The following is a 144,179-nucleotide window of genomic DNA, read 5'->3' as shown; positions in this document are numbered from 1 at the left end:
TTCTCTTAAGTTTCTTATCTGGGCAGCTATTTAAAAAAAAAAAAAACAACTCTGTTTTATGGCATGCTGCTGTACTTTATCAATATTGCTTTCCACTCTCCTTGCCAGCCCTTGAAGCATAATTTCTGCAATAACCTTGTAAACATCTTTTAAGAATGTTAGTAGTATCCAATGTCTAACTCTGCCTGACTCTTCTTTTTGATATACTGTACTTACCATCTCTTTTTTTGCTCTGTTGGTCATTTCACCGTTCTCCCACACACTAATGAAAATTATATCCAAAAGTTTTTTCAGACACTCCTTAAAGTCTTTTAGTACTTTACTATTGGGGGAATGAAACTCAGGAGTACTGTCCTTTTCAAGGACTTGATCTTTCTGCTCATGCTTTAAGTTGTGACAAATATGGTTAAAAAAATTATTTTATTTTATTTTTGGAAAAAAATCACTAAGATATTTCTACCTTATTTCAGATTGAGATATCTTTCTTCAACACTCTGCCATTGCCTTGCAGAATTATCGATACTGGAAACAGATTCTATTTTTTATTTTTTTTATTTTTTTTATTTTTATTAAATTTATTTATTTAACGTTTAACATTCATTTTCACAAAATTTTGGGTTACAAATTTTCTCCCTTTTTATCCCCTCCCCCCCAAACACCAAGCATTCTAATTGCCCCTATGACCAATCTGCTCTCTGTTTTATCATCCCTCTCTGCCCTTGTCTCCATCTTCTCTTTTGTCCTGTAGGGCCAGATAGCTTTCTATACCCCTTTACCTATATTTCTTGTTTCCTAGTGGCAAGAACATTACTCGACAGTTGATCCTAACACTTTGAGTTCCAACTTCTTTACCTCCCTCTCTCTCCACCCCTTCCCTTTGGAAGGCAAGCAATTCAATATAGGCCAAATCTGTGTAGTTTTGCAAATGACTTCCATAATAGTTGTGTTGTATAAGACTAACTATATTTCCCTCCATCCTATCCTGTCCCCCATTACTTCTATTCTCTTTTGATCCTATCCCTCCCCATGAGTGTCAACCTCAAATTGCACCCTCCTCCCCATGCCCTCCCTTCTATCATCCCCCCCTTCTATCATCCCCCCCCACCCTGCTTGTCCCCTTATCCCCTACTTTCCTGTATTGTAAGATAGGTTTTCATACCAAAATGAGTGTGCATTTTATTCTTTCCTTTAGTGGAATGTGATGAGAGTAGACCATGTTTTTCTCTCACCTCCCCTCTTTATCCCTCCACTAATGAGTCTTTTGCTTGCCTCTTTTATGAGAGATAATTTGCTCCATTCAATTTCTCCCTTTCTCCTCCCAATATATTTCTCTCTCACTGCTTGATTTCATTTTTTTTTTAAGATATGATCCCATCCTCTTTAATTCACTCTGTGCACTCTGTCTCTATGTGTGTGTGCGTGTGTGCATGTGTGTGTGTGTAATCCTACCCAGTACCCAGATACTGAAAAGTTTCAAGAGTTACAAATATTGTCTTTCCATGTAGGAATGTAAACAGTTCAACTTTAGTAAGTCCCTTATGACTTCTCTTTGCTGTTCACCTTTTCATGCTTTTCTTCATTCTTGTGTTTGAAAGTCAAATTTTCTTTTCAGCTCTGGTCTTTTCATCAAGAATGCTTGAAAAGCCTCTATTTCATTGAAAGACCAATTTTTCCCCTGAAGTATTATACTCAGTTTTGCTGGGTAGGTGATTCTTGGTTTTAGTCCTAGTTCCTTTGACTTCTGGAATATCCTATTCCACGCCCTTCGATCCCTTAATGTAGAGGCTGCTAGATCTTGTGTTATCCTGATTGTATTTCCACAATACTTGAATTGTTTCTTTCTAGCTGCTTGCAATATTTTCTCCTTGACCTGGGAACTCTGGAATTTGGCCACAATGTTCCTAGGAGTTTCTCTTTTTGGATCTCTTTCATGCGGTGTTCTGTGGATTCCCTGAATATTTATTTTGCCCTCTGGTTCTAGAATCTCAGGGCAGTTTTCCTTGATAATTTCATGAAAGATGATGTCTAGGCTCTTCTTTTGATCATGGCTTTCAGGTAGTCCCATAATTTTTAAATTGTCTCTCCTGGATCTATTTTCCAGGTCAGTTGTTTTTCCAATGAGATATTTCACATTATCTTCCATTTTTCCATTCTTTTGGTTTTGTTTTGTGATTTCTTGCTTTCTCATAAAGTCATTAGCCTCCATCTGTGCCATTCTAATTTTGAAAGAACTATTTTCTTCAGTGAGCTTTTGAATCTCCTTTTCCATCTGGCTAATTCTGTTTTTGAAAGCATTCTTCTCCTCATTGGCTTCTTGAACCTCTTTTGCCAATTGAGTTAGCCTATTTTTCAAGGTGTATTTTCTTCAGGATTTTTTTGGGTCTCCTTTAGCAGGGTGCTGACCTGCTGTTCATGCTTTGACTTCACGTCTCTCATTTCTCTTCCCAACTTTTCCTCCACCTCTCTAACTTGATTTTCAAAATTCTTTTTGAGCTCTTCCATGGCCTGAGCCCATTGAGTGGGCTGGGATATAGCAGCCTTGACTTCTGTGTCTTTGCCTGATGGTAAGCATTGTTCTTCCTCATCAGAAAGGAAAGGAGGAAATGCCTGTTCTCCAAGAAAGTAACCTTCTATAGTCTTATTTCTTTTCCCTTTTCTGGGCATTTTCCCAGCCAGTGACTTGACCTCTGAATATTCTCCTCACACCCACCTTGCCTCCTGCTCCTCCCAGCCAGCGTTTGGGGTCTGAGATTCAAATGCTGCTTCCCGCCTTAGGGCTTTTGGCGGGGGCAGGGCTGCTATTCAGTGTGAGATTAAGTTCAGGTGGTCAGGTTGGGGCAGGGCCACCTCTCAGGCTCAGTTCCCTCAGGGGTTTATGCAGAGACCTTCAACAATGGATCCAGGCTCCTGCTTGCTTGGGGAACCCTGGTCTGCCACTGCCTCTCAGCTTCTGCCTCCCGAGGGGGCCTGAGTTACGGGGGCACCCCACTCCCCTCTTGACCCGCCAAAGAGACTCTCTCACCAACCCCCGTCACCTGTGGGTGGAGGGACTTGTGCGGCCGCTGGAGATCCCGTCCCTGAAGCCTGCTCGGATCTGTTCCTCTCGGTGCCGCGGCCGCGGCAGGTGTGGGCTGGGCTCCTCGTCTGCAGCGCGACGGATCTTTAGTGAGAGGTTTGCAGGTCCCTCTGGAACAGGAATCTCCTTTGCTCCACTGTTCTGTGGCCTCACTGCTCCAGAATTCGCTGTGAGTTACTTTATATAGATGTTGTATGGATTGTGGGTTTGGAGCTATGTGTATTTGCGTCTTTCTACTCCGCCATCTTGGCTCCATCTCCACTCTGGAAACAGATTCTGGAGAATGCTTAAAGGAATAAGGATTCAGAAAAGAAATTATGAGTATAATATTTATTGAATGGAGCATCACAAAGTCATGTCACAGTAATAGAAAAATTAGTGAAGTGAGGGTGTGGAGGAGGAATTATTAGGTATTACATTCTTATGTAAGGTGAAACAGAAAAGCATAACAAACAAAAGAAAGAGAATGACAATAGAAGCAAACACAAAGGTGAGGATTGCATAAGGTAATGGAGGGAGAGGAAATGAAGAGGGAAAGAGCAGAATTTGGAGTAAACAAAATCATTGCAAAGACTAAGTACTGACTCAAAAATGGAAATAAACATGTGTGTGCTGGGGACCAACTTAAAATTATAATATTAAATATAAAGGTATAAATTTCCCCTAATTAAAAGAAAAAATATTGAAGGAACACATAAGAACAAAATACTCAACAATTTTCTGTATACAAGAATCATACATATCAACCTATGCATTTTAAAAATGAGAGAAGACAAAATATATCATGTTATTTAGGCAATGCTACACAAAAGCAAGAGTTACAAACATGATTTTAGATGAGGTAAGAATAAAAATGAATAAAGTTAAGGAAGACAAACAGGGCCACTACATTATTATTAAAGACAATATGGAAAATGAAAAATAGTGATATTAAATATCAAAGTGCCAAATGGCACAGTAGAAAATTCCTTTTAAAAAAGCTAGAAAAATGTACAAAAAGACATTGTGAGTAACACAATAACATTTTAAAATTTCAATTCCCTTTAGCCCATAGGAAAAGAATAAATAAAATATGGAAGTAAACAAATTGATGGAGAAAACATGATTTGACCAACCTGTGGAGACTTCTGAATAAGAATACTAAAGAATACATAAATTCTTATCATTTCATACTTTCTTTACAAAAAGTGATAATGTGATATTGGAAAAAGGAATCATAAATATATGCAAAGAGGCAGATATAATTTAAAAACATACTTTTAATATAATAGTATAGTGAAATGGAAATGAATAAAGAAAATACGAAAAATATGAGGGAAATGTGAACCTATAGATTGTTATATCCTGAAATGTCAAAACTTCAGAAATAATAAGTTGTATATTAAAGATAAAAGGGAAACATATAGCAAAACCTATATGATGCAATCTTGAAAGGTATATTATATACAATATAATTTCATATAATTGTATAAATGTCTAGATATATTACACATATGAAGAGTATTTTCAAAAAAATTGGAAATGGCTCGATAAACTTTTAGCATGAAATTTAAAGGTCAGAAAATAAGCAACATGATAACACTAAAAGTACAAAAAGAGCAATCTTAAATATTTATGAAGAAATGTGAAAATAAAAACAGTAAGTCTACTGAACTGGTCAACAAAATTGAAAACTTTTGAAAGGCTAACAAAAGCAATAAACCATTAACTAACATGATTGAGAAAAGGAGAGAGGAAAACTGAAATTACCAAAATTTTAAAATAAACAGATTGAATTCACAACCTTGAGGAAATAAAAAAAATCATTATCATATAAATAATATTATATAAACAATCATAAAATAACAAAATTAAGAATCAAAGGAAATAGGTGAAAATCTCCAAAAATATTAAATATTTGAAAGGGCAATAGGAAAAAAAAAGTTTATATACCCCAACAACAGAAATAGAAACCAAGAAAAATTAGGAAATGAAGATCGATTTACAAGTGAATTATCTCAAGTATTTAGATAGAAAAAATTCCTTGGCATAGAAATGATTTTAAAAAAATTTTACAAGTGGCAGATTCCACATTACCTTTATGAGAATGATATCCTGATTCCATAAGTAGGAAAAAGCAAAGCAAAGAAAGAAAATTATAAGCAAATCTAACTATTCAATAATAATGCAACAAATGTTTTTAAAATGGTTGCATTAAATGAGGTATCTCTTATGGCAAGAAGAGATAGTAAGAGATATTCCATTAGATGTAAACATTTTAAATGCATTTTTTCCTCAAAAGAGACAACAGTAGTACAGTCATAAAATATTTCATTAAGATCTAGTTGTATTCATGCCAAAAATACAAGGATGTTTCAGTATCAGGAAAACAATGAACAAAATAAATCATATAAAGAGCAAAGATAAAAAAAAAATACGATAATTGCAATCAATTTAGAACAAACACCTGACATGGTATAGGGTTCCTTTATGTTAGAAAGAACCCTTAAAGTGGAAAATCCTTATTTAATATGATAAAAGAGGAAATAGGCAATTTTGACTACATATAACTAAAAGATCTGATAATTCTATCATTTTTATTTGTACTTTTCTTATCCTTGGCCTTATGATTTTACACCTTTATTCTTCCAAATGATTTTTTTGTCAGTTTAATTTTAAATATCTCCTCATATTCGATTGGCATATAATTAAACATATAAAGTAACTTTCATATTATAATCTTTTTATTATATTAACATGTCCTAATCATGAGCAATCAATATTTTTCAAATTATTTATCTCATTTTTCTGTTGAATGTTTTAGTTGTATTTAAATAAATATTATTTGTTTCTGGGTAGATTTAATTTGCAGAGTACATGCATTCTTAATTATTTTTCAATGAGATTTCTTTTATTACATATGACCACATGAAAACATGTGCCAAATCATTGATGGTAATATAAATTAAAATCCAATATGCTATTTGACTTTTTGCCTAGATTATTTCACCTCAAAATCTGATAATTGTCAAGGATGATAAAACATTCAGAACAATACATATGAGAGGCAGTGTGAGAATGCCAGGTATGCTGATACACTGTTGGTCGAATCATGAGGTCAACTAAACTTTCTTAATTACATTTTAGATTTTTGTAAGGAAAGGGGTTAATAGTTCATAACTTTTAACTCAGTGATACCACTACTAGGCACACAGCTTAAAGAAGTCAAAAGTCAGAAACTGAGGTTCAAATTAGATTGAAATATTCATAGAAATGCTCTCTGGTAGGAAAACTTGAAACCAAGCACATATAAATTAAGGAAAGGTTGAAAAAACTATGACATAAGAATGTAACATGATATTGTTGTGCAGTAAGAAATGATGAATATGAAAAATGTAGAAAATAAGTGATTTGTATGAAGTAATATAGAGTTAAATAAGCAGAATCAAGAGAAGACCGTCAACAATAATTATAAGAATATAGGTGGACAGATCACTAAGGTGAAGCTGAATTCTTTGTAAACAAAAATCAGTGGAGATTCCTGAGGCCAGATATTGAAACAAAAATACTTCTTGTGAGTAGATGAGTGTGGAAAGAGACAGGATGTAGTATTTTATACATTATGAGATGTAGTCACTGTATCAGATACAGATTTCATTGTTTCTGTCACAAGGGAAGGTTTTAATATAGAGAGGATAGGTTGGACAGAAATGTTAAAAACAATGCAACAAACTTATTTTTCTTTTAATTTGAAAATACAGTTCCTTAACTGCTTCTAGTGATTTTTGAAAGACAATTGACAATGGAAGTGGTTCTGTAGTCAATGGAAACAACAAGTCAAGTCAATAAACGTTTATTAAGTACCTATTTTGTGCCAGTCACTGTGTTAAGTAAGCACTGCAGATAGAAAGAAAGGTAAAAATAATTTCTGCTCTCAAGATTATCCTGTGGTGGAGGAGACTATGCTACTATGTAGAAACAACTATGCAAGCAACTATGTAGAAACAAAATACAGATAGGATAAATTAGAGATAATCTTTAATGAAAAGCATTAGCATTAAGGAAAACTGAAGAAAACTTCTTGCTTTTGTTTTCGTGCTTTTGGTGGATTTTAGCTGGCACCTGAAGAAGTCAAGGAAGCTAGGAGATGAAGAAGAGTAATTACTATATTTTCATAGTTGGTAGATTTTTTACAGCAAAGGCTGCAATTAATTTGTTTTTATTCCAGCAAAATTCTAGAATGTATTTTTACTTTTTATATTAAAATTTTTCTTTTAACAAACATTTTTCTTTCCTTCCCACTAACTCCTATTGGGAGAAAGGGGAAAACCAAACCCTTTTAACAATTGTGGATAGTTATGAAAAAACAACTTCCCATGTTGGGAATGTCCAAAAATGTATCTCATTCTACATGCTTATTCTGTTGCCCCTTTATCAGGAAGTGGGAAGCATATCTTATCATTTTTCCTTTGAAAGCATGATTGGACTTTATATTATAAAAATGAGTAACTTTGGAAGACTTGAACCCTAGAATGCATTATTAAGGGAATAGTTTGTTCTTTAGTTAGAGAAGCAAAGGTGACTTGGACTAACTAATTTCACTTTAATTTTTGACTGAGCATTTATGCTAATCCATCAGGAGAGTATTGTAGACATTGTATATTAAGATTTCAGCAGAACATTTATACAAACATCTCATAGTATTTTTATGAAAAAAATGAAGAAATATGATCTAGATGAGAGTATACAATGAGGTGGATTTGGAATTAATTGAATGATCATATTTCAAAGTAGTCGTTGTTCTAGTAGGTTATTTTTAGCCATTATTCTAATAAATACTAGTCACCTATTTTAGTAATGGCTATCTCTAGCCATTATTCTAATAAATATTTATCATGTAGCATTTATTAAGCACTCAGTATGGAGTTCAACTTTGAGAAAGGTATACAAATGAAACTTGTCTAGTGGTGATGTGAGGGCTTTGTAGCCCCATGTTATAGACATGTAGTACATAGCATTGAAGATATTTTTGACAATAGCTTGGTTGATTGTATGCTTGTCATATTTATAGTTCATCTGAAATTAGAAAGGCAACTTATACCTTCAATAGTATAGTTAGAGTGCCAAAAAATTCATGACAGTCTTGAGTAAGGTGAAATTTAGCAGTGATAAATGTAGAATTCTGCATTGGGGCTCAAGTAATCAACTTCAAAATTATCATGGGGGAGATAAGGTTATATACTAGATTAAAAAAATTCTGGATGGCTTAGCTACAAGTTTGATATCAGTCAACTGTGTGATATGATGGCCAAAATGTTACAAGATCTTAGACTGTAGTTAGGAAGGTTTAGTGTCCAGATGGAAGGAGTTGGTAGTTCTGGTGTTCTCTGCTATGGTCAGTTCACCTCTGGAGTTTTGTTGTTTCTTTTTTCTCAGTACCTCATTTTAGAAACATCAGTCAACTAACCAAGGTGACTTGATTAAGTACACTTAGTCAAGTGTAATTAAACACTTATTATGTATAACACTGTGCTAAGTATAGGGGATCGAAAGCAAAGTATAAAACATTCCCGGCTCTCAGGAATTTCACGTCTAGTGGGGGAGATAACAGGTAAATGACTGTAAACAAATCTATATGACTATAAATAAACTATAATCAAAATATATAAAACATGAATTAGAGGTTGTTTCAGAGAGAAGTACTAAGATTTAGGAGGGCTGGAAAAGGCGCTTCTTGCAGAAAGGGGAACTTAAGCGGAGACTTGAAGGGAGCAAAGGAAACTGGGAAGGGAGGTAGAGACAAAGAGGGAGAACATTTCAGAAATGAGGGACAGCCAGCTAAACTTCCTGGAGCAAGGAGATGAAGTGGCCTTTTTGAGGCACAGCAAGGAAGCCAGCGTCACTGGATTCCATAGTATATGAAGGGAAGCAAGGTATACGAAAACTGGAAAGGTAAAAGGAGTCAAATTACAAAGACCTTCAAAAATCAAAGCGATTTTTTATTTGCTTGTTTGAATGAGGGGGAAACCATCTCAAGGCAACCTTTTCCACTTTTTGTTGTTGTTTAGTCGTTTCAGTCATGTCTGACTCGTGACCTCATTTGGGGTTTTCTTGGCAAAGATACAGGACTGCCTTGTCCTTTCCTTGTCTGGCTCATTTTACAGATGAGAAAACTGAGGCAAACAGCATTAAGTCACATGTCCAGGGTTATATAGCTAATAAATGTTTAAGGCCAGATTTGAATCCAGGTCTTCCTGACTTAAGGCCCAGAGCTCTATCCACTGTGCCACCTAGCTGCCCCACTTCTACTTTGACAGATCTAATTGTTAGGGACTTTTCCTTCATGTCAAGCCTAAATTTTGTTGGCAATTTCTACATTACTCCTGGTTCTATACTCTCAGGTGAAACAGAATAAAGCTAAAACTTCATCATGGTACTTGAAAATAGCTATTATATGTTCCCTGAATATTATCTCTTTCAAAATAAACATCCTCAATTTCTGCATTGATCTTAATATATGAGGTAGATCTGAGACCATTCCCCATCATGACTCTATTTCTCTGACCAGTATCCAACAAAACGTGATTCCTATTATGGGAAATTTAGAATATTCCAGGTGTAGTCTGACAAGGACAGGGTATAGAGGGATTCTTCCTTATTCCTGGAAGCCATACCTCTCTTAATGAAGCATAAGACAAGCCCTTTGAACTATAACATTATGTTGCTAACTCATATTGAACCTGTGGTCCGCTAAACCCCCCAGATCTTGATCTACTTCTTTCTAATTATACCTCTTTCATCTTTCATCCGTTAACCTGATTCTTAAAATTCAAATGCATGAGTTTAAAATAATTCCTGTTGAATTTCATCTCTTTAGCTTCATACAAATGTTTCTGTCCATTAAATTCTTTTGGTATCCTACTTCTGTCATCCATCCAGGGTGTTAGCAGTTTCTTCCAGTTTTGAGAAAATTGTAAATTTGAAAAGCAATTCATATAAGCCTTTATAGAAGTCATTGATAAAAATCTTGAATACTACAGGTAAATTGGGCATTCCACTGGAGATCTCCTCTCAACTTGACAACGTTAACATTAACAACATTAACTTTCAGCAAAATACTCCAAATTTTATTGTTGTCTGACTGATTTTTTAAAATCTTTTTCACAAGAAATATCTCATTAAATGCTTCAGCTAAGATCTCGGTAAACTATATCTATGACATTCCCCTTAACTACTAGTTAAATAACCCTCTAAAAATGAAAATAAGATATCAAGTGTTCTTGATGCAGCCATGCAGCCTCTTGAACACTTTCTAGATCTCCACTAACTATCCCTTTAGGGATGAGTTCTAGAATTTTCCAGAAATCAAAGTCACACTCACTGTCCTATAGTTTAAAGATCTTATTTTCTTCCCTATGTTTTTCTTTTGAAATCAAGACAATATTGGCCCTTTACCCATCCATGATAGTTCTCTACTTCCCCATGATATTTCAAACATAACTGGTCTAGAGTTTCAAGCCTAGCTTTAAGGCTTTAAAGTTTGCAAAGTGCTTTGCAAATATTATTTTATCCTCACAACAATCCCTTATAGGCCCATTATTATTTCCATTTTAAAGATGAGGGAAATGATGTATTTAGAAGTTAAGAGATTTGTCCAGGGTCAAATAACTAGTAAGTTTCTGGCACCTGATTTGAATTCAGGTCTTCCTGAATCCAGGTCCAGCAATCTATACCCATTGTGCCATCTGGCTAAAGGTTCATCATGGGCATCTATCAGTTCTTTCAGTCCCTGAGGATGCAATTAATATGGGCTAGGGAATCTGAATTCATCAAGGATAGGTCGTTGATGCTCATTTACTATTATATTACTTATTTTGGATATCAGGTACTTATTAGTCATTTTTTGCTTGGTTACTTCATTGCAGAAGTCATTTTTACTTGGCAGAGAAAATAGAAACAAAATAAAAATTGAGTAGATACAGCTTTCTTCTGTTTTTCTTATAGCCCTTAGTTACTGCTGTAGTGACCAACTGTCTGTGTCTTCCTCACTTTCTTTTCTCCCAGTCATAAAAGGTCAGGGTCAAATTTTGTACACCTCCCTGACTCCATCTCCTTGGATGACTAGAGAGAAGCTTTCTCTGCTTTCCTCCTCTTCTACCCTTTTCTTTCCTTGTTATTGACTGGACTGGTGGGGTTAGGAGGAGAAGGAAAAGCACCAAACTGCAAGGTCTACCTGACAGGAAGCCCAACTAGGTTATTGAGACTTATACTGAGGGATCAGCGGGTGAGGTGCAAACAGAGAAAGCTAGAAGTTTCCTTCCAGTTTTGTCATTATGGGTTAATTATGAACCATACAGGAACAAATCCACAATATATGCATATAGGCAATGGTCTGATTGATTAGCTAATCTAGCGTGAAGTCCTAGTATATATTTGGTGAAGAATAAAACCATCTTAGAGCTGCCCCTAACTGTATACTGACCCCTCACTTCATCTGGCTGATATTTATAGTGCTTGATAGAAAAATGATAGAGTAGATTCTTTATCTAAATGAATGAAGCATAACAAAAAGTACCATTGAACAATGAAAGATCAGTGTCTCTCTCTCCCTCTCTCTCTTTCCCTTTTTCTAACTTTCCCCCCCTTCCTTATTTAGCTTAGATTGTTGTCTCTTCTTCCATTCCTAAATTCATGAACTTCTCCCACATATGATGACAGTAGAATTTTTTTCATGGAATTATGCATCTATAATTATGGTTTTGTTCCCTTCCTTGAGTTATATCTGTAATCTTACATGTCTGAAACTAGATCTCATTTATTTTTAAAATATCCAAATATTTTAAAATAAACCCCCCAATCTTACAGAGCTCTCCCTCTACTGACTGGTAAGAACTCTAATCTTATACCTTTCATGTGCAATGTATTTCCTCCTTTCTATTCAACATTTTGTTGTTGAATTTAGAATTCATTATTTTTTTTCTCAGAATCTCATAAGCTCTACCTCTAGCCTTCAAACTTACACTTTCTTAATTGGTGAGTAAATGATGTGGTCATCCATATCAGGCCAGGCCAACACTAGCCATACTTTTACTCCATGCCCATTTTCCATCTAGCCCCATTGCCAGCAGAACCAGAAATCAGGTTCTGGAAGAGTTAATACTTTTATCTCTGGAGCAACCACCCTGGAGCTGTGCTGTCCTGGTTGGTGAGTGACTCACACAGCCTACTATATCATATTAGGCTGGCTCCAGTCATGTTTTGCTTTACTCCTCAACGATCTCCTTGACAGCTGCCTTGCTGCCATGCATGTACTGCCAGTCTTCCTCCTTTTCTCCCCCCTCTTCTACTTTTCACTCCTACATCTGTAATCAAATCATTACTGACATTGCTACTGGAAATAAGTAGAGTCCAATGTGTGTCTAATCTCTTTCCCTGGAACTTTCCAAAGCAAAATATCCCTTCTTGACCACTGTTCACCTTTGTATGTTGTCTCTCTTACTGGAATGTAAAACTCCTTGAGGTCAGGAACTGTTTCCCTTTTTCACTTGCATGCTCAGGACATAGAATGGGGTTTGATATATAATCATCTAATAAGTCCTTTAAAATTCATTTAATCAATTATATATATATATTTAATCAATTTATCTATTATATTATCCTGTATTATATTATATATAATCAATTTAATCAAATATATATATATATATAAAATCATGATTTTTCATCAGATTACTTCACCTTTCCTATATTGCTCTTCTTCTAATTCTTGGCTGCCATCTCTGATTGGTCTGTTATACCCATGCTCTTTGTCTCCATTAATTTCTCAGAATGATTTCCTCTCACTCGCATCCTTTCCTTTTTTTTTTTTTAATATGAATTTCAGAAAAAGCTGAGGCAAGTTCACTCTCTTTTCTTTACTTGGCAAAAGTTAATGTTCTCTGCTGTTTTCTTACTGTACGTCTTGTTTATCTTTGCATTTATTTGAGCATATGATACCTACTCAGTTGGTTCTTTTCCCTTTGATTTTGGGCCCTTGAATGTGGTCCAGCTGTGCCTTCCTTTGTTGGTAATGTTATCTTCAGCAGTTTGTGTACATATATCCCCTTTTCCTCCTTTTTCTTTCCTCCCTTCCTCTCTTTCTTTCTTTCCTTCCATACTTCCTTCTTTTGGAAGATATTGCCATCTCTTTATCCCACCCTGCATGAAAAACTTCTTTTACCATAGATAAAGCATGAGATTGTCCAGTTACTATACCAAATGTAACCTTTTTATCTGTCCTTAAAGAAAATGTACTTGGTAAATGGGTTATCCTCTCATCTCTTGCCAAAATTCTGTTTCTTATCTTAGGTCTTCAGTCCAGATTTCATACTTTTTGCCACTTTAAAAAATGTAGTTAATATTAAATGTCATTTTAACTAAGTCATGTCTCCTACTTCTCTCCTGAAGAAAAGGAAAATAGTCTTTAGTTTTGTTTCACTCAGGAAAAACAACATGGTACTCCCCCAGCAATGCTGGTTATTTTTCTCTTGGTACATTTTCTGAAATCCTCCATTGACATGAGGCCCCCATCGTATCTCATGCTCAAGTTTCATAAAAGCATGTCTTGGGGTTTTCCCAACTGAAATAGTAATAAGGAGACTGCCAGAGATTGTCTTTAAAGGCAACTACTCTTGTCCATTGGATAACATAGCCTTGTCTCAAAAGGAAGCTGGACTTCACACTGCCTTGTTCCTTTCACAGAAGCTAAATCTGTTCATTTCTTCCCCCTGACCCCCTTAACCTCATATCCTTCCAAATATGGATGAAACAAACTGGTCATGACAACAATATCCACTTTCTTTTTCTTCTTCTCTTCTCATTCTCACATATAATGTGAGTTTTTAAAGAATGCTTAATATTTGAGTTTAGTGGAATCTTTGTTGGAAAGAAGGATGTCTCTGCAAATATTTTGAAAGAAGGTAGGGCCACCAGAGAAGAAATTGAAGGGATCGTATAAGTAACTAGCCATTAACTAGTGAGGAGATAAGGAAGAAAATGAAGTGAGAAGTGATTAGAAATACTCCAGAATTACATCGTCACAGATTATAGCTTAGTACATCATGGTGATTTGGGAAAAAAACAAAACAAAACAAAACAAAAGCTAAGGACCTAGTTTCAATTTTTTAAAAATTATGCATCAAGTGAATAAAAAAGGAGTGACATTCATGCTATCTGACAAAACAAAAGAAAACATCTGAAAAGTAAAAAGGGATAAGCTAGGAATCTACATTGTGATGAAAAGATCCATAGAGGACAAACCAATATCATTAATAAACATATATAATCCAAAAGGGATAGCATCCAAATTCACAAAGGAAACATTAAATGATCTATAGGAAGACATAGACAGTAACACAATAAAGCTTCAAAATGCCTTTTTTAGGTATGAATAAGTCTAACAAAAAGATAAACAAAAGGGAAAATATGGACACATTGCTGGAGAAACTAGTGTTAAAAGATTTGTGATATCTTCTAAATGGGTCAGCAAAAGAATTCGTTTATTTCTCAGCCCCATATGAAACTTAAACAAAAAAGAGACAATATATTAGGGAACAGAGATATCACAAATATAAGAAGGTAGAAATAATACATAATTTACAGATGACGATGCAATAAAAATAGTCATTGGTTCATGGACCACAAATAAAAACTAATCTAATCCTAAAGAATGAGTGGATCAAACAAAAAATCACAGAAACAGTCAATAACTTCATTCAAGAGAATGCCAATAATGAGACAAACTACACACACATACACACACATACACATACATACACACACACACACATATATATATATATAACTATATATATATATATACATACATATATATACACACAAACACATAGTTCTGGGAGTTTTAAATATAGTAGAATTTAATGTGGTCTTGAATGGAAGGATAGTATCCAGAATGATTGCAAGTGGAAGATCTGCATGTCCAAGTCACTGGGATCAGTACTGGAAGCCATATTTCAGGAATTCTATTGAGAATGTATTAAGGAACAAGAAGGCCAGGTAGTGAAGGAACTGGAAATCATGAAATAAAAGATAGATTGAAGCTACAAGAAATGTCTATCTTGAAGAAAAGAGGATCTGCATGACAACTGTCTTCAAGTATTAGAATGACTGTTATGTGGAAGAGTGATTAAACTTATTCTGCTGGGACCCAGAGAGCAAAGCTTGAAGAAACAGGAGCATGTTGCAGAGGCAGATTTTAGATAGAAAGGGGGAAAAACTTATAATCTTATGGAGTTATACAAAAATATAGCAGGATATCTCAGCTGTAGTGATTCTACAATCACCTGAGGTTGTTAAGTAGAGTGGTTAGATGACTACTTGTTAGGAATATAAATGGATGTGGGGGGTGGGGTCATTGTTGCTCTGATATGGGTTAAATCAGATGACAAAATTCCTTGAAACTCTGAGACTGATTCTTTTGGTCACCCTCAAACTCAAATCTTTATTTCTTCTTTCTTTTCTTTTCCTTTAAATCTTGTCAAAGATAGTTGGAACTCAACATCTCGTGCTGAGGCCATGAAGAAAAAGATCATTCCAATTCAATTTCATCAACAAACACTTACTAAGCCCTTAATGTGTGTACAGTACTAGGCTGGGTGCTGGAGGTAAGGGCAAAAATGCAGTTTGTGTTAGATATGGTCTTTACTTTATAGAGCTTACACTATAAGCAATGTCATGTAGGTCATCAAAGTTTCCTATTACTACTACTCATTCCACAGCTTGCCTTTGTCTTCTAGTCTCTACATACTTGTAGAGACTAACAAACATGTTTTCATTATTCTTTTCCTCTTCCAACTAAAATACCTTCTTGACTATTCCCTAAGGACTATAACACCATATATACCATTTGACCCAGCAATATCGTTACTAGGTTTATGTTCAAAAGAGATTAAAAAAATGAGGAAAAAGATTTATATGTATAAAAATATTAATACCATCTCTTTTTTATGGCAGTAAAGAACTTGAAATTGAGGGGATGCTCATCACCTGAGGAATGGCTGAATGTTTTGGTAGATGATTATGATGGCATATTATTGTGCCATAAGAAACAACAAGCAGGTTCCTTTCAGAAAAATGTGGAAAGACTTACATGAATTGATGCAAAGTGAAGAGAGCAGTACCAGAAGATGAGTGTAAACAGTGACACAAATATTGTATGATGGTAAACCGTGAATTACTTAGCTATTCTCAGCAAGACAAGATGCAATATAATTCCAAATGATCTGGTGAAAAATGCTATGTGCCTGCAGAGAAGTAACTGATAGAGTCTGAATGCAGATTGAAACAAGTTTTGTTTTACTTTATTTTTCTCATTTCTCAATCTGTGCTTTCTTTCAGAATGTAACTAATATAGTCCTGTGGCAACAGGCAAGTGATGAAGCAGCAGGTGTAGATACACTTGGAGCTGTAGTCACAAACCTGCCCATGGACAGCCCAGACCATAGAGTCATCTTCTTACTGGAAGCAGCAGTGGGATTTGGCAACCTCCTGGGTATCAGCAGCTTTTTTCTGTTGTTGTTTGGTTATACATGTACAATCATATTATTCATATTTCCACATTAGTCATGTTATGAAAGAATACTCAGAACAAAAGGGAAAAATTGTAAGAAAGAAAAAAAGAAATAAGAAAAGTGAAAATAGTATGCTCTGATTTGCATTCAGACTCCATAGTTCTTTCTCTGGATGTGGATAGTGTTTGCCATCATGAGTCTTTTGGAATTGTCTTGGAATATTGTATATTGCTAAGAAGGTCTAATAATTCACAATTCATCATCACACAATGCTGCTGTTACTGTGTACAGTGTCCTCCTGGTTCTGCTCACTTAACTCAGCATCAGTTCATGTAAGTCTTTCTAGGGTTTTTCTGAAATTGGCCTGCTCATCATTTCTTATAGCATAATAGCTATATTGCATTCATATGCCACAATTTGTTCAGTCATTCCTCAATTGATGAAACTCCTCAATTTCCAATTCTTTGCCAAAAAAAAAGAACTGCTATAAATCTTTTTTGTACATTTACATTTCCTTTGTATGATCTCTTTGGGATGCCAATGTAGTAGTGGTATTACTAGATTAAAGTAATCCAGCTTTATACACAGCTTTATAATCCTTTGGGCATAGTTTCTAATTGATCTCCAGAATGATTGGATCAGTGCACAACTCTATCAACAAAGCATTAATGTTATCTTTTCCCCACATTTTTACCAACAGTTATCCTTTTACGTTTCTGTCATATTAACCAAGCTGATAGGTATGATGTGGCACCTCAGAGTTATTTTAATTTGCATTTCTCTAATCAATAGCAGTTTAGATCAGTTTTATATGACTATAGGTAGCTTTATATTCTTCATCTGAAAACTATCTGTTCAGAATCTTTGACCATTTATCAATTGGGGAATGACTTGTAGTCTTATAAATTTGACTCAGTCTTCCAAATATTTGAGAAATAAGTCCTTTATCAAAAACATTGCTATAAGAATTGTTTCCCAGCTGTCTACTTTTCTTCTACTCTTGGTTGCATTGGTTTTGTTTGTGCAAAAGCTTTTTATTTGAATGTAATCAAAATTATTCATTGTGCATCTCATAATGTTCTCTATCTGTTGTTTGGTCATAAATTCTTCCACCCCTCCATATAGCTGACAAGTAAACTATTCTTTGGTCTCCTAATTTGCTTATGGTCTCACCCTTTATGTCAAAATCATTTACGCATTTTGGCATTATCTTGGGATATGGTGTGAGACATTGGTCAATGCCTTTTTTCTACCATAATTTTTTCCAGTTTTCCCAGTAGTTTTTGCCAAATAATGAGTTCTTAATCCCAGCCTTTACGTTTATCAAATGGTAGACTACTATAGTCATTAACTACTATGTCTTTTGTACCTGACCCATTCCACTGATTCACTGCTCTATTTCTTAACAAGTACCAATTAGTTTTGATGATTGCCTCTTTATAGTATAATTTAGATCTGAAACAGCTAGGCCACTTTCCTTTGCATTTTTTTCTCTTGATATTCTGGACCTTTTGTTTAGGCAGATAAATTTTGTCATTTTTTCTAGCTATATAAAATAGTTTTCACATTTTGATTGGTATAGCACTGAATAACCAAATTAATTTTGGTAGAATTGTCATTTTTATTATGTTGACTCATCCTACACATGAGAAATTGATATTTTCCCAGTTGTTTAGATTTGACTATATTTGTGTGAAAAGTGTTTTGTAATTGTGTTCACATAGTTCCTGGGTTTGTCTTGGCAGGCAGACTCCTAAACATTTTGTATTGTCTACAGTTATTTTAAATGAAATTTATCTTTCTATCTCGTGCTGTTGGGCTTTATTGGTTATATAAAGAAATAGTTATGATTTATTTATTTTTTATGTAAGCATTTAGAGATATATCCCCTAAGTACTGCTTTGGTTGCATTCTATAAATTTTGCTATGTTGTCTCATTATTGTCATTCTCTTCGATGAAATTATTGACTCTGTCTATGATTTGTTGTTTGACACACTCATTCTTTAGCATTGGATTATTTAGTTTTCAACTAATTTTAATCCATCTTTCCATGACCCTTTATTACACATAATTTTTATTACATCATGATCTGAAAAGAATGCATTTAACATTTGCCTTTCTGCATTTGATTGTGAGGTTTTTATGCACTAATACCTGGTCAGTTTTTTTTGTTGATGCCATGTACTGCCAGAAAAGCAAAAAGGTATATTCCTTTCTATCCCCATCCAAATTTCTCTAGAGGTGTATCATATCTAACTTTTTAAAAATTCTATTCAAATCTTTATCTTTTTTGTTGTTTATTTTGTGGTTAGATTTATCTATTTCTGAGAGGAGGAGGTTGAAGTCCCCCACTAGTATAGTTTTGCTCTCTATTTTTTCCTGTATCTCTCTTAACTTCTCTAAGAATTTCGATGCTATACCACTTGGTGCATATATATTTAGTACTGATATTACTTTATTGTCTGTAGTACCTTTTTAGCAAGATGTAGTTTCCTTCCTTATCTCTTTTCATTAAATCTATATTTACTTTTACTTTCTCTGAGATCAGGATTGCTATTTGACCATTTTTTAAAATTTTTACTTCAGCTGAAGCATAATTGTTTCTGCTCCAGCCTTTTACCTTTACTCTGTGTGTATCTCTGTGCTTTAAATGTATTTCTTTTATGTAAACCACATAGTGTAAGATTCTGGTTTTTATCTACTCTGCTCTCTTTCATTTTATGAGAGAGTTTATTGCATTCCCATTCCCAGTTATGATTGCTGTTTATTTCTCTCCATACTATTTCTTTCGTTTATACTTTTCTCTCTCCCTTGATCCCTTCCTTCCTCACTAATATTTTGCTTCTCACCCATACTTTCCTCAATTTGCCTTCCCTTCTATCAGTAGCCCCCTCCCTTTTTCCCCCTTTCCCCTTCCTCTTCCCTATTGGGTTGTGTGATGTATGGTTTCTTATTTGTTCTTGAAAAGGGCCATGACATCAAGTCGATGATGACTTGACTTGCAATTGAATTTGATTTGAGTGAGGCAGGGCTGTGAAAAGTCACCAGCTTCACTGTTTTCTAGAGTCATCTGGGTCCAGTGGTGAGATATTAATTAGGTCAACTGGGGATGGCCCAGGATGCAGTGGGAGGAGACCTTGGCCTTTTTTAAGCTAAGATCTTTTCTAGTTCTCACTTTGGGTGAGGCAATGCCCAATTCTGTGAATAGGCCTCTTTAAGAAGTAAATAAAGGAATTTAGTGGGATGGAGACAAGATGGCAGAGTAAAAGCAGGGACTTGCTTGAACTTTCCCCAAACCCCTCAAAATAACTGTAAAAATGACTCTAAACAAATTCTAGAGCATCAGAAGCCACAAAATGACAGACTGAAACAAATTTACACCTCAAGTAAGACAGTCAGGAATGTCGACAGGAAGGATCTATTACAGTGGACTGGGAGAGGAACACAGTGTAGTGCAGACCATAATGGAACAGATGGGGCTGGAGCAGGCCTCAAGATTCTGAATCAATGTGCCATTGTTTTCAGACTTCTCAAACAACAAAAACCAAAGACAGTTTCAAAGGTCAGTGGGAAAGCTCTCTCACTTTGGTGAGAGATGAACATGGTCTGGCACCAGCAGTCCCTACCCCAGGCAGTGGCTGCTTCTGGGGCTCTCAGTCTATAGACAGTGGGGGAATTGAGTGATTGATCAGAGGGTCATTGCATAGATCTCTTTGCTGACTCTGAGACAGGATTCTCTTGCTTTTCTTGTGCTTGGCTCTGGATCACAGTTCTGGGTGGCAGTCCTGGGGTGAGGAGCAGCACTGGTGTAGAGGAGCTTGGGGCAGCAGTGAAGAGGGAAGCCTACTCAAAGCTCCAAGGCAGAAAAAAGTATTGTGGTTGCTCACAGACCAGAGCACAGGCCAGGAGAGGAGTAAACACCTCTCCTTTGATCATACCACCTTGGAAGAACTAAAAATTTACAGGGCACTGGAAATATCTCTGAAAATAACTGCACAAAACCCCTGAAACTTGGAGGCAGTACACCCTCCACTTAACAAAGAGCTCAAAAGTCAAGTATTTGGCTAGAAAAGTGAGCAAACAGTGGGAAAAAACAGACTATAGAATCTTACTTTCTTGGTGACAAGGTACTTACTTTGACAAGGAAGATCAAAACATAAAACCAGAAGAATACAACAAAGTTAAAGCTCCTACATCCAAAACCTCTAAGAAAAAAATATGAATTGGTTTCAGGTCATGGAAAAGCTCAAAAAAGATTTTGAAAATCAAATACAAGTAGAGAAAAAATTGGGAATAGACATGAGAGTGATGCAAGAAAACCATAAAAAAACATGAACAACTTGCTAAAGGACACTCACAAAATGCTGAAGAAAATAACACTTTTAAAAATAGTCTAACCCAGATGTCAAAAGAAGTCCAAAATCTAATGAGGAGAAGAATACCTTAAAAAGTAGAATTGGTCAAATAGAAAAGGAGGTCCAAAAGCTCACCAAAAAAAAAAAAAATCTCTTAAAAATCAGAATGGAGGAAATAGAAGCTAATGACTTTAGGAGGAATCAAGAAATTATAAAACAAAAAAAAGATTGAAAAAATTAGCAAACAATGTGACATATCTCATTGGAAAAACCACTGACCTGGAAAACAGATCTAGAAGAAATAATTTAAAAATTATTAGGCTACAAGAAAGTCATGATCAAAAAACAGAACCTAGGCATCGTCTTTCAAGAAATTATGAAGGAAAACTATCCTGGTATTCTAGAACTAGAGCATAAAATAGAAATGGAATGAGTTCACTGATCTCCTCCTGAAAGAGATCCCAAAAGGAAAACTCCTAGGAATATCGTAGCCAAATTCCAGAGCTCCCAGGTTAAGGAGAAAATATTGCCAGCAGCTAGAAAGAAACCATTCAAATATTGTGAAAACACAATCAGAATAACACAAGATTTAGCAGCTTCTACAGTAAGGGATTGGAGGGTTTGAAATGTGATATTCAAGAGGTCAAAAGAGGTAGCATTAAAACCAAGAATCACCTACTCAGCAAAAATGAGTATAATACTTCATGGGAAAAATGGAATTTCAGTGAAATAGAGGACTTCCAAGTATTCTTGATGAAAAGACCAGAGCTGAAAAGAAAATTTGACTTTCGAATATAAGAATCAAGAGGAGCATGGAAAGGTAAACAGGAAACAAAAATCATAATGGACTTATTAAAGTTGAACTGTTTACATTTCTACATGCAAACATGTTATTTGTAACTCATGAGACCTATCTCAGTGTTAGGTAGTTGGAAGGAATACATACATGCATGCATACATACATACAAACAGGCAAACAGACTGACAGATAGCTAGCTAGCTAGATATAGACAGAGGACACAGGGTGAGCTGAATATGAAAGATTCTGCTATCTAAAAATGATATCTAAGAAATGATACCTAAAAAATAAAATTAAATGTTGAGAGGAATGTACTGTGAGAAAGAGAAAGGGAGAGGTAGAATGTAGTAAATCATCTCACATATAAGAGGCAAGAAAGAGCTTTTATAATGGAGGGGAGGAAGAGGGAGGTGACAGGGAATAAGTTAGCCTTACTCTCATTGGATTTGACTTAAGGAGGGAATAACATGCACACTCAGTTGGATATGGAAATCTATCTTATCGTACAGGAAAGTAGGGGGGAAGGAGTTATGAGCCAGGGGAATAATAGAAGGGACAACAGATTGGGTAAAGAGGTAATCAGAAGCAAACACTTTTGAGGAGGGACAGGTCAAAGGAGAGAACAGAATAAATGGAGGGTAGGACAGGATAGTGGGAAATATAGTTAACCTTTCACAACATAACTGTTATGGAAGTGTTTTCCATGACTACACATATATAACTTATATCGAATTTATTGCCTTCTCAAGGAAGGTGGTTGGACAAGGAGGAAGGGAGAGAATGTGAAACTCAAAGTTTAAAAATGAATGTTCAAAATTGTTTTTACATGCTACTTGGAAATAAGATATACAAGCAATGGGGTATAGAAATCTGTCTTGCCCTATAGGAAAATAGAAGGGAATGGAATAAGAGCAAGAGGGATTGAAGGTTGGAGGAAGGGATAATTAGAATGCATGCTGTCTTGGGGTGTGGGAGAGGGGAGAGATGGAGAGAAAAGTCTGATTTCAAATATAAAGAAAACAAAAACAAAAAAGAAGTAAATAAAGGATGGCCCCTTTAATGAAAAAAATATCAAACTGGTAGGGGAAAACCCTCAGAGTTGCTGGCTAAAGAGAAACAGTTGCTATTGATATTTGTTCTGAGCAAGGCGGGTCTGAAAATAACGATTAAATGGAGTTTGGGCAGGACAGGGACCTGTTGTTGTCCTATCAATGAGATCCAGAATATATTGGGTTTAAGGCTTCAGCCCCATAGGATAAGATAAATTTCTACCCAACTGAGCATATTTTTCCCTCCTTGATCCCAATCCAATGAGAGTAAGGTTCTTTCCATCTACTATACTGTAATAGATCTTTTCACTTCTTCATATGATATAATTTACCCTGTTCTGCTTCCCCCTTTCTTTTCCTCCCAGTACAACCATTTTTTTTCCAGCACTTAATTTTTTTACATCATCACATCAATGTCAACTTATACCCACATCTTCTTTCTTTGCATACCCCTTCTAAATATCCTAATGAAGATACAGTTCTCAAGAGTTACAAGTATCATTTTCCCATGTAGGCATGTAAATAGTTTAGCCTTATTGAATAGTATGTTTTTTTTCTTTTTTGTTTACATTTTATGCTTCTCTTGAGTCTTGTATTTGAAGGAAACTTTGAAAGTCCCCTGCTTCATTGAATGTCCATCTTTTCACCTGAATGATAATGCTGAATTTTGCTGGGTAGTTGATTCTCAGTTGTAATCCAACCTTCTTTGATTTCTGGAATATTTTTTTCCAAGTTCTCTGATCCTTTAAGGTTGAAGCTGCTAAATCCTGTGCAATCCTGACAGCGTTTCCTCGATATTTGAATTGTTTATTTCTGGTTACTTGCAGTATTTTTCCTTGACCTGATTATTCTGGAATTTGCTATAATATTGCTTGAAGTTTTCATTTTGGGGTCTCTTTAAGGAAATTATTGGTAGATTCTTTCAATGACTATTTTACCCTTTGTTTCTAAGATATCAAGGCAGTTTTCCTAGATAATTTCTTGAAAGATACTGTCCATACTTTTTTGTGTGTGTGATAATGGCTTTCAGGTAGTGAAACAATTCTTAAATTGTCTCTCCTGGATCTATTTTCTAGGTCAGTTGTTTTTTCAATGAGATATTTTACATTTTCTTCTATTTTTTCATTCTTTTGAATTTGTTTGCCTAATTCTTTATGTCTCATAGAGTTATTAGCTTCTGCCAGCCAATTCTAATTTTTAAGGAATTATTTTTTTCAGTTAGCTTTTGTACCTCCTTCTCCATTTGACCAATTCTGCTTTTTAAGGAGTTATTTTTAATTCAATTTTTCCCCCATATGGTCACTTGTATTTTTAAGAAATTGTTTTTTTCAGTCAATTTTTGTTCTTTTTCCAAGCTGTTGACTCTCTGTCTTTTGCATACCTTTCACTTCTTTTGCCAATATTTCTTCTATCTCTCTTGATTTTTACAGCAGTTTTGAGGTCCTCCAAGCAGACTTTTTGGGTTTGAGACCAATTCATACTCCCCTTTGAGGTTTTTCATGTAGACACTATGACATTGTTGTCCTCTTCTCAACTTGTGTTTGGATCTCACTCATCACCATAGTAGCTTTCTATGGTCAGGGTTCTTTTCCATTTTTTTGCTCATTTTTTTAAAGTTGAGCTCTGCTCTCGGTACACAGAGCATTCTTTCCCAAACTCTCTGCACTGGAGGGCAGTGACCTGGTGACTGACTTTCTGCTCTGGGGCCTGAGGTTCTGGTGGCTGGACTACTGTGCTGGGATGGCCTGTCCTAGTTGTACTTGCTGTGCCCTAGGTCCTAGAGCTGATAATTTGCTTTTTGTACTGGGTATAGATGCTTCACAGCTGGCCTTCTGAGTCAGGGCTGAGAGACCTTGGCTGCTTATCTGTGTTGTGGCTAAGAGCTTCCCACTAGCTTGCCCAGACATTGACTGCTCTGGGCTCCACTCCCCTTTCACTGAAACAGATCTTTCCTGAAGTCTTTGTAAGATTTCTTGGTCTGGAAATTTGTTTTATTCTGTCTTTTTGTGACTTCCACCACTTCAGAATTCTATTAGAATCTTGATTTAATGTTGTTTCTGATGAAAACTGGGGAAAGCTTAGCCAACTTCCTGGCTTCTCTCTACCATCTTAGTTATGCACTCCTGAACAGTCTTTTAAAGATGACATTGCTCATCTCCTGGTGTGAGGAAGGGGCTAGAAAAGGTGCCCCCTAAAATGTGTGCTTACATACCTTGGCCTGATTATCACAGCAGATGGGGAATCTCATCCTGTGGTGAAAACACAAGAAAATATACAAAAACTTTTGCAAAGATAATTCCACTCACCACCAGTACATAGAATGTGTACACATTTATCAACAAGACAAAATTCAGTAGACCTAAAAAGTGATCACCTCTTGTTGTGAGAGAACTCAGCAGATATTGCAACAAAATAGTAGACCAGAGTGAAGGAAGGTTGGCAAATAAAGGCCAGTTTATTGAAGTCAGAGCTGGATACACATTTTTTTTTCTGAAGTAGTCACAGTGAAGGGGAGTACTGTGAAGCTGGAGTAGGTTTTGGAATCAAAACTAATCTAGTCAACAAGTTTGTATGTCTGACAAAAGGAGTGAATGATAGACTTATGACAATGTGATTGCCACTTCCAGGAAAGTTTCATACCATTAGTGCCTATGTTCCCACCATGAAAAAAACCAGGTAAGGTCAAAGAAAATTTTATGAAGGCCTGGAAACTCTTATCATCAATGTGCCAGAAGAGGACAGGTTTACAAGTCTCAGTGACTTGAACACTAGAGTAGGCTGAGACTGTTAGACATGGAAGAGAATCCTTGGGAGGAATGGAGTGGGAAACAGTAACAAATGTCACTATTAAAAGCTTGTACATCTCATGACTTTCTTATCAGCAACACTGTCTTCTGTTTGCCTAAACGCAATAAAATTTTGTGGATACACCCTTGCAGCAAATATTGATATTTAATAGACTATGCAGTTATAAGGAAAAGAGACAGACAGGATATGAGAGTGATGAAGGCAATGTGTGATGCATAGTGCTGGACTGATCATAGATTTATCCTCTCCAACCTAAATATTTGCATTCAACAAAAGCAGAGGCCCCAAGGCAAAATGACTACAGAAAATTAATGTCAATAAATTCTAGAGCACTTGTCTGAGCAGGAACAGTTTGTTGTTAACTTGGAGGGAAAATTGAGCCAACACACAGCTGACAGTATTGGAGCAGGAAAGGAGTGGGCAGCTTTCAGTGATTCAGTATACAGCATTGCATTTGCTCATCTGGGTCAGAACACTTGCAAACATCAAAAATGGTTTGACAAAAATGATGGGTATGGTTCATATATATATATGTATGAATAGTATATAGTTCATCTATCCAGTATAGACCATCCATTTCTATGAAGGCAGCATTTAATTCCATCAAAAATAAAGTACAAGCAAGCTTAGAAAGATGCAGGATCTTTGGCTCAATAGTAAGGTGGATAAAATTCAGTTATATGCTGATAGTAGCAATTCAAATTCCTTTTAGGACGCCCTGAAGGCTTTATGGGCCAAAGACCTATGGTGCATCTCTACCCAGTGCTGATGCAGCCACATTGTTTAGTGATAAGGACATGATCCTAGAGAGATGGGCTGAACACTTCCATAGTGTTCTCAGTAGTGTCCATTGCTCATGCAAAAGCTGCATGAAATTTTCTGGGTTACATGGCAAGGAAAGGTTGACTCCAGGAGTTCAATGTTGCCTCCATTGTCCATCTCTGTAAAGGTGAAGGAAATAGATTGTCCTGTGATAATCACAGGGGTTTCTCTCTCATTCATTGCTGGCAAGATTCTCCTTAATAGGCTTATCCTTTACCTGGAAGATGATCATTGACCTGAGAGCCAGTATGGCTTCATAAAGGGCCAAGGAACAGTTTGTATGGTGTTGGTTGCCTGACAACTCCAGGAGAAATACGAGGAGCAGAACAGAATGTTTGTATATAATATTTGTAGATCTGACCTGGGCCTTTGATATTGTTAGTTGCACGGGCTTATGGAAAATTATGTCAAAATTTGCTTGTCCATAGAAGTACGTCATTGTCAATTTCATGATGGCATGGTTGACTAGGTTCTGGATAATGGATGATACCCTTACACTTTCCCGGTCACCAGTGGAGTGAAACCAGGCTGTTTACTTGCTCCCATGCATTTTAGCATGATGTTTTTAGCCATGTCGTCAAACGCCTTCAATGAGGATGAACACAACATCAGCTGCTGCGCTGATGGCATATTCCTCAATTTGAAAATTCTACAAGCCAAGACTAAAGTGGAGGGAGTGTTGAAGAATTATTTTTGCTTATTTGTTTGCAGATGATAGTTTACTCAATCAGGCTCTGAAGTTGAGTTGCAACAAAGTATGGATCGATTCTCCAATGCTTGTGGTAATTTTGGCCTAACAATTAACACCAAGGAAACATAGGTTCTCTGTCAATCAGCACCACACTCTCCATATGTGGAACCATCAGTTACAGCAAATGGAGAAGTCTGGATAAATTCACTTACCCTGGCAGTATACTTTCTAGGGATGTATACATTGATAATGAGGTTTATTCATGCATTGCCAGAGCTAGTTCAGCATTTGGGAGGCTCCAAAGGAAAGTGTGGGAGAGAAGGGGTATTAGGCTGACTATCAAACTGAAGGTTTATGGAGACATTGTGTTAACCTTGCTGTATGTCTTTGATAGCAGTATTCCAGTGCCATGCCAGAAAACTGAACTGCTTCCATTTAAACTATCTTACGAAGATTCTGAAGATTCCCTGGTGGGATAAGATACCAGACACTGAGGTTTTTTCTCAAACTAAACTGCCAAGCATTCAAACTTTACTGCAGAGAGTGCAGCTCTGATGGGCTGACCACATTTGAATGTCAAACATATGCTTGCCAAAAAGACTATTTTATGGAGAATGCTCACCTAGTGACCAGAAAAAGCAATACAAGGACACTTTTAAGGTCTCTGTTAAGAACTTTGTAATTGATTATATGGCATGGGAGACACGCCCACAGGACTACTCAGCATTGGGTGCCCTTATCAGAGAAGTTGTGCTCTATGAGCAATGCAGAATTGAAGTAGATAAAAAACAAAGAGAGAAATGTGCACATTTAGAGAATCTACCCCAAATGATCACATGGACTCTTCGTGCCTGACCTGTGATAGAGCATTCTGAGCTCACATTGGTCTGATCAGCCACAGTTGGAAACACTGTAACTTGACTCTAATGTAGCAATATCATTTTGGTCCTCTTCAAGAATGAAGGACAACCAACATGTTTTGCATGACTGTGCACTTAGAGCCTAAATCAAATTACTTTCCTTCTCTAGGAGAAAGGCTGGGGAAGGGAAGAAGAAAAGCTGGAACTCAAAATATAAAAAAGTGTTAAAATTGTTTGTACATGTAATTGGAAAAAAATAAAATATTTTTAAAAATGTAAAGATTATCTTCATGAATTGCAGAAAAAGGTTCAATAATTTCTCACTTTCATCCTCTTATTTGTGGTTATATTTTTTTCCAAGCACATGCAGTTGACAGAGGGAAACAACAGAAAGCATAAAGAGTGAAATTTATATACTTATAGGATCAAAGGATTGGAAGGGAACCTAGAACATCTAGTTCTAGTCCAAAGAATTCATTTCCCAGATCAGGAAATTGAAGCCCGGTGGTGATGTGTCACATAAGGTCACACAAGTAGAAGAATTAGGATATATATCCAGAGTTTCTTCTTCTTTATCCAATACTCTTTCCACTAGACAAAAATTCACTTTATTTTGATAATTTGATCTTATCAATATTCTTAGAGAAAGGGATATTGAGATAGGTAGACATTATCCATGTTTTATGGATGAAGAGAATGAAGACCTGTGAGGTTAATGTATATGACTTCTTGTGCCTCCTATGGGCCATGGGATTCTGCTGCTTCCTCAAAATGTTTAGATCTTTCCTGTGTGAAGAGAGCTTCATACATATTGTATAGCTCTATTTGTTCAAACATTCTCCTCTTCTACACCATGTCCCATTTCTCAATTCACTAAGAGGGTATTTTTGTTTCTTCTCTGCCTTCTGAAATACTTAAAAGAAATTTCCTGCCTTCTTATTTGAATTATTTAATCCTGTCTAAGAATGCCTCATCCTCTTTAATAAATCAGAGATTAAAGAAACATTCCTCTAGTACTTTAACCTTTTCCCCAAACAAGGAAATCAGCTTGTATTTGTGAAATTCAGAGTTAATGAGTGCCTCCAGCAGGAAAGCTAACATAGCATAAAGCTAGGAAGAATTTAATCTATTTCCATATTTCCAGACATGGAAAGTTTTAGGTTTAACATTCTCAAGTGGACTTGTAACTATCTTCATTTGTCCACATTATTACCAAGCGAAAGCTGCTTTGGCTACATTCCTGTTGGGTGTGGCTGATCTTTCTTGGTTCTGTTCTGAGAGTTCATAAGCTCATAGATTTAGAGCTAGAAGAGAACTCAGAAGCCATCCAATCCAATTCCTTTATTTTATAGATGAAAAACACTCAGGCCAGAGGAGGATAAAATTTGTGTCCAAGGCCGCATGTGCAGTTTCTAGTGTTTGTGCTGGGTTTCTAGTATGGCACTTACAAACACAAAACAATAACAACAGAAGCCAAAACTGCTTAAATCTTCCAAGATCTTTTACTACTTATTTGCCTATGTGCCACTAATCAATAATTAATAATAGAAGGCTGACTGCTCAGCTGAGATCTGTCTACGAAACTTGAACAATCACTAGTTCCAATAACTAAACTGCATCAGAAAACACAGAGATCCTTGACAAGACTAATTAAGGATCTCTTACTGACCACTTTTGCCTTCTCTGTTTTCAGTGCCTGTTTTCATTGCTGTTGCATTCCAAGTCACCCTGCTGCTGGCTCCATTCCACAAATGGAAATTATACATTTATGATTTATAGCATGCATATTCTTCTTCCTTCAAAAGAACACTAAGCTTTAATGACCAGTGGATGAAAGAACTTGAAATAGTTGACTCCACCCAGATACATTTTATTGGCTGGAAAGATAGCATACCTGTGACACCTGGTGTCTACCTTGTTCAAATGAAACCAAGCAACTCTGACCATTCCTAGATATTCTCTCTGGTGTCCTCAGGGCCTTGATGATCCCAAGCAATAGGGAACATTCATCGCCTAAACTATTAGCCTGTGAGTGTGACCCCAGAGCTCATTAACGAAGACAATTACTTACAACAGGAATAATATTACACAGTTGGAGGTGATGCATCTGGAAATACACATTTTAGCACATCTGGCTGGTAGAGAAAAACAGGAAAACAAGAGCAAACCATTGGTAGATGTCAGCTTTTTTATTGACTCTTCAATTCTATAGCAATAGACTAAGTGATACAACTGAGGCTCTACTCTGTAAGCCAACTACTTAGTGGTCAGCAGGGTGGCAGGAAAGTGGAAAACTGTCCAATATGAATCACCTGTGGTTGGGAGATATTCTGGCTCCTCTTGCCTCGTAGAATAAGTAGTCGCTATAAGGACCCTGCTATAATGAACTCTATGCTGTTGTTACACTAAACACCAACAGTATGGGTTATTTTAATGGACATATTGCTTTAAACTGAGCTTTCACCATCTGTTCAGTCCCTAATTTTGAATGCAAAAAGAACATATTTCACAATTACATCTGTAAGTAATGATATAAGTAATTTAAATGCATGTATATGTTCACACAATGCAGCAGACAGCTGGGATTCCCCCCTCCCCTCCCCATTACGTTTCAGGCACAAATCAAGGGAGAAAATCCACTCGTTTCTTCTAGAGTGCATTTTCCCATTTAGTAAAGTTGTTTTTCAGGAAACAAGGTTTTCCGTTTAACTGTACCTAGGAGTTCAAGGCAAGCTCAATAAACTAAATCACAAACTCATTTTTTACAATGCTTGCCTTGTCTCTGTCCAAATCCCCCTGGCTTGAATGACAGCTTGGCAGATGCAAGGCATTAGATCAATCAGTTTCAATAGATGTTCATGAAGGAATAGTCAGGCTGTGTGGGCCAGCATTTCTTTCACTCCCTCCTCTTGAGACAGGCATCTTTAAAGTCCTAGCAAGTGTTCCACAAAAGGAGGAGTCTGAGGGTAATCAGATTGTGGGCTCAATGGAATGGCCAGCTGAACCAGAGGGTTGGCAACAGAACAGTGCACAAACTAGCCATGATACTGGGTCAATGCCACTGCATCCTAGTCACAGACCCAAGGATGGCATTTCCATGAGCATCAGGAGAGATGGAGCCCTAAGTCTCCATATCTGAGAGGGGCCCCATCTCACCATGGGCAGCATCACCATTGCCAAGTGTCCAGGCTCAAAATCACTAATCTTGGCACGGAGCAAGTAACACATTATGAAATAATGTAAATAACGCTCATATGATGCCCCTGTATGATAGCAAAGGGAATCTACCAGATGGTAAATCTAACCACTACTTTTCCTTTTTGAAAGCTCATTCCTTGGGAAAGCAATACATAATGGATAACATATATTTAGAGATTGTTTCTTTTCCAGATGGATTCTTCTCTTCATAAACAACCTTTCCTCTCCCCTCCCCTCCCCTTTTCTCCCCTCCTCTTCTCTTCTTTCCTTTCTTTTCCTTTCCCCTCCTCTCCTCTTTCCTCACCTCCTTCCCCCCCCCCCTTTTCCTGGCCTCACCTGTCCTTTTCATTCTGTTTTTCTTGTTTTTTGTTCCATGTCCCTGTAGTACATAGACACACTTATAGGGAGTATTTGGTCTTTGCATTGTCCAAGTTGTAAGTAAGGATTGGAGAGACTTATAAATCCTGAAGTGTGACATCATTGCTCTTTTATATCTATGTTCTGTATATTTATTGTGCCTGTTTTTTGGCATCTTTGACATAGCTGACAGAAGTGGATTTGCATGGGGACTTATGTTGCTGTTTGCAAGGACTCCCTATAGAGATGCTTCTTGAGTCTGCAGTAGTTCTGATTTTTTTAACTGAAAAAAAATATATTTCCCTCCTCAGACAAAAGTGTTAACTAGAGCTGATGGAAGGTTTATTTTAGGAAGCTTCTTAACAGCTTCAAAGTTTGAAGAGGCTGTTCAAAGAAATAAAATTAATATTTAAGATGTTTAGTGATCATTTTATTGACTGCCCTTCCATATGGACCATGGAGGAAAGGTGATCCTTCTTGTACTCATAATAATATCATCCTTGAGAGAAATGTCAGTTGGAAATGTATTTAAAGACATATTGGTCCTCTTTGACCACTGGAGGGTTTCCTAATTTCTTCCCACACCTTACTTACTAAACAACTGCCAATTTTCAGTTCACTCATCTTTTCACCTTTTTTTTTCATTTGCAAGAACTGCAATTAAAGAGCAGTTATTTTCGTCCTTTTCAGACATATCATAAATCAGCAAAAGTTAAAAGAGAACAAAGTCTGTCTACTATTTTAGAACAATATTATCCCAAGAACTTAGCCCAATGCCTTTTGGTAGTAAATAATAAATTTAAAAAGTGCTTAATAAATGCTTGTTGACTGACTGACTTATTGTTCAATCTAACCTCTGTTTCAACACTCAGTGTCAGACTGACATCTCTTTTCAAAGGATCCATGTAATTTGTTTTAGAAGTGTTACATAAAATCTGCCCCCTACCTGTGATGTATCACCCAGAGAAGAGTACATCTTTGGCCAGAAAATCTCTGATTTTTTATTTATCTGAATTTTTCCCCCTGTGTTTCAGTATATAGGTAGTCATATAGATAGATCTTAAAGAGAATCCTTTCCAATTACCCTTATTTTACAATCAGAGAAGAAAAATGCAATGCTCCAGTTAAGTTGGAAGGGCCTTGGAATAAGTGTGATTGGCATCAGGAACCTCAAGGGTAAGTATTCCTACCAGATCATGCTTGCAAGGCCAACTGGTAGATTCAAACTTATCTTAGGAAGAAAGAAAAAAAATGAGCTGATGACCAAAATGAAAAATGACTACATTTTCTGGTCCTCCAGTTGAGGCCTGTTGGTTTTTTTTTAAATCATCCTTACATTTAAGATGTAGTTATGTCACATCATAAGATGATATAAAAATATTTTGATTAGATATGTAATTTTGTTGATGCAGGAAATTCCTAGGAAGTTACTTAAAGGGTTGCCTCAAGGGAGCAAAGTTTCTGTTTTCATGCATCATGTCTGAGGCAGTTATGTGATCTTGGGGAAGTCATTTTACCTTGCTATACCTCAATTTTCTCATTTCATGAGGAAATGAAATATGGGCTTTAAACTCCCTTCTAGCTATAAATCGATGATACTGTGATCTGATGATTATCCCCACTACCTCCATTGTACTCATTGTTATACATATTTTTAAATACATTTGGGTTGGATTAGAAACCAGTTGTATCCAATTGCACGCTTAAGATTTCATCATTGTTTTAATATTGGCATTTAAGGGATTTATATCTAATCTCAAGATGTGCTTCATTACGAACCATTGTTGACTAGGAAGAAGTACCTCTCTGGATTCATCATATGGAACCTTCTATTGACAAGTCTGAAAATACAGCGGCAAATACATTATTTGGTGGGTAGGGTTCAGTTTCATCTTCTCCCTATACCTTGGATGAACAGTTGAGTTCAGGTTCCATACTTGTCAAAATCAGGAAAGAATTTCATTCATTCTCTTGAATGGTTAAAAGTAGTAAGAAATTTGGATACCACATGCAACATACAATTATCACTCAGCCTTCTACAAAAGGAAAAGGATATATGGTTAAATAAGAGAATGGATGTGTAATCACATTAAGGGAATGAATGGAAACCACAGTTGTAAATAAGAGTGAAGGGAAATATAAGTTTTTCCTTATTTAAATTTTGGGAAAATATGTTTCTCTTTGAAGCCTCATGAAAAATTGACAGCTCTGAAATAAAGCCTGCAAAGTCTGATATTTAACATCAATAAGGTCCCAGAGCTTGGTAGAATGTATTTTGTTGATGAAACAGAGATCAAGCAACATAGCACTTCAAACTTTTATGTTTTAGATTTTGAAAAAGATACCAACCACTGTATTTTTGGCTAAACAGGAAAAAAAATACAAGATTTACTGTGATTCAAGTCAGTCCACTGATATATCTATTGAATAAATTTGTCATATGACCAAGCTATGACATGGCTCTTGAGAATATGGAGATAAAATTGAATGGAAATCTAAGCAATTTCTTCAGCTTTTAACCTTTGTTGTCCAGGATAACACCAATTCTTTGTCCTGAATCATCATTCAACAAAACACTGTTCAGTGCCTAAGAGGCAGTTTTTTTTATTGGTTCTCAAAAAAGGAACAAACTATTCTTCATTGTTTTTTTCCCCTAAGGGTATTTTCTGGGATTTTAGAATATTTCATTTGGCTAATGTTTATTAAGGAAATTAGCTCATTTGGAAGCCATCACCATTGCCCTATAGTAGTAAATGTCCTCAGAATTTAATCGCAAACTGGAAATCTTTCTCATACTAGTAGGCAAACATGTCAACAAAAACACTCAACACTGAAAACTGACTTAAGTATAAAGGTCTATAGATTTACAAAAAGTAAATGTACCGTGTGTGGTTCCTTGATGAATAGAGAAACTTTTCAATTCTAAGACTAAAAGGAAAATTGGAAGACTTTTCTGTGATACAGGAAAAGCCAAACTATATAAATCCATGCAGCCTCCTAAAAATTAATAGGATTTATAAGTGGAATGATGTCACAGTGAATGGATAGCAGATCTCAATTTGGCCCTAGCCCTTTAAGGCAGTAACAGTGGAGGGTTTTGATCACCTGAAATGTTAAGTTCCACTAGGTCAGGGAACAGTTGTGTCTCTAACTGACTCCTGCCCAATTTACTGAGTTGTGTTAGATTGCCTATTGAAGAAAGCTTCTTGAAAAGAAAAATAGTGGAGACAGATGAAGGAGAGCCTTGAGGAAGAGTTGCAGCTAAGAGAGACTGGGGAGATGCTGACATTAAATAAAGAGAAGGGGTAGAAGAAAAAAAGTTCTACTCAACAAAGCAAACAGTGGGATGAAACAAACAAACAAAATATGCCCAAACCCAATAACCCAAATCTGGCAAGGAGATAGGGTGCAGTGCAGACAATAGAGTGGCAGATGCAACTTTATTGTCAGAATAGGATTCTCACTCAGGGATCCAGGAGTCTAGTGCCATTGCCAGTTTACTAATTAAGCAGCTATTAAGAACACCTACATTAAATAGGAAGTTTCCATACAGAAAGCTGGAGCAACCAGCCATAGGCAAGCTTCTTATCTGAGGACACATAAGTTTGTAAGATAGTAAACATTACAAATCCACAGGACATATTAAAGAGTATTACAACCTATGCCATTCTCTGTATTTGTGCTAGTTTTAAAACCATATTTAACAAATAGGCAAGACCATCCATTTTTTGAATGGGCTATTTTGTAAAGTATTTTTACTAGGACAGGATCTTAGAGGTCAAATGGTTCCAACTTCTTCATATTAAAGAATAGGAAACTGATAAGTGACTTGACCAAAAGTAGTAAGCAATAGGTTCTAGACCAGGTGCTCTGACCTAATATTTTTTCCACTGTTACGGTATTGTGTGATGGCTTGAGAGTTAACAAGTACTTGTTAGAAAACTTAGGAACAGAACATTACTAAGGAGATTCAAAGTTTGTATCCGCCATGTTTCCTCTTTTCACAGAGCTTAAATATTATTATAGAAGCATTACGCTTATAATATGCGATCGGTATATCAGAGAGGCATAAAACAAAATCCTGTCAGGACAGAAAAGACTACAGGCATATATTAAAGGAAGACTAGATTGGGAGTCAAAATAATTTTGTGTTGTGAACAAATGCTTCCAGTAAAATTGAAAACAACTAACACTTAGTTAATATTAGGAAATCAGTCCACTATTTTCACCCAGAAATCTACTCTGGTCAAAATGGACAGCCTCACGTGCTCAAAGAGACCTGAAAATTCCTTCTTAACCCAATATCTTAAAAAAAAAATAAGCATGTTGTTGTTGTTCAGTTGTCTCTGACTCTTTTTTGTGACCCATTTTGGGGTGTTCTTGGCAAAGATACTGGAGTAGTTTGCTATTTCCTTCTCTATTTTATTTAATAAATGAGGAAACTGAGGTAAACAATGAGAAGTAACATACCTGTGGTCACAAAACTAGTAAGTGTCCAACGCCAGATTTGAACTCATGAAGACAAGTCTTCTTGACTTTGGGCCCAGCATTCTATCCTCTGGGCAACCTAGTTGTCCTTGAGTAAGCATAACCATCGTTATCCTTTAGCTATTTTACTATGTTCCTGAATATCATATGTTGTTCAATTCCAGCATTCTCTTGGAACTATTCTGTTTTCTTAAACCAATTGGTCTCCCTGAATTGGATATGGTGATTGAAAACAAAAACAAACAGATAAAAATACCCAAAAGTATTTTAGTAATGTTTGATTTTTTTTCTTTTTCTTAATCCAAGAATTGGTACTGTGGCAAAACTTGTAGCACAGGAAATAACTGAAACTGCTTAGGAACATAGAATCTCAGAGTTGGATGTGACCTGACCTCTGACATAATATGAGTGCCTTTTATAACATCCTTGACAAGTTAGTAGCTAGCCTCTGCATAAATACCTTCAGTGATTGAGAATATACTACTTTATGAGGCTGTCTAGTCCCCTTTCACAAAATGTATACGTTAGGACATTCTTTTTTATACTGAGAACTTTGGGTCATCAGTGTGTTAAAAGAAGATGTGGAAAATGGCCTGAGACACTACATCAGAAATGGTCAATAGGTAGGTTTATGTCCACTGTACACTTATTGTGCATCTGCTAGATATAACAACAACAGTTACAAACATTTCTCACATTTATGTAGTGAGTAGATCTGGACTATGGCAGATAAATGGGCAGCCTTTGAGCCAGAGAGATCTAGGTTAAAATTCTACTTCTGACCAGTTGTCAGACTCAAAGATTGTAAGTTATAGGCAAATTGTTGATCTGCATCAGTAGAAGGGATTTCTAAGCAAAATATTCTCCCACGCTAGTGTAGTCATAGTTTTAAATTATTTTTTAAAAATCATGTTTTAATGTTTATATAGCACTTTAGTTCACACTTCATCTAAACTCTGTGCTAGGCATTGCATGGGATTCATAGATGTAAAAACATGATTGTTGCCCTCGAGGAGTTTACAATTTGATCCAATAGGAATATAAACAGACACTGATTTTCTTTTTAGTTTCATGACAAATGGCTTTTCCGTATTTTAGCACTGGGAAACCCAAACAGAAGATGATCACTGCTGTGCATGAATATCAAAAGATGTCACCGGGAGGAAAAAGAAGAAAAACAGATTGCTCCTGTCAAGTTGAGAGGACAAAAGTGAATTAAATAACTGACAAGTTAAATGAGATTTTAAAGTTGTTTTCAAGACAATTCATATTCTGAGCAAGAGAGGGACCCACTGTGTTTGGGTGAGTATAAGTGAAGTAGAACCCATCTCGTCCTCTGAAATAATTTCTGACCAGATAATTTCACAAAATCTGCAGAGTGACAGCTGAAGGGAATCTTGCTTTTTTGGTGGAGGGCGAGATGAGTCACCACCCGTGAAGGGAACCTGAGTTGTAGATGAGGATGGAGACCTTTTAATGTGATGTTGTGGTTCCTCTAATTGGATAGCAATCACTAAATATAACCAAAGGCTAAATATTGTTTTAATTTTGTTCCGTGATTTCATTGCCATAGGGAACTCATACTAAAAAAATGCCCTCTAGCAGTGAGGATTAGCAATTAGCGCTCAATTTTCAGTCTTGAGGAGGTGCCTGGGTCGCTGAACGGTTAAGTGACCTGCCCATGGTCACAAAACCAATATGTGACAGAGGCAGGATTTGAACCTATAGAGCTATGATGGTGATGACAGTGATGATGATGATGATGTGGACAGTAATAATAATACCTATCATTTATACAGTATTTTAAAGTACTTTACATGTGTTACCTCATTTGATCCTTACAACAACCCTGTGAGATAAGCCCCATTTTAGTCTCATTTTACAGAGAAGAAAGCTAAGACAAATTAAGTGACTTGACCAGGAATACACTGCTATTAAGTGTCTGAAGAGGTGATTAATACAGGTCTTCATGATTTGATTCCAGGTCCAAAACTCTATCCACTGAGCACCCTAGCTGCTTACGTATACCTATATGTAGATAGACAGACAGACAGACAGACAGATAGATAGATAGATAGATTGATAGATAGATATGCATGTTAACATATGTATATATTTATATGTGTGCATATATGTCTACCATATATCTGTACATATATATAACATATACATCATGACTCTATAGTCAGTAAGAATCAGGTATGGGACAGCTATTTATTTTCCACATATAGGAGAAATGTCTAGCACAAAAGATTTTCACAAGCTTACAGTAACAGAGATTTAAAACAACCAGCAGTAATAGCTACTATAATATTCTCCTGGGAGGTTTAGCATTAAAGCCATCAAAATGTAAAGTACTGGGCGAGACTGTTAGGCATTTTGTAGTTCCTCTCAACTATGTATTATTGTTTAAAGAATTCCCTCCAGGTCTTCTGTAGAACACCTTCTCTAGTTGATGGTATCATTTTTTGATGCAGAAATTCTCTTAGCCACAGTAAGCTCTGACCAAGGGAATCGGTATTACAGAACTTCTCAAACTCACAAGGCTGAGTATGTCAGTTTCAGGACTGTTGTCCAGTCACCCATGATGAGACAAAGAAGCACAAAGCAGAAAAGGCAGCTAGGACTTGAAGACGCAGCCTTAGGCTTTTCCAATGAGGATATTTGTTTTAGCTAGCATTTGCTTTCACTTGCCATGCAGCCAGAGCTGAGAGAAATGCATCCTCTTCCATCAACCCTTATGGAAATGCTCAAATTATCCCAACACAATTTGTAAAAGAACAACTGAGGGTAGATCCTTCCCTTTTGTGGAATCAGTAACTCTTCCTGCTTCATCTCATCCAAAGGGTCAGATTCCTTCAGCACTTGCTGGAAGCAGGCAAGGTAAATCTCTCTATGATACATGAGCCTCTTTCCAAAGACATGGCCCTTGTAATCAAGGAAGAGATGAGAAAGGTACAGTATGTAATTCCCATTTTACAAAAGAAAAACTGAGGGTCAAAAGGATTTGAATTTTCTACCGTGTGAAACATCAGAGCTGCTTCTACAGCAAATATCTGCCCTTTAAGATTCTACAACTTACTACAGTGTTTCTCAAGGAGATGGTTAAGTACTTTTAGAAGGTGTAAACACAATGCTATGAGAATTCAGAGACCAAAGAGGCTATTAATGGCTGGGGAAATCAGAGGTTTCATGGAGATGGCATTTCAATTGAGCCTTAAAGGCAGCATTTTAACAGATGAAGATAACGGGAATGGGGCAGGGAGAGAACATGGAGGAGAATTTTATGGCATGAGAAGAGACGTAACAGGCGTAGCAAGGTGATGTAGTGGGGATATAGTGTGATGAACCTGGAATCAGGAAGACTTCTAATATGGCCTCAAACACTTATTAGTTGTTTAACCCTGGGCAAATCACTTAGCCTTCATTAGCCTCAGTTTCCTCAACTGTAAAATGAGAATTATAACAGCACATACTTTTCATTTGTGAAGATCAAATGAAACAATATTTGTAAAGTGCTTAGCACAGTGCCTGCTACATTGTAAGGACTACGTAAATGCTAATTGGTATTATTATTATAATTATCATTGATGTCATTATTATTGTCATTAGCTATAGGCAAAGGCATGAAGGTGGGAAAGCATTAAATCCATTTTGGTGATAGCAAATGAACCACTTGATCTGGAACATGAACATAAGAGGGATGAACATGAGATAAAATTCCCAAGAAGATTTAAGTTAGATCATAGGATTCCTTGAGTTTAATTTAACTCAAATCAATTCAAGCCAACATTTTTTTCTTAAATGTTTATTATATATAGAGCACTAAAAGTGTATGTACGCTCTTCTACCACTTCTTGGCTGTTTCTTCTCAGTTCTCTTTGTTAGATCATTACCCCTCTTTTAACTTCTTACTATGGAGGTAGACATTTCTTTTTCCTCTTATCATAATCCCTGCAGGTTATCTCTTTCTAGATAGCTCCAAAATTTTATATATAAATCTCTAGATTTACCCCTACTCTCCGTTCTTCCATTCCTAACTGTTCACTAGGATGCTCTACCTGGATGTTCCAAGTGAATCTCAGACCCACAATGCTCAAAGCAGAACTAATTTTCTTTTCCTTTCAATACTCCTTTCCTTCCAATTTCCATGGTTTTATTGATGGTACTCCCAACCTTCTATTCACTTAGGTTCCCAGTGCCAGAGTCATCTCTGATCCCAGTCTCCTACTCCATATCTAATCAGTTGCCAAGTTGTGCTGATTATAATTCTGCAGTATTTCCTATCTGCCCTTTTTGGTCCACTCACATATAGACTGCTCTAATTCTGGCTGTCATCACCTTTCAACTGAACTATTAAAATAGACTTCCAACTTATTTTCCTGATTCCTGCCTCCTCTCTTTCCGATCTATCCTTTACAAGCTGTCAAAATAATATCCCCAAAGGACATTTCTGACTACTTTACTTCCCTTTTCAAGACTCTTTTGTTGCTCCCAATTGCCTCTAGCATAAAATACAAACTACTTACCTTGCCATTTAAAGCCATTCCCAATCTATCTCCAGTCAACCTTCCTAGACTTATTTCATGATAATCTCCTTCACACTCTTCCTCTTTCCAGCTCAGCTTGTCTACTGAGATGTAATATTCTGCTTCTGTCCTATGTAGCCTTTGAACAGACTGATCCCTATTCCTGAAATGCCTTTTCTCATCACCTCCACGTCTGAATAATCTTATTTTCTTTCAAGGGTTGTTTCAGATGTAAGTTCCTACAAGAACTTTTCCTTATCCATGTAGTTATGACTATTCTGTCTCTCCTCAAAATGCTTTGTTACTACTTTAAATGATATAGGTGCCAGAAGAGTGTAAGCTCCTTGAAGGCAGAGACTGGCTTTAATTTTGTCTTCGTAACTCTAGTACCAAGCACAGGGCCTTTCACAGACTATGTACTTGCTTGAATTAACTTGAAAAGGAAATGGAGATTCACAATATAGACAGAAATGGGACAGCTATGATCTTATCTCTGCTGGAGCTCTTTCTGAAATAAATCAACAGTCTAATGATCTTTTCATTCTTCAAAAGGTACAGGAGTGGGTCATCTAGCCTTTTCTTGAGATTGTTCAATGCGAAGGATGCCACTATTTTTCGAGGTGCTTACTTCAGTTTTGGGAGGGCCTAATTATTAAGAAATGTTCCTCAAATATATCTTCTACCCATTGCTCCTAGTTCTTCCCTTTGGAACCAAATAGAGCAAGTCCAAAGCATATTCCACATAAAAGTCTGTTAAATACTTGAATTATCTCTGAATTATCCTTCCTCATGTATGTGTATATGTATATATAATATTATGTATTTTGCGTATTACATATATTTTACACATTATATATATTTTACATATTATGTATATCTTACAATCTTTTGATAGATCTTCAAAAGGCATGACCTTCATCCTCTTGGTTGCCTTGTCAGAATATTTTTAAACTATACCATGTGCTTCCCAAAATGCTACACTCAATATATGTTACTCTATCTTAGAATTTGTGTAGAGAAGGAAAAGGCATATTTTAACATGCGATTTAGATTTTTTGGGAATAGATTTCAAATCGTTCAGAGAAGATATCTGTAGAACTCCATGGGTCAAAATTTGACAGGAAAAAGTCATCTCAGAAGTGATGACAAACTCTTGAGAATCTGAAGACACAAAGAGACATAATTACTATGAGAGAGAAGGAGGATATGTCTAAATAAGCTAGTGTGTATACAAAATGAACCACCCAACCAACTTATTATTTGTAATTTTGTATCGATCCTTTTATCCCATTTTAATAGTTTCATTTTTAGTTTTAAAATTAATATTTATTTTCCCTCCAACCACATCCCTCACATTGCATTGAAAACTGTATGAATACTGTGTTTCAGGCATTTATTTTGGGTAAAGAGCATATTAATTCATCCCACTCACATTGATGGCTATTATTCAAACTGGGACTCAGATGACCTGTATTCAAATCTCTCTTCTGTCACATAATATATATGTGATAAGTCACTTGCCCTCTCTTGGTCTCAGTTTCTTATCTGTCAAATGAAGTAGGTAGTGAATAGATAGGGAATCTTATATTTCTAAAGAAATGAATTACTAAATCCTTGCTTTTGATAGTTTCTCATGACAACATACTATTCCATTATATTCTAGGCTAGGTAGAGAAGGGAGAAAGGTTAAATTTTGGGATTAGCTTTGATTATAGATTATTAACGTTTTTTCCTTTCCTTCCCATATATATTCTAGACCTGTATGAATTATTTGCCAGGAATTATGAGGAACATGCACACTCAACGTATTTGCATGAAACCTTTAAAAAATTGGTCATGTGCTAGGCAAAGTTGTATAAAAGTAGAAATATTAAACACATCACATTGAACACCACTTGATGCAGATTGTAATTGATAAAGGGAACTTGAAAAATGATTCAAGCTTAAATGCATACTATATAATATAAACCTAAAGATTAAGTGGGTTAAAAGCAAATCACAGGCACAATAAATAATTTTAAGCAGACAAAATCATAATAGTTAAACAATATGCCAAAACTTTTGGGATGGGGCCAAATTGTCTTTAGAGAAAAATCTATATCTCTGAATACTTTTATCCACACAGGAGCAGAAGAATAGATCAATCAAGTGAGCATGCAAGTTTGGAAAAGAACTAGAAAACCAACCAATTACAGCTAAATCTCTTGCCTCGCTATAAAATATAAATATCTGAAAATCAAAACATAAGTAAACAAAATTGATAAAAATAATTAAGTTAATAAAAGCAAAATCTAGTTTCTAAAAAAGACTAATAAAATATTCAAACCATTGGCTAATTTCTTTAAACAAGGAGATAGGAAAATTAAATAGTCAAAATGAAAAAAGGAAATTTAGAAGAGATAAAAAGGAAATAATTAAAATAATTTTATTCAATTATATAGCAACAAACTATAAACAAATTAAATGAATGAATATTTACAGAAATATACAATGCCCTGATTAATAAAGCCAGAACTAGACTATCTGATCAATTTAGTCTCAGAAATAAAAATTGACCTCTTAAAGGAAAAAAAATCAAACTAGGCTCAGATGATTAAATAAAATTGATATTTTTGCACAAAATCAAAGCATCTAGATTTAAAATAGAAGTAGTTAATTGAGAAAAATGTGGAAAACAAGCATCTCCACTAAAGTTTTGATATTCAAAATACATAGAAAATTGATACAACTGTATCAGAACAAGAGTCATTCCCCTAGGGGATAAAAATGGGAGAAAAATTAAGTAGATTTTAAAAGAGGAAACTTAACCTATCAAAAAACCTTAAGAAAAAGGGCTCCAAATTATTAATAACAAGAGAAATATCAATTTACATGTATCTGAGGTTTCACCTCATACCCAGAAGATTGGCAAAGACAATAAACAATGACTATGATAAACAGTGGAGAAACTATTGTGGATCTGTGTCCGACTAATCTGGAAAATAATTTAAAATTATACTAAAAACATTACTAAACTCTCCATACTCTTTGAGCCAGTGGTATTACTACTAGCTAAAGGAAATCAGAGACAAAGGGAAAAATTTCATATATTTAAAAATATTTATAGCTATACTTTCTGTAAATGTAAGACTTGAAAGAAAGGTAGATTCATAATTAGTAAATGGATTTAACATATTGTGGCATGAAAACCTAATGAAATATTATTGTATTGTAAACACATGAAAATACAAATTGTTCATAGAAACATTGGAAAACTTTTTTGAGTTCAAATGTGCCTTCTAAATTGGACGTTCTGCCATTCTGTGATACATTGATGGATTCCGAACATTGATCAGAGAAGTACTATAACAACATTAGTCTATTAATATTGCACAGGATTTATTGGGACTACGTGATAATTTAGGCCCTCTCCCTGCAAAATGAAAACCTGAACTAAAGAGAGTGATGGTGGGAAAGAGCAAGGCAGCCACAAAGAAAGCTTTCACACATCCTTTGTCTTGAAGTTTACCTTCTTGTAAGTATCCATCATTTTAAAGTAATGGGAAAGTGCTTTCTTGCATTATTTCTTTGTATCATTTCAAAAAGGAGTTTTAAATGTGCTATATACCATAGAAAAATTCTTTGTTATTTTACATAAGATTAAGCATGACTCTATTAACCTTTGAAGAGTTTTTCAAGGTCTAGTCAGTGACCTATAGGCACTTTTCTCCCTAAAACACATTTCAAAACTTCTCTCCTACAACTTTACTTTGATACATCATAGGGTCTAGGGAAACTGGCATGCCTCTCTTATTCTCATGTGATATTACACCTTCAATCTGTACCTTTGCACTGGTTGTCCAGTGTTTTTGGATTTCGCTCCCTCGTCACCTCTACTCTTAGAAACTCTATTTTCATTCAAGGTACAGCTCCAGGTTTATTTTATATTTAAATACTTTCCTGATCTTCTCAACTATTGCTTTACTTCCTCTCAGACTCTTTTGTATTCATTTATGTATTCTGTCTATAATTATTTACATTATTGTTTCCCTTATTACAGTGTAAGTTTATTTTGAGCAAGGATTGTTTTATTACACTTGTGTCTCCAGTCCCTAGCCTGTGTCTGGCACATAGTATGCACTTAGTACTAGCTGATTGATTGATTCTTGAAAGCTATATTAGTTGAACATACAACGTGGCAGCTCCTAGCAATATAAAAAAGCTATAAGTTTTGATATGGTAATGGACTATATGTCTTTTGTCCAAAAGCCAATCTGGCTATATTTTGAGAGTCTCATTATCAGAAGCCTGGCCATGAGATAACTGGGTTTTTTTCAGCCATCTCAACTCATGACGACTAAGATATACTAATATTAGGAAATACTAATTAAGTTAGCGATCCTTGAAGTATATTGTGGTATCTTAAAACTATCTTATCCAGAGGTCTCTGAATTGTAGAGAGGACTTTGGAAATGCTCATGATATGGCTTCATACTTATAGAAATAAGAATATAGAAATGTACTTTGGCATTTTATCAACTGGCATTTCAAAAGCACAGGAATGACAGTGCTGACAAAAAAAGTCTTTGAAGAGAATAAAAGGGAAAAATAGAAACGGGGAACAAGGAATTTCTAAGGATTAGATTCAAAGAAAAAAATAGTTTACCCACAGCCAACTATTTCAATAGTGAACACTTTGAGTGGTTCCTAGGAACTGTCCAGTTGTGTGAAAATTAGAACATAATCCCAAAGAACACTGAGTGACGCAAAGGGAATATAATCTGGCAAATTGGTAATCCTATTCCTCATTAGGTGTCACTCAACCTCTCTGAAATTCAGTTTTTCAACTATAAAATGAAGATAGTAGCACCTACATCTCATGGTTGACATTAGAATTAATTAAGTTAATGCATATAAACTTCAAAGCACTTTATAAAAGTTCATTATCATCATCTTGGTATCAGACTCTTTCAAACTGATCTTGCTGCTTATATTCTGTTATTATTGTTTTATTTTGGGTTTTCTTCAGAATTCTCTCCTTACACTGTTTTCTGTTTTTGACAGGATCTATATCCTGATTACCAGTTCTGGTTATCACACAGAGCTTCTGTCCCCAGATGATTTGGGAACTTTTCAAATAGGATCTTTCTTTGCTCCCCAGATGCCCAACTGAGTCTGGAGTATCATTGCAATTTTAGTATTTGAAGAATGACACCATGAGTATGCCATAAAACACTGGAAGCAAAAAGGTGTCTTTTATGAAAGAAATATGAAGTGCTTGGAAAGTTCTGTTTCTCAAGTCTCTGCAAACTCCAGTGGACCAGTTGTCTGAGAAACATTGTATACTATTTTAAATATTTTATGTTAGGGAACTTGTTTTAGACCTTTGTAACTCCTATAGAGTTATAGATAGAAATATGGACTATATGAACTACTTGTCATTATTCCTCTGATAATGACCTGCTCTGACTATATCACAAGGTTTTTGGAAAGGTCAAATAAGATTATATGGATCAAGTGAACTAATGCAGGTGTGGGTTGTGGTAAAGCTAGAGCCACTAATGAACAAAAAATCAATTGGCTTCATTAATAAAAAATTATTTAAATTTAATAGTTTTTAATGGAGAAAATTTTAATAGTTCAACTCATCTATTAAAGAATTAAGAATAATAAATAGAATTTTTAATACAATAAGCATACTTCAGTTCTGTTTTATGGTCAACTAGTGGGAGATAACCATGAGGACAAAAGAAACAAAGAAGGGAAAATGAAAAAATAAAGAAGGAATTTTAATCAGGGACAAATATTGCAAAACACTGAAAGGAAGAGGAAAAAATGGCACAATAAGTGAAACATTATGCAAAAGAAACAGGAAAAGGAAGAACTAGAGAGGCACAGAAAGGCAGAGACATGTATAATGATCTCAAAGATACTGACTATAAAAAAATGGTAAAAAAGAGAAAGAAATACATATTCATGGAAATATTTGTAGGCAGAGTTAGAAACTGCAGATATTATTTCCTAAAAATACATTTAGTGTATTTACCTTATTGCCCTGAACCCCAGAACCTTCAAACGCCTTCACAATGAATTCTAGCATTCATTAAAAGATAGCTTAACTATTCGTACAGGAAAAATAAAGTGAAATAAATTCATATATTGCATGACTAAATCATTAGTATCCATGTTGCCTTAAATAGAAGTGCCACAAAAGACAGAAAATATTGGTAGAAACCTAACTTGCAAAGAGAGGGAGAAAGGGCATTCTAGAAATAAGAAAAAGTTTGAGCAAAGTGGTGGACACATGAAGATATACTGCATTTTGGAGGACAGAGACATATTTGACCAGAAAAAAAGATGGACTGGTCATGTAATAAATGATGAGGGAAACCAGATGGACAGACCAAATTTTATATGGGTACATATAAATATTTAAAGAACCAGATGAATGTTTTGAACATATTGAATGGATCCCATAAGGAGGACTTACAGAAAGACATGAATAAGTACTTTACAGGGCAAGAAGACATGAATAGATTTGGAATTTGTCCCTGTGTAGGAAATTCCCATGTCACTGAGATCTCAGATCCATTGTGTCATTTAGGCATCATCATCTGGTGGCCTTTTGGAATATTGACATAAAAGGCTTTTTGTGGTTTTTCAGTTTCACTATGCTGGACATACTTAGAGATATACTTTTTCCTGTGGCTCAAAAAGTAAGTCAAGATTTGAGTCTGGAAACTTAGATTATCTTTGAGATAATAGATATGAAAACACTTTGCAAAATTTAAAGCCGAACTGTGATCAATAAAATACAGATTTCTAAAGCACTTGTGTGCAAAGCATTGGGGTGGGAGAGATTCGAAGTTTGCACAAACATAGTCAAGTAGGAGAAATATGACATCAACATAGAAAGCTGTTTTTAAATATTAGTATATTAGAGTTACAAAAGAAAATACTGTGAGATGCAAATGAGAAGCTTCTTATCTTTAGAGAGGTAGACTTACTTAAAGAATGCTTAAGGAAGAGATGACATTGAATAGAGAATTGAAGAAAAGGTAGGAGTTCAATACATACGGGAAGGCATTCGAAGAATAAGAACTATCTTGGAAAAAATCATGGAAGGGTACAAGTATAGTGGTTGATGAATGTGGCAGAAAGTTATCCAGTTATGCTAGACTATGAAGAACATGGAGTTGGTAACATGAGACTAAGTTGAAAAGACAGCCAAATGTCCAATTGTGGAGGATTTTGAATTCCTGGCATAGGAATTTGAACTTGGGACACAATAGGGAGTCAATGTAGATTTGTGAGCAGAGGAGTGACATGAGAGGATCACATTCTAATTATTTTGGCAGTATGAGGCACTGGTTAAAGCAACAAAAGAATAGAAATGGAGAAAAAACTAATTAGGATCGTGTTAAAATTATCCTTGAAGATTTTAATGAGGCAGTGGATTTTTCACAAATATGGAGGTAAAATTGACAGAAATAATTACACATGAAATATAAGGGAGAGTCAAAGATACCCCAAAGATATAAGCATAAAAGATTAACTGAATATTGGTAACACCAAGAGAAATATGAAAATGTGGAGAAGCAAATTTAGATGGAAAGAAGAAGAGATAAGATTTTGATATGCATAATTTGAACCGCTTGTGGGACATCCAGGTAGGGATACCATAAATATTAGAAATGGGTATTCAGACCTCAAAAGAGAGGTAAGAAATGTACATAGAGATTTGAAAGTGATATACATGGAAACTATGAAAAAGATTGAGATTATCAAGAGAGATGAGAGAAAAGACTAAAAGAGGCCAGCATACCTATATTGAAAGGCTAGGAAGTGGATGAGTAGCCATTGAAGAAAACAGAATGGGCAACCAGTCAGAGATAGGAAGCAAATTAGGAAATAGGGGGCTCTCAGAAGGCATGAGAGATTAAGTCTATCAGAAAGGATTGTTTAACAGTGTCAAAAGCAGAAGGGGTTAAGTAGGATTAGGACAGAAAAAAGCATATGAAGCAGATGATTAGGAACTCATTGGAATACTTAGAGTAGTTTTCATTCCAATATCTTGAAATATATAGCTTTTTTCAGGACACAGCTGAAGAATAAGTTCCTATGAGAGGCCTTTCCTAACCTTCACCCACACTCCTTCCATTTAAAACACTGTAACTTTTTTTGACATTTTTTGGTATTGTTTGTATATGCTTCCATTTATCTATTTTTATTTTGTGTCTCCAAATAAAATGTAGGTTCATTGAGGATGGAGACATTTTTTGTTTATATACCTATATTGTTTATATACCTATATTGTTTATATACCTATATTCAGAGGGGTGTATGGAGTGTTCTGGGAGGACTAGCACCTGTGGTGTGAGGGCTTTTGCTTTTCAGGGCTGCTCATCCACCTTTGGTATCCCCCTACCAACTAACTCTCACCTTTTACTCCAAGAAGCTGTAGCATATGCAGTGGCCACATCACTGCAAAACCATCTTAGTAGACAGGCTAAATTAGATTGAGTGTAACAGGCAGGCCTTAAATTTACCATTGGTAAATTAGGGGGATAGCTACCCCAAGCAAGTGAAGACTTTCCTCCAGTGGAATGAGCAGATGAGAATAATTTGGCTCAACCACCATGAAAGTGGATGAAGCAGGCACTTTGGAGTGTTTAGAACTTGGTCACACATTGAAGATGCTGAGGTCATCTACTGCATCCTGGGCTATCACCAAGTCGTCCTGACATTTGTCTTGCCACTGGACTTTGATGACTCTGGAAGAGAGAGTGAGGCTGATGACTTTGTGCAACTCTGCCTCACTTCAGTTCATATTCAAGTCAAAACATCACCATGTGTTGTCATTTGTCCTTTTTAAAAATGAAGGACTAAAACCACCAACCTAATGAAACACAGTTCCTTGAATATAGTAGGTGCTTAATATATGATGAATTTAATTGAATTTACAGATGAGAAATATTGGATAATCAGGGTGTGAGGGTTTTGTAAAGTAAGTATTATAAAGTTGTAGTAACTAGTGAAGTGTTATGTGGAAGGGTAAAGGCTGAGGATAAAGGCAGTTGAAGACAGAGTAGGAGATTGTTGTCAAGGGTATAAAGTTCAAGATGGAATGGAGGTCTCTAATGTAACGTCACAGTGATCTGCTCTTGACTCTGCTTTTCATTTCTTTTTATTGGTGACTTGGACAAAGCCACAAACACTATCCTTGCTAAATTTCAGATGTCATAATACTGGCAGGGGTTTTATCCCCTTGGTGTCATCCACCCCTTGGATGACAAGGGATGGATTCAAGTCTGTTATGTATGGCCTAGAACAAAAAAATGCCTGAACAGCATCAATAATCTGAATTGAGGTACCAATGACATCCTTTGAGTACTGCAAGTCAAGAAAAACAATTCGATTTGTAGGACAAGGTTAGTGTATCTGAAATGGATAATTTGAATTGCTTATTTGACTAGTTGGGGGTCCTGGGTTAAGAGGTTTGCTCCTCCTATAGAGTTCTGGGAGGGAAGATCTATCTTCTTCTGGGATGCTGAAATGGCCCTTAAACCCATCTTTCCATTTCTGAGACTATTGCATATGTTCAGATTAGGAATGTGAACTGATAGTAAATCTTAAGTATTATTTCCAACAATTAAATCTGAAAATGGGATTTTCTATTTTTTCCATAAGATTTCCTTCCCCCTTCAATTTGACTGATTTGGCTGAAAGTGATACTAACTCTGCAAGAAATGTTAGCAATTAAACAAGTGCAATTAGTTTAAATACTCTGGCTTAAGTATTCTCATGTGTAACAAACAGCTTGAACCCACTGACTTGAACGCATGGAATCAGCTCATAATACTTGGGCAACATATTGGCAAAACTCAGTCATTGAAATATAGACTTTAAAATCAGATCTTTTACATGATCTGATCTATGCCACGCAAAAGTGATTCTTTATTTGCTGCTAGAACAGTGAAATCAGCATGTAAAGTTGAACCTCTTCATTGTTTGCATGTGATTGAATTTGACTTCCTTTTGGTTTGACCCTGGGAATCCATCTGGCAGTGTTCATGAAATTTCTCATTCTCCACTGCAGATTTCTGAGATGATCCGCTATTCCTGAGCAGAAGGGAACTGTTTAGCTCAGTTGTTTATCACATGGTGCTACTGAGGCTACAGCTGTAAGTTCAATATCGCTATATAGTACACAGACTGGGTGAGAAAGTGTGGACAGATAAGTTCCCTATATCAAAAATTGCAAGCCATTTCCAAGAGCCTTGGTATGCTGATAGTGGGTCCATTGTGTCATTATAATTGAATGTAAGCTCTTCGATGGCAAGGATGATTTATTTCTTCCCTTCCTCCCTCTCTTTCTGCTTCCATCCCTCCTTTCCTCCTTCTGTCCTTCCTTCATTCTTTCCTTCCTTCCCTCCCTCCCTCTCTCCTTTTCTCCCTTCCTCTCTCCTTTCCTTCCTTCCTTCCTTCCTTCCTTCCTTCCTTCCTTCCTTCCTTCCTTCCTTCCTTCCTTCCTTCCTTCCTTCCTTCTTTTCCTTTCCTTTCTTTCTTTCTCTCTCTTTCTTTCCTTCTTTTTCTTTTCTTTTGCATGCTGTCTTTCGCAACAGATGGGGGACTTTTTTGAGAATAGGGTCTGTCTATATCTATCAATGATCATCATCAATAATTATCATACTCATAGTAATCAAAGAGTCTTCACCCTAAGGACCATTAGACTTTTCCATATAACTTGCAGTTAAAACTTTTACTATATGTTGTCTCCTCCAGTAGTATATGAGCTTCTTAAGAGCTTTCTGTATTCCCAGGGCTTAGCATTGTACTTTACACATCACAAGTGTTTAATACATGCTTTATTAATTCATTGATTCATTGTCATCATTGTCATCATCATCTTTTTTTCTTGCTAAATAACCATTGCAGCTTTCTGTTTTATATGCTTTTAAGCCTTCCTAGGCACCAGTCTCAGAGATGGGAGGGCAGGAGTATGGTAGAATAATTACAAGACTTTGCTAGAAATAGTAACTCACTAATAAGTATATGAATTTCCTCCATTTCTTATAAAAATTTAAAATACCTAGGGTTTCATTAACATGGAAATACTTTCTAAAATGTGTATTACAACCTCCTTGTATCTTACATAGTGTTTTAATTATTTGAAGCAGAAATAGGTCTCATCACCTGCTGGTATGTTGTTTGGTGATGAACCTCCCAAAATTTAGTCCAGCTGATACTTGAATGACAGTCTGTTGCTACACCCATATTAAAAGTCTCAACAGTCTGCCACAACTTGCCAGAGTCTTTGCTGTTATGACATAACCTTTGAGGACTCAGCGTCATCCTCACATCAAAATGAAGTACTAGATTAGGATTTTAGTAGAGAGTGTCCCCTAGTTTACCATGGAATTTGGATGAATTAAATCCCTTATCTCTCAAAGCTATGATCCTAAAGTGCAAGATCAAAGGAAGAGACAAGTATTCAATTCTCTACGGATAGGGATGACTTGGGGATGATACCACTCTCTGAAAGTAGCAAGGTACCCACTCCGTTGCCACTAATATACTCAAGTCCCTCTCAGCCAGATCTGTCTCCCAAAAAGGAGGTGTAGAGAGGAACATGGTACCTGAGAAAGCATAGACTTCCTGCCAATTTCCTGTACAGCAACTCAGAGTCCATGGGTCCCTCTATAGATTTTGGGGGCTTGTGAACTTAGATGGTAAAATAATTACATTATTTTTACTAGCTTCCAACTAAAATTTAGCATTTAATTCAATTATAGATGTGGGTAGTAAAACATTTTCCCGAGAAGGGATCTATGTATCTCATCAGATTGCTAAAGAAGTATATGACACAAGAAAAGACAAGAGCCTCTGCTATAAAGTATGAAGACTCACATTGTGAATTCTCTTGTATGAGTGAATTAGATCTTGGTGATTATGCCACATTTGTTTCATCACAATTTAGCTCTCCACATGTGAACAGCAAAAAAAAAACAAAACAAACAAACAAAAAACTTAGCTCTGCTATTTTGATCATTTTTTTGAATTATAGAAACAATCATCATCAACTGTAATCCAGTCGTGGTTGCAACAATCCATACCATCTTCTAAGAAAACTGACAGGATTGACTTGATTGTGCTGAGATGCAGTCACAGGGAAATTTTGTCTGTGTGGCTATTTGGTTGATGTTCCAGAGTTTCTAATTAATTCTCCCCTTACAGTGAAACTAGCCCCATTTTCTGAATTATATTTAAAAGATGCACTGCTTCTATGAGTCTGTGTGAAGACTTTTTAAATATGCTGAAATGGAAAGTTATAATAAAAGGACAGACATAGAGAAGTATTTTTCCTCCAATACGGAATTAGGAATATAAAAGAATAAACAGTGGCTATTTCTTGTAACATTAATTATCTATAGAATGCACCATCGACGGCAGATGTGACCACAATTCCTTCTCATCATCAGTTTTGAGCCTTCAATCAGCAGATGACTCAAATTTAGTGAAATAAAAATTGTTCAGGCTACACAAGGAGAGCATAAATATTATGTTTCACTCGCTATCATAATTAACTGCATGCTTCAAATATTTCTTTCATGTCTGCTTTCACAATAGGTAATATAATTTACTGTTAATAGGATTAAAATGTCTTTTTATAAAAAAATTAAAAAATAAATACTTCAGTGGTTTAGGACTTTTTTCTATTTGTTTTCTCTGGATACATATTTTACTACAGGCAATCACTTTATACCCTGCCGAAGAAAATAATGAGGAAAATTGGAGATAATTTTTGTAGTCCAGAAGCAAAGGCTTTTCAATATGATTATTTTTGCTTTTGTGGTTTCTTACTGGGAAATGTTTGGTGGGGGGTGGGACGACACAAAGAGCATACAGTCTGAATTCTCAGTGGAAGTACAATTTTAGAGATCTGAGGTAAAGTTGGAAAAAAAGTCATCATAGAATGAAAACAGGAAGTTTACCCTGGAGAATGAATGCTAGCAGTTCACAAACCTCCAAACACACACAAATACCCCTTTTGGGGGCTGCTTTTCCTAACTGATAATTGAGAGAGAGAGGGAGATCTGCTTAGAATTTTTTTTTAAAGGCAGTTCAATTTTATATCTCCTGTGGTGTGCTCAACACACTGTCACACAAAGGCTGACACAAAGCACTTGCAGGTTAGGAAACTCATTACAACTCTGAACTTGTCCAATGTTCGAACAGGTCAGAAATTAAAACCCATAACCTGTGGCATAATATCCAGTAGGAAGCCAATTTTGGATTCAATCTGCAAAGAATGAACCCCAGTTTGACTAGGCAGCTGTCTAAATATAAAATTCTAGGTCTCTTGCATCTTCATAAATACTTATAATAGCTTATAGAAATAGTAGAGTCCCACGAAGAGACATCATAGCGTAGTGGATAGAGTGATGGTCCTGGTGTCAGGAAGATCTAATTTCCAAACCCAGCTTGGATATGTATACTCTGTGACATTGGCAAATCATGTAACCTCTCTGAGTTTATTCTTATTCATCTATAAAATGGGGATAATACAATAGCACTTACCTCACAGGGTTATTCTAAAGATTAAATAAACTAGTGTTTTTAAGAACTTTGGAAATCTTAGACACTACACAAATGTAAATGGTTACTTGTCTGGAAGTTAGACTCATAGGACCTGAGTGTAAGACAATTCACGTATAATCTTAAGTAACTCTATCATCTTGCAGATGAAGAAACTGGAGCCCAGAAGAGTCAGCTGACTGACCTGAAGTCACACAGCTATGTTGTGGCAGAGGCAGGACAGAAACCCAGGCATATGCTGTTTCCAAGTGACCCTCTGGAAGCGATTTGGTCTTTCTAGTCACTGCAGCAAAACAGAATTTGGCATAGACCTTTGGATATACTCACTTCACCACTGATCCATCTATTGAAGTTTCATTAGGGAGCCATGTGCATTTGCCAAGGATGAGTGATTTCATTAGCACTGAGCCTAATAAACTTATAAAAGTTAATAATGTGAATATGTTTGATTTGGAATTATGCACATAGACATTAATGATCACACACACACACACACACACACACACACACAAAGTGCTTTATAATGCCTGGCTTTTTCTGTGCTTCTACAGGTATAACGATTTCTAATTTTCTGAACCCCTCCCAGCAATACATCATCAGAGATTAAACAGAAATGTTTGAGGCCTGATTTTCCCACTTACAGTCACATTAATAAAAACATTTTTAAAACATTATAGCTTATTTTATTTCTATTCTTCATAAACTCATGGAGAAATAAATTGCAGGATAATTTAAAGCATCTATAACTAATTTGCCAGGGATTTTTCATAATTTCATTCTTTCCATGAGAATCATCCCAAACCAATGTTTTGCAGATTTTTTAGGAAACCCATTTGTCCTACATTACATCTCAAGCTCCTAAATAGTGCATTTGGAGGTGCACCTGTCAGTTTGTGATCAAATAATTATATGGACAAAGCTGAAGAGGCTGATAAAGAGAAACTCCAGATGTGGCAACCTGATGTATGAGTCATTTCAACAGGGATCCCTACAAGGATAGCAATACTTTGATGCTCTGGTGACCTTGACTTCCCTACAACCAACAATCTAATATAATGTAATATAAATTATATGTCTAGGTAGAAGCTGATAAGGCCCTCCTGACTTCCCTTTTATCTCTTTTGCTAGGTTAATCCCTTGACAAAGTTGGTCATCTAATGAGGTGTGAAGGCCTCTTACTCCAGATATTTCCTTCATTCCTTTATACTCCTACTAAGTATAGGTAGTTAGCAAGCCAGTTTATGAACTTGGGTTACACCTTTGGTCATAGAATTATAGGACCATATATTTCAAATGGACTTGAGATATCATCTACTACAAAATTTAAAGAATTGTTCATATCATTTAACCACTTATCAATCAGGCAATATAGCTCTTAGTCTTATGTATTTGTATGATTTGACAATATATATTTTATATCAGACCCTGAATAGAGGTATTTGATGCAAAATTTCTCCCCAATCAACAATTTCCTTTTTTACTCTAGCTGCTTTGAATCAGTCAAAAAACATTTTTTGTTATTATTTTTTATTTCTATTTTTAAATTAATTTATTTGTTTTCAGTTTCTACAATCACTTGTATATATTTTAGACTTTCTCCCCCTCCATCCCCTATCCTTCCCACCTCCCTTCACTCTTCTTTCCAGAGATGGCATGCAATCTTATATAAATTCCACACATACATTCTTATTAAATACATTTTCACCTTGGTAATGTTGCAAAGAAGAATTAAAATGAATGGGAGAAGCCATGAAAAGAAAACCAAAACAAAACATAACACAGATGAAAATAGTCTACTTCATTCTGTGATCCAATTCCATAGTTCTTTCTCTGGATGTGTAAAGTATTTTGCCTCAAGAGTCCATTGGAAAATTTTAGGTCCTTGTATTGCTCTGAAGGGTTAAGTTTACCAGAAAAATTCCTCACACACTATGGTTGCTGCTGTGTACAAAGTTCTCCTGGTTCTGCTCCTTTCACTCAGCATCAGTTCATGTAAGTCCTTCCATGCCTATCTGAAGTCTTCCTGTTCACCATTTCTTAAAGCACGATAGTATTCCATTACATTCACATACTACAACTTGTTCAACCATTCCCCAATTGATGGGTATCCCCTCAATTTGCAGTTCTTGGCCACCACAAAGAGAGCTACTATAAATATTTTAGTACATGTGGGATCCTTTCCCATTTTTATGATCTCTTTGGGATACAGTCCTAGGAGCGATATTGTTGAATCAAATGGTGTGTACATTTTTGTAGCCCTTTGGGCATAGTTCCAAATTGCCCTCCAGAATAGTTGGATCAGCTCACAGCTCCACCAAAAATGAGTTAATGTACCAACTCTCCCATATCTTCTCCAACATTTATCATCTTCCTGTTTTGTCATGTTAGCCAGTTTGATAGATGTGATGTGGTACCTCAGAGTTGTTTTGATTTGCATCTCTCTAATCAATAGTGATTTAGAGCATTTTTATATGACTATGGATAACTTTAATTTTTTCCTCTGAAAACTGCCTGTTCATGTCCTTTGACTGTTTATCAACTGGAGAATGACTTGCATTATTATGCATTTGACTCAGTTCTTAATATATTTTAGAAATGAGGCCTTTGCAGCAGAAACTAATCTATATATAATATAATAGCATCATATTAGTTGCAAAATGTTTTTGCCAGTTTTCTACTTTCCTCCTAATCTTGGTTACATTGGGTTTGTTTGTGCAAAAACTTTTCAATTTAATGTAATCAAAATTATCCATTTTGTACTTCATAATGTTCTCTATCTCTTGTTCGGTCAAAAATTTCTCCATTCTCCATAAATCTGACAAATACACTGTTCCTTACTCCGCTAATTTGTTTGTAGTATCAATCTTTATACCTAGATCATGTATCCATTTCCACTTTAATCTTGAGTACAGTGTCAGGCATTGGTCGATGTCCAGTTTCTGCTACACTGTTATCCAATTTTCCCAGCAGTTTTTGACGAACAGTGAGTTCTTATCCCAGAAGCTGGGATCTTTGAGTTTATCAAACAAAAGATTGCTATATTCATTGATTACTGTGTCATAAGGACCTAACCTATTCCGCCAGTCTACCCCTCTATTTCTTAGTCAGTACCAAGTGGTTTTGATGATTTCTACTTTATAATATAATTTGAGATCTGGTAGGGCTAGACCACCTTCCCTTGAATTTCTTTTCATTAATTCCCTTAATATTCTGGACTTCTTGTTCTTCCAGATGAATTTTGATATTATTTTTCTAGCTCTAGAAAATAATTATCTGGTAGTTTGATTGATATGACACTGAATAAGTAAATTAATTTAGGTAGAATTGTCATTTTTATTATATTAGCTCAGCCTGCCCATGAACAACTGATATTTTTCCACTTATTTAGATCTGATTTTATTTGTGCAAAAAGTGTTTTTAATTTTGTTCATATAGTCACTGAGTTTGTTTTGACTGGTAGACTCCCAGGTATTTTATAGTGTCTACCATAGCTTTAAATGGGATTTCTCTTTCTATCTCTTGCTGTTGGGCATTGTTAGTAATATATAGAAATGAAGATGATTTATGTGGGCTTATTTTATAACCAGCAACTTTGCCAAAATTGTTTATTACCTCAAGTTGTTTTTAAATTGATTCTCTGGAATTCTCTAAGTACATCATCATATTATCTGCAAATAGAGATAACTTAGTTTCTTCTTTGCCTATTCTAATTCCTTCAATTTCTTTTTCTTCTCTTATTGCTACAGCTAACATTTCTAGTACCATACTGAATAACAGTGGTGATAAGGGACATCCTTGTTTCACCCTGATCTTTTTGGAAATGCATCTAGCTTATCCCCATTACTTATAAGGCTTGCTGATGGTTTTACGTAGATGCTGTTTATTATTTTATAGAAGGCTCCATTTATTCCTATGCTCTCCAGTGTTTTCAATAGTTATGGGTGTTGTATTTTGTCAAAAGCTTTTTCTGCATCAACTGACATAATCATATGGTTTCTGTTAGTTTTGTTGTTGATATGATCAATAATGCTGATGGTTTTTCCTAATATAGAACCAGCCTTGCATTCCTGATATAAATCCCACCTGATCATAATATATTATTCTCATGATAAGTTGCTTTATTCTTTTTGCTAATACCTTATTTAAAATTTTTACATCTATATTTATTAGAGAAATTGGTCTATAATTTTCTTTCTCCATTTTGGCTCTTCTTGGTTTAGGTAGAATTTGGTAGGACTCCTTCTTCACCAATTTTCCCAAATAGTCTATATAGTATTGAATTTAACTGTTCTTTAGACGTTTGATAGAATTCACTTGTAAATCCATCTGGCCCTGGGTAATTTTTCCTAGGGAGTTCATTGATGGCTTGTTCAGTTTCTTTTTCTGAACTGGGTTTGTTTGAGTATTCAACTTCCTCTTCTGTTAATCTGGTCAATTTATATTTTTTAAAATATTCATCCATCTCACTTACATTGTCAAATTCATGAGTAAACAGTTGGGCAAAGTAATTTCTAATTATTGTTTTAAATTCTCCTTGTTGGAGGTGAGTTCACCCTTTTCATTTTTGATATTGGTAATTTTGTTTTCTTCTTTTTTTAATCAAATTGTACAAAGGTTTATCAATTTTATTGCTTTTTTTCATAAAACCAACTCTAAGTTTTATTTATTAGTTCAATAATTTTCTTAATTTCAACTTTATTAATCTCTCCTTTGGTTTTCAGTATTTCTAATTTGGTATTTATTTGTGAATTTTCAATTTGTTCTTTTTCTAGCTTTTTCAGCTGCATGCCTAATTCATTGATCTCCTCTTTTTCTATTTTATTAATGTAGGCATTCAATGATATAAAACTTCCCCTAAGAACTGCTTTTGCAGTATCCCATAAGTTTTCACAGATTGTCTCATTATTGTCATTCTCTTGAATGAAGTTATTGATTATTTCTATGATTTGTTGTTTAACCCACTCATTCTTTAGGACTAGATTATTTAGTTTCCAATTAATTTTTGGTCTATCATCTTATGGCCTTTTGTTACGTATAAATTTTATTGTATTACGATCTGAGGAGGATGCATTAACTATCTCTGCCTTTCTGCACTGGATTGTGAGGTTTTTATGCCCTAGTACATGGTCAGTTTTTGTATAAGTACCATGTGTCACTGGGAAAAGCGTATATTCCTTTCTATTTTCTCCAGACATCTCTCCTATCTACCTTATCCACAGTTTTATTCACCTCTTGAACTTCTTTCTTGTTTATTTTGAGGTTAGATTTATCAAGTTCAGAGAGGGGGAGATTGAGGTGCCCCACTAGTATAGTTTTGCTGTCTATTTCTTCCTGTAACTCCCATAACATTTCCTTTAAGAATTTTGATGCTATACCACTTGGAGCATACATGTTTAGTAAAGATATTGCTCTGCTGTCCATGGTGCCTTTTAACAGGATATAGTTTCCTTCCTTATCTCTTTTAATTAGATCTATTTCTGCTTTTGCTTTGTCTGATATTAGGATTGCTATTCCTGCTTCTTTTTACATCACCTGAAGCATAATATATTCTGCTCCAACCTTTTACCTTTGCCCTGTATGTATTCCCCTGTTTCAAATGTGTTTCTTGTAAACATGTCATTGGATTATGTTAATCCATTCTGCTATCTGTCTCCGTTTTATGGGAGAGTTCATCCAATTCACATTCACAGTTATGATTAGTATCTGTGTCTTTCCCTCCATCTTCTTGCACCCTATTTATGCTTTTAGTTCTCCCTTCTCCCTTCCCCTCCACAATAGAATTTTAATTTTTGACCACCACTTACCTCAGTCTTCTGTCCCTTCTTTCAGTCCCTTACCTTTTACTCCCCTTTTCCCTTAGTACTTCTTCCCTCCATTTTAGTCTCCCTTCCCTTTTCTTTCCGCTTTCCCCTCCTATTGCCTATAGAGCTAATTAGATTTCTATGCTTAACTGAGTTTGTTTTTCTTTCCTTGAACGAAGTCAGGTGAGAGTAAATCTCAAACAATGCTAATCTCCCTCCCGTCTTTCCCTCTTCCTATGATGTAATTGACCTTTTTCTGTGTCCTCCTTTTCACATCTCCCATTACAATCCCTTCACAACCTCAAATCACATTTTTATCATCACATCATTTAATTTATATACACTCCCTCTATGTATATCCATTTTAAATATCATAATAAATATACAAGTATTTATATATTTGTCAAGATTAGCAAGTATCTTGCTAATAACAAGTATCATTTTCACTTATAGGGATGTAAACACTTTGCCCATATTCAATAACATGTTTTTCCCCCATTTACCTTTTTATGCCTCTCTTGAGACTTGTATTTAAAGAGCAAATTTTCTATTGAGCTCTGGCCTTTTCATCAAGAAGGTCTGGAAATCCTTTATTTCATTGAATGTCCATCTCCTTGACTGAAATATTATGCTCAATTTTCCTGTGTAATTGTGCCTTGGTTGCAGTCCCAGTTCCTTTGTCTTATGGAATATTATATTCTAATCTCTCTGATCTTTTAATTTAGAAGCTGCAAGGTCCTGTGTGATCCTTACTGTCATTCCCTGATATTTGAATTGTTTCTTTCTGGCTGGATAGTTCTGGAATTTGGCAATGATATTCCTTGGTGTTTTCAGTTTGGGATCCCTTTCAGGAGGTGATCAGTGGATTCTACTGATGACTATTTTGCCCTCTACATCTAGGAACTCTGGGCAGTTTCTTTGATGATTTCTCGGAAGATATTGTCCAGGCTCTTTTTATCATCATGGCTTTCAGGTAGACCAATAATTCCTAGATATTCTCTCCTGGATCTATTTTCCATGTCAGTTGTTTTTACAATGAGATGTTTTACATTTTCTTCTATTTTTTTCATATTTAGATTCTGTTTCACTGATTCTTGATGTTTCAGAGAGTCATTAGCTTCTACTTGCCCAATTCTAATTTTTGATAGGTTGTTTTCTTCAGTTAACTTTTGCATCTCCTTTTCCATTTGTCTAATTGTTCCTTTTAAGGAGTTATTTTCTCCAGTTAGGTTTTGCACTTCCTTTTCTATTTGTCTAATTTTCCCAGTTAAGTTTTGTGCTTCCTTTTCCATTTGTCCAATTTTCCTTTTAAATTCTTCCTTAATTTGTTTTTTCATATTTTAAAAAACCATAGGCCAGTTTTTCTTCTACTTTTCTAATTTGGCTTTTAAAATACTTCTTGAGCTCTTCCAAGAATGCTCTTTGAACCTGAGACCAGTTCATATTCCCCTCTGATGTTTCAGATGGGAGTACAGTGCCAATGCTGACCTCTTTGGTATTCATGTTTTGTTCCTTGCCCCCATAGAAAGATTCTATGTTCTTTTCTTTCCTGTTTTGCTTCTTACTCACAATGATCACCCTTTCCTTGACTTTTATAGTGAATCTCTGCTTCTGGGGTGCAGGGGCCTCTGTCTCACAGTTCTTGTACTTAGAACTTGAGGCTTTGTGTATTGTGGCCTCTGGTTCTTTCAGATAGAAGCTAAAATGCTTCAGTTTACCTGATATTGAGTTGACTGGTGTGCTAAAGCAGAGGAGAAGTGAAGTCTTTCTGAGTTTCCTCACAGTTTCCCTGGATAATGTGTGGGAGATGGGTGGTCTGAGCACAGGACATCTAGTCTCCTGAGCTACAGCATAGCTTCAACAGTTGATGAACCCCGCCTGTGCTAGTGTCTTCCTGATTCCCCTGGCTATGCTGAGGCATGCCTGGGGTCCTGGTGTTGGTGATTATGGGCTCCACACCCTCCCTGCCCCCCATGGCTCAGGATCTCCTCCCAGTTCACTGAGGTGGGGCTGGCTCATACAGCTCTGGTCTTGCACTAGTCTCCTTCAACCACAGCAAGAGGGACCCCCATTTGTGCTTTTCCTAGCCTCACAGACTAAAAGACTTTGACTGATCCAACTGTTGCACGATTTTTCCTGGGGAAATATTCTCTAGGTTTTTCAAGGTCAACAAGAGGAGTGAGATAGCATTTACAGATCACTCCACCCTCTTGGCACCTTAAAGTTCTAGTAAGTGAAGTACAGACATTTAATTTGTGGACTGATAGCCTCAGGAGTGGCTGCTGCAGTTACCTGGGGTTCTGTGGTTCTCTCACTTAGTTCCACTGCACTTCCATCCTGGGCTAATATGTTTGAGAATCCACAGTGCTGCTGCTGCCCAGGGCTTCCTGCTCAACTTTTCTATGTCAGGATCTGCATTGGTATAGCCTGTGCACTGTGAGCTCCTCCAGCCCTGTGCAACAGATCCTTCCCATTGACCTTCCAGGATTTCCTGGGTTGGAAATCTGCCACACTCTGTCTCCTAGTGGATTATGTCACTGTAAAATTTGTTCAGATTCTCTTTTTAGAGATATCTGAAGGAGTTTGTCTTAGAGTTTAGGTGAGTACTTGCTCTTACTCTGTCATCATGGCTCTACCTCCTCAAAAAACTTTTCAATAAAAAAATGTACAGAGTGTGAAAGCAAGGCCAGTTAACACAGGATAAATATAAAAGGATGGTAAGATCCTATAAAAATATTGTTAAACAAGTGTGGTGTCACATACCCTTTCATAATCCTGCTATTAGAGAAGCTGATATTGGAATTTCTTGAGCCCAGGAATCCTGAGCTGTAGTAGGTTAAACTGATAGGGTGCCTGCACTGTCTGCCACTAATATGGTAAGCCCAATGAATCAGAGAAGAGGAGTTGAGGAAAACCACCAGGCTGTATAAGAAGAGGGAAGCTGCCATAACGAGAAAAATGAAGAAGCTCTTGTGCTGCTCAGTATTAGGATGGGGGTCTAAGAATGACTACAGAACTTCCAGACTGGGTAAAATACAAATTTTTAAAAAATGTCAGTAATTTGAAGTTCAAAATAAACTGAGAATGGTTATGGAAGATAGCAACAATAGAAAAAATTTGATTATCATATTTTTTATTTTTAGCTACATTGAGAGATAAAGGAGTAAGACTGGGTCATTTTCTTGGGCTGTATGTAACAATCAGGTCACTGGACCCAGATGGTTCAGGAGAAGAAAGTGAGGTTGGTAATCTTACACAACCCTCCCTCACTCATATCAAAGTCAACCGCAAGTCATGTCATCATCTTGATGTCATGGTCCTCTTTGAGAACGAAGCACAAATACAACCTGTGGGTGAGTAGCAACCCCTCTCCTCTCCCTCTCCTCCCGTACCCTCCTCTCCTCTCCTCTGCTCTCCACTGATGTTCTGCCAAGGAAAAGGTATACTCCATGGGCAAAAGTTGCCTTTTTTCCCTTTGAGTTTACTGGCTACATTTCTTGCTCAAAGATCAAGCCTTAAACCCAATTCACTCTGGAGCTCATAGACTGGACAACAAATCTCCATCCACCTAGCACAAAGTGAATGTAATAACTAAATAGTAATTGTTGCTCTTTTACCCATGAACCCTGAGGGTCTTTCCCTCCCAGTTTGATTTTTTTTGATTAAAGGGGCCATCCCTTGAGTAACCTAAAGAAACTTATTCATTGAATGGGTGTCTCACTCAAAGTGAGAATGTGAAAGGATCTTAGTCTGAAAGGGCCAATGTCTCACATTGCATCCTGGGCAGTCCCCAGTGGTCCTGATGAATATCAGGCCACTGGATCCAGATGGCTCTGGAGAAGAAAGTGAGATTGGTGACCTTACACAGCCCCCTCTCACTCAAATCAAAGTTAACTGCAAGTCATGTCATCATCTTGATGTCATGGTCCTCTTTGAGAATTAAGTACAAACACCACTGACAACAAAGATGATAGAGTTGTTTAGTTCTCGTTTTGCTTCTGTTTTCTATTCCATGGAAAATGAATCTTATTCTGAAGATGATAGAACAAAAAATGACTAACACAAGTTGATACCCAAAATAAGTAAGTGGATAATCAGAGAAGAATTCACGACTCTTTATGGGTTCAAGTTGAGTGGATCAGATAGACTAGATCTTCATGTCCTGAAACAACTAGAGGATGTGATTATTGAGTGACTATTGGTGACATTAAAAAAATCATGGAAAACTAGATAGTTGTGACAAGACTGGTGAACAGAAAATGTCCTTTACACAAAGTTCCAGTGCAGAAGCACATCAGAGAATATGATTTCTCTTCAATGCTTTGGAATTTTTAGCTTCCTTCAAGACCCAGATGAGATGCAACATCAGATGAAAGACTTTTCTTGACCCTTCTCTCTTTATAAAGCCTTTTTGCTATTCTCATAATACTTAGATAACTATATATAGGTATATATATTTATACTTATTTATCTAATTTCATGGTATAAAGTCAATGAATTTAAGCTATTATGCATAAAGACCTATGATCACAAATTTGATTCCAGAGAATATTCTAGAACAGATCATTAAAGAGATGGTTGGCATCTATTTAGAAAGAATGGTGGTAATTTTGAAAAAGTCAGTATGTTTCCATCAAGAACAATTGATGCAGAACTTCTGCCCTTTTTTTTTTTATAAGAATACTCATCTAGAAAATGAAGAAAATGCCATGGATACAATTAAAATAGATTTGACAAAGATTTTGGTAAAATATCTCATATTATTCTTGTAGAGAAGACGAAGGCATGTATATTAGAGAATACAATTAGGTGGATTCAGAATTGGATGGATGGTAAGACTCAAAGATTAGTTGTTAATTGCTCAATGTCAGCATAGGAAGAGGTCAACTTCTCTAATAGAATATTCCAGGGAATTATACTTGGCCTTATGCTGCATAGTATTTTTAGCAATGACTTGAAAAAATTTATAAATGGCATGCTCATACACACTAGATGAAGCACTTAGGATTCGAAAGTATAACAATCAAGAACATTGGACCACATCGACGTTAAGATTTGTTGTTTAAATTTTATTTTTTTCTGAATTTAAACACCTTACTTCTATCTGAGCATTTCCATGAACACAATAGAACATCAGAGGATTGTGTATAGAATCATTAATCTCCAATACCAACTATCTACTTTTTAAAAAGTAAACTTCACATATAAGTCCACCATACATTAAGATTTTCTTCCCTTCCTCTCCCCTCTGTTTCTTGTCTTCCCTGTCTTCTTTCATATCTCAGCTTAATTCCTCTGTTCTGCAAGAGACATTTCCCTCTACTTTGCCACTATTGGTGTCATCCCTATAGAATTACATCAGTGTATACATTTTTACGTATATCATTGTTGTACATTGTCTCCCTATCAGAAGGTAGCTCCCTGAGGACAGGGACCTTCTTGATGAAGTTTTTTGGCTCCTCAGTTCTTGTCACAATGCCTGGAAACTTGTTGATTGATTGATTACTGGCTAGTTTCCTTCCCTCCCCTCCCCTTCCCTTCCCTGCCTTTCCTGCACTGTCCTGTCTTTTCCTGTCCCAAAACTTAAAACCTACCGCACTTTGAAGCTGGGAAACCAATGTGTACCTACCTAAGGACTCTTCTGGACCCTTCTGGCTTAAGAGTGATTATCAATAGTAACTGTTGCTGTTTTCCTCCCAGCCTGTTGTATTTCTTTTTCTTGGCCTCATTAAAGGGGCCATGCCCTGGCTACTTCTTAAACAGGCCTATTCAATGAATGGGCGTTACCTCACCCTGAGTGAGTACCTGCAAAGACCTTGGTTTAAAGGGCCCAAGATCTCCCAGTGCATCCTGGGTCATCTCCAGTCATCCTGATGAATATCTGGTCACTTGATTCAGATGGCTCTGGAGGAGAAGTGAGGCTGGTGATCTTGCATAGCGCTCCCTCACTCAAAACAAAGTCAAGTGCAAGTCATGTCATCGTTTCTCTGATGGCATGATCTTCTTTGTCAAGGAAGGATGAACACAAACTTGTCTGTGCTTACTTCTGAACTTTTTTTTCTATTTTCTTCTGTTAATTTAAATTTGCTTCAGTGGCTATTTAGAGATCTATCTATTTTTGTCAAGACAATTGGAGGTGGCCCATTTTTTCAGATGCTGAAGGAAAAGTGAAAGGAAAGTGAAGAGAAAGAAACGACTATTGGGCAAGAAGATAGTATAACGAAGAGAGCACTTGACTTGTAGTTAGAAAGACCTGAGTTAAAACCTGCCACATTCACTTCCTAGCTGTGTGACCTCTAATTGAAAGACTTAACTATTCTCAACTTTACTTTGCTCCTCTGTAAAAATGGGATAACTTCCTCATAGGGCTGTTGTGTCAAATGAGGCAGTATTTGTAAAGAGCTTTGTAAGAATGAAGGTATTAAATAAATGCCTTATTGTCTTGTATTATCTTGTACTATTATCATTGCTATTATTAAATATAGTGCTTAGGAAGTCATTAGTGTTGTGTGAGAGAGAAGTCTCAGTAAAGTAGTGCAGATTGAAACCATATTGCAAAGGGAAGTGGAATTTATTGGTCTTCTTTTTATGGAGACCAATTAATAAGTATCTACGGTGGAAGTTTTACCCATTTCCTTGGAGAAATAAAGTAGAAAACAAGGGTATCTACTAAAGAATTTTGAAGTGTAGGTAAGGAGAGTTGAGGGTTCTCTCCTCCAGAGACCTTGATTTTAGTGAGGTAGGTTAGGTCAAATGTTGTAGATGTGTGACTGGATAGAAACAGGTGTTGAAAAATATTTGTTGATTGAATCTCAGAAGTAGTCACTGATATTTGCCCAAAATGGGCACAGGAGATGATGGCAAAAATATTTTGGAAAAATTTACTGAAGATAAAGAAATGAAGCAGACCAAAAATTTCTTGATGATTCAGAAGGTTTATAATTTTGTATTATGAAAAATTTCTTCAAGAGGAGATTCAGAAGATGCTTGAAATGGCAACTATGGAATAATAGAAAACATACAATTAATTATATTTTAAGATACAAGGAATAACTGGTTACCTAAACAAAGAAATTTCAGAATCAGATATCTGAATCATGAATAGGTAGGGCAGAAGATCAAAGATCAAAGTTAATATGGTACCCAAAGGAAATGGGTTCAAATCCTACCTTTCTTATTAACTGAACTTGGGCCAGTCACAACTTCCCTAGCTTCAGTTTTTTCATCTGTAAAATAAGTGGATTGTACTTGGTTGCTTCAGAGGTCTTAGCTTTAGATTTATCATCCTAAAGACCTTTAGGAGGTAGTGGGTTCTCCTCCACTGTAGTTGTTCAAGCACAAACTGTATAACCACTTGTCAAGTATTCTGTAGGAGGGATTCATGTTCTGGTTGGTAATGGATTATTTGGTCTCTGAGGTCCCTTTCAGTTCTAAGATCCGAAATTCCAAAATTCTGTGTATTTGTGAAAAGGTAGTTGGGCTGAATTTCATTTGGAAAAATCATTCAACATTTTCAATAATCCCAATTTATTCTTTGATGCTAAAATAAATTCTTTTCAACGTCAATGCTCCCTCAGTAGTGTTATATGGTTGGGGATCATGGAACATAGTAACGTCAGGAAAATCAAAACTGTAGATGACTCAAAAACAATAGAAAGAGATAGTGTGGCTATACGCAAGATGTAGCATATTGCTAATGATAACCTCTGTGGATGTGTTATAAAAATGTTATCCATGATGTGCATAACTGGAAAGGGAGGTGGTTCAGTCAAGTAGCAAGACTGATAGAGAATAGATGGATACCTTGAGTGATACACTGTTATCCATGAAATGCTAAAATTCAAAGCATGGCATCCATTGTGTTGGGTAGGCCCTATTCAGAGGATTTATGGAAGGATGCAGAGAAGTATTCCACAGGTTAAATAATAATAGAGGCATTTTGAGGTGCACCAATGGAGGGAGAATCAAGGAAATGAAGCATAACTATATTAAGATACAGTATGACATATTGGATTGAGCAAAAGACTTGGAGTTTCAAACAGTTGGATTCAAATCCTGCCTCAGTTAATTACTAGCTGTGTGACCCTGTGCAAATTATTTTATTCCTCTTAGCCTCAGTTTCCTCATCTATAAATGGGCATTTATAATAGCCCCTATGTTATAGAATTGTTGTGAGAATTAAATGACAGTATGTATAACATTTTTGGAAACTATAAAACACTATATTAATGTGAGCTTTTATCATTAAAGTCCTGGTATATTTCCTATTCTATAAAAGTAACATGTATCCCAGACATGGGGGTGGGAGTGGGGTTGATCTGACCCTTTGATAGCCCGGACAGCAGTCTTGTCACATTTCTGATGGTTCTTCTTTGAAAGCACTCCAGTTTGTCAAATTCGTCAAACTGTGGTGCTCAAAAGTAAGCACAGTACTCCAGATATCATCTGACCATTCTTAGTAGGCCAGAACTGTCATCTCCTTTTTTCTAGATGCTATGCCTTTATCCATGAAACTTTAGATTTTTTGGTGGGCATTAAACCATTAACTCCCATTGACCTTGCAGTCCACAATAGTTCCTACCTTTTTTTTTTACACAAGAATTCTGTCATGCAATGTACGATACTAAAGAATATTGAATATGGAAGCATTATGACCTGAATTCCATTCCTAATACTAATATTTACTACTTACTGGTGTGCCTTTGGGCAAGTTGTTTAGTCTCTCTTCATATTAGTATGTATATCTCTAAAATGAAGGAGTTGAATTCAGTGATTTCCAAGATGTCTTCCAACTCTCCATCTTTGATCCCATGAACAGCTGCTGTTTTTTTTAACCCAAGAGTGGAACTTTATAGTCCTATCCATACATTTCTCCAACCTTTTCTCCAAAATCCAAAACCTTTTTTTTTTTTTTTGAGTTGAGCACTCTGATTCCTAGTTCCCAGGTGGATGATATTTTCCTTAATTATTGACATTAACCTACTTAGGAGTTGAGAGAGGGAAACTAATATTCTACAGCTTTCACTCTAAAGAGGTGCTGTCAAGAAATGGGGGTGTCATTGCTCTTGAATGTCCTGAGCTTAAACTTCCCTAGAAAAAATAAGATATTCTTCTCTAATTTTTGGTGTACACAGCTCACACCTTGTATTTTTAGACAGTCATTGTGTCATGCCATAGGTAGGGACTGGAGAAAGTGTTTGCTGTGCTAAATGATTTTACACAATTTGTTACAACCATTTAAATAAGGAATTTTGTGCAGAATTAAGGGCGGATAAGAAATTGTGTTCTAACAAGTACTACTACCCCCACAGAAGAAAGTACTGTAGGATTAGAAGTACCTGTTATAGAAGTGCTTTGTTGGACTGTCATTACAAATACTCTTGTACAATATTTAACTCCGCTCTGTTCTGCAAACAGCATTTAAGTAAAACTGAGTATATATGATGCAAAGTAGTTTGGGATTTCTAAGGTCATCATGTCTAGTTACAAGGAATGGACCCTGGTAGAATTATTTGAAAAACACTGGCATTTGCCACCCTATCCCCTATCAATCCGCTACAGGAATGAATCAGTGAGGGTGGACAGCATGTGAATTTTGGTTAGGAGAGAAAAACAAACATATGGCTCATTTCACATGGCCCATTTTCCCTGGTCTTAGTGTATGTAAAAGGGGAATTGGGATGAGTGGAACCAGTGGATTCTGCAGATTCAGTAAAGTCTGAAATGGAATGTTTGTCTGTCTTAATAACAACGATTTTGTTGTCCCATTTCTGCCCATTTCTCCCAATTTTAAATTGTTTAGGGGCTCTTGAGTAGAAAGTCATGAAGCTTTCAATCTTAGCTTCTGATATGGTAATTCATAATTTCCCATAATCAGCCTTTTCCCAGGAATTCTGTTTTCAGACTTCCTATATGTAGTTGGTAGATAATTTGCATTTTTACATTTGCTATTTAATAGAGTTTGGCCCTGAAGGAATATTGTAGAACCTATTTTAAGGCAGGAGTTAGAGGTGGGGGGAGAGATGTATATGTGTATGTGTGTGTGTGGCCAAGATGTGACACAGATGAAGCAACATGGTAAGTTGGCTTAATGCCAGAAAATTTTCTTGCCAGTGGGAAGAAGATGATTCTCTTTCAAGACAACTTTGGATAGAATGTCTTTTCTTAGGAACCTCATCTGGTAATAAAGCCAGACTACAGAAAAAAAAAAAACACAACACCTACTCCCCTTAGGCACTGTATATATTATGTGACTGTATCAGTGCAAAGAATTTTTGCCTGATGAATTGGGAAACCTGCGGGGTTGGGGGGGCGTTGAGGGAAAGATAGAAAGCCAAGTTAGTGGACAGAGAAGGCTTAATTGTGATTTTGCTTATTTGTTTGTTTCCCGAACATCAAAAATGTCTCAATCAATACTATGCATTTTTTCCTGACAAATTATGAGATTTTCATTTTTGAATTTCTAGTTATAAACAATGTAGTTTATCCTTCATATATGTTACAAAGCATAGATCTATTCAAAATGCTACCAAGAACAGAAACATTTTCTCATGTAAGCAGCTTAAGGCACTTAAAATATTTTGCTGTTGAACTGACACAAAATCCCTTACCTCCCGTGAAGAGTAGGGTCAAGGATAGGCCTTGACGAATCCATTTCGCAGATGGAGAAGCTGAAACCCAGATAGAATAAATGAATTTGTTGGAATTTATATCTAGGGCAGGAAGGAACCATGGACACCATCTCATTGTATAGATAAGGAAAATGACGGCCAGAAAATTGAAGTGACTTGGTCACTTGAGATCACAGAGATAATAAGTGATAAAGACAGGATTTGAACTCATTTCCTCACTCCAAATCCAATGCCCTTTTCACCTTACCATGTGGCATAGGTCATATTGACCTAAAACATGGGTTATCAATTTTGACTTTCTCTTTGACTACTTCTATATCCTCATCCTTTTCATCCAAAGCTGCCTCAAAGCAGAACAAGGTAAGATACTACAGATAAAGCAGGGGAGGGAGAAAATGACCCACTGAATCAATTCGCCTACAAGTATTTATTGATGGATCTGCACTTAATTAGATGTGGAAGTTAATACCATGCCTTAAAAGTTTGGTGAGGCAGGTGGATGATTCAGGACTTATAAAATATTCTAGAGGAAAAATCTTTTCCCACTGCTAAGAAACTTCTTATGTTTTTCTTTAATTCAGTGAACAATTCAGTGAACAGAATACACTGTACTAAATGCTAGGGATATAAAAATACAAGTAAAAAAATCCTTGCTTCTAAGGAGCTTATATTTTACTGGGGGCAGCAGTAAACAGGGGAGGGATTGGAGGTGATGAATACAAGTGAATACTGTCTTAGATATCTACTATTTACTTACTTAGATATTTACTTGTGTGACCCTGGGCAAATCATTTAACCCCTTTTCTTAGCTTATTTCCTCATCTATAAAATGGGAATAATAATAATACCTACCTCATCGGACTGCTGTGAAAATCAAATGTTATATTTTAGTGCTTTGTAAACCTTAAAGTGTTATATGTGTTAATAGTATTGCTATTATGTAAATACATAAATGTAATATGAAATCATTCCAGGTGGAAGGGAGAGAGAGAGAGAGAGAGAGAGAGAGAGAGAGAGAGAGAGAGAGAGAGAGAGAGAGAGAGAGAGAGAGAGAGAGAGAGAGTTAATAATTTTAGGAAAGATGACAAGTTAAAACTCACTGCCTAAACTCTGCTTTGAAGAAAACCATTCTCTGAGAGATGAGTAGAACAAATTTTCTTTATGTGGTAAACCTCTTTTGCAAAAGTATGGAGGCCAGAGCTGGAATGTTGTATAAGGAGAAGAGCTAGTGGATAAAAAATAGAAATAGAGAATAATAGAAAGAGAGATGTGATAGGAACAATATCTACTATGCAGCCTGGAATAGCTTCCCTAGAAGTTTAGAGACAAAAATCCCAGCCTATGGGGAGTTAGTTGATGTTCTGTTTCCCTGGTAAGTACAGAGGCAGAGGTCTGTTTTTAGTAAATTATATCATTTTAATCATATTGTGAATAAATTTATTTTTATTGAGTTTTATGGACCATGAGTGTTTCATTGGGTTCCATTTCTGAATCATTTTGAACCAGTGAACTGGCCTGAGCTAGAGCTGGTCCAGCACATGAGTATTTACAAATAAATAAGACTAGAAAGGTAGGTTGGAGTCAAGTAGGCTGGAGTCAAATTGTGAGGAGCTTAAATTTAAATGTCAGGCTATGGAAAGGAAGCCATCGAAGGGGTGTGTGTGTGTGTGTGTGTGTGTGTGTGTGTGTGTGTGTGTATGTGTGTTTGGTGTCTGTGGTAAATGGATTTGAGGTAGGGAGATCAATTGGGAGGCTATTGCAATAGCCTTGCAAAAGGATAATTAGGTCCTGAGAGAGGCCACTGAAGCCAAATTAGACTTTTCTGTGCTCTCTGCAGACCTTATGAGAGTGCTCTTATACACTGGTCACTAGTGACACTGGTAAGTTTGCCAAGCAGAACACAATACTGGATTCTAGAGCTTAGACCTTAGAATAGAAATAAATTAAATTAAATCTAATTAAAATATGAAGTTTTTCTCCTATGAACTTGCCAATATTTTAGACCAGTTCTACATGTAAATATTCTATCACACACATGACCATATTTGAAGTTCTGAAAACTCATACAAAATTCAAAAACTCATCCCACTCTCTCGGTAAACAGATTTCAAACTGAGGTTCAAAGAGAGAGTGCCAAGATCATACAGCTAACTAATGAACTAGAATCACAGTCTAGAACCCAGTCTGCTGATCTTTCTACTATTCTATTCTGGATCCCCTGTGCTGTTTAATTAGGGCCAGGGATGAAAAAAATGAGGGTTAGTCCTGACCAGTACTGCCATTTTCTCTCTACTCATGCACACTGCTTTTATTGATGGGTAATCTGCAGGCATTGCAGAACGACATCAGTTGTTTAAGATAGTCCAAGGGCATCTGAGTAGGAATAATGGGAATGAATGCAGCAAGGGAAAATTTATGCTGAATTATAAGAGAAATTTCCTAACAGTGAGATCTATTAGACTGTAGAATAGGCTCCCAAGGGAAGTAAGTGCCAGTGCTTGAGTCATTTAAATTCTGGCGTGGGTCCATAAGTGAAAATGAATTTGGTTGTCTCATCTTATTCCCCATTTATGCATAGGCTTATGTGTAGCTTCTGCAAAGTTTGGTAGACTGCACTATGACTGGCAGTGTCAGTTCCTGAAAGATGTGATCGCAGAACGGGTCAGAGCATGGATAAGCTCCCAGTCTGGAGAGGAAAGATGACAAATAATTTTCTCATAGAAGGCCTGATGCAAATGGAAGCTATGTTTTCCTTGCTTTCTGAAGCACTAGCCCTTGTATCTAGTTTCAGAAAACAAAACAAAACAACACATCTGATTTGTTTGGGAGAACAGGTGGGTAGTTAAACTTGGACACATGCTACAAAAGACCCCAAATACCATGCAGACCTTAATGATACTCAAGTGACATAGATTCAAACTTTTCTTTACAGAATTTTAAGGATGTGGAAAAGATGTTTGCATCTTTTGTAACTCAGACTTCCTCCAGTTTTCAAGTGTTCTGTCAACCAAAAACATTTGTTAAATATCTAATAATCTCAAGTTGTAGAGGAGTGGGGAGAGCTGGAAGGGTCTGAATTAAAACCTGAAACATGAGGCCATCTGGCTTATGGAGACCAGAATGAATTTTGTGGGAGTTTTCAAGTCTTCAGCAATAATGAAAGCTAAAATAAATATGTCTTTATTATCTCTCTCCTGCACCATTGTAATAGTCTCTTGCTTAATCTTTCTTCCTCCATTTTCCATTCCCATCTTTACTCCTTCCTTCACACCACTGCCAAAGTAATCTTCTTAATGCATAGGTCTAACTATGCTAATGTCCTGCTCAAAAAACTTTGGGAGTTCCCTATTTCCCATCAATTACAATACAAACTCTACATTCTAGCTCTTAGTCCATCTTTAAGCTGCCTCCAATATACTTTTCCACTTTTATTTCACACCACTGCTATACAAGTGTTCTAGCTCTTCTCTCATCATATCCTACAAATTCTCTCCTGTATGCTTTTACAGAGGCTATCCCCCCTACCTAGAATGCATCCTTTCCTTAGTGAAATCTTTTGAAATCCTTTTCCTTCAAGTCTTAGTTCAGGCACCACCTTTTAAATGAAAACTCTCTTCTCCACACCTCCCCTGCCCTTCTCTTGCCCATATAAAATCCTCTCAACACACTCAGTATGATTTCTCCCCTCAAATTTTCTTAAAGCTCTTTGTCTAGTTATCTCTCTCCCTTGTTCTTATCAAGTTATGTCTCATCTCACTTCTATTTGATGGGTGGATTATAAATTTCTTGAAAAGGGAATAAGCACTTCTGTCTAATACTTAAAATATGCCAGGTACTGTTCTAAGTGCTTTAGAAATATTATCTCATTTTGTCCTTGAAATAATCTGGGGAGGTAGGTGCTATTATTATTCACATTTCCTCATCTCAGATGAGGAAATGCAAACAGATAGGCTAAGAATGAGAAGACCTAGAGTCACATAGCACCATCTGTGGCCATATTTGAACTCATCTCTCTGACTTCAAGTCCAGGGTTCTATCCATTGTATGATCTGAGTGCCTTAAAGGTTTTGATGAAGACTATGACTATCTTAGCTTAAATTTCTATTCTATCTCAGTAAGATAGCATAATATTCCTCCCTGAGTCTCAGTTACAATTTAAAGGCCAGATTTGGAAATGCAAAGGTACCATAAAAGCAATTGCTCTTGGATGAACACATTTCCCAGACCAATTCTGTAGATTGACTGAAAACATAGAATCTCAGATTTATTACTGGAAGACACTTTTGATATTGTATTATCTAGGCCACTCATTTCTTATAGATGAAATAGTGAGGGCCCAGAAGAGTAAAGCGACTTGCCCGTTGTCAGGGAAATAGGAAGCAGTTGAGATTCAAACCCTGGCCCACTGGCACCCCATCACCCCATCAAACACTTTCCATTGTGACACACTATAAACTTAAAGGTGATAGATGATTTACTCATTAACTTCATGCAATGCTCTTTGTAGGATGTCCAGGGAGATAGAATGAGAAAGGGAGGCTGGTGACCGTCACTCAAAACAAAGTCAAATGCAAGTCTTGTAATCATTTCTCTGATGGCATGGTCATCTTTGGTAACAAAAGGAAGAACACAACAATCTGTGAGTAGACCCAGCTGCCTGAAAGGGAACCCAGCTAGCTGGGTAACTCAGCTCCCCCTCTCCTGCCTGTCTCCCCCTCCCCTTCCTTCTCCTATCCAAAGGAAGGTAAATTTGGATGGTCAGAGAATGCCCAGTTAGCCTGGGGTTTACTGGCTAGATTTGTCCCTTCCCTTCCCTTCCCTTCCCTTCCCTTTCCTTCCCTTCCCTTCCCCTCTTTTCCCTTCCCAAAAGGCCACCTCCTGCCCAAGCTCTACTTAAGGGCTGTTTTCTGGACCCTCCTGGCTTAAGAGTGATTATCAATAGTAACTGTTGCTGTTTCCCTCCCAGCTTGATTTAGTTATTTTTCTTTGCCTCATTAAAGGCGCCACCCCTGATGACTTCTTAAATAGGCCTATTCACTGAATGGGCCTTACCTCACCCTGAGTACTGAATAGGCCTTGGCCTAAAGGGTCCAAGGCCTCCCACTGCATTCTGGGTCATCATCGCCAGTTATCCTGATGAATATCTGGTCACTGGATTCAGATGGCTGTGGAGGAGAAGTGAGGCTGGTGACCTGCACAGCCCTCCCTCACTCAAAACAAAGTCAAGTGCAAGTCATGTCATCATTTCTCTGATGGCATGGTCTTCTTTGGCAATGAAAGATGAACACAATAACAGAGAAATAAGACTTTAGCTGCCTTCATAGAGATTCCCATCTTGTAGAGGGATAGGACACATATAAAAATAACTATACTCCAAAGCAGAACATGAAGAGTGTGAGAAGATAGACCATAGTGCTTTGAAGGAGGGGATTTCAGGAAGGAAAGATAATTTCCTACTGCACATGCTAAAGATTTGAATAAATACTGCCTTAGAAAGGTTGACTCCCAGATGAAAGGTTGGTATTCAATTAATGTGACACTGTGGCACCCATCTTCTCTTTATCACTTGCATTTTGAAAAAGTGAGAGTTTGGCTTTAGCTAAGGGATTACAAATCTAGCCAGAGTTTAGTTTTTTTCAGAGCTAACTAATAGCAGGGCTGCAGCTGCAGGAATTGTAAATACATCTGTTTTTGCGCTGGTTGAAGCAACAAGATATCCATTATGATGATTTGACACAAATCCTAACATCTCCTCCTGGGACTGGCAGATCATTTACAATAAACTCAGGTAACTGATGTTGTAAAACTTGCCCCACATCAGTGCCAGGCTCCGGTTAAGTGACCATCATTGGAGTTGCTAAAAGAAGGTATCATTTAAAAAGAAAAATCTATGGGTCTTTTTCACCCTCCTTTTTTAACAAGTAGATAGAAGTCAACAATATCTTAATTACTAGAATTAATGGTAGGTGTATTGGTGACATGGGTTATTGACTGACTTACTGCAAAATACCCGACATTATTTCCCAATAATTACACAGTAACTGCATAGTAATGCCATTAAGCACAAGGCTAACTGTAGAGTAAGGCACATGACAGGCCGACATGGCAAATAGCTTGAGTCACCACTGTAAAGCCTCCACACAAAAGGAACACATCTCTTCAAGTGCTTGCAGCTTGTTAGTGACATGAAGAGCAGCGTGAGGAAATGGTGGACTAGAGCAAAAGCTGAAAGCAGCCAACTGAAGGAGCATGATTGTTGCCATTGGAAAAATGGATTTTCTTGAAATTTAAGGTTACTTAATTGGTTTTTACCTGTGTTTTGGCCAGACTCTGCCAATGACTATGCCTCCTTGCACTATATCACCTAAGTCATCTTCATTCTATCTGCCTCAGTTTCTTTATCTGTAGAATGTACAAGTAGGAGTAGATGGTTTCTCGTGTCCCTTCTAACTCTACAACACCAAACAACAATTTTTAATCTCAGAAAAATTTGGAAATGAGAATTGAATTGTCGTAGAATTAAAGGATAATAGATTTAGAACTGGAAGTCACATTGGAATTCAAACTTATCCTTTAATTTCTTTAAAGGAAAAAATTTTTCTTGCATGTAATCTTCCTCACAGAAGACCTTGTGAACATTTGGTTGATGGTATTTCTTCAAAATTTTAAAGGATGACAACAAAATAGGATATTTGATATGTGGGGTTAGGACAAGGAGATGTTGTCTACTAATGTGCTACCTTCCTCCCTTGACCCTGAGACTTCTATATTTTCCAACTCCCGCTCCTAGTGGCAGTTTGCTATCTACCTTTCAGAGATTGGCATTGAAAGGGTCACAAGAATAACTATATCCAGAGTAGTAAAACCTTTTCTCCTCTGCAGGTCCCATAGAAGTAAGTAAACAAGAAAAAGTAAAGAAAATGGTTCCTGGGAAGCCTTCTTTCTTGCCAACTTAAAAAGTTTGGTGTGCTGTGATTCCTCATGGAAAAGAATATTTGCTATAAGCAAAATAATTATTTTTGAGATTGGCTGCTCTGATGGATAAAATCCAATTCAATTGTCTGGCCATTGTTATTTTTCCAAGTACTTCTGTTTTCTTTAGTTTGCACATTTGTACCCACACAGTTATATACATACATTCATGTATGTATGTATGTACGTATGTATATAGACATTTGTATGCGTAAATGTGTTATACACAGATAGTCCTGCCTTTCAGATGATGAAACTGAGACCCAAAAATATGAAACTGCTTATCTAAGATTCTATAGCCACTTAGTTCTTAGACTGACACTAACCCAGAACTTTTCCATTACCTTGCTAGAGAGGAATGCAAATCTGTATTGGTTAGGAACTAGTGTTTATGTTGCTTTAAATCAAGAGAACTTGGGAGTTTCTTCCAGCACCCTTACCCATGGTTCTTCGATAGAGGGAAAGGCAATATGGCAGGTAGGAAGAATCAATATGTGGGTGGTCTTTCTGGGTTGGAAGAAGAGGATTTTTAAAAGACAGTATTTTCTACAGCTTCGAGCAGGTAGGAGATGGTGCTTTTCTTGTTCTAAATGTTTTTTTCATTGTACCTTTCAAGAAGTAGTGACATTTCAGATGGGGATCTTTCCTGTTATTTATTTCTGTTATCTGCACATGTGTATCATCAATATGGAGAAATCACATCCATTTTATAGATCATGTAACAATATACTTCAGTTCCTTTGGTCTCCAAGGCATTGTACCTAAATGTAATATGTTAACTATGCATCTCCATTTTATTCCTATGGAAAACACTTTCTATGTGCATTTCCATGCAATTTAACTTTCTCTAAGCATATTTGTGACCCAGCATGTTTCTTTATGTTGACATATTGTTCATCGGGTTTCATTAGTCAGATGATATGTCACATTACATATGGAACATGAGGAAAAGTGACATTAATGACAATCTGGTGACATTCAGTACTGTGCAACACATCAGGTTAAAAATAAAACAGGGAAAAAGTGTCTCTCTTGTTTTCAGTGAGATTTTTTTCCCCCTTCCCCTTGAAAGAACTGCTATCTGTTTGGATCAGGCACTAATGATTACCAGCAAGGTTTTATGGGTAACCAGTGATGCAGTTATCAAATCACCCACTTTATTTGTAGGTGAAAGGGAAGAAACAGGAGGATTTCTGCTGAAGTGTTCGTCACATCTCAAGTCTCCAATTGTCCAAACCATTCAATTATGACACCTCACTTGGTGCATGTCAGCTTATTTGGCACTGGGTTTCAGAGAGGGGTTGGACAAGATAGAAGCCAAGGTGCATCACAGAGGCATAGGTTTGCCTGTCTCTCTGAGAGACTTCCAAGAGAGACTAGAGTAAATTCACACTGAGATTATTAGTAAAAAAAAAAAAAAAAATAGTAAAGAGCTCCTATTGTGGTTTTCTGTACTCCAGAGACAGCAATAATTAAAAAGTCAAAAATGTGAAGGACTGTGGTTCCCTATGGGGAATGCCCAAAGGCAGTTGCCCAAATACTGGGAAATTGATGGGAAATGTTAGAAGATTTGCATGGTTTCATCTTAGTCTATCAGATTTTGTACCTAAGAATCAAAGAGCATTTGATTTAGCTTTGGAGTCACATACTCTTTCACTTCTGCAACTGCACCGGAGCACAAAGAATTGGTCCTCAATTAACATAAACGCCCAGAAGTTCTGGAGGAAGATGGCATCTGGCTAGCTAGAGATTGGAGAGTGAGTTAAAAGAAACCGAATATTGCATTGTTCTGAATGTAAGCCAACCCCTTAATTTCCAGGTTCTCTTAAAAAAAAAAGGAACAGATCCAGAAATAAATTGAGCTCTTTCTTCATTTAAGATGTTGGTATACTGTAATTTTCTACTTTTTTTCAATCCATGTGCTTCATTTCAATACTGTACTTATATTCATCACAATATGGTTTGGGCAGCATTTAAACAACTGGCAGTTTGTATTTCTGAATGCTAGCTTAAACACACACACACACACAGACACACATACACAAAATTAATTCATCCAGCTTTATGGCCATTCCTAACTGTTCTATACTTCCAAAAGAGACTTCTTTATGATCCGCCCCCCCCCCCCCCCCCCCCCCCCCGCTTCTGCTTTTCTTCAGGGACTGCATTGTCTTCTACTCTTTCCTGCATTTTCCCATAGGAGTGGGGAGTAGGCTATACAAATACTTTGGCTCTTCATCATTAGTTAAAGATTGAGAGAACGTCCACTCTGTTATTGAAACTGTCATCATCATCATAGTTCCTCCTGCCTTACAGAAACTATACCTGCCTTACATCTATGACTGAAACTAAAAGCAGACAGAGCAAAATTTCTCCATGCTGATTCGTAAAACTGGTAAAATTTCTGAAATATCTTTTAACACTAAATTTTTCCATATGATTTGAATAATAGCACAGTTTGTGTTTGAGTGGAAGAAAACTTATCACAGGAACTGTTTGGTAGCTAAATGACTTGGAGCAAAGAAATCAAACTCTCAAAACAGAAATCAGGCTTGAGAAAAGACAACCCTGTCTTGCGCTGACTTTTTCCTTTGCCAACCATTGTGTATCCATGTTCATGTGACACATTACATGAAGTTTATAAATGTCTCCTTGTTACCTTTGCATTCAGTTTATGCTTGTCAGCATGTGCCTGGCATTTAGGTATCAGTTGCCACATGTATTTTCAGGCCTTCATTACTTAATTTAGAGTTCCTTCAGTTTCACTTCTTTGTGTATACAGCCATCTACTCAATAAGACCTTTTAAAAGTCCTCTCTCTGTATCTCTATCTATCTATATTCATATATATATATGTATGTATAGCCCCAACACCATGCACAGTTTTGGGGCAGATATAAAGATAAGACAGGAATGCTATGTTCCTAGAGTTATCTAGTATTATCTAGTATGGGGTGGAAGATATATAAAATTGAAATACCCAGTTTTTCATGGAACATATTTATTTGTTGGGATAATGTGATAAATTTTCTCAAAACTGAGATAATTTTTGTTTATTCTAAAAGCAAAGGCCTTCCAAATATTCCTGAAGAAGATTGATTCTTAAGTTGGAAAAACAGATGGATTTTCCAGAAAATATAGAGAACTTTGCTTTGAAAGAACTCTAAGAAATTTGTGGAAGGAGAGGTTGCTTCCAAGTTTATGTATGTGAACAAGTTGTCAAAGGAGGCTTCGTGGAGAAGGTGGAGGAATATGAGCTGTTTTTTGAAAGAAGCAGTATATTACAGGGATATGGGATGATCAAAGACATAAAGTCCAGAGAGGGCAGAACAATAATGAGAGATAATGAGCATCTCTGTTTGACTTGTACCTAGATTAGTCAAAAGGCAAGTGAATGAGATAAGGCTGTATGTAATATGGACCCAGATTACAGAGAACCTTAAAAAACAGAATAAGCAGTTAATATAATAGGAACTATGGAACCACAGAAGACTTTTGAATGAAATAGTCAGAATACTACATCAAGAAGACTATGCTGGCAATGATGTGAAAGGTAGATTGTAGAGTGTAGAGACTGGAGACAAGGAGACAAGCTAAGAACATTTCATTTATCTAGGTGAGAAGTGATAATGGCCTCAAATAGGGTAATTTCAGTGGAAGTGGAAAAGAGGGAGAAATCTAAGTGATTTTGAAGGTAGAACTGAAAAAACTTGTCGAGGTCTTGAATTCAGGGGAGAGCAGAGTAAAAGATGACTTCAAGTTTTGAAGATTAGGTGAATGGGATAGTGGTAGTACCATCAACCACAATAAAGAATTTGGGGTAATGACTAAAATTTGCATTCAGAAATTTGATAGTAGAGCTCAGAGGAGATATTGAACCAGGGGATCTGTAAAGAGGTAGTCATTGAAACCAGGAATGTGGAGATGTGATAAACTGGGGAAATGAAAAGAGAGAGAGAGAGAGAGAGAGAGAGAGAGAGAGAGAGAGAGAGAGAGAGAGAGAGAGAGAGAGAAAGAGACAGACAGACAGAGACAGAGACAGAGACAGAGAGGGAAGGAGAGAGAAAGAGAGAGAATATAGAATCTGGTGGTGCAATTATTTTTAGAATATGATAGATGATAACGATCCAGCCAAAGATACAGTAGTAAGAGGCTAATCATGAGTTTAATTACAGGGAAACCAAGGGAGAAGAAAAGTATTGAGAAGGAAGAGTGGATAGTAGTACGAAATGCTTCAAAAAATATTGCAGAATGTCATTAATTCTGCGTATTTCTGAACTGCTGCTAACTTGTTTCTTTATCAACTGCAGTTGGGTTTCATTACCTCCATGAAACAGGCTACAGAAATGCTCACCATTAAGGGTCACTAGGCAGAGTTTTCAAGGGTGGAAGAACATTGCTTCTTCACCCTTTCCCCTCTCTCTAGCCCACAAAGGGCAGGAAGTTCACATTATCTTCTGGGCCACCAGACAGATTTCTAATAGCCCTCCTTGCTTCTATCCTCTTTCAGGTCACTAATTCCATGTTACCAATAAGTGACCAGTAAAGACATTTAGTGTTTGCATCCTCTGGGTCATTATTGTTGGCACTTTTTGTGATCTCTTAATGCCTGGAATATTTATTATTTTGAGTTTTTAATTACCTTCAGAATGCCCAGTCTTTTCTAAAGGTAGTTTGTGGGGTAGAGAAGAGATTTTAGAGAATTTGAAGATTTTTGGGAATTTTTAGGCATGGTACTTTGTCATGACATTGACTAAGGTCTGCCCTTCTTTCTTCACTATCTGTATACAGTTATTCACAGGACAGATAACCTCTGTGCCTCAGCTAATGGAATACTTGTATAAATGTCAAAATCTGGTTCATAGTTATTTTATTTGACCTCTGACCCTGTCCTGGAACAAGTCAGATTCATTTACTCATTAATTCATTCATTTGTTTGACTTTCAGACCTAGATGAAAGTTATCTTTCCTTCCCCATGCTTCTCATAGTATTATCATCTAGACCAGAGTTGTCGAACTGCAGCAGCACAACTTCCCAGGTCTCTGGAACCTGATTAAAATGTAACCAAGAAATATTTAGTAAAATAAATAAAAATTCAATACAACATAGATAATGTTAATTTGGGGATTTCTGTGACAATATTTTCCCACAGTGATCTATTGCTATGTGAGTATAACACCAGTTATTAAGACTTTTCTGTTATATTCTCATCACATTCTACAGGGTACCAAATTTGTTTTTGTTTGTCTCTTATCATTAGCCCCACACCTCATCACACCTCTGTCGGACTGTATAATTACTACTCAATTCTCCAGTCAAATTGATCTAATTTAGGTTTCCTTCATGCATCCTGTTTGCCTGACTTTGTCTTTGTGTTCTTGCTTAAAACATTATTCAACTAATAAATGACCTCCATCCACAATGATAATAGTCCAAATATACATTATTTCATTTGAGTCATAAAACAACTCTGTAATGTTGGTTGCTGTTGTTGTTTGGTTGTTTTAGTCATGTCTGACTCTTCGTGACCCCATTTGATGTTTTCTTGGCAAAGATCTTACCATTTCCCTCTCTGGTTCATTTTATAGATGAGGAACTGAAGCAAATAATGTTAAGTGACTTACCCATAGTCATATAGTTAATAAATGTCTGAGGCCAGATTTGAACTCAAATCTTCCTGACTTCAGGTCTGGCACTCTGTACACTGTGTTGTTCAGACAAGTATTATTTTTCCCATCTTACAAATGGGAATTTTTAAAACTGAGGCTCAAAGGTCCAACAGTGTGTAAGGAGAGGAATAAAGGAAAGAACCTAAGTCTTCTGAATTTAAAGTCACTTTTATTTTTTCCATATGTTCCATGGCTACATTAACTCTAAGACTTCTTGACATTTCCCCCATTATTTAATTGTCAACTGAAATGTAACCCTCTTGAAGAAGCTTTGCCTGATTCCCCTGGCCAAATATGATCTTTCAATTATCTAATCTCTTAGCAATTTGAGACTCTTCATATTCACTTACTATAGTCTAATTTGTGTTGTATGAATTTGTGTGCATGCCTTATTGTAAGGATCTAGAGATGACAGAATCACCAAATCTTAATAGGCCATGAAGTCCAACCTATACTTGACCGAGAATCCCATCTACAACACTGGTGATCAGTGGTCATCAAATGTTTGCTGGAAGACCTACAATGAAGAGCAACCCAACCATCTCCTTAGGCAACTCACTTTACTTATGAAGTGGTAGGGGCTTTAATTATGGGGGAATTTTTCTATACATTGAGCTTAAGTCTGCTTCTCTGTATCACTGAGGGATGGATGTTGGTCAAAAAGTAAAGGGCCATCAACAAACAAGACATTAAGTCTTGTTTGCTTTCATATTTCCCCAGTACCTGACATTGGGTATGCATCATCATCATCATGAATTTTTCTTTTTACCTAAAAATCAACTCCCAATGAGAAAACTACTTTTACCAATGCAGAATGATTGGCCTTTGCTCTGCAATTTAAGAATCTTATAGAGTTATGTGAGGCAATAAGAGGTTAAATGATTTGCCCAGGATCACAGGACCAGTATTTGCCAGAGGCAGGGCTTGAGTCCAGGCAGTAACTGCTGGGCTAGCTCTCAATTTATTACCTTTTTTTCTTTTTTTACCTCTCTGCCTCATATTTAGTAGATACTTAATAACTATTGACTACTTGAAACTGAACATTTCATCTGACATGTCAGTGTAAAGGCAGCAGGAGAGTTCTAAATGTTAAAATGGCTGAGGTGAGACTGGTGCAAGTATTTCCTGAAATAAGGAGAATGAGATCACAATAACACTTAGCAGCTACTTAATTTTGTTTAAATGTAAACTCAGACTCTACTTCCTTTCAACTTTGACTCTTTACATCAGAGTCAGGTGGGAAAAATTAGTGGCATGAAGGAATGTTGTTTAAAAGCCTGATCTCACAGGCATCATCATGATGTTGAGACAATTGGGGGTCCTGAAGTCAGAAGGTCTAAATATCATGCTCTCTACTTCCCTGTCCCTTTATCCAACCCTCTGTCTGGCTTGAGGAATCATTCCTGTCCTCTTCTTATGGGAAATAAAACCGGATATACCCCTGTACTTTACCTAGCCATATTTTCTATATGGTACCATTGGTCACTCCTTTGCAATATCTCATCAGTTACCACATTGAATGTATGTCTTCTTCAGAATGTGTCTTGAATGCATCCATTTCTTTCTATTCCCACTGCAACCACCTTAAATAAGTTCTCCTCATGTCATGCTTGAGCAATTCTGTTTCCTGACTTGTCTTCCTGACCAGTCTCTCCTTCAATCTATCCTCTTGCACTGTTGCCAAATATTTTTCCCCAAAATACTGATTTAATTGGGTGAGAACGGGTACAAAGTAATTTGAAAACTTTAAAGTACCACAAAATATCAGTTATCACTATTAATTTTCAATCATATTGCTCCCCTAATATCATATGTTTCCTTTAGAAACCAGTAATGGTTCCCCTTTGAGTGCAGGATTAATTCCAAACTCCTTTTCTTGGAATTCAAGCTCCCTTCCCCATAATATAACCTTTCTCTATCTTTATCTCCCTTTTCTTCTCTAAAAATTTACCCATTCACAGTGTACTAATTATACCACATTTATTTCTAATCATAAGCCTTTGTCCATATTGTTCAATACTATTAGACAGAAAGGTCTGAATGTCCCAAAGGTGCAGCAACATGGTGAATGGCAATGCCCAGGAGTCCTTAGGGTATATTAGACAGCCAAATTTTTCTGGGGGTCTGGAGGATTTAAAGGTGAGGCAGATGGCAAGGCCTAGAGGATGTTAGGATTTATACAGTGAATCTGGGTTGATCTTCGGGTGTTTTTTCTCAGAGTTTTACCCACAAGCTATAATTCAAGCTCTTCAAGGGCAAGATGCATCTTGCATACTTTTTGGTGTCCCCTCTGAGCACCTTGCATGCATGATGTTAAACAGCAAAAGAAAATCAACATTCCCACCCAAAATACTCATTCATGTTGACCCCTGAGAATAATTATATTTTTAATAGAAAATGAAATATCCGCTTAGTAAAATTGAAGCAAGACACTTTGTTTTCTGAAAAATAAAATGAAGAGTTGTTCTTTACTGAATTCTTCATTTTCTTCTGACATTTCCCTGAATGATCCTTCTCATTATGGAGGGTCCATAGCATTCACATCAAGGAGAGAACTGGTATCAAAGGAATACTATTTGCCAGTAAGGATTTTTTAAAGCAATGTTTGACTCTCAAAGATCCTGCATCTTACAAATGATTTTCCTCCTCTCATTGGCTACCCTAATGTTCACAGGAAATTACGATAAGATGAATTATTCACAGCAATCAAGAATGCAGAGTTTTGAGATCTCACGCAATGTCTCCAAGCTGATAATGTGCAGGAACAGACTGTAATTTAAGCAGAAAAAGAACTTTCTCTTGATAGAAATTGTGTGAACCTTCCCCTTTAAACTTGATTTCTCAAGTTACATCTTCTACAAATGTCTATGGGAAAGGCCTCCTCATTGCTTAATCTGTTTCTCATCCCTTATGGTTTTCCAGAAGTTCCAAGAATAAGTGGTTGGTTTGCTTTGGACCTTTGGCACTCTTAAGTGGTGAAGACTACAGGAACCAACTTGTTGAAAATCATCCATTTTAAAATAAAGGTAGAAGAACTCAATAGGATGGTAGATCTTAAAACATTTAGAAAAGTATAAAGTGTAATTGAATTATGCTCTAAGAACTAGTACTAGGCAAGAGAGGTAAGTAGGTGAAGTAAACTTTATACCTAGAGCACTTTACCTGGTGTCAGGAAGACCTGAGTTCAAATCCAGCCTCAGGCACTTTGCTAGCTGTGTGACTCTTAGCAAGTCACTTAACCTTAGTTTCCTTATATGCAAAATAGGGATCATATTAGCAGTTTCTGGCCAAGGTTTTCATGAAGATAAAATAAAACTTGCAAAGTTCTTTTCAAAACTTAAAGTGCCATACAAGAATTGTTATAGTTGTTCTTCTTCTGTTTCTTTCCTTCTCCTCCCCTCCCCCTCCTTCTCCTTCCCCTTCACTTCCCCTTCCCCTCCCCTTCTCCTCCTCCTCCTCCTCCTCCTCCTCCTCCTCCTCCTTCTTCTTCTTCTTCTTCTTCTTCTTCTTCTTCTTCTTCTTCTTCTTCTTCTTCTTCTTCTTCTTCTTCTTCTCATCTCCTCTTTCAGTACCTTTCCCATCAATTGTTAGTGATGGTCCTTGCTTCCTACTCCTGAATAACCCAAACACAAAGTATTATCATGCTTCCCTCTTTCCTGTAGGCATCTCATATTTGAGATAAGCCTATTGGATGCACTAACTATCCATTCTCTTAGCTTGCCAAGCCCTATCTCTTCATTCCATTAAATTATCAGACTTTTTTGCTGTAAAAAAAAAGCCCTTCTTGATCACTGTTTCATTACTAAGTGCATACTCATTAAAGGTTCTAGCCAATGTTTCATCAAAGCATGAAGGTGACTCTGGGTTCTTGAAATTCTACCAGTGGGGAATCTACTTGGACAGATCCCACCAAGATGGCTTCAATGACAGACTAAATGAGCCTTTTAACAGTTAACTCCAAAAGTCTTGAAATCAGCATACTACTTTTATTTTTCTTTTTGACCACAGCAACTTGTGAAGCTCTGCACTAAGACTAGGAGGGATTCAAATCTTTATTAATAGAGAAGCCATTCTGCTGAGATACTAGCTGTTCTGAAGTATTGAGATATTAGAACCTCAGCCTTTATAACAGATGAACACAAGAAGGGTCAATTTGAAAAGGGTTTCTATGCATTTTGAAAAACTGTACTTGTCTACATTTCAGTATATCACTGCAATTCTTTACACAAGAGCTTGCATAATATGTTCATCTCTGAATTCAAATTCAAATGAAAGTATATTCATCCAAATGAATTTTATCGCTGATTATCCAACAAAAGCTTCATAACCTAACTTGTTTCCCTTATAGTTTTTATTGTCAGGAAACTCAGAAATGTTCAGTTTCTAAGGGCTGTAATTAGCACATCTCAGGAACTTGGCAACACTAATGCCCTCCATTACTTTTTTGTTTTGCCTCAATGGTTCAATTTTATATTAGTTTAATTTTGCTAAATTCTTTTGGAAGTAGAGAAATTTTAAATTGTAAAGGCAGGAAAAAAATGTATCCTTATGGCCCTCCCATGGATTCCTTTTCATTTTTCCTTTCTGTTTCTCCTTCCTAGAAAGTTAAATTTATATCATATATCCTTTGACAGTCCTCAAGGGTCATAATTTGTCTGTGTGACTGATCAATTCCCTGGAGTGTTCAGTTGCATCCAAAATACTGCAGTCACTCTCGAGGCCTTGCAGTGCAATGATAAGTCCACTAGATCTGAAGGTAGAAGATGCCTGAATCCAGACCCTGATTCGGACACTATTTGTATAGGCCACTGCACCCAGATGGCTCAGGAGAAGAAAGTGAGGTTGGTGATTTTGCACAGCCCTCCTTCACTCAAATCAAAGTCAACAGCAAGTCATGTCATCATCTTTATGTCATGGTCCTTTTCAAGAAGGAAGGTAAACTCCATGGCCAAAAGCTGCCTTTTTTGCTTTGGATTTATTGGCCACATGTCTTGCTCAAAGATCAAGCTTTAAACCCAATTCACTCTGGAGTTCATAGACTGGACAACAAGTCCCCACCCACCTTGCACAGAGTGAATGTAATAATCAAATAGTAATTGTTTCTCTTTTACGCAGGAATCCTGAGGGCCTTCCCTTCCCAGTTTGATTTTTTTTTTTTTTTATTAAATGGGCCATCCCTTGAGTAACTTAAAGAAGCCTATTCATCGAAAGGGTGTATCTCACTTAAAGTGAGAATGTGATAAGACCTTAGCCTGAATGGGCCAGGGTCTCCCATTGCATCCTGGGCCACCTCCAGTCATCCTGATGAATATCAAGCCACTGGACCCAGAGATGGCTCAGGAGATGAAAGTGAGGTTGGTGACCTTGCACAACTCTCTCACTCAAATCAAAATCAACTGCAAGTCACGTCATCATCTTGATGTCATGGGCCTCTTCAAGAATGAAGGGCAAGCACAACAACAACCTTGGAAAAATCATTTAACCTCATTTGAGACTCAGTTTCTTAATTTGTAAGAAATATATTTCATACCCACCTCTATGAGGAAATATTTTTAAAAACCTCATAGCTCTATATGAATATTATTCAATACCACTTGGTCATGAAAGGATATTCAAAGGACTGAATAGATGATGATAAAATACTTATTTTCATAGCAATTCAGTATGATGCTGAGCCACTAATTAATTGATCTAATTAATTTGATCTTCAAAAAAATTTTTTTAATGAAATCCAACACTTTGGATGCTTATAAGATATGATAAAAGTTTTGGCATTGGGGAACTGGTGGTCATGAGTAAGTTAGATTATATTATTAATGAAGAGTTACATGGGAGAAAGTGTATAAAATATAATTGGAAAGATATATAGCTATAAAAAATAAGGTCAGCTGTGATGAATTTGATAGATTAACCAATATACTGGCCATGTACTCCCCTGTGACTCATGCAACATTTGGAGATCCAAAGGAAGGTTTCAAGCTCATTGAATGGCATCAATGAGGAAGATTTATAAGAGGATATGGATAAAAATCTCATAGGATGATAAGGAGCAAATTATAATCTGTACAAGTGAAAGGAAAATCCACCTTGAAGAGTTTGCAGATACACTGAAGTTGTAAAGGTTCTAAACCCCTCATGATTATATAGTGTTCCAATAGAACTGAAGCCTCAGTTTCAGAGAATGGCACTTCAGTGCCACATCTGATAGGCAGTGCTTAAACCTCACAACCACCAGTGTTTCCACTTTCTATCTGCAAAGAAGATGTCGCTCCCAGTATAAACTGATCACTTGAAAGCTCATCATCAGACTCTTGAATCAGCCTAGGATGCTTAATATCTTCCCAATTCTTTCTGCCTCCTCTCCTCTCTGATTCCAGTGTTCAAGAGCAGAGCATTAAACTCTTCTCAAAGTTCTCCTTTATAGAAGGACAAATCTGATTTTGAAGCTCATACTTCACTTTCAGTCTATGATTCTGCTTGATTTGAACTCCATGGAATTAGATGCCTCCATACCAGGTACTCCCTTGGTTTCCCCCACTTTTGACTTTTCAATTTCCTTTTGATATGTTGTCTTCCCCTCCTTAAGGGCAGGGGCTGATTTTTTCTCAGTTGTATACCCAGGGCTTGATGTTTTCAACCATGTTGTCAAATGCTTTCAATGAGGATGAACATGGCAAGCATCAAGGTCAGCTACTGCACTGATAGTAAATTCTTCAACTTGAAAAGGATGCAAGCAAAGATTAAACTGGAGGAAGTGTTAGTGTATGATTTCTGTTTGCAGATGATTGTGCACTGAATGCAGCCTCTGAAGCTGAGATGCAACAAAGTATCAATCAATTCTCTGCTACTTGTGCTAATTTTGGCCTAAGAATTAACACCAATAAAACACAGGTGCCCCTCCAGCTAACGCCACACCATCCATCCATGGAACCATTGGTTACAACAAATGGAGAAGTTTTAAATGCTATGGATAAGTTCACTTATCTTGGTAGTGTACTTTTCAGGATTATACACATTGATAATGAGATTGATGCATGCATTGCCAGAGCTAGCTCAGTATTTGGGAGGCTCCAAAAGAAAGTATGGGAGAGAAGATGTATTAGACTACCAAACTGAAGGTCTACAGAGGTGTGGTCTGCCATCATCGTTGTATGCTTGTGAAACATGGACAGTCTACCAGCGTCATGCCAGAAAACTGAATCACTTCTATTTGAATTGTCTTAGGAAGATTCTGAAGATCACTTTGCAGGATAAGTTACCAGACAGTGAGGTCCTTACTCAAACTAAACTGCCAGGCATTCAAACTGTGCTTCAAAGAGTGTAACTGATGGGCTGGCCATGTTGTTTGAATACAAAACATACACTTGTCACAAAGACTATTTTATGGAGAACTCATACAGGGTAAATGTTCACATGGTGATCATAAGAAGTGATACAAGGACACTCTCCAGGTCTCTCTCTCAAAAATTTTGGAATTGATTGTGTGACATGGGAAACACTGGCACAGGACCACTCAGCATGGCATGCCCATGTCAGAGAAGGTGCTGTGATCTATGAGCAAAGCAGAATTGAAACAGCTCAAAGGAAATTCAGGATGTGCAAATTTAGAGTATCCATGTTCTTCACATGGACTATTTGTGCCTGACCTGTGGTAGTGTATTCTGAGCTTATATTGGTCTGATAAGTCAGTTAGATACACTGAAACTTGACTATAGCATAGGAATGTCATTTTGGTCCTCATCAAGAATGAAGGACAACCACCAATCAACTAACTAACCAATCCCCAGGGCTTAGCACAGTGCCTGGCACATAGTAGGAATTTTTAAATATCCATTTAATTGAATGGAATTTTACTATCTTATTAGTCTAATTCAGTTCCTTTCCCCAAATAGGCAATTAAGTGGAAAACATCAAACATTTGATTTGATTTAATTAAATGGGCAAATCAGCTAGTTTAATTAAGGGGTAACTATGTGCAAGATAGCCATAATGCTCAGGTTAACTTCCTAGAGCATCACATAATGTGAGCATGAAGTTCTGTTGGTCTGCATTTTACTGAGCCTTCACTTAGGGTCTCGTTTTGGTTGCACTAAGGGAAACTTTAGTCAATGTCATTTCAATTAATTTATTTCCCTCATTTCCCTTTAAAATATCATTGACACAGTTTTGCCATTTGTATGGCAAATGTTTTCCCAATAGTTGATATTTTTGATATATGAACTGCCCTTATCCATTTCAGTGCATAGAGCTTCATGCTGTGTTGGAAAATCTGAGAAAAATTAAGAATAACTACTGTGCATACTTGAAGGAAATTTTTCAAATTAAAATATTCTAGACCTTTTTTTATAAAAAGTAACAAATAGACTTATTGTACTCTTCATTGAGGACTAAGCATCTAAAATGTCCTTTGTTTTAAATGAAGAGAAGTTTCTGCCTACGTACATGTCTAGAGTTTTAGCCAAAACCACAATTTAAATCCTCAAGAAATTGTTGTTTCATTATTGCCTAATTCAACACAGGCTTAACCAATTTAAATTTTCCCCTTGGAAAAGTACTAATAAATTCCCACAAGCCTCTGGATAACTGGCCATATCTCCAATTGTAAAATTTTCAATCAGAAAGGAAGAATATGATGGGAAAAAGAACTTTAGGAATACTGTGGCTATGATGTCAACATTCAAAATGCCTCTCTCTTCTGACAGATGTAAGCAAACTGGGCTCTTTCTTGGTGTTGAGGACTTTGTTTTTAAGAGTGACTGTGTAGGATTATTGCAGAAAAAATATGGGTGATGAGGAAAATGGTACACCTCAATTTATGTTCATTCTCTGGAGAAGATGCACCATATGCTAGGTAAGCAGTGCACAACAGCCATGTGCCTTTAGATACAATATCCATGCCATATGTAGCAGAGGAGTTTGCCAAGCCTAGCAGAACCAAGTTGACAGAGAGATGAAATAGATTCTTAGCATATTTCATAGAATGTTTGGGACATTTTCCTTTCTCTTCACATTTTCAAAGTGTCTGAACATTCTCTTGCTCCTTTTTTTTTTCCTTTTTCTAGTGAGAACACCAAACTGTGTGAGAAAATGCAAGGTTTATGATCAAGGTTATATGAACAGTTTCCTTTCATAGTTTTCTTTTCACTTCCACATTTTTGATGGGCCTTACAAACTTTCAATTTGGGGGAAAATAGAGTTTGACAAGTGGAGGTTTTTCCAAGCACCACAAACATCCTGAAGTGACCACTCTCACTGTCAGGCCTCGTACATCACAGCTGCCTCAAACCAAAGGAAAGACATGACTTTCAAAGCTGAGCCCCTTCAGGATTTGGTGTGATAGGTAGTCCATTAATAGGCAGACTTTCCATGGCATGTCACAGAGAAATTACAGATGTCTGAAGTGATTATAAAATACTCTTTTTAAAATTAGAAAATTCAAAATGCAGAAGGCATTGAAAGGGAAGATAAGCATTCTTGCATATTAATTCCTAAGAAAATGCTTCTTTAGTTAAAAAAAAAGGAGGGAGAGAAATTGCCCTTGTCACAGTGTGATGGAATGGAAATCTGTGGTTGTTCTGAAACAGAAACCTTGCAATGGGTACATATTGCAACCTTACCATAGTACTGCCTAGGCACAATCTGATTGTCTCTTTAGTCAACCTTGCTGGAACCTTGATAAATTTCAGTACATATCACCCTATAGTTATGTGCATCATTCTTGGTCCACATTTTCCAACCTCAAAGAAGATGTTGTTACATAGTTGCATGAAATGCAATGGATCAAAGGTGCTCCAGTGTCATACTAGTTTGTGCGAATAACTCCTTTGCTTTATGTGATCTCTTGTAACAGAACAGGAAGAAGTAAAACTTCCTCCTCCTCCCTCCAATCCAGAGGAATTCTCTTCTCTGAAAACATACAGAGTTTGGGGAAAAATGGGCTCTAGTTTACAGGGCACATAACAGCTTCTGGTTGCTAAAATTCCCTTTATCCTTTTGTGGAGTCCTCATGATGTTCACCTTAGTTTTGGCAAATCTTTCATCAGTTTGTCTATTTGTCCTTAACTGTCTATGAGAACACTGTCATCATCTGCTCTTGATTCATTGCTAGGGTGCTTATGTGAATTCCAAAATCCTCTTACCTTTTGAAGATCACAAAATCATCTTATGATCAATTTGGAGAGGAGTCAAAGATTCTTAGGCAATGGGTTGCAATAGATTCCACAACTGATCTGGCCAGACATTGGAATGCTGGGTTCTGAACTGACTTGATATTTCATCCAAAGTTTACGGATCCTGAATCTCTTTCTTTGTATTATTTCATATCATGCAATGGCTGAAAGCATTCTACTCATTCCAAGTTTGATTAATTAGGTTGCTTACTCTTAGTTCAATGCCCTTGATTGATTCATTGATGCAACAGATGTGTCCTAACCTGACAAAGGCATCAAAGCTAGAACATTGTGTTAGTTACTTTAAAAGACAGTTGGGGGATTGATTGATTCAATGCATCCGCATCTTAACAAGATTTTATGTACTCTTTCCATTATCTCATTTTATCTTCATAACATACTCGGAACAACACTGTGATGTGGATGCCTTTGTTGTCCTCATTTTGCAACTGAAAAATTAAAAGTTAGAGGTGACTGAATGAAGTGTAACCCAGATGGTACGTGTCTGAGGTGGACAGGTATTCTGGACAAGTCCAACACTGTAAACATTTTTACCATGCTCCCGAAACTCTTTTATGTCTTCCCTAAGCTTTTCCTTCTCTAAGCAAAGCATTCTGTTTATTCAACAAATTCTCATATGACATAATTTCTGGGTCCTTTGCAATCTCAGTTGCCTTCTGCTTGATACTTTTATAGGTTCTTTGAAATGTGGCACCAAGTTGTGAACACGATATCATCAGAGGTGATCTGACCAGGGCAGAGCATAGCGGAACAAACATCTTTCTGTTCCTGACTACTGGGTTTCTCTTAATGTTTTCTTTGTTGAATTAGGTTTATTTATTTATTTATTTGCCTCCACATCACCTTATGGACCTTGTAAATCCAGTAAAACCCCATACTTATTTAAGACATCCTTCTGTCTAGTCACACTCTCACCATCTTGTACTTATCTAGTTTTTTTTTTTTTTTTGGACCCATGTGTAAGACAACCCTCATCTCTCTAAGAGTTCATTTATTGGATTTGGCTGAGCACTCTAACTTGTCAAGATCTTTTTGGATCATGACTCTGTCATCTAGTGTGTTAGCTATCTTTCCCAGTTTTGTATTACATAAAAATTTGATAAGCATACTATCTGTGCCTTTATCCAACTCATCTCATTAATTAAGGGATATTTTATGATCTTTACAAATGTATGGCATATTCCTTGGCAAAAGAGAGCCTTTGAAGGATGCTTTTTGCACCTCTGAATCACTGGCTTTTTTTGGAATAAATGAACATAACAGGTTTATCTATTTTCTACACTATTCAGTTAATGACTTGAGTGTAAAGCTATGATCTAAGTGGATAGAGCACCAGACCTGGGGTCAGGAAGACCTGAATTCAAATCCAGCCTCAGACACTAGCTGTGAAACTGAACCCTGTTTGTCTCAATTTCTTTCATCTGTAAAATGAGCTAGCGAAGGAAATGGCAAACCACTCCAGTATCTTTGCTAAGAAAATCTCTAATGGGATCATGAAAAGTTGGATACAACTGAAATGACTGAAGAACAACAAAAACTCATTGGTTATAGATTGTCACTTCTGAAAGGCTGCCTGTTCCCTTCCTACATTCCTACACTTTTATCAAGGATAATAATAATAGCACATATATGTATATATATATAACATATATATACACATATACATCTTTATGTAATCATTTTTAAAAAGATGAGAAAAGAATACTCAGATACTCAAGTTAATCTTTAATCTCATTTATGTTTATTTCTTCCAATGCTGAAGATCTCTACTTTATCATAGTTTTCTGCTCATTCTGTGAAATTTCTTTTCAAGGCCTTAAAAAGTTTTACATGGGAACCTAATCAACTTGATCATTGTTTTGAACACACAAGGCTACCAGTGAAGAACCCTGATTCTCCATTGATCATTGTTCATAGTGTCCACATGACTATTCTACTTTTTAAAATTAACATGTTTCTTGAATATTATTTATTATTGTTCCTCTTTTATAGTTCTTTATTTGTTATGCATTATAATATGCTGTCACCCACCGTGGACCTCTCCACTGCCCTCTTTGGGAAACTCATCTTTTATTTTTATGAGACTATAATATACTATGACTTTAGGCCATAAAACAATATCGGAAGAGTATTGTTTTGTTAAAAATATAGACTTTTGTTTCAGGGAGAAGTTTTAGGTTTTTGAATAAGCTTTGTGATTTTTCAAAGGCAATCTAGCATTTTTCTAGTCCTATTTAATTCTGGACTGATTCATTGTCCATTTGCAGAGTCAGCTTATGACCTCTATATAGCAACTCCATATAACTAGTTATCATAATCTAAATAATAGACTTTTTCATCCATCTGTTTTTTTTCCTGTATAGATGGATAGGTGGTTATAGATTTCTTCCAGGAGTGTATGCAATGTTCCAGAGTTGGATGTGATCAGCATAGTTTCATCTTCAAACAAGAGCATCTGGAGGATCTCACATTATACAGAGAACCCTCCCTCAACTTAGATTTTGTGTTGGTGTGCTTCCTTAGCAGTGACAAACACCTTTGGCAAACATATCTCCTTGTTTTATACCTAGTCTTATATTAATGATCATAGAATTTGTTATAACTTTCAATGAGTCTTGCATAATTGTGATGAATGCATAGGAGACATCTTGTTGAAAGAGAGCCCTTGAGATGGAATTTTCAATAGGCAATAAATAATATGAATGATGGGATATTATATTCTCTACATCTTTCAGTCAACCATACCAAATTAGTATTTTTCATCTCAATTTTATGATGATTAATAACAGACCTACCATGGACAATAATTTTTAAAAGCCTGCCTACACCCTAATCATACACTTACAAAGAATGCTTCTGCTGCTTTTGGTCTCTTTATTACAGAAATTTATTTATATTGGTCAACCTTTGTAAGAAATTATTTTAATTGGAGTTATTAAATTATATTATTAAATTATTTTTATTATTAATTTATTAATATTTTATTAAATTATTTTAATCTTTTCTTCCTACCATGTTCCAACTCTAAAATAGCAACAACTTGTTTGTAATTCAGAATGGAGTTATTTTTATTGTGTGCCATATATTTTCTCACTTTTATTCTTTTTTCTAGCTTTGCACAAGTCAATGACCTGACAGTATAAAGAAAGTTGATTCAGGAAAGAATCTTACATCAATAATAGGTAATTTTCTGTTTATTATTGTCATACAATTCATTTTCCAATCCCTTCATCTTAGTCCCTTCATATTCTTTTATCAAAGAATCCATTCATGATATTTAGCTATGAGACTTTTGGGCATAGTACAAGCCTTTGGCTTCTCTTATTTCCTTGTTCTTAATCGCATCTTAATGTTTTTCCCCTCTGTCTTCATCATTACCTCATTTGCACTGAAGTTTTGAGAATTACTGTGTTGGCTGATTTGACCTGGAAGTTATCAAATATATTTTTCTTTTTTGTAAATTTCTCTACCTTTTCATTTCATACTGTTCTCTTTATATTTACATGAATGCTGCCATACAAAATACTTCTTGCTGCCTCTGGAACAAGACAAAACCAATGCCATCATTATTTGTCTCTCCAAGGAGAACTTGTGTGCTGTCCTTTCACATATTTTTTGTTTATTTTGACTTTTAAGGTTTTATTATTTATTTTAACATACTTTTCCTTTTAAATTTTAAATTCAAAATTCTCTCCCTCCTACTCCTGTCCCACCACTAAGCAAACAAGCAATATAATATCAATTAAGCATGTGGAATCAAGCAAAATATATTTCCATATTACCCATATTGCAAAAAAAGCAATAAAAATAAAGAAAGTGAGAAAAATATACTCCAATTTCCACTCAAACACCATCAGTTCTCTCTGAAGGTGGACAGCACTTCTTCATCATAAGTCCTTTGGAACTTTCTTGGATCATTATATGTTCAGAGTAGCCAAGTCATTACAACTTTCCTTTTATCATGCGCAGTGATCTTCTGGTTCTTCTCACTTCACTTTGCATCAGTTTATATAGATATTGCCATGTTTATGTGAAACCACCCCCCTGGTCATTTATTATAGCACAATAGCACTTCATCACAATCAGGTGCCATGATTTGTTCAGTTATTTCCCTACTGATGAGCCTCTCCTAAATTTCCAATTCTTTGTCATCTCAAAAAGACCTGATATTTTTGTATATGTAGGTCCTTCTCTTTTTTCCCTTAGATTCCTTTGTGTACAGACCTAGTAATGATATTATTCGGTCAAAGAGTAGCCATCATTTTATAGACCTTTAGTTATAAGTCTAGATTGTTCTCCTGAATGGTTGGGCCAGTTCACAACTGTTCCAATAGTGCCTTAGTGTATCTATTTTCCCTGTCCCTTCCAGCATTTATAATTTCCAGTAGCATGAGGTGGCAGTTCAGAGTTGTTTAATTTGAATTTATCCAATCAATAGTGATTTAGAGCATTTTTCATATGATTACAGATAGCTTATATTTCTTCTTTTCAAAACTCTTTATATGTTTTTACTATTTATCTTTTTGGGAAATGACTCTTTTTTTAATAAATATGAATCAGTTTCCTTAGTTTGAGAAATGACAAATGAGAAATTTGTCAGAGAAACTTGTGTAATTTTTTATATTACTTTGTTGTCTATGGTATCTCTTAGAAAATTGTAGTTTCCCTGATCATCTCTTTTACTTGGTTCTATTTTTGCTCTTGTTTTGTCTGCAATCATGATTTCTATTCCTGCCCTTTTTATATCAGCCGAAACATATTATATTATGCTCCAGTCCTTTATTTTAACTCTGTGTGTCTTTCTGTTTCAATAGCATCTCTTGTAAACAATATATTGACAACATTTTGTTGGATTCTAATTTCTAATATATTCTGGTATCATCTTTCATTTTAGAAGTGATCTTATCTTATTCACATTTACACTTCAGGTTTATTCTTGTTGTTCTGTCTTTCCAGTCAAGTCCAACTCTTCATGACCCCATTTTTGGGGGTTTTCTTGGCAATGATACTGGAGCAGTTTGCCATTTCCTTCTCCAGTTCATTTTACAAACAGGGAACTGAGGCAAACAGGGTTAATTGACTTCTCTAGGCAGCACAGATAATAAGTGTCTAAGGTCAGATATGAACTCATGATGATGCCTTTGGGATTCAAATAATCTTCTTGACTCTAACGTCAATATTTTATTCCTTGTGCCATCTAGCTGCCCTTGATATGAGTATACCCATGCTTATGGTTACTATGTTTTCCTCCATCTCATTTTCTCCTCTTTATTCTTTTCTCTTATTCTTTCACTTCTCAAAAGTTTGTTTTGCTTCTGAACACTGCCTCCCTTAATCTACTCTCTCTTTTATCATCCCCTTCTCTTATTCCTTTCCTCTCCTATTTCCCTATTGTGTAAAATAAATATCTATACAAAACTGACTGTGTGTGTTTGTGTGTGTGAATTCTTCCCTCTTTGAATCAATTCCAATGAAAGTGAGGTTCAAGCACTGCCTGCCACTTACACCTATTTCTCCTCCACTGTGAAAACTCTTCCTTCCATGCCTCTATTATGTGACAAAATGTTAACTATTCTGCCTCTTTCTTCTCCCAGTGCAGCCCTTATCCCCCTTTCATTTTGTTGAGATAATCTTAACATAATCAACTCACAACCATGTCCTCTGTTTTTGTAGATTCCTTCTGACTGCCCTAAAAATGATACAGTTCTTAGGAGTTATATGTATCAGTTTCCCATATTAGGATGTAAGCAGTTTACTTTATTGAGTCCCTTATGGTTACTCTTTTATGCTTCTCTTGATAATTGTGTTTGAATGTCAAATTTTCTTTTTTAGTTTTAGTCATCAGGAATGCTTGAAAGTCCTCTATTTCATTAAATAACCATTTTCTCCTGAAGGATTATGCTAAGTTTTTTTTTCCTGGCTAGGTTGTTCTTGTTTGTAATCCTGGCTCCTCCACCTTCTGGAATATCATATTCTTAGCCTTTTGCTTCTTTAATTTGAAATCTAGTCCCATGCAGCTGTCTGCAAATTCGGCAATGAGTAGTAGAATGGTTAAAGGTGGGGAGAGGGTGCTAAAAATTGTACAGTGTACAGACAATAGATAAACATTAACTTAGTTTTTGTTAGTCTAAATGTGAGATTTTTATCGAACGACAAGAATCTAAGCATGCTACTGTAAGAAATGATTCATGTCAGTCTTGACATTCTCATTGAAAAGAAAAGCAGAGAATATTAGGAAGTTGCATCTTAATGAAAGGATGAGAAGGTGGAGCTGGGATGGTTGATTAGAGGCAGCCACCCAGCAGACATCTACTACTCACTGCAGAATTTGAAAGCAGCTACACATGATTTGAGGTTATACACACACATAAACACACATACACACATACATACACATATTTGTGTATTTGTATTTGTACAGTTTCATAGGTTTTCATAGCCAAAAATTCATCACCATGTTTCTGGTCAGTCAGTCAACAAACATTAATTAAGTGACACTATATGCCGGGCACTTTGCTAAACTTTAAGGATACAAAAAGAGGCAAAAGACAATCCCTGCCCTCCAGAAGCTTACAATCTAATGTCTGGTCTGGAGATGAGCCTTTTAATACTTAGCTAGGTGGTCTTGGAAAACAGACTTCTTCTGTTGATATTATCACATTCAGAGCCTTTTCAGCATAGTAGCAAAAACTATCAGAGCTTGTGTTCTTTTTGGCATTATCCTTTAAGATTCTATATCACTGCCACTTCATGATAAAACATTAAAGGATAAGCTGGTGGCAATATTTATACTGTTTATTATTTTTCAGTTCTCTCATATCTGAGATATGTTTTAAAATGCTTCCTCAATATTTTAAGATTCTTTACTTTCCAGCTTTAAATCCTGTATAGTTGTTTGGGGCTTACAATTTTTATCAACTTTTTGTTTAATTTTTTTCTAATTTCTGCATATAGCTAATTAAGCACTGAGATGTTGGTCTGCAAATTCTTCTTTCACTATTGTTGAATATAGATAATTGTGGAAATACTGGTAAACCTGTTTCATTTTGTATCTATTTATTTTCCTTCTGTCAGTGAATGTTCTTTGGGGGATATGGCTCAATTCAATCTCATGGTAACCTTTCTATAGACTTGGCTTGCAATGGTTTTTTTTTGTTTGTTTTTGTGAGATGATATTGAACATAATCTTCTGCATCTTCCTTCATAGTGTTTTACACGAATTTATATTCTAAATTAATTAATTTTGTCCTTGACCATCATCTCTTTCCTCTTCAAAAGAATATTTTTTTCATTAACAGTTACTGGAATCTTGCTCTTCTCATTGAGGTAACAGTATTAAAATGGTCAGACTTTTGCAGGAAATAATCATAACCAATATTTGTGTATTTTTTTCTGTTTTTCACTAAATTGAATGATTGAAGCCATTGCAATTATTGATGGTGTCTTTTCATATTTATCATTTTATCTAATATGATATTGATTTCAACTTTTACTCTGACTATTCAAAGGTCTGGCTACACAAAGGTAGTTGATCTTATTCTACTCCTACATCCAAATGTATTTCCCATTGGCTAAAATATAATTTATTTCATTTTGTGATGTTGAGATGTTTGACATATACAATGCATTCTAATTCTCTGCTGGAAGAACATATTTATGAGATATGAAAGTAAACCTTCTGAACTATTTATAAGCTTTTGGGCACTTGACCTCAGATGAACCATATTATTTTTAAAATTGTGCCCACTTTTTTCTCATTGGGTTCACTTTTATATTAAAGCCATTGATTTTTAGAGTTCAGATTTACTGTGTGAGGTTCTTCACAGAATCATTCATCTTTTTATCCTCTTTAATAGAGTTAGCATATAAACTGCAGTTATCATAATATTGGTCTCTTTATGTTCATTGGGAACAACACAAGATGAGAGAAGCAAGTCTCTCATGAAATGATGTCTGGAAGCCTCTGGGTTCATAAGGAAATCAACGTTACCAACTTCTTTATTTGCCTCTTCAAGGAAAATCTGTGAGCTACACTTCTATGTAGTACCAATTTCCTTTTCTTCTTCTTAAATTTATCAACATAATAAACATTTTTTGTTAAGAATACCATAACTGACATATTTCATTTCTTCTAATGTATTTTGTTTCTTCCTTCAATTCTTATCAATTCGTTGAGCAATAGACAAAGAAATCCCATTTAGGTTACCAGTACATTGCTTGATTATCATGTGAACTTCTGGGAGTGCATGGATGAGCCACGTGGGATGGACAGTCATGGATAACTTGCAATCTGCATTTTTGGAAGGAGCTTCTAAATCAGTACAGTCATAGGTCTATTTAAGGAGTTGAGCAATATTGTAGATAGCTTAGAAACCATGCCTGTTAGAACCTCCTGCATTCCATTCCACCCCTACAGTATCAACACTGTAGAAGCTGAAGGGGAGCATACAGGACTAGATGTCTTTAAAAAATGTTTTATATGTTGTAATAGCCAAAGGATTCATTACCAAGTGGTCATTGTCCCAGTGATGAGTCTCTCCAGGGTTGCTCTTAAGACAAGAGGTTCAGTTTATAACTAGGATATTGCTTAAAGCCTTCCAGAAAAGTGGACCTTCTTACAGCTTATGTTCTATGGGCATAATATTCAAAATCCCAGATTACTTTGCAAAATACTAGTTCAATGCTCTACTAGTACCATAGGAAGCACCCTAAATGTTTCCTTAATGATGGTCTAGCTATATCTTGTTCTTTGCTAATGTAGCTGTTTGCCTTGTTATGAACATCATTGACCATAATGTTGATGACACTGATTATAGATGTCCTCATATGTAGAAAAAAGTACTTTATTTGAAGCAAAAAGATTTGAGTTCAAATCACCAAATTATGCAAGTTATGTAACTTTTCTGAGCCTCGTTTTTCATATCTATAAAAAGGAAAGACTTGGAACAAATGTTCTCAAAGGTCCTTGGCCCTTTTAACTCTCAGTCATATGATCCCATAGACATGCACACACAACATACATATATGTACATACACACATATACATATACGTATACACACACACATATATATGAAGACAAACATGATGACAGTAACTGCCAACATTGATTTCAGTTCCTTTCTTTTCATCTTCCATTAGTTCTGGGTAGTGAATCTTGAAGGATATTTCTCCATGGTTTATTATAGTAAAATGTCTTTCATTTTAATTTTTTCCATGATGTTGTATACTTCTCTCTCAATCTGCAGATAGGTCCTAACCATTTTATTATCATGTCATTAGTGTGCCATCATCATATACAATCCTCATCTGCCATTAGCATTTCTTTTACTTCTTTACTACTTCAAACATCTGTGATTTTTGTCTGTGTCAGTTGGTTATCCCTCTGCCAAGACCTCTACACCTTAGTAAATGCTTTAATGAATTACGGGAGCTAAAACAAAAACAAATAAACAGCAACCAAATACAACACGCTGACAAAAGGAATTCATACTGAGAGCATTCCCATTAGAATTCTCCCCTAGGTTGCTGGCACACCTGGCCCACACACTATGCAAATATGCATGTCTATGCCTGCTGGCCAACTTTCTTGGGAAAAGTGTTTTAGAATTTGCTTACTCTGGTTCTTGGAAAACAGACAATTTTTTTTAAAAATTTGGTCCATATTCCTGGACTTTCCAGTTGATAGGACATTCTGGAGTTTATACTCCCTGTCATAACCTTTCAGAACCAAGAGTCATCTCCTCTCTATAAGGAACCATTATAGTAGATTTTAACTGAAAGAGTCCTTTGGTTCTGTTTTGTTTTGTTTCTTCAAAAATGCAAATAGCATTAACAAATTCAAAGCTCACTTACCTAACTATTCATCATTATTAATGGAGTATATATGGGTCTTTAGTGTCACTTCCCCAGTTGTCACTACTTTCTTTCCTCTGTCTTCTATCCCTCTTTTCCTTTCCTTTCCTTTCCTTTCCTTTCCTTTCCTTTCCTTTCCTTTCCTTTCCTTTCCTTTCCTTTCCTTTCCTTTCCTTTCCTTTCCTTTCCTTTCCTTTCCTTTCCTTTCCTTTCCTTTCCTTTCCTTTCTTCCTCTTTTCCTTCCTTCCTCCCTCTTTCCCTCCCTCTCTTCCTTCCATCCATTCTTCCCACTATCCTTCCCTCCCTCCTGTCGTTCCTTTTTCCTTGGAAAATCTTGTATATAAGATACAAAATGATGAATTATATTTTTCACTTCAGCTTGGGCACCTAAGAACCTATTGGTTGCTCCTGATGAATAGTACCTTGTATTTTATGACCACTTTTGCTACCCACTAGCCAGTGGTGATCCATGTACTGGGCTCTTCCATCTTCCTTCCTCCATCTCTCCAGCCTCCCATCCCCAAGCATTATTTTACTTGCAAATGTTCCCTGTTATGCTAACTACAGTAAAACAAGGAAAGAGCATGGTGATTGTGTACTGCAAGGATTCTGAGACAATTCAACAGCTTGCTTATACATCTATTTGGCTTAGGATGGAAAATTAGAACAGCTTTAATCTGCTACCAGCATCAAGCAGGGAAATACTCCCTGGAGTGAGGGAGTGTGGAGCATCACAGCAGGCACTGATGAGAGGCAGCCTGCTGTGGTGTCAATACAAGGCTTTTACACTTAGTGTAAAAAAGCCAGGGTGCTGGCTCCTTTGAAAGGGAGAGGGTTTGGGGGGGACGGGCAGATATTTGCAGGGAATATGCTCTCTATACTGATCTTCCTGATAGCTGAGTGGCCATGACCCTGAAAAGCACAGAGTGGGAATTCTGTCCAAGATATCCAGAACAGAGGGTGGATTATTGAATGTGGAGTGTTTAAAAATGGACACATAATGTGGTTCGGTCAGATGAACATTTTGTATTTTAGTAATTAGTAGTTCGGGGCTGGATAAAGTGTAGGAGTTGGGAGGGAGGAGAATCTATTTTTGGAGATGAAAGTGATGCGGCCGTTGCATTTTCCCCCATCAGTTTCTGTAGAATTTGACATATGTTAAAAATGAAAAACCCAAAATTTAAAAATAAAAAGCTCATTAATTGAAAGATTTGAAGATATAAAAATGAATAACCTGATTATGGCAGGTCCATGCTGGCCTGTGCTGACCTCCCTGCCCCCAATCAACTTTACAGTCAGAGTGTCATGAAAAATGATATGTATCAAGAGGACACATATAAGCAATAGGAAAAAACTTCGCAGACCTAAAGAAATTGAGAGCTAAGGTTAGTGAATAGGAATTCATTGAGAGCAGAGAGCCCACAGGTTACAAAAGAAACCTGTATATGAGAAAGAATTTGCTAGGCCTTAGAGCACCTTTTGCCCTTTAGATTAAAGTAATATTAGGGGGAACAATAAAAGATATGTATTTAAATAAGTCAGTGTTTGGAGTGATGATTTTCTATTTCCTTTTTTTGATAGTTTTATGTAAAAGCCTTCAAATTAATACAATGTCATATTAGGTATTTTATTTCCTAACGTAACAAAATTGCCTTAAAATTACAAATAAATGGAGTTTTTAAGCTATGTTATAATGAAAATGTAATGTAACTCCTTTGGTTTTTCATGAAGACCTCTATTTTCAGGGTAGAATTGTTATAAGAACATTTATTTACTTTAAAATTTTATTTTTGTTTTTCCAGGCTTTTAGTGCTAAGGTGCTATTTTGACTGGACCACAAAGGCCAGGTCTCTCTTACCACAATTAGACCATGGCAGAATTTGGATACTGTCAACTGTGTTCATTGCCTTATTTTCACCTTGCCTAAGAACCAATAAGATAGTTAAAATACTTCCCAGCCTGCTTTTGGCCTACTCTTACTACCCTCTATTGTACTTGAGAAAGTGATTTTTTAAAACTCAAGTTAGAACTATATTTATCACATTTTAATTTAATCTAATTATATTTAGCCAATTAGCAAAACACTCAATATCTTTTTTGGATTCCAGTTTTGTAATTAGACAAATTTGTTATCCTCATAAGCTTCATGTTGTCTGAAAATCTTATAAGCAGACCTCATTCCAATTCTCTCATAAAAGCGGTGACTAGAACAGGGCCAATAGTATATCCCTATGCTATAGCACAAGAGATTCTCGTCCAGGTTCCCATTGGTCCCTAGGTGCTTGGTCAAGTCTTTCAATTAGACTTGGATACATCTAACTGCTTGTGAACTTGTGTAGACGATATCTTTTCCCATTTAATCTACAGGGGTGCTTATTAAAGAATCCGCCAAATGCTTTGCTACAATTCTATATGTTTATGTCATCCTTTTGATTTGTCAGACCAATAAATTCATCATGAAATATGGGATTAGTCTGAGATGACTTGTTTGGACCTAGTGCTGGACTGATGGTGGTCATTATGTCACTCCCTTGCAGTAATTACCTTTTCCTTTCATAACACATTGTAGAATTTTGGCAAGATTTGAATTCAAACTCATTGAATCATAGAATCATAGCATCTCAGAGATGAGAAGAACCTCAGAGATAATTTAGTCCAATTCATAATAGATCAAGAATAGTCCAACAATATACCTAGCAAGTGAAAACTTAGCCTCTGATTGAAGACTTCAAATAACAGAGAGCCACTATCTCATGAGACAGCCCATTTTACATTGGTAAAAACTAATTGTTGGGATTTTTCCCAACATATTTTTCCCTTTTTAAAAATCTTGACCACTCCAGATTTGAGATTGTATAATTGCTATTATCATGATTTTATACCTGAGGAAACTGGGATTTATAGAGATTTACTGATTTGTCCACATACCCAGTGACACTGACGATATGACTCGAAGTCAGTCCTGATTCCAAGTTAAGTGAAACAGTAAAACATCTTCAGGCACATGAGAAAAGTTCTAATCAATACAATAGCTTCTGTATTTTGTTTGAAATGCAGACATGAAAAGATTCAACTGATAATGAAATTTTATTTTAATTCAGCATCAGCTTTAGCTCTATCTTGATATTACTTATCATAAAAATTACTTGTGGTAGAGACCTGAAATGGGGATAATATCAGTTTATTAATTGTTTTTAACTTACTCTTTGCCCTTGATCTTTTGCTTGGTACTTTTTTACACTAAAGCCTAGATGCCGCTCTCTACAGATAGGATGCTTTGTAAAGTCTTGCATTGGAAATTGAGAACTTATCAGATCTCAGTGGAAAGGAACCTTAGTGTTCAACAAGTCAAAATTGTACCTGAGCAAGAATTCCCTCTACAATATTCTCAACAAATAGTCATCCAGGCTTTGCTTGAAGACCTTCAGTTCAGAGGAACCCACACTTTTGCATTGCTCTAATTTTTTTTTCTTTGTATTTGGTCACTGAAGCCCACAAAAAAACAAACGTAGTTCCTCTACCAAGTGACAGCCCTTCAAGTATTTGAAGACAACTGCGATTTTCTCCTTAGGTCTTTTTTTCTGCCACTTAAAAAAAAACCAAAACTCGTTCTGTTTATGCTTCTAGAAGCAGTGTGGTGGATAGAGCTCCTTGATCGGATGCGAATCCTACCTCAAAGGCCTACTGTCTGTGTGACTTTGGTTAAGCTACCGAATGTCTTTTTATCACAGTTTATTTGTCATTCAAATGAGGGGGCTGGTGGAATAAAGTATTTCTTCATCAGTAAAATGAGGACTTGATGACTTTGAAGGTCTCTTCCAGCCCCAAATTCGTGTTCTTATTATTTTTATACCAGTCATCCTGTTTAGTCTTCTTAGGACATTCTTCAGCTTTTCAATGTTTTCAAAATATGCATCCTATCATTTTGAACAATCCTTCTGATGTGGTCTGACCAAGGCAAAGTACAGAGGGACTGTCAACTCCACAGCTCTGAGCAGCATACCTCTCCAAATGCAGGCTAAGAGAGCATTAGATATTTTTTGGCTGCTGTGTCACATTGCAGACTCAGTGAACTTGCTGTCCACCTCATGTCCTAAATCTTTTTCAGATAACCTTATTTAACTATCATTTTCTCATTTTATGCTATGAAATTGATTTCTGAACCCAAGTATGTGACTTTTATTTATCTCTCCTCAATATTATCTTAGCAGATTTAGTCCAATATTCTAGTCTGTCATGATCTTTTAAATCTTGTCTCTCTGATCTAGAGTAATATGTACATATTTTAAGACAGAGAAACGTCTAATAGTTATCAAATCAATTGATTTGAACTGAAATTAAATGTTATTGAGTAGTTAATTTATAATTCCTCATGTAACTGTCAAAAATAAGTTTTAAGACAAGATTATGCCAACCAGGATGAAGAAGCCAAGAATATGGTGAATGAATTATTATTTACCTTTAACAATGAACAAATCATCTTTCCTCTGACAATAAATATCAAGGTAGAGCTAAAGCTGATGCTGAATTAAAATAAAATCTTGTCTTAGTTAAACCTTTTTAATTGTCTCTATTTCAAACAAAACATAGTAGAGATTGTATTAAGCTGGGACTTTTCCCAGGTGCCTAAATGTGTTTAATTATTTGTATGATTGCATGCTATTCTTTAATAGGTGTTCCTTAATGAAGTCAATTAATTAATATTCTTTTATGTTGTTCTTTAGTAGTAAACCCTCTGTCTCCACCAAGGTAGAACAAGTGTTAAGATGCCCGAAAGAACAAAGCACAATAATAGGTTTCCTGGGAGCTGGTTAGGAAGAGGGTAGTCAATAAACATTTATTAGGAGCCTGTTGTATTCCAGGCACTGTACTAAAAACAAAGGCAGAAACAGTCCTTGCTTTCAAGGAGTTCACTTTCCAAAGAGAGACAGCAGCCAGACAACTACATATAAACAAACTTCACTAGGAAGTAATCAATAGAGTGAAGGTACGAGACTGTAGAAAGTGAAATTTTAAACTGGGAACTGAAAGAAACCAGGGAAGTTAGGAGATGGCAATAAGGAGAGAGAACATGCCAGAAACTGGGAAGAGGTAGTCACAAGATGGAGTGTATTTTCTAGGGAACAGCAAGGTGATCGTTGTTCATGGACTTGCACTGGCAAGGTAAGGAGGAGCCAGAATATGAAAACACTAAACAGAAGATTTCCTATTAGATCCTGGAGGTCATAGGGAGCCACTGCAGATTATTGAGTTTGGGAGGGGTTAGAATGTGGTTAGAATCATATTACATATAGGAAGGTCACTTTGGTGCCTGAGAGGACAGACTGGAGCAGGAGGAAGCTTGTGGTAGTGAGACCAAGCAGTAGGCTATCACAATAATCCAAGAGTGAGATGATGAGGGCCCGCGCCAGGTTGATAGAAGTGTCATGGAAGTTATGGATGCATATGTGAGATATCAGATAAAACTGACAGATCAAGGCAATAGGTTGGAAGTGGGGGAGTGAGGTAGAATGAGGAGTCAAGAATGACATCTAGGTTGTGATCCCGGGTGACTTGGAGGATAACTGTGTCCTTGACAGTAATTGAGGAGTTTAGAAAGGGAGAGAGTTTTGAGGGAAACAAAATGAGTCCTAGTTTGGATATATTACGTTTAATATGTCTATAGGTCGTTTCATTTCAGATGTCTAACAGGCAGCTGGAAATACAAGAGTGGAAATCATTAGGGAGATTAGGATTGGATAGGTAGATTTAAAGTCATCAGCATAGAAAATAGGGGGAGGGAGCAGATGATGAAGGGCTTTGATAAAGAACAGATGATTTTATATTAATCCTAGATGTATAGGCTGTTGAATGGGAATATTGTTTTGGCAGCTTAGTGGAGGAGGGAATAGAGTGGGGAGAGGTTTTTGTGGCAGGAAAACCAACCCCAGGCTATTGTAATAGTCTATCCTTCAGGTGATGAGGGTCTGTACCATGGTAGTGGCTATATCAGAGTAGAGAGGGGGTGCATATGAGAGACGTGACAAATGTAAAATCAACAGGGTTTGGCAACAGATCGAAGTGGGGGCAGATGTAAAGTAGAGAGTAAGAAGCTGAGGATGACATTTAAGTTGGAAGCACGGTGCTACCCTCAGCAATAATTGGGAAGTTCAGAAGGGGAGAGAGCCATGAAAGGGGTAGGAAGAGCTCAATGTTGGATGCGTTCATTTAAGGTAAAAAAAAATAAAAGAGAGAAAGAAAAAAAAAAGAACCAACAATTTTCTGACTTGGACCAAAGGAAAAGCAGACTGGATCTAGAAAGAGAAAATTGACTTGCCAGGTAATTAGACAGAAAGATCAGGGTCAGGATGAATTCTGTTGTATAGACAAAGATTAAAACCAAGGGATTTCAGTAAAATGTGTCTGGAACCAGATAAAACTTGAGTACTTATTATTTTAGGGGGGTTTGTTTGTTTTTATATGGAGCCTGAGCTTTCACATTCCTTTACCATCTGTAGTGAAGTACTTTTTGTTTTTGACACTCAAGATGATTGATCTGAAATTGTGTTGCTATTTGGCACTACTTAGTCCTAGGACACGTACAGGAGCTAATGGAGAGGTTATATCCCCAAAAGCTCAGTTCTTGTTCAGTAGTAGAAAAGTAGGCAATCTGCTTTTTATTCACAGAGGAATAAATCTAAAGAATATGGATTTTAAATGAAGGGAATTGTCAATGTAACTTAAGACAGAAAAGTATTTAATACAGTAATTGAACCAATTGATCAGACTTAAATTTTATGTTGTGGATTAGTGATTCAGGCTATGTCTACATGATACCCAAATAATTCATTTATTGCACCCATTCATTCCTTAGATTTGTCTGTTCCAGGTATAGCTCGTGTACAACATGGGGCAGGCTTGACCATGTTGATGGATTTGTGAGGGTCAAACCAGTTTTTGATCACTCAGTTCTGCAAAATGTCTCAATTTAGTAGTTCCTGTGGACAATACTGAAAAGAGTGGGGCCTAACAAGACACATGGAGAAAATCAATGGCAGTGAGTTACTTCATAGTCTTTTAATGCCATCCCTCAAATTTCAGCAATAGGGTAGAGTTCAAGGACCACTGAACTTGGAGTCAAAGGACCTCATTTTCCTGCTATTTTCTCTGCCAAGGGAAATAATCATCTAACAAGGAATGATAGACCAACAAAAAATGGCAACCAGCGAACTAATGTCAAAAGTATAGCATATTGAGTACTAGTCTCCAAGTCAGGATGACCTGGGTTCAAATCCTTCTTCAGACACATATTAATTTCATGATTCTATCCAGGTTATATAAACTCTCCGTGCTCCTGGGATATTCTCTAAGATTCAAAGTTGCAGAATGGTTGCAAATATACTTTATACTTTGGTAGAAATTTTCTCACAAGGAGTTCCCTAATAGGTTTAATCACAGATCTAGTGCAGTGGATAGAGTACTGAAACTAGAATCAGAAAAACCCGAGTTAAAATCCAGTGGGGGGTGAAAGAGTGGAGAACCCACAGAATGATGGAGTGAAGCAAGTATCTAGCCCAAGAGAGCCTGAAAGGTACATAGGAAGCACCTATCATGCCAGGTTGGGAGGGTAGTGCAGCACAGTCTAACTGCACCAGCATAGACCAGGCCTGAGCAGACCTCCATGGACTGAATCACTGGCAGCTGTGGCAGCTTCTAGGCTGCTCCACCGCAAAATGCCAGAGACAACTTGCAAGGTCAGTGGGAAAAGCCTGTCTGACCTGTGTGAGAGAGTAGCATGGTCGAGCCCCAGCCCCAGGGTGGCAGAGAGGACAGAGGGGGTGGAGGAGGCTGAAGCAGCTGTAGCAGTGGCAGTAACAACAGCAGCTGTTTCTGGAGCTCTAGGCCCACAAATTGGAGTGGGGGGAATCAGCAGCTGACAATAACTCCCTCCATCCCACTGGAAGCTGAGAACTATGTTGACAAATAGTTGAAAAGTCAAGAAATTAATTGGGGACATGGTCAAGCACTGGGGAAAAGAATCAGACTATAGAATCTTACTTTGGTGACAAGGAAGATCAACATGCACAGCCAGAAGAAGATAGCAAAGTCAAAGCTCTTACATCTAAAGCCTCTAAGAAAAGTATGAATTGGTCTCAGGCCATGGAAGAGTTCAAAAAGGATTTTGAAAATCAAGTAAGAGAAGTAGAGGAAAAATTGGGAAGAGAAATGAGAGTGATGCATACTAAAGGAGACCCAAAAATGCTGAAGAAAGTAACACCTTAAATGTTAAACCTAACCCAAATGACAAAAGAGGTCCAAAAAGCCAACGAGGAGAAGAATGCCCTAAAAAAGCAGAATTGGCCAAATGGAAAAGGGGGCCCAAAAGGTCACTGAAGAAAATATTTCCTTAAAAATTAGAATGGAAGAGATGGAAGCTAAAATTATTTGAAGTGATATCAATCTTTGTAGAATTCCAATGTTTCTTTCCATACCAACATCTTTGTTTGTTCAGAGTCCCTCCTTTAGACTTGGAAACCCTGTGACTCTCTACTGGCTATGTGTCCACACGTTACTTATTTGAGCATTTTCACTGAATTGTTTAGTAAAAAAGTCCTTTTATCTATTTGTAGACCTGAATTGTCTGAATGCCTGAGCTGAGAAGTCAATTCAATCAGATGTGGTGAACCTTTGTCAGTATAGCTCCTCCCCTCCTAAGTAGGCTGTGTTTACTATCTTACTTTCAAGGCAAAGAGTCTGTGGAGGCGATATTAAGAAGTTTTTTCCTGGCTCAGTTTTTTATCATAGTTCCAAACTTTCCTCTTTATTAACTTTAATTTAAAATTGAAAAAAAAGGCAGTATGTGAAATATAATGGTTGGCTGAGGGTAAAAAGCTTATTAGAAGCAAATGTAAAAATTAACCTTTATGTGTAAAACAAAACAAAACAAAACAATCTGGGCTGTAGCAACCATAAATCTATTTCAATAATCCTAGTTACCAGGGATTTCATTGGCAAAATTTACACCTCTCTAGCCTTCATGGCCCAGCTTCTCATTTTTAGGAGAATACTCAGACACCACTTTGAGGTAACATAACTAATGGTATATGCAAAAGAGAAAAAAAAAAGTAAAGTTTCTAGCATTTTGAGAACTAGAGGTTGATATGTTCTGGTGACACCCAATTGTTTATTCCATAAGGGAGGAGATGGAAAATAGTAAAATGTTCCACTGCCATTCATCAAGCTGAGAATTTGTTTGCCTTCCATTAGAATATAGGCTCTTCATTCCTACTTGGAAAAAAATAAAGGAGAACAACATTTTATTTTAGGAAAGAATAGAAAAAAAAGAACTCGGCCTATCTGTCTGAAGTGGTAAAGCACATTTTGGACATTAAAAATATGTTAAGTTGGATATCTGCAATCCCATAAAGAGTATTACAGTATCTGGATGTGATTGATATACCCCTGTGCAGTATGGCTGACTGCTGCCTCTCACCACCCTGTGTTTCATTTACAATTTGATGGAATCCATAGAAATTAGCTGTTTGTGCTTCTGTCATTTGGTTCATACTCCCATCTTGTTCGAAAGTCAAAGTCAGACCCTTGGTGCACCAAAATGAATCTTTGATCAATGCAACTCTTAACTGGGTCTGAAATGCATGATATTAATTTCTTTTTTGCATGTGTTTTAATGTTTTTTGGAATCTGATAGTTCTTAAGTACAATTTATAACCAAAAAACTAAAATTATAGACCATCTGATCAAATGCCAACTTTTAATACTCAATTCAAAACGGAGGCTAAGAAAATCAACAGGCTGAACTGATAAGGGCATCTGTCCCAACCATACTTCACCAAGAATCCTCTCTATGATAAAGCTGGCAGGGTGAGAAGGAGGGATAGAGCTTTTGTTGGAAAATTTCTAATGAAGAGGAGCTCGTCACCTTTCAAAAGAGTCAATTTAACTTTTGGATACTTATTTTTAGGAGATAGAATGGCATGGTAGATAAAAGCCTTTTTGGAATCTGGAAGACCTTAGTTAAAATCTTCCCTCTGATTTGTTGTCCTAGCTGTGTGATCATTGGTAAAACCTTTAACTTTTCAGTGCCCCAAGAAACTTTCTAAGACTACAAGTTATGGAGGGAGTTTCCTCATTGGAAATTCTCCCTATCAAGGAAATCATAGGTGGAGTCTGATTTTTCTTTCCTTATAACATTTTCATTACAGAAAGTCTAAATTTGTATTTCTACAAGTTCAACTCACTATTCCAAATCTACTCCTTATTTTTTCTTGATACGTTTTCCAATTACATTTAAAAACAATCTTTAATATTCTTTTTTTAAAAAATTGACTTCCACATTTTCTTCCCCCCACCTTTTCATTGAGAAAGCAATCTATTTGACATAGGTTATATATAGATATTTAGCATGCAGAGCATATTCCCTTGTTAATCATGTTGTGAAAGAAAATACAGATCAAAAAGAAACCCAAGAAAAATAAGGAAAACAAAAAAAAAAACATATGCTTCAATATGCATTCAGACTCCATCAGTTCTTTCTCCGGAGATGGATAACATTTTTCATCATAAGTCCTTTGGGATTGTCTTGGATGATGGTATTGTTGAGAATAGCTGTCATTCACATTGATCATCATACAATATTGCTATTACTGTGGACACCCTTCTTCTGGTTTGCTCACTTTGCTTTACAACAGTTTCATGTAAGTCTTTCCAGGTTTTTCTGAAAGCTTCTTGCTCATCATTTCTTATAGCACAATATTATTTCATCACAATAATAAACCACAACTTAATCAGCTATTCCTTAATTGATGGACATCCCCATGATTTCCAATACTTTGCATCACAAAAAAGCAGCAGCTATAAATATCTTTGTACATATAGGTCCCTTTCCTCTTTTAAAAAAAAATTTCTTTGTGATACAGACCTAGTAGTGTTATAGGTATTGCTGGGTCAAAAGGTTTGAACAGTTTTATAGGCCTTTAGGCTAGTTCCAAATTGTTGTCCAGAATGGTTGGATCCACCAAAAGTGCATTAATATGCCAATTTTATCACATCTTCTGATATTTGTCATTTTTCTTTTGCTATATTAGCCAATCTGTGAGGTGTGAGTCTGTACCTCAGGGTTGTTTTAATTTAAATTTCTCTAATCAGTAGTGATTCCGAGTATTTTTATATGACTATAGCTTTGATTTCTTAATCTGAAAACTGCCTTGTTCATGTCCTGTGACCATTTTTCAATTATGGAATGGCTTTCATTCTTAAAAATTTAACTCATTTCTCTATATATTTGAGAAATAAGGGCTTTATCAGAGAAATTTGCTATAAATTTTTTTTTCACAGCTATGACCTCACCTCTTTCTCATCTCTTAATTTTATTATAGATATCTATTTAGATGTACTGGATCATAATCATTCCTCTTTCCCACCTAATAATTATTTTTTGTCTGTAATGACATGTGACATTTTATGCCCTCAGTCAATGTTTGCTCCTCCCACTTCTAATGACTACTCCTTACTGTCACAGGAGTAAACTGTGACATGTCACAGTTATAACTGGATACCCTGGACAGTATACCAGAGGCATGCCAGGAAATTGAATTGCTTCCATTTCAATTGTCTTAGGAAAACTCTGAAGATCACTTGGTAGGACAAGGTACCAGACACTGAGGTCCTTTCTCAAGCTGGACTGCCATGTATTCAAACTCTGCTTCAGAGACCACAACTCTGATGGGTTGTCCACATTGTTCAAATGAAAAATCAAATGCTTGCCAAAAAACACTATTTTATAGAGAATTCACACAGGGCAAGTGATCATATAGTGGTGAGAAGAAGCAATAGAAAAATTAAATTACTTATATATTTTTAGTTTTCAACATTTACTTCCAGAAGATTTTGAGTACCAATTTTTTTCCCATCTCTTCCCACCCCTATCCCAAGAAAGTTCATAATTTGATACAAACTCTACATATACATTCATATTAAACCTATGTAATGGTAATTTAAATGGAAAAATCTTTCCCATTCATTGGTAGGCCCGTGTGACCTGCTTAAATCACATGGAAGCCTAAGTCACATGTGCTTGCTGAAGTGGTGGAACAGGAAGGGTGGGGCAGAGCTGAGAGGATGTTGGTCAGGTTAGTCAGGGCTGGGAAGAATGCAGGAAAGCAGACACAGCTAGGCTCTTGAGTGTTTGTGGGAAAAACGCAGCAGGAGTGTGGAGGGGGAAGGTTTGAGAATGACTTTGTGTCCTACAGTACTACTGTATATTGACTTCTTGGTTACTATGATAGATTTGGCTTTCTACTGGTGGGATTTGACTTTCTGGTATTTGAATAAGTGTTTTTCATCTGCTTTCTATATGGAGAGTCTACTATACTTTACAATTCAGAATTATGCTGGTATATTCATAGGCACCCTAGGTGCTGTAGATATTGCCTGGTAATACAACCTATTTTCACATTAGTCATGTTGTAAAGAAGAATTAGAACCAATGGGAGAAACCGTAACAAAAAAGAAACAAAGAAGAGAGAGCATAAATAATATGCTTCGATCTGCATTCAGATTCTATGTTTCCTTTCTGGATAGGGACAACATTTTTAAATATGCGTCTTTTGGAATTGTCTTAGGTCCTTGCATTGGTAAGAAGAGATAAGTCTATCCAAATTAGTTATTGAATAACATGGTTATTACTGTATACAATGTACTCCTGGTTCTGCTCAGTTCACTAGGCATCAGTTCATATAAGACTCTTCAGGTTTTTCTGAAATCCACCTGCTCATCATTTCTTATAGCACAATAGTATTCCATTATATTCATAAAGCACCCTGTCCAGCCATGCCCCAACTGATGAGCATCCCCTCAATTTCTAATTCTTTGCAACCACAAAAAGAGCTGCTATACATATTTTTTTCTACATGTGGGTCCTATCTCCATTCTTATGAGTTTTGTGGGATACAGACCTAGAAGTGGTATTGGTTGATGTCCTTTGCCTTGAAGAGGACCAAAATGACATCACCATGATAAAGTGAAATTTCAGTGAGTCCAGCTGTGGCTAATCAGACCAATATGAGCTCAGAATGCTCTAACACAGGTTGGGCACAGATAGTCCATGTGAATATTTGGGTTGGATATCCAAAATTTGCACATCCTGAATTTACTTCGTGCTGTCTCAATTCTGCTTTGCTCAAAGAGCACAGCACCTTTTCTGATGTGGGCACTCCATGGTGAGTGGTCCTGTGCCGGTGTCTCCCATGTTGCACAGTCAAATCCAAAGTTCCTAAGAGAGACCTTAAGAGTGTCCTTGTATCTCTTCTTCTGGCCACCATGTGATCACCTGCCCCATGCTAGTTCTCCATAAAACAGACTTTTTGAAAAGTGCACATTTTGTGTTTGAACATGACCATCCCGTCTGAGTTGCACTCTCTGAAGCATATTTTGAATACCAGCAGTTCAGCTCAAGCAAGGACTTCAGTATATGGTACCTTATCCTGCTAGGTGATCCTCAGAATCTTCCTAAGACAGTATAAATGGAATCAATTCAGTTTCCTAGAATGGGGCTAGTAGACTGTCCATGTTTCACAAGCATATAACAACGAGGTCAGCACAACAGCTCTGTAGACCTTCAGTTTGGTAGTCAGTCTAATATCTCAGCCCTCCCAAACTTTTGTTCAGAGCTTTCCAAACACTGAGCTAGCTGTGGCAATGTGTGCATCAACCTCATTGCCAATGTATACCTCCAAGGTAAGTGAACTTATCTATAGCATTCAAAACTTCTCCATTTGTTGTAACTGATGGGTTCACGTATAGATGGTGTGGTGGTGGCTGATGGAGCACCTGTGTTTTCTTGGTGTTAATTATTAGGCCAAAATTTGCACAGGCCACAGAGAATTGATCCATACTTTGTTGCATCAAAGCTTCAGAGGCTGCATTGAGTGCACAATCATATGCAAACAGAAAATCATACACCAGCACTCCCACCACTTTGGTCTTGGCTTATAGCCTTTTCAGATTGAAGAACTTACCATCAATATGGTAGTTGACCTTGATACTGTGTTCATCCTCATTGAAAGCATTTGTCAACATGGCTGAAAACATCATGCTAAAAAGCATGGGAGCAAGCACACAGCCCTGTGTGACTCCATTGGTGACTGGGAAGGCACGAGAACATTGTCCATTATCCAAAACCCAGGCAAACATGCCATCATGAAATTGACGTACAATATTGATGAACTTCTATGGGCAACCAAATTTTGACATAATTTTCCATAAGCTTTCATGACTAAGAGTGTCAAAGGCCTTGATCAGATCTACAGACATTGTGTACAGACCTCTGTTATACTCCTGGCATGTCTCCTGGAGTTTTCAGGTAGCAAACTCGTAACAACTGTTCCTCAGCCCTTTGTGAAGCCATACTGGCCAGGTGAAGGATCAGCCCATTAAGGAGAACTCTAGCAAGAATTTTGCCAGCAATGAGTAAGAGAGAAATCACCCTGTGGTTGTCTCAGGACAATCGATTCCCTTTACCTTTATAGAGATGGACAATGGAGGCATCCTTGAACTCCTGGGGGATAACCTCCCCTTGCCATATAACCTGGAAAATCTCAGTCAGCTTTTGTATGAGCAGTGGTCCCCTTACTTTGTAAATCTCAGCTGGAATAGAATCAGCACCAGGTGCTTTGCCACATGAAAGGAGCCTAATGGCCCTCAAAACCTCTTCTTCAGTTGGAACTTCAGCTAAGGAGGGATTGACTTCAACCTGAAGTAAATAGTCATGGCCTCAGCATTAATTGTTGATGGTCTGTTGAGAACACTATGGAAGTGTTCATCCCATCTCTCTAGGATCATGTCCTTATTACTAATCAATGTGGCTCAATCAGCATTGAATAGTTGTGATGCACCATAGGTTTTTGGTTCATAAATAACATGCAGGGAATCATAAAAGCACTTTGGATACAGTGGAAGTGGTATTACTGGATCAAAGGATATGCACATTTTTATAGCCTTGTGGGTATAGTTCCCAATTGCTCTCTAGAATGCTAGGATCAGTTCGCAACTACCAACAATGTATAAGTGTTCCAATTTTCCCACGTCTTCATCAACATTTATCATTTTTCTGTTCTGTCTTGTTGACTAATCAGATAGGTGTAATGTGGTACCTCGGAGTTCTTTTGATTTTCATTTCTCTAATCAATAGTAATTTAGAGCATTTTTTTATATGACTATAGAGAGCTTTAATTTCTTCCTCTGAAAACTGCCTGTTCATATCTTTTGACCATTTATCAATCTGGGAATGACTGTATTCTTGTAAATTTGACTCAGTTCTCTCTATATTTTAGAAAGGGGGCCTATATCAGACACTAGTTGTAAAAATTCTTTCCCAGTTTTCTACTTCCCACCTAATCTTGGTTGATTTGGCTTTGTTTGTGCAAAAACTTTTCAATTTGATGTAATCAAAATTATCCATTTTGCATTTCATAATGTTCTCTCTCTCTTGTTTGGTCATGAATTCCTCCATTCTCCATAAATCTGACAAATAAACTATTTCTTGCTCCCCTAATTTGTTTTTAGTATTAACCTTTCTACCTAAATTGTTTACCCATTTGTACTTTATTTTGGTGTATGGTGTCAGAAATTATTCTTTGCCCACTTCCTGCCACACTATTTTCAAGTTTTCCCAGCAGTTTTTGTCAAATAGTGAATTCTTATCCTAGAAGCTGGAGTCTTTGGGTTTATCAAACAGTACATTACTATAGTTATTGACTACTGTGTCTTGTGTACCTAACCTATTGCACTGATCCACCACTCCAGTTCTTAGCCAGTACCAAGTAGTTTTGATGATTTTTGCTTTATAGCACAATTTAAAATCTAGTATGGCCAGGCCACCACCTTCTCCTGCATTGCTTTTCATTAATTCCCTTGATATTCTTGACCTTTTGTTCTTCCAGATGAATTTTGTTATTATTTTTTCTTGCTGTGCAAAATAATTTTTGACAGTTTGATTGATATGGCACTGAATAAGTAAATTAATTTAGGTAAAATTGTCATTTTTACTATATTAACTCAGCCTACCCGTAAGCAACTGATGTTTTTTTCCAATTATTTAGATATGATTTTATTTGTGCAAAAAGTATTTTGTAATTGTGTTCATATGGTTCCTGAGTTTGTTTTGGCAATTACACTCCCAAATGTTTTATAGTCTCTACCGTAACTTTAAATGTATCTTTAAATGGGATTTCTCTTTCTATCTCTTGCTGTTGACCTTTGTTAGTAATATATAGAAATGAAGATGATTTATGTGAGTTTATTTTGTATCCTGCAACTTTGCTAAAGTTGTTAATTATTTCAAATAGTTTTTTATTTGATACCCTAGGATACTGTAGAATCATATCTATCCTAAATAGACCTTTTCCTGTTGACGTTCTATGTTGCCTTGGGCTGGAAATCTGCCTCATTCTTTCTCTTTGTGGGTTCTTCTGCTCTTGAATTTGTTCAGAGTTATTTTTTAAAGGTATTTGAAGGGGTTTGGGGGAGACCTCAGGCAAGTCTCTGACTTCACTTCTCCATCATCTCAACTGTTTTTCTTATGAACTGTTTCACATTCTCTTTTTTTAATTCTTTATATTTTGTTATTTCTTGATCTCTTATAATGTTGCTGGCTTCCCCTTGCCCAATTCTGTTTTTCAAGGAGTCATTTTCTTCCTTAAGATTCTGGATCTTCTTTTCTAATTGTCTGACTTTCTTTTAATAATCTTGTTTCTCTTTTTAAAATTTTTTTCTTTTTTTAAGATTTTATTTTAGACTCAAGCATGGGAACACAAATACAGAATAGAGAAAAGGAACAAAAAGGCATCATAAACGTAAATATTGGAACTTAAAAATAAAATTAAAAGGAAGTATCATGTGCATAGCACAATATAAAAGAGGATTCAAATTATGTAACAATATATTTTCGTTTCAAAAAAGCCTGTATGATAAATACTTCTTGTGTTGAAAATTGTCCATTTTTTCTTTCCTTCCTTGTGAGTTATTTTGTTCTCTGCTGTGCACTTTTTTAGTTTGTTCTTTTCCCTTCTCCCCACCTCCTCAGAAGGCTACAATGAAGTTTAGATATGTTTCTCTATAGCTATAGATACATACATACACATATACATACACATATACATATACATATATAGACATATATTTTCCCAAGCATATTCTACACCTGATCTTTGGTCTTTATATTTGTGAATATCTCTTGTTTCTTATCCCTCTTGCCTCCTTTTCTTAAGTTCTACCCACTGCCTTGCCCTTCTATTACTTGCCTACCCTCCTTTAAGGATCCTTCCCCTAACCTCCCATTCCCATAAATCTAAACACTCCTCTATATCCCCCCTTTTAGTCATTCCCTCCTCCTCCCCTCTAAAGATCCCTCCCTGGTCCTCTCCCCTCCCCCTGTCCCCTTATCATTTCATTTCCTCTGAATTTAGAAGATTTTTATATTCTTCTAAATGTGTATATAGTATTCCCTCTTAAACCCATTCCAGATGAAAGTAGGTTACCAGCACTATCAACCCTCATCCCCCATCTAATTCCTTGGTATCAATTCTTCCTCTTGAACCTGATTTGTATAAAATAAGTACTCTTTTTAGCTCTTCCTAAATGGTTTTACTTTTAAAATTAATATCATAGTCGAGTTTACACCAATTTTGTTATGAGCTACCTAATTATCAATAAAAGTCTTAGACATACATTTTACATATATAAAAGGTAAACAGTCTGTCTTTATCAATCCCTTATAATCAATCTTTAGCATATATCTTATATTTCTCTTGGTTCTTGTATCTCAAATCTGTTAAGTTAAGAATTTTTGTTAACGAAGTCTTGAAAGTCTGAGAGTTTATGAAATGCCCTTTATTTTCATTCTGAGTAATATTTAACTTGCAGGGTATGATATTTTTGGTCTGAGCTCTAGTTCCTTCGATCTCTGATGTATTGTGTTCCAAAACCTACAGTCCTTTAATGTATCCATTGCTAGGTCTTGTGTAATTCTAACTGTGGCTCCATCATATTTAAATCATTTTAATCTTGATGCTTTTAATATTTTTTAATAGTTTATCCTTGAGCTGGGGGTTTCAAAATTTTACTATGATATTCCTATGAGTTTTCCTCATAGGATCTCTTTTAAGTGGTGATTGAAGGATTTTTTCTATTTCTACCTCCTTCCCTGCCCCCTTCTTCTAATGTTTCGGGACAATTTTCTTTAATTACTTCTTGTATTATTGTATCAAAATTTTTTTAAAATTATTTTCTAATTGATTGATTTCCTTTCATAACCTTCTTGTTTTTTCTTGGATTACTATTTTTTTTTTAAGTTTTTCCTCCATCTCTATCATTTTATTTTTAAAGTCTTTTTTTTTTTTTAAAGATCTTCTATAAATTCTTTTTGGGCAGGTGACCATTTGATGTTACTCTTTGAGGGTTTCTTTACTTGAATATCCTCCACTGAAGGTGAACCTTGGTCATCTCTATTCCCATAATAGCTTTCTATGGTTGGATTCTTTCTCCTTTCCCTGTGTATTTTTTTTTTTTTTTTGGTAATAGCTTAATATTTGTAATCACCTCTAGTCCTGTGGTATGGGAAATGGGTGCCTCTCACCCCAAAACTTCAATTCTCCCTTCTAGATTGGAATCAAAGCCAAACCTCCAGCCCCCTGTAAGTGCCCATAGTCAGAGGTTTTCTGTCTCACTGCTTCTGCATTCATTGGATGTGTGCTGGATCGTCTTGCCCTGCTACTCTTCACACCTCAGCTGGGTCTGGCTTTCTTTATCAACAAAGTTCTGTTGATACCAGTTGCCTAAGATATTGTTTTATATGCTTATTTCCTATTCTCCCTGTTACAATTCTATTCATACCAGTTGCCCCACCAAGCTATATAAAAAAAATGTGCAAGATGTTGGGGCTGAATGTAATGGTAATAATCTTTCCCATTCATTAATAGGCCCATGTGACTTGCTTAAATCACATGGAAGCCTAAGTCACATGTAGTGGAAGGAACTTGCTGAAGGGGTGGAAAAGGAAAGGTGGGGCAGAGCTGAGAGGAAGTTGGTCAGGCTAGTCAGAGCTGGGAAGGACATGGGCAAGCAGACAGCTAGGTTCCTGAGTGTTTGTTTCTTTGTGGGAAGGCCCCAGTGGAGGGAGGTGGTGGGAAGCTTGGGAATGCTTTTGTCTCCTACAGTGCTAATGTGTATTGACTTCTTGGTTACTATGACTGATTTGGCTTTCTGGTTTTGCGATTTGACTTTCTGGTGTCTGAATAAATATTTTTCTTCTGCCTTCCATATAGAGAGTCTGTTATACTTTGCTATTGAGAACTACACTGGCATATTCATAGTCACCACCAGTGCTGTGCATATTGTCTTGGCAATAGACCTGGAGGTGTTTACTCTTCACAGGGACCAAATCTCATCCTTGGATTTTTTCTAGATCTTCTCTGACTGTCCTAGAAGAACCTCTGTTCTGCCCTTATTCTTATTTATTTTTACCACTCTATGATCATCCTGAGGCACTATTTATCTCTTTTATGGGGGAAAATCTTGAGAACTTGAAATTTTCTGATTTGCTTTGCCATCTTCCCAGAATCCTGTCCCCAATTGTAAATTTTAATTTGTTCAATCATGCTTCCTAACGAGTTTTTGTCTTCAGTGAATTTTTTTATATCTTCTTCTATTTGGTCAATTCTGCTTTTTTTTTTTAACTTTAACTGAAGCATAATAGATTCTGCTCCAGCCCTTACCTTTACTCTCTTTGTGTAATTCTCTCTGCTTAAAATGTGTTTCTTGTAAACAAAATATTGCAGGATTCTGATTTTTGATTGACTCTGCTATCATTTTCTGTTTTATGGGAGAGTTCATTCCATTCATATTCATGGTGATGATTACTAACTGTGTATTTTCCCCCATCCTATTTTTCCTCCTTTTTGTCTTCTCTCTCCTTTCACTCTTTTCCTTCTCACCAGTGTTTGGCTTCTGTCTACCACCTCCCCTGATCAGCCCTCACTTCTGTTAGTTAACCCTCCTTTACTTAATCTCTCGCCTTCCTATTTTTTTTCTTCAGTGGATTTTTGTGTCTCCTTTTCCATTTGGCCAATTCTACCTTTTAAGCAGTTGTGTTTTTTTCTAAGTTGTTGCCTCTTTTTTCCATAATTCTCTTACAACACTGTCATTTTTTTTCCCACTTCAATTAATTAATTTTTAGTTTTCAACATTCGTTTCCACAAGATTTTTAGTTCCAGATTTTCTCCCCAACTCTCCCCTTCCCCCACCCTTATATGGTATACATTCTGCTTACCCTTTTCCCCAGTCTTCTCTCCATTTTATCACTCCCCCCTTATCCTATTCCCTCTTACTTTCTTGTAGAGCAATATAGATTCTATTCCCCCTCCCTTTTTTCCTCCATTGTGAAACCTTTTTCTTGCCTCTTTTATGTGAGGTAATTTACCCAATTCTATCTCTCCCTTTCTCCTTCTCTCAATATAGTCCTCTCTGACCCCTCAATTTTATTGTTTAGGTATCATCACTTTATATTCAACTCACCCTGTGCCATCTATCTATCTATCTATCTATCTATCTATCTATCTATCTATCTATCTATCTATCTATCTATCTATATTTCATCTACCCTAATGCTGGGAAAAATCTGGAGTTACAAATATTATCTTTCCATGTAGGAATGTAAACAGTTCAACTTGAGTAAGTCCCTTATCATTTTTCTTTCCTGTTTACCTTTTCATACTTCTCTTGATTCTTGTAGCTGAAAGTCAAATTTTCTATTCATCCCCAGTCTTTTCAGCAAAAATGATTGAAAGTCCTCTATTTCACTGAAATTCCATCCCCCCTGAATGTTATACTCAGCTTTAATGGGTAGGTGATTCTTGATTTTAATTCTATCTCCTCTGACCACCAGAATATCATATTCCAAGTTCTTTTATCCCTTACCGTAGAAGCTGCTAGATCTTGTGTTATCCTGATTGTATTTCCACAACACTTGAATTGTTTCTGCCTCACTGCTTGCAATATTTTCTCCTTGACCTGGGAACTCTAGAATTTGCTTACAGTGTTCCTAGGAATTTTCCTTTTGCTGTCTCCAGTGGTGATGGGTGGATTCTTTCTATTTCTATTTTACTCTTTGATTCTTGAATATCAGGGAAGTTTTCCTTGATAATTTCTTGAAAGATGATTTCTAGGATGCTTTTTTTTATCATGGCTTTCAAGTAGTCCAATAATTTTTCAATTGTCTCTCCTGGATCTATTTTCCAGGTCAGTTGTTTTTCCAATGAGGTACTTCATGTTCTCATCTATTTTTTTTCATTCTTTTTATTCCATTTTAAATTTCTTGAGTTCTCATAAAGTCATTAGTTTCCATTTGCTCCATTCTAATTTTTAAGGAATTATTTTCTTCAGTGAGCTCTTGAACCTCTTATTCCATTTGGCCAGTTCTGCTTTTTAAGCCATTTCTCTCCTCATCAGTTTTTTGAACGTTTTGACATTTTGGTTTGTCTATTTTTTAAAGGAGTTTTTTCCCTCAGTATTATTTTTGTGTCTCCTTCACTCTCATTTCTCTTCCCAATCTTTCCTCTACTTATCTTACTTGTTTTCCAAAATCCTTTTTGAGCCTATCCATGGCCTGAAATCAATTCATATTTTTCTGAAGGCTTTGGATGTGGGAGCTTTGATTTTGTTGTCTTCTTCTAGTTGTATGTCTTGATCTTCGTTGTCACCAAAGTGATTCAAAAGCCTCAGGGGTTTTTGTTTTGCATTTTTTATGTTGTTTCCTCATGTTCCCAGCCAAACACTTGACTTCCTAATTGTTTGTTAGAGTAGTACTGCTTCCAGTGTGTGTGTGTGTGTGTGTGTGTGTGTGTGTGTGTGTGTGCGCGCACGCGTGCGCACTGTATGAGATTCAGGGATTTTGTATCAGCTGCTCAATCTCCTGCCATCTGTGGGCCCAGAGCTCCAGAAACAGCATCCTTCACTGTCTTCTCCTCCTCTACCCTGGGGTAGAAGCCAGACTTCAAATAGTCCAGGTACCACAGAGTTTTCCCACTGACCTTCTATGATGTCTTAGGTATTTGTGGGTTAAAAAGTCTGCAAAGTGCCACAGCTGCCAGTGATTCAGTCCCCTGAGGCCTGCTTTGACCCTGTCTGTGCTGGCATAGCCCACACTGGACTATGCTTCACTCAGTTCTGCTCCTAGCCCTGTAACAATATTTTAGCTTTGTTGTCTCCATCTAAATTTGTGTTTTGCTCTTTCCTGTCCCCATGGCAACTTTCTATGGTCAGATTCTCTTTTTATTGCTTGCTCATTTTTCTAGTCTATTTTTTTTTTTTTTTACTTTTAACTTCACGTTATATTTGGGCTCTGCTCCCAGGGTTGAGGGGACACTGTCCCAAGCTTCAAGTTTTTCTTGATGCCATTTTAAGTGCTAATTCTGTAATATTTCAATTCTTCCAAGGTTGTATGATTTAAGGAGAGGTGTAGTCACTGCTCTCTTGGCTTGTCCTCTGGTCTATTAATGGCCACAACCACTCTTTTCTTTCTTGAGCTATGACCTGGATCCCTGCTTCTCTGCAGCCACCCAGCTGTGCTAGTAGTCTTCCTCACCCTCAGACTGAAACCCAGATCCCCATATGGGTACTACTACAGAATCCTGTACCGTAGCCAGTAAAGGATCCCCTACAATCTCCTTCTGATCAGTGTCTGATTTCTTTACCATGTTTGGGCTAAGAGCTCCCAAACTACTGCTACTGACTCAATTCACCCTCAAAGCCTGATCCTGGCTTGTTAGGGCATGGTCTGTGCTGGATTGAGCTTCACTTTCATCCCAGTGAGACAAACCTTTTCTGCTGACCTAAATTGATTAGGCTAGAAACTTTTTTTTACTTCAACCTTTTATTGCTTTTGCCCCTCCAGAATTCATGGAGATGAATTTGGGAGAGCTCAGGTGAACTCTCCGCCATCTTTATTCCATTTTCAAATTTATTACACATACACACACATGCACATATGTGCACACACCCACACATACATGCATACACTCACACACACACAGAACAGTTCTTCATATACATGAGAAAAGATGGCACATCTCAGTTTTTCTTTTCTGCAAGTTTGTTTAGCTTGGGGAACATTGTTGTTAAATTTTCTATTAAACAAACTAGAATATAACGATAACAATAATTTACTGTTATTTTCTCCTTTAGTTTATTCTTATAGACATTATCTTGAAGACTTTCATTACCTCATTTGCTCTTTCCTGGAAATATTCTACATGATCAATGTCTTTCAAAAACTGGTCCTTAGAAATGAAATTTACTTATAGTCAAAAAAAGAAATGTTTTATTTGGCTTGACCTCATCTTGATGAAACCATACCACTCTTTTGTGAGCATAATTTTCTTTGTAGATATTTACTATCTAACATTATGTTATAAAATTTTGCTAGAAGAAAACAAGTAAAGCTTCTTGGCCTATACTTTGACAATTTTATTTTTTCCTTCTTTTTTTAATTTAAATCAGGACATTTGTTCTTCTCCAATCCTAAAGAATCACTCCTGTTTTCATATTCTTTCAAAAATGTGTTTTAGTAATCATTTCTTTTAGTAATCATTCTGTCAGTTCTTTCAGAATCCTGACTAACAATTCATTGATCTCTGGTGACTCAAATCCATCAATGACAGCTAAGTAATTCCTTACTATTTAGATATTTGTATTAAAATCAGAGACATAACTTTGTTGGGGAGACTAAAATTTTGCCTCACAATGTTCACAACCATGGGGGCAAGTAGAGATGAACTCCTGTTCTGAGGTGGTACTCTTCTTTTGTGTAAGTATAGGGACCCCTCTTTCTGTGCCTTTTCATTTTGTGGTCTGCTAGCATGTGTCAGTGACCCTGTTCATTTGCATGACTTTTGGTCACTACCTAAGGATGCAGTCACAGTGATACTCTTCTTCTGGGATATTCCTTTCTTGCCAACCTCCACAAGGTTGTAGCCTAACTCTCTAAGAGAGTAGTCTATACTGGCACAAATGTATTTTTCATTAGACAATACATTGTCTCTCAAGACACCCCTAATTGCTTTCCATCCAGGTGAAAAACAAATCCTAGTTACAGAATTTTTCTCCTTCCTTTTACTATGAAGTTTAAAGTATATTAAAATTACAATATTCCAGCTGAATACTTTTTAACAACCTTTGTAGATTTGCTCTATCACCAGTGAAGCACCTATAAAGGCAATTCCTATATTTTTATCCTTTATGTTTGGTCCAAAAATCTAAAGCCTATTCTTATACATGATTTTCTTAAACAAATGTTGCTTAATCAAATTGCATGTTTTCTTCCAAAAAGTATTTAATATTTGCCCTTCATCAGTGGCAATGATAAAATCATCCCTTGGCTCTTACATATGTAGTTTCTTGCTCCAAATCCCATAGTTCATAATGATGATTTCTAGATTCCTTATGGTGGTATCATTTATGCCTGAGTGAATCATCACAATTTGGTACTAGTCATTAAATTTTACAAGACCTGGCAAGCTCTCTAGCATATCTTAAATGCACACCCTGGGAATATAGTAGACCTTTCTTTTGTTAATATCAGGTCAACAAATGGTTGCTTCAGTATATGCAATAGAGAGTAACCAACCAACACTATTTATCACTTCTTTCTTTGACTCTTACTGGTTTATTTCTCATTTAATAGCCTCTGTGAATCCACATTATAATTCCCTAGCAGTATAGCTTCCTTATATCTGTAACTTAGTTCCAAAAGTTTAGTGATCCTCTCTCCCTATCTCTTCTGTATCATCACCAACCTCCTGTAACCGGTTAAGATTTTTCTCTAGTTTTTGAGAACCCTTTCCTTTTTGGCTTTTAGATTGAAGTCCATTTCCTTTTAAATGAACACATCATTATCTCTGATAATGCTCGAGAGCAGAGCAATACTATATTTCTGATATTGTTACTTTGAAAATAATCTCACAGGATGCTTCTTGTTTTTCTTTAAATTAATTTAGTAGATATGCAATATCCTGTTTCTCATTTCCCCACTTTTTCCCCTGTTGCCTGAATTTCTTTAAGATATGTAATTTTGATTTTGTTCATAACAATTTCTTGTGCCTCCTGACTACTTAAAAAAATAATCCTCAGGGTCCATTTCATTAAAGAACTATACTTGTATATTGTATATTCTCCTCTTCCATAGAAACTAGGTATCCACATGGGATATACAGGACTCAAAAACTCCAAATGAATCCATGATTTCATCAATGTGACTAGTCTCTTCAATGATATAGATGAGAGTCTAACCAACACCAGTCCATTCAATCAGTCACTTATCCATATACTCCTGTACATCTTCCATAGGATATTCAATCAAAATTGTGAGAATTTTTCAAACTTTTTTCTAACCTCATGAGAATCATAGTAGATGACACAGGTTGTCTATCCTTTGTTCACATATAAGTACTAGAACATATTTTTGGTCATATATTTCTTTGATGGTATCTATTTTTCTGGTTCTTCCTCATATTTCATTATTTGTCCATCATGCAGCCTACCACCACATCCCTCATCATTATCATCTGTGTGACTATCAGTTTTAATTCTTACGAGTCTGTAGTGTGCTGTGACCTACAGCCACACAATCAAATTGTTATAATTTCAGCATTAGAAAGGTAGGTCTTGGTTTCAAGGAAAAGGTTATTTTGTTTTGCTTTTAATTTTTTTTTTTGAAACACAGAAGGGTTTTTTTAAGTAATTAATTAATTTTTAGTTTTTAACCTTCACTTCCACAAGCTTTTGAATTCCAAATTTTCTACCCATTTCTCTCCCTTGCCCACCTCAAGACATTGTGCATTCCAATTACCCCTTCCCCCAATCTGCCCTTCCTTCTATCACTCCCCTCCCTTCTTTCATCCCCCTCCCCTCTATTTTCTTCTAGATTTCTATACCCCATTGCCTGTATGTCCTATTTCCCACGCATACAAAAACAACTTTTAACATTCATTTTTAAAACTATGAGTTCCAATTTATCTTTCTTCCTCCCTCCCCACCCATCCCCACTGAGAAGGCAAGCAATTCAATATAGGTTATACATGTGTGGTCATGCAAAAAACTTCCTTAACAGTCATGTTATGAAAGACTAGCTATATTTCCCTCCATCCTATCCTGCCCCCCATTTATTCTATTCTCTTTTTTGACCCTGTCCCTCCTCAAAAGTGTTTCTTTTAATTATCCCTTCCTCCCATTTGCCCTCCCTTCTATCATCCCCCTCCCCCCCACTTATCCCCTTCCCCCTACTTTCTTATAGTGTAAGATAGATTTTCTTACCAAATTGAGTGTGCATGTTATTACCTTCTTAAGCCAAATGTTATGAGAATAAGGTTCACTCTTTCCCTCTCACCTCCCTCCTCTTCCACTTCATTTAAAAAACTTTTTCTTGCCTCTTTTATGTGAGAGATAGTTTGCCACATTCTATTTCTCCCTTTCTCCTTCCCTCAATAATTCCTCTCATCCCTTAATTTTTATTTTTTTTAGATATCATCCTTTCATATTCAACTCACCCTAAGCTCTATATCTATATGTACATAATCCGTCCAACTACCCTACTACTGAAAAAAGTCTCAAGAGTTACAAACATTAACTTTCCATGTAGGAATGTAAATAGTTCAACTTTCAGAAATCCCTTATGATTTCTCTTTCCTGTTTACCTTTTCATGCTTCTCTTGATTCTTGTGTTTGAAAGTCAGATTTCCTATTCAGTTCTGGTCTTTTCAGCAAAAATAATTGAAAGTCCTCTATTTCACTGAATAACCATTTTTTCCCCTGAAAGGAAAGTGATTCTTGATTTTAATCCTAGCTCTGCAGATCAATGGAATATCATATTCCAAAACCTTTGATCCCTTACTGTAGAAGCTGTTAGAGCTTGTGTTATCCTGATAGTTTTCCCACAATCCTTAAATTGTTTCCTTCTGGCTGCTTCCAATATTTTCTCCTTTACCTGGAAGCTTTGGAATTTAATATTACTAGGAGTTTTCCTTTTGGATTCTCTTTCAGGAAGTGATCAGTGGATTCTTTCAATATCTATTTTACCCTCTGATTCTACAGTATTAGTGTAGTTTTCCTTGATAACTTCTTGAAAGATGACATCTAGGCTCTTTTTTTGATCATTGCTTTCAGGTAGTCTAATAATTTTTCAGTTGTCTCTCCTGGATATATTTTCCAGGACAGCTGTTTTTCCAATGAGATATTTAACATTGTCTCCTATTTTCTCATTCCTTTAGTTTTGTTTTATAATTTCTTGATTTTTCATAAAGTCATTAGCTTCCATCTGCTTCATTCCAGTCTTTAAGGAATTATTTTCTTCAGTGAGCTTTTGAACCTCCTTTTCCATGTGGCCAATTCTACTTTTTAAGTCATTCTTCTCCTCATTGGCTTTTTGGATTTCTTTTGCCATTTGGATTAGTCTATTTTTAAAGGTGTTATTTTCTTCAGCATTTTTGGGTCACATGTAGCAAGAAGTTGACTCATTTTTCATGATTTTCTTGCATTATTCTCATTTCTATTTCCAATTTTCCCTCTACTTATTTGATTTTCAAAATCCTTTTGGAGCCCTTCCATGGCCTGAGACCAATTCATATTTTTCTTGGAGGCTTTGGATGTGGGAGTTTTGACTTCTGTTTGTATATTTTGTTCCATGCCCTTCGATCCCTTAATGTAGAAGCTGCTAGATCTTGTGTTATCCTTATTGTATTTCCACAGTACTTGAATTGTTTCTTTCTAGCTGCTTGCAATATTTTCTCCTTGACTTGGGAACTCTGGAATTTGGCCACAATGTTCCTAGGAGTTTCTCTTTTTAGATCTCTTTCAGGAGGTGATTGGTGGATTCTTTCAATATTTATTTTGCCCCTGGTTCTAGAATATCATAATTGATAATTTCATGAAAAATGATGTCTAGGCTCTTTTTTTGATCATGGCTTTCAGGTAGTCCCATAATTTTTAAATTCTCTCCTGGATCTATTTTCTAGGTCAGTTGTTTTTTCAATGAGATATTTCACATTATCTTCCATCTTTTCATTCTTTTGGTTTTGTTTTGTGATTTCTTGGTTTCTCATAAAGTCATTAGCCTCTATCTGTTCCATTCTAATTTTGAAAGAACTATTTTGTTCAGTGAGCTTTTGGACCTCCTTTTCCATTTGGCTAATTCTGCTTTTGAAAGCATTCTTCTGCTCTTTGTCTTTTTGAACCTCTTTTGCCAATTAAGTTAGCCTATTTTTCAAGGTATTATTTTCTTCAGCATTTTTTGGATCTTTTTTAGCAAGGTGTTGACATGTCTTTCATGCTTTTCTTGCATCTCTCTCATTTCTCTTCCCAGTTTTTCCTCCACCTCTCTTACTTGATTTTCAAAATCCTTTTTGAGCTCTTCCATGGCCTGAGTCCACTGAATATTTATTTTGGATGTTTGGGATACAGAAGCCTTGACTTTTATGTGTTTCCCTGATGGTAAGCATTGTTCTTCCTCATCAGAAAGGATGGGAGGAGATATCTGTTCACAAAGAAAGTAACCTTCTATGGTCTTATTTTTTTCCCTTTTTGGGGTATTCTCCCAACCAGTTACTTGACTTTTGGATCCTTTGTCAAGAGTAGGGTATACTCTGGGAATCTGTAAGATCTCAGTTCCTCCAAAGTGGCATGATCAAGTGTGTACACTGATTTGGGAACAGGGAGAGATTTTTGTGCCCAGAATCTTAAAAGTTTCCTCTCCACAGCCACCCCTCCTCCAGTTCCACTGCCATTCAGTGTGAGATAAAGATCAGCTCCCTCAGGGCCTCTATACAGGACTGAGGTAATAATCAGCTCCTCAGTGCCCCCAGGGTTTTTATGATCCAACAATGGATGCGGCTGCTGTGGGGGTTGTGGTGGGAACTGCTGCCACCTGCCTGATGTGGCCTCTGTGGCCACTTCCTGAGGCCAGAGCTATGGGAAGGCCCTTCTCCCTTCCTGGCCAGCCGAAAAAACCCTGTCACTGACCTTTGGCATCTGTGGGTTGAGGGATCTGCGGTTGGCTGCTGCTGCGACTAGAGATTCTGCCCCCAAGGTATCCTCCTTCCAGAGCCATGCTGCCATGCTGCCAAGGCTGGGCTGGGCTCCGCTCTGTGTCCAGAGCAACACACATTTCCTGTGGGCCTTTCAGGTCACCCTGGGCTGGAAATCTCCTCCACTCTGTTGTTCTCCACTTCTGCTGCTCCAAAATTTGTTGAGAGTCCTTCTCTACAGCTATTTTATGGGCTGTGTGGGGAGAGCCTGCATATGTGTGTCTTTCTACTCCACCATCTTGGTTCTGCCCCCCTGTTTATATATTTTGATCTTCCTTGTCATCAAAGTAAGGTTCTATAGTCAGATTCTTTTTCCAGTTTTTGCTCATTTCCCCACTTGACTTTTGAGCTCTTTGTCAAGGTAGTCCTCTGCCCTGGTGGTGGGGTATACTGTTTGCAGCTTGATCCCCCCAATATCTGTGGGCCTAGAGATCCAGAAACAGTACCTGATGCTTCCTCTGCTTCTACTGTGGCTGCCTTGGGCTCTTCCACCCCCTCTGCCTCCTCTGCTGCCCTGAGACTGGACCACTCTACTTTCTCACACAGGTCCAACAGGTTTTGACCTTCCAATTTGTCCTTGATATTTTGGGGTTGTGAAGTCTGGAAACAGCCACCAATGCCACACACAGGTCCGACAGGTTTTGACCTTCCAATTTGTCCTTGATATTTTGGGGTTGTGAAGTCTGGAAACAGCCACCAATGCCAGAGATTCAGTCTCTCCTAGACCTGCTCAGATTCCATATATGCTGGCCTGGTCCACCCTGGACTGTGCTCTGTTCCCAGTGTGGTACAATAGATGCTTCCCCTCAACTTTCTATGCTGTCTTGAGCTGGATATTTGCTTCAGTCCATCATTCTGTGGATTCTGCAGCTCCAGAATTTGTTTACAGTGATTTTTTGCAGATATTTCTCTGGGCTTGGGGGGAGAGCTCTAGAGTCCCTGCTTCTACTCCACCATCTTGGTTCTGTCCTCAACTCTGCAGTTTTTTAAAGATAACCCACCTTTGTCTCCCCTGTTGTTCAATATTGAACCCAAATCATTGTTTGTTTGTTTTTTGCAGTGTCTAATCAAGAGAGACAATGTTCTTTCTTAAATGTCCCAAATGCAGCTGGATACAATATACCAAATGTGATCAGGACAGAATGCAACAGCTCTAGAACCACACTGGTTCTGGGCACTAAATTTCTAGTAATATAGCAAGAACCATCTTTCTTCTTAGTATTTTGCTTTTTACCTCTCAGTTATACTTATACATATATGACATAACTATTTCTGTTACTTCCTCACTGCCCTTATAAAACTATTAGCTCTTTGGGTACTTTATATATCACCTAGCCCAGTGGCAAGTAATAAATTTTTGTTATCCTTGTTATCTAGTACAGGGGTCATAACCTGGGTTCCACAGAGAGATACACAGAGAGATTTAACAGGGTGCATGAACTTGGATAGAGAAAATAATTAATCTTTATTTTCATTAATCTTTAAAATTTAGTATGCCTTGTAATTATTTTAAAACATCATTCTTAAAGGATTCCATAGGCTTCATTAGCCTACCCAAAATGTCTATGATACCAACAAAGTGAAGGATTTCTGATTTAGTGTAATTCATAGCAATTCTGTCACCTTTCAAAGCCAAATAACACATTGACTGTTTGAGTTTGGAAGATCCTTCAAAAGTATAAAAGAAGTTGTATTAGCAACTGACCCTACAAATTGAAGTCCCAGAGCAGCGATGGCTAATGACAGCATCTGGATGAAGATGAAGGATGCACTGAGAACAAACTACACACAGAGAAGAGACAGTTTCTGGACTCTATAAGAGCATCGACTCATGAGGGGTGGAAAATAAACAGAAGCTACGAATTACCTCTTCTATTACATATGTTATGTAAGTCTGATCCCACTCTCTGCAGGAAAAGTGTGCTCCCATATTAGGGTTATTGTTTTGTACAAATTACTCTCAATTTTTAGTCTCAGTGAAAAACCTTTCTAAAATCTAAGTGTCTGTTTCATAGTCAATGTGAAACACACTACTGGGAGCCCATCAGCAATATTACTACAAAACCAGTCACTCAGGATTATCCCTAAAACTACTGAGGAAATAAGTGGTAAACCCTTCTCTGGGAAACCAACATATCAAACAGAATGGGAGGAGTTGGGAAATTATCCTTGGAGGGGGTGCTATATATGTACAAACTAAATGCAGGATGTGCAAATTTGGGATATCCACCCCAAATATTCACATGGACTATCTGTGCCCAACCTGTGGTAGAGCATTCTGAGCTCGTATTGGTCTGATCAGCCACAGTTGGACACCCTGAAATTTCATTTTATCATGGTGATATCATTTTGGTCCTCTTTGAAGATGAAGGACAACAACCAGCCAACATACAATATAGCTTACCTAGATTTTGTGATTTCATTGTTATAACGAACTCTTGGTGAGGAAGTTCTATCAATTCATGTTAGTAATTCAAAAAGTGTTCTATACTTTCTTAGAGAGTTGCCTAAGGCATGGAAAGATTATGTCACACAACCTTTATATAGCAGGTGTGATGTGAAGTCACAACTTCCTGACTTTGAGGCCAGATCTCCATACTATTTTTTTAATAGATAGAGATTAGTTGTAAAGATAAAGTTGCTAAGTGGCTCAGTGGATAGAAAACTAGGCCAACAATCAGGATATGAGTTCAAATCCAGACTCATCTCCTTACTGTGTGACCCTAAGCAAGTTACTTAATCTTTGTCTACTTCAGTTTCTTCATTTGTAAAATGGGGATAGCACCTTGTGAGGATAAAATTAAATATTTATAACATGATTTGCAAATCTTAAAGTGCCATACAAATATTACTTTTTATATATAAATATAAATTTAGGTATTGTTATAGATATTTTATGATTTGGTGAATTTTTTTTTCTTGAAAGATTAAGGCATAGGCATTTCACAGATTTAGACTCAGTAAGAATACAAGCTGTACCCTTTACCTTTTTGGTGCATAATGATTATTTGGGTGAATTGTGAATATAGTCAAATTGAGTGGAGCAGGGCAGGAGTGGATCAGAACTTTTGGACAGAATCTTTTGAATTTGGCATTTGTCATGAAATCTCGTACTATAAGAAGTTAACTCAACTGTTCCTAATAATTTTTTTAAGCTGTGGCAGTGAACCATTGTCAATTTAGGGACTGTCAATGGCAGAATATGCTATGAAATTACCTTACTTCATTTTCCATAGACCGAAAAAGTTTCTTGAGGCTATATTCTGGGAATTCTTCACTTCTGAAGAAAATTATCTTTTTTCAGATTGATTTAATGTAATAGTTCTAGTCACTCTTCAGCTCATAGACATAAGAACTGTCAAATGATATTTCTTAATAGTTTTATTCTTCTCTAAACAGCCTTAATGAAATAAAAAAGGAAAAGAAGCCAAAGTAATTGAATTTAGCTTATAAGTAGTATATTATAATTTGCAAGACATATTTTTAAATTTTTATTTTTTATCCATTTTAAAAATGAATTCACATATATTTAAGGATATCACTAAGTATATGTTTATAGATATGGCATAAAATAACCATGACTTTCATTTTCAAAAAATCATAGCCAGTAAGACACAAGAGGATATGTTTAAGGACACATTTGAAGCACTTATAGACATGTTAATTCAATGGTAATATAGCTTATTTAAATATTTAAAGCACTGAAAAATAGCTATATTTGTACTGTCACCAGCAGTCCTCTCCTCTGGGAGCTACATAACTCTTAGTAATGCTGAGGGTTCAATTTAAGCGTGAAGAAAGGTAGAAGAAGAGGGTTATTTAAAAATAAAAGAGCAGTCAGTGGCCATGGGACTGAGACATCCTTTCACCAGTTTCTGTAGTGAAGTAAATGTTGGAACAAAATATGGGGTCTTTTAATTCACGACTGAAGCCACATACATAAGTCGATTCTCTGTCTTTGGAGTTCTTTAGTATCAGTCCTGAGGGACAGCCTAAACACATCTTAGATTCTCTAAGGACTAGTTAAGGCAGAGGAAACTCAGATCTTTCTAAACCACTCTGTCCTAAGTTCCCTGAGTTTTACCTTTAGGTATCTTCTGAGTATGTTTAGCAGCCTCCAAGAAAACTCCCAAAGGGCAAACTAATCCTATGGGGTTTGACTTATGACATCTCAAATGGGTTTTGCATGGTCCAAATGAACACAGCTTGCTAGATTCACAAAGTTACACTAACTATTTCCTCTCTATATAGACTGGATATATATGCTCCCTATGGTATTTTCAGAGAGTCTAGGAAATTGTAATGCTATAAATGACTTTGCGTCAGTGAATGAAGGAATTTTGGGACAGGGAAAGTCAAATTCAATGAACATTTACTAAGTGCCTACTATATATAAAACACTGTACTGGGTGCTGGGAATACAAAGACATAAAATTTTCAGTCTCTAAAATGCCCCACATATTCTAATGAAGCTCCAAGTTACCATGTAAATTGACTTCAATTTCTTTGTGACAAATTAAAATCATAAAATAGGAATAAAATAAAAATTTGAAGATCAAGGGATACTGCCAATCATTTAAACACAGAATCTGAAAGCTGAAAGTAACTTCAGAAATCTAGTCCAACCTCTTGAATGAATGAATTCCTATCTGACATTACTCACTTCTGGTGAGGGAAAATCATAGGTTCATAATTCAATTTTTTAAAGCTAGCTCTGATATTTAGCAAGATCTTCCTTATATTGAGTCAAAATTCATTTCCTTTTTGCAGTTGAACAGAATGCTTTCTCCTCCTCCTTTCCATAAGACAGTTCTTCAAATATTTAACAACTATTATATTTCCACCAAAACATCCCTTTCTTCCCTTCTATAAGTCACTCCTTTAAAATCTAAAACAAGGTTCATATATCTATTGATTCCACCCACGCTCTTCTTCTTGTATAGTTATAGTTAGTATGTGACCTGTTTTTCTGGTTCTGATTATTTCCCCTTTCATTATTATATAAAGGTATTTCATTTTTAAAAAATATTTCTCAAATTCTTTCATTCTCATTGTATTCCATTACATTAATATATCTATTTTCAATCAGTCAACAAACATTTATGAAGTACCTACTACGTGCCAGGCATTGTACCAAGCAATGGGGATACAAAAAGAGGCAAAAGACTGTCCCTACTCTCAAGGTACTTACAATCTAACAGAGGAGACAACAGGCAAACACATATATAACAAGTAAGCTATATATAGGAGAAATAGAAAATAATTAACCCAGGAAAGGCACTGGAATTAAGAGGGGTTGGGGAATCCTATTTTATTTATAATTTATTTACCCTTACCTAGCCTGATTTGTTGAACATTTAGGTTGCCTACTTTTTATTTGTAATTAAAAATGTTATTGTTGTTAAATTGTTTCAGTTGTGCCTGACTCTTTGTGATACCTGTTGGGGATTTTCTTGGCAAATTTGCTAGAGTGGATTGCTATTTACCTCTTCAGTTCATTTTACAGATGAGAAAATGTGGCAAACAGGGTTAAGTGACTTACCCTATGTCATATAGCTAGTAAATTTCTGAGGCCATATGTGAACTTATAAAGAAGAATGTTCCTAATTCCAAGCTCAGTGCTCTACCCATTGTGCAGCCTGGATTTCTATGTAGCTAAAAATCATACAGCAATGAAAATCTTGAATAGTAACTCATCCTCTCTCTTTTTGATATCATTTATTAGAAGATATTCCTAATAATGAAATTATTCAGAGAATCACAGAATTTCAGAGTTGGAAGGGCTTTAGTTGTTCATCCCATCCAGGGATTGTCTGGTAAATGTTTAACAACTGACTTTCTGGGGAAAAAATAGTGTAAATATGAAGTATTTAAAATTTATTTTAAATTGCATTATTAACATTTATTAAACTGCATTATTAACATTTTCTACATCACTTTATTGTCCAAATCAACAAAACAGTAAACCAAACACTTATTGATTTCCAAGGTGTATATACTCACACTGAAAATTTAACAGTTGGTTCTCCAGAATGGTTGGAGCTAGCTCTAATACATCCTTGATCTAATCTAACCTATATGGTGACAGTAATCCTCTTTACAATACTCCCAGAAAGCAGTCTAATAACCTTTTCTTGAAGAACTCAAGTGGAGGGGATCCCATTATTTCCGTAAGCAGCCTGCCTGTTTTACTCTGAGATAATATGAATGAAATGAATAAATGAAATGAATTTTTAAATTTTCTTTATATAGGAGTCTCAAAGTTGCCTTGTTTCAACTTCCACACATTAATTCTAATTCTGCCTTCTGAAGCCAAGTACATGTCCAGTCCCTGTTCAATAACAATCCTGGAGATATCTGAAGACACCATGCCTTCTTTTACTTTTACTATCTCTCTCTCTCTCTCTCTCTCACCCCCCCCCCAATAAACATGTTTAGTTTCCATAGCTAATCTTCATATGTAATAAACCCTAAGCTCTTCAATGGCGTGATTATTTTTTAAAACTTTTATTTCAAAGTGTAGGCTTGATTTTCAGAAAGATTCTAATAGCATGTTTTTCTAAGAGAAATTAATTGATATCTATTTACATGTGAATTGCATTACATTAACTCTTGGATTAAAGTTTATCTCTCTCAGTATTTTAATGTCATCAATGAATGTTGGATTTTTAAAAGCTTTTTCTATATTTATGAAATGATATATATAATATTTAAATTGTTTATATTTTCTGTTATGATAATAGTTCCTCTCTCTACCTCCTCTCTAATCAAATTTGCTTAACATACCTGACAAAATTCTGTTTTATCATGTGGAATAATTTTGTGAATGTGTTACTGAAATCTATTTGTTAATATTTGTTTTTGTATTCATATATTTTAAGGAAATTGTTCTATAATTTTCTTTTTTAGTGTCATCTTCTCCAAGTTTTAAAATCAATGTCATATTTGTCTGAAAAAGATAATGAGAATATTGCCATATTCTTCTGTATTTATGAGTAATCTGCAACATACGTATTATTTATTCTTGGAAATTTTGAAAGAATCTGCCAGTGAACCCATTAAATGCTGTGTGTGTGTGTGTGTGTGTGTGTGTGTGTGTGTGTGTGTGTGTGTGTGTAATTTTTATTGTTTCCTGTTGCATCAGTTTTTGGTAAATTTATATTTTGTAGACAATCATTACTTTCCTTTGATTTATTTAATTTGTTAAAATATAACTTATATTTTTAATCAAGGTCTTCATTTTTATTGTTGTGATCTTCCCTCTTGTATCGCTAATTTTGCTAATTTGTATTGGTTTTCTTCTTTAAAAAAATAAAATCCAAAAGTTTGATAATGACTTGTCAATTATATAGTCTTTCATTAAAATAACTTTTGCTTTTATTGATTGGTTAAATTGTTCTTTGATTTTCTATTCCATTTACTTCTGCTCTTAAGTTTATAATATCTTTTATGCTTTCGGCATTTTTTTTTCCTTTTCCTAGTGTCTTTAGGTGCAAATGTAATTCACTTATTTTCTTCCTTTCTCTCTTATAATATGGCATTCAGTGATATAAACTTGACTCTCCATTTAGTAGTATCGCATAAATTTTGGTATTGGTATAAAAGTGATGTTTCATAAGTATTCTCTTATTATTTCACCATTTTTTCCATAGTCCAGTCCTTGGCAAGTATGTAAAATGTCCTGATCCTGTCTCTTGATCTGTAAAATGGGAACAATATTTTCCGTTCTGCTTCATAGCATTGTAGTGGGGAGAAAATGAAATTGAGGGTGTAAAGAACATTATAAACAAATATATGTAAATGTGCTACCCATTATAGAGATGTGATAGATTAAATGTGCAGAATGAGGCCTAAGTATTTTTGTGTACAGCATTTGAGGGAATTTCTTTAACTTTACTCTACAAATGTATTAAAAGACATTGATTTCTTTCTCTTTCTCAGTGAAGGATGGCGGAAGAAAGATAAAATAGATTTTTGTTACATTTTAAAGATCAAGAGATGGGGGCATTTCTCCAGATGTGAAATACTATATTCATTTTCATATAAGGATAGTGTTATTAGCTTTATTCATCAATTTATTTTGTTACAAGAGATTTTTCACAAAATGGGAGTAATCTGTAAATTTAATACAAAAACAAAACACATCAATAAAACCTATGTGTGTTTGTGTGTGTGTACCCATGTATGTATGTACATATATATATATATGTACATACATATGTGTGTGTGTGCACATTATAATTATTTTTGTGGCTACTTATTTGACATTTTATATTTTATAAACTTTTCAGTAAAATACATTACAATACTTAACTCACTGAACAAATTAACTATAAAAGTTTGCCTTTTTTCTTTTCTCATGGTTTTATTAAAGATATCCTTGGTAGATTCATGGACCATCATATAAAGGTTTTAAAGATGAAAATGTAAGTGTCTAGACTGGTAGTTACTAATATCTTCTCTGTTGCTTTTTTTTGGTAGGGACCATCTGTCCCTATAAGACCCCTCCAATTCTCCTAAAATATTTGCTTTTTTGATGTAGCCTGAGAACAAAACCTTCCATGCTTAGAAAAATGTATTTCCTTTAGTATGGAGTTTTTAAAATTTATTTTTGAATTTAATAAATATTATCCATTGCACCAACTCTTCCTGAATGGAAGCCAGATTGTAAGGGCTTGAAAAATGAATAAGAGATGAGCAAATGAAGACCATGGGGATGGGAAAATTTTTACATGCTTTTGAATGTGAAAGAGAAATAAAAAGAGAGGCAAATCAAGTGACTAACATGATGATGGTGTAGCTTTTTTTTCTGAAACATTTTCCAACACCTTAAAAAAAGAATTATATACTATAGAGAAACCAAAGTTGAACACATAAGATTAAAAGGCAGAAAACTAAAATAATGCAAACATGTCATTAACCATCTTTAGAATTAAAAACTTTGAGCTCCCAATCTCCACCCTTGAACCTACTCACAGTTGGGCTATCCCAGTCGGAATGTTGCTGAATCCTGGCCTTGTATCTGTAGTAAAAGCCCTGCATGTCTCAGGCAAAATTGTAAATCCTCTCTCCAAGTACCCAGGTTTCATATCCCTTGAGAATGGAGCATTGCAGACTTTAGGTCCTTCTCCGATTAGAGCACTGGCATACTTCTGACTTATTTACCTGCCCTCAGAACAACTTCCTCATAGAAAGGGTTTCACGGGTTCTGAATGTCTGTTTGTTCAGTCCTGTAGTGGATGAAGGAAACTTTTATTTTTTCTTTTCGATTTTTAAAAAAAAAATTTGGAGGGATGGAGCCAACATAGCAGTGAAAAGCCATGAAGTTGCCTGGGCTCTCCCCAGTTACCCTTGGAAATAACTTTACATGAAGCCTCTAAATGGATTCTGGAGCAACAATACCTATAAAACATGGAATGAAACAATTTTCCAACTTAAGATAACTTATAAGGACTTTAGGAAAGGTCTTTCTCACTTGGGTAAAAGGGGAATGCAGCCCAATATAGACAGTGTCCAGGCAAGCCAGCAGAATGCTCTAAGCCACAGCACAGATCACCAAATGAAGCCCCACAGTACTGACTCAGCAGGTCAGTGGCAGGCTCAGCAGGCCAGCTCTGAGGCCTATAGCCTTAGTTCAGAAGGCAAACTGCCTAGCACAATAGGTGTGACTAGGCCAGGCCACCACAGTGCAATGGGCAAGTTGCCAGCACCTGAAGCCCTAGAGTAGAAAGCCAGTGACCAGGCTTCTCACTCTTAGCACTAGAATCTTGATACAGTGCCCCCTGTACCCCAGGAGCAGAGCTCAAATTTAAAAGACACAAAATAGATTTAAAAAGTAGCCAACGCCCTCCCCCTGCCCCCACACAAACAAACCAGAAAAGAGCCACATTGCCATAGAAAGTTAACACAACAACAGGGAAGATCAAAACACAAATTCAGAAGAGGACAATAATTAGTCCCAAGCCCCCAAAGCTTTCTTGGAACAGCTCAAAAAGAATTTTAAAAATCAAATAAGAGAGGTAGAAGAAAAATTGGAAAAAAAATGAAAAGTATACAAGAGTGAGTCAACAGCTTGTAAAAGAAAGGACAAAAATTGACTGAAGAAACCAATTCCTTGAAACATACAATTGATCAAATGAATAAGGAGCAACAAAACTTAACTGAAGAAAACAACTCCTTAAAAAATAGATTTGGCCAAATGGTAAAGGAGAAACAAGCTAACTTAAAAACTTCTTTAAAAATTAGAATTGGGCAAACAGAAGCTAATGACTCTATGAGACATCAAGAATCAGTCAAACAAAATCAAAAGAACTTAAAAATAGAAGAAAATGTAAAATATCTCATTGGAATAAACAACTGACCTGGAAAATAGATCCAGGAGAGATTTAAGAATTATTGGACTATCTTAAAGCCATGATCAAAAAAAGAGCCTGAACAGCATCTTTCAAGACATTTTCAAAGAAAACTGACCTGATATCCTTTAATCAGACAGTAAAGCAATAATTGAAGGAATTCACCAATCACTTCTCGAAAGAGATCCCAAAATGAAAATTCCAAGGAATCCAGAATTCTCAGATCAAAGAGAAAAATCTACAAGCAGCCAGAAAGAAAAAAAATTCTAATGTCAAGAAGCCACAGTCAGGAGTATACAGGACTTAGAAGAAGCTTCTACATTAGAGGTTCAGAGGGCTTGGAATATGATATTCCAGAAGGCAAAGCAACTTGGATTATAATCAAAAATTGACTACCCAGCAAAACTGAGCATAATCTTTCAGGGGAAAAGATGTACATTCAATGAAATAGAGAAATTCTAACCTTTTCTGATGAAAAGACCAGAGCTGAACTGAAAAATCAGTCTTCAAATAGACTCAAGAAAAGTATAAGAAGGTAAATATGAAAGAAAGAAAAACCCATGTCCTTTAATAAGGTAAAACCAGGGATGGGAAACCGCATCACTGAGAACCTCTAGGTTCTCAAATGTGTCCCTTTGACTGAATCCAAACTTCACAGAACAAATCCTCTTAATAAAAGAATTTGTTTTGTTAAGTTTGGATTCAGTTAAAGGGCCACACTTAAGAACCTAGAGGGATACATGTAGCCTCAAGGCTGATGGCCCCCCGCCCCTCCCCAGAAACAGTTTACATCCTTTATGAGAAGATTATACTTGTAACTTGAAAAGTGTATCTCCATTAGGGCAATTAGAAGGAGTATACATGGAGGGTGTGGGTATAAGTTTACATATGATTTATGTGATGAATAAAAAGAAATGAAGGTGTGACAGAAAAGATTGTTCTGAGAGAAGAGGAAAGGAAGAGGCAAAGTAGGGTTAATTATATCATGTGAAGAGGCACAAAAGACCTATTACAGTAGAAAGAAGGGTGGGTAAGCATTGTTAAGACCTTATTCTCATTGGATTTGGCTCAAAGAGGGAATAACATACACACTCTGTTGCATGTGGAAATTTATCTTACCCTACAGGGGAGAAGGAGGGGAAAAGAGAAAGAAAGGAGAGAGAAGGTTGATAAAAGGGAGGGAAGAAATAGGAGAGGAAAGGTGAATGAAAAGGGAGGAGGGCTGATAGAAGGGAAGGCGAATTGAATAAAGTGTTGTTCAAAATCAGAACACTGGTGAAGAGAGAAAAGGTAAAAGGAGAGAGAAAAGTATAAATAGGGAAAAACAGAATTGGGGGAAATACACAGTAATTGTAATTGTGAATATGAATGAGATGAACTCTCCCATAAAACAAATGTGGATAGCAGAGTGGAATAAAAAAACAGAA

This window comes from Notamacropus eugenii, chromosome 4 (assembly GCF_028372415.1).
Source record: "Notamacropus eugenii isolate mMacEug1 chromosome 4, mMacEug1.pri_v2, whole genome shotgun sequence".
NCBI classification, from domain to species: Eukaryota; Metazoa; Chordata; class Mammalia; order Diprotodontia; family Macropodidae; genus Notamacropus; species Notamacropus eugenii.
Note: the sequence above shows the minus strand (reverse complement) of the source record.